General features: G+C 37.6%; 2 protein-coding genes across 4 annotated transcripts; both read left to right on the top strand.

Annotated features, from left to right (window-relative positions):
- The first annotated feature begins 9402 nt into the window (after nucleotides 1-9402).
- Nucleotides 9403-66712, top strand: LOC133068985 (complement factor H-like). Of its 3 annotated transcripts, XM_061159998.1 has the most exons (11): nucleotides 9418-9551; nucleotides 22591-22668; nucleotides 25465-25631; nucleotides 27597-27779; nucleotides 29359-29535; nucleotides 34125-34301; nucleotides 35090-35275; nucleotides 35386-35565; nucleotides 37929-38108; nucleotides 44893-45075; nucleotides 66544-66712. In XM_061159998.1, coding segments are annotated over exons 2-11 (1485 nt in total). In that variant the 5' UTR covers nucleotides 9418-9551; nucleotides 22591-22618; the 3' UTR covers nucleotides 66546-66712. The 3 variants fall into 3 exon arrangements, with proteins under 3 accessions (XP_061015983.1, XP_061015981.1, XP_061015982.1); XM_061160000.1 differs by lacking the exon at nucleotides 22591-22668 and having other exon boundaries at nucleotides 9403-9551; nucleotides 25465-25585; XM_061159999.1 differs by lacking the exon at nucleotides 35386-35565 and having other exon boundaries at nucleotides 9421-9551.
- Nucleotides 49454-51003, top strand: LOC133068984 (heterogeneous nuclear ribonucleoprotein A1). Its single transcript, XM_061159997.1, has one exon. The coding sequence runs from the start codon at nucleotides 49469-49471 to the stop codon at nucleotides 50429-50431; it is 963 nt and encodes a 320-aa protein (XP_061015980.1). The 5' UTR covers nucleotides 49454-49468; the 3' UTR covers nucleotides 50432-51003.
- Nucleotides 66713-107088: the final 40376 nt, after the last annotated feature.

The raw sequence follows: 107088 nt of genomic DNA, 5'->3' as shown, positions 1-107088 counted from the left end.
GTCAGTGCACGCAAACAACCCAGATGTCCATGGACAGTTTAATAGACAAATAAGCTGTGGTACATATATACAATGGAATACTACTCAGTCATAAATAGGAATGCATTTGAGTCAGTTCTGATGAGGTGGATGAACCTAGAGCCTACTATACTGAGTGAACTAAGTCAGAAAAAGAAAAGCATATATCGTATATTAATGTACTTATAAGGAATCTAGAAGCATGGTACTGATGAACCAGCTCACAGAGCAATGATGGAGATGCAGACATGGAGAACACGGTTTTATGAACAAGGGTCGGGGAGAAGAGGGAGAGGGTGAGATGAATGGAGAGAATAGCACGGATGCATAAACACTAACATATGTAAACAGATACCAACAGGAATTTGCTCTCTGACAGGGAACTCAACTAAGGCTCTGTAAAAACCCAGATGGGGTGGGCATGGGTGAGAGGTGGGAGGGAGATTCAAGAGGGAGACGATATATGTGCACCTGTGGTTAATTCATGTTGATATATGACAGATTCAAAACAATATTGTTAAACAATCATGAATCAATTAAAACAAATGAATATTAAAAAAAAAAAAAAAGAAGGAGGAAGTTCTCTCTGAAAACTTTAAGAAGTGGCACATTTCAGTTACTCAGACAAGGTCAAGTGTCAGGTTTGCTGTTGATCAATCACTAACCAGTGTCTGACTCTGTGACCCCATGGACTGTAGCCCGCCAGGCTCCTCTGTCCTCTACTGTCTGCTGAAGTCTTTCATGTCCATTGAGTCTATGATGCTATCTAACCCATCTCACCCTCTGCCACCCCCATCTCTTTTTTGCCTTCAATGTTTCTCAGCACCAGGGTCTTTTCAATGAGTCAGCTCTTTGCATCAGGTGGCCAGAGTGTTGGAGATTCAGCTTTGGCATCAGTCCTTCCAATGAATATTCAGGATTAATTTCCTTTAGGACTGACTGGTTTGACCTTATGGTTCAAAGACTCTCAAGAGTTTTCTCCAGCACTGGAATTCAAAACCATCAGTTCTTCAGTGCTCAACATTCTTTATGTTGCAACTCTCAGATCCATACATGACTACTGGAGAAACCATAGCTTTGACCGAATGCGCCATTGTCAGGAATATGATGTCTCTCCTTCCAGTACACATTCTAGATGACTGCAGCCATGCAATTAAAACATGCTACCTCCTTGGGAAGAGAGTTATGAGAAACCTAGACAGTTGTCAAGTTAGTGAATGGTGCATAAGAAGGACAGGGAATCCTGGTGTGCTGCAGTCCATGGAGTCGCAAGAAGTCAGACACGAATGAGTGACTGATCAACAACAATAACAACATATGAAGGAAACAGAGGGTGGGAAGACAAGAAGCTTTATTGTAACTGTGCAAAGTTGAGTTTGTGAAATTGAACATTTTCACTTACCACACACAGCTGTAAGTTTATTCCCACTGAGGACAAGTGTATTTCTTATCCCAACTGAAATTGGGATATTCAAGTAATTTGATGATCTTCTCTATCATGATGTGTATGTTTTTTCCATATCCCCAAAAAATTCTCCAACACCGGCTGGGTATCCTACAATTTAGTACATACTAATACCATCTACCTCAAATAGCTTCAGATCCCAGGGGTTAAGGGCTCAGTCCCACAAGCATGCCACCCTCCCCACTTCAGAAGTCTGTCACAAATCCATGTGACCCTGTACTTCTGGTCTAATTATTAGACTAGAAGGTAGCTACAACTTTGACTTCAGGTTCAGTTACATGCCAGTGTGGCCCATGGAACACAAAAGAAACTCATTGGATTACCTCAGTTCCAGCCAGATGGAAGGGAGGCCCAGGGCAAGGTGTGGTAGAAGTTAATAGAAGACAGCAGGAACCTACTAAGGTCAGAGCTTCCATGCTCATCCAGGGCTCCACACTCCCCGTTCCTCCAAGCTATCAGTCCTGGAAGTTCTCGTCCAGGGCTCACTCTCCCTGTTCCTCCAAGCCAGCAGTCCTGGAGGTTCTTGTCCATGGCTCCACACTCACAGTTCCTCCAAGCTATGAGTCCTCGACGTCCTCAGAACCTAGGCATCACTATATGGGCATAAATTACTTATTTATTCACCATTGCTGACTGTTGGAACTTCCAGTCCCTTGCCCTGGGCTGGACATCAGGAGGGTAAGATTTTTGTTTCAATCATCTAATCACATGGTTGGTTTCTGGGGCAACTAGCCTCCATCCTTAGAAGATTTTCAAAAGTCACTGTATTCACATAACAAAAGACATATAGGAAATTCCAAGAGTTTCTAGAATTCTGTGCCCAAAACGGGGACAAAAACCAACTATATCTTTTTTATTGAAAATCACAATATCACAAACCCTAACTTCATTGCAAGTTTGTTCGGATGCTAACATATTGGCAGTGTATTGTATCAATTGCTATAATTTGCTTGAACAAAGAAATTTCCTATTTGTCTTTGGAAGAACTTGATTTTTTATATTTCTTTTTTTAACCAAATATTAGTGTTAGATTGTGTTGATTACTATTTTGTCTGCATTTGTTAAGATGTACAATCATTAATAACATTCTGTTTCCAGCCTTACAATTTCTTACACTGCCTAAGTGAAAGGTTTATGTCATAGTATAAAGTCTTTTCATCAGAAAAAAGGATATTTCCCTTTCCTGGAAATGGAAAGTAACTATCTGTTATCTTAAGCCTCTTATGTCATTGAACTGTCGGGCACAGAAATCGATATGAACACAGGCTGGGGACATTGAACTCAGCCACTGAACGGTCATTGTCTGTTGCTACATGGTGTGGATGGGGAAATCATATTTGGATACAGGAGATTCTCTGAGGCTTCTCCTTTGCACTTTTCCATGTTCCTATAAAGGTTAATGGAAGACAGTAAGGACCTATTAAGTGTGAGATCCCTCTAGATTCTGTCCATTTGGAAATGAAGTTTAGGTTAACCCCACAAGGTAAGGGACATGGACTGTTTCATTGCAGGCTGAAGACAAGGCAGATATATGATCAGGTGTAGAAGAACGAATTTATAATTTCAGCAGACTCTAAAGATGACTACTGAAGTGAGGATTGCTTCGTTGTGCATTCTAGTTTGATTTTTATAAATATACTGGTAAATTTTTAACTACATTTACCTCTTTGCCCTTATGGTTTTAAAGGAAAAAACAAAACAAAACATTCCCTTTTTTAAAGTACAAGACACCTGTGTGGAGTTGTGAGTAAATTAAAGAAGGTAATAATGTCACCATATATAAATAAGGTGACTCTTGGAAGTTTGGACTTCAGTCTATAGAAAGAGAACAATGGAATCTTCATTTTAGAAGACAGGTTTAATACTGCTATGTAGAAGCATCATTGCTGTTGTTGTGGACAGTGATGAACTAACATTATTTACTTGGGGTTTCCAAGCACCACATCCACCTTCTTCACACTGCTATGCCCTCTTAGAGGTTAGCGCTTATAAACGATGTTTCACACTCCTAGTTTGCAGGTTTTCCCTGAGTTTTGCCCATAGAAATTGGAGTGGGAAAGCAGAAGCAAGGAGGATTTCTCCAGCTCTACCAGTGTGGCAGTTACCCACAGTAGTTAGAGACAGAGATCTGGTGAGAGATCTCCACGTGGAGGTCTAGTGATCCAGAGGGAAAATACTGTTAGATTCCTGCTAGCCTGTTCCTCTTCTTCTCTACACCCAGAACTAACTGCAAAACCATATCTCCAATAAGAGAGGTGTGGTTGCAAGCTGAAGGTACATCCAGGAAGCAGTAGAACCTCTTGTTTCTGGATCTGGCACAAGTTTCCCAACCTCCTAAGTTTTAACTGTGATTTGGACTTTTTGCATTGTACAATGCCCTTTGTTCCTTTGTGTGCCTAGTCGTGAGCTTATTTGCTCAGTCTTCTCAGACTCCTTGCAACCTCATGGACTGTAGCCTGCCAGGCTCCTCTGTCCATGGAATTCTTCAGGCAAGTGTACTGCAGTGGATTGCCATGCCCTCCTTCAGGGCATCTTCCCGAGCCAGGGATCCAACCTGCATCTCCTGTGTCTGCTGCATTGCAGGCGGACTCTTTACCTGCTGAGCCATCGCTCCTTTAATTCTTTTATTTATTTATTTTTTATTTTGCTTTTATTATTTATTTATTTCCATTTATTTTTATTAGTTGGAGGCTAATTCCTTTAATTCTTATTAAACCTAAATTCTAACTAACCTCATAACACTCTGTCTCGCTCTCCCCGCCTCTCCCTGTCTCTCTCCACGCCTGGCCGATTGCAGGGCATAAGTCAGGTTTCGTTTCCTATGTCTCTCTGATTACATGCGCTCCTTGTATACAGCACAGAATAAGGTTAAGTCAACTGAAGGACCCTTTCCCTGGTGGCTCCGAGGTTAAAGCATCTGCCTGCAATGCATGAGGCCTGGGTTCGATCCCTGGGTTGGGAAGATCCCCTGGAGAAGGAAATGGCCACCCACTCCAGTATTCTTGCCTGGAGAAACCCATGGACAGAGGAGCCTGGTGGGCTGCAGTTCACGGGGTCGCAAAGAGTCGAGCAAGACTGAACGACTTAACTTTCTTTCTTAGCTTTCTTTCTTTAACAGACAATTTAACACTGTACATGCTTATAGATATGACTCATGTTTGGTGGAAACTTTGCTATATAGGATCTTATGTTGAAATATATACACTCCTCTTTCCTCTTGTGCTTTTACATTTACTCTGTTATCTGAGAAAGTTTTGTGTCTTTTCTATACGTCTAAACCTGTATAGTACACTTCATAGAACACCACTCCTGTTTTCATTATACTCAACTATTTGACATCTTGCTGCCAGTTGTAAGTGGGATGTTTGAACATTCGCCTACTTCTCAGTGGTCAGTGTTTATACTCCCCTCATCTCTTCCTTCTCCTGCCATGATTTAGTTACATTCATTCTACTTTGCAGAATATTTAATTTACACAAATGTAAGTCTATCCATGCCCCAATCCTTATTTCAGTTCAGCTCTGGGAAAAAAAAAACCCAAAATGTATAGCATCATGATATTGCCCATTTCCCATGTCATCTTTTGAAATGTATATTAAAGCAAAAAGAGTCTCTGATCTCCAAGGCCCCTTCCTACCTTTCCCACAAAATAATAATAAAAAACAAAAAACAAACAAAAACCTTCTTTAGAGACTGAACAGCGCCATCTGGTGGAATAAGCTTCATTTTGTTGTTCAGTCACTTGTGTCCCAATATTTGCAACCCCTTGGACAGAACCTCACCAGACTTTCTTGTCTCTCACTATCTCTAGCAGTTTGCTCAAACTCATATCCATTGGGTCAATGATGCCATCCAACCATCTCATCCTCTGTCAACCCCTTCTCCTCCTGTCCTCAATCTTTCCCAGCATCAGGGTCTTTCCCAATGATTTAGCTCTTCATATCAGGTAGCCAAAGTATTGGAGCTTCAAGTTCAGCATCAGTCCTTCCCATGAATATTCAGGGTGGATTTCCTTTAGGATTGACTGGTTTCACTTCATTGCTCTCCAAGGGACTCTCAGGAGAACACCACTGTTTGAAAGCATCAAATCTTTGGCATAGAGCCTCCTTTATAATCCAACTCTCGCATCCGTACATGATTACTGGTAAAACCATAGCTTGACTATACAGGCCTTTTTGACAAAGTGATGCTTTTTAAAATGCTGTCTACATTTGTCATAGCTTTTCTTCCAAGGAGCAAGCATGCTTTTTGTTTTTTGTTTTAATTTTGAGGCTGCAATAACTCTTGTCAGTGATTTTGGAGTCCTCACAAATGAAGTCTGTCTCTATTTCCATTGTTTCCCCATCTATTTCCCATGAAGTGATGGGACTGGATGCCATAATCTAAGCTTTTTCATGTTGACTTTTAAGCCAGTCTTTTCACTCTATTCTTCCACCTTCATCAAGAGGTTCTTCAGTTCATCTTTGCTTTCTGCAAAGAGGTGGTGTTTGTGCACATCTGAGGTTTTAATATTTATCTGGCAATCTTGAGTTCAGCTTGTGAGTCATCCATCCCAGCATTTTGCATGCTTTACTCCACATAATGTTAAATAACAGCATGACAATATACAGCCTTGATGTACTCCTATCCCAATTTGGAACTGGCTGATTGTTCTATGTCTGGTTCTAACTATTGCTTCTTGACTTGCATACTGGTTTCCAAGGTGGTCTGGTATGCCCATCTCCTAAGAACTTTCCAGTTTGTTGTGATCCACAAAGTCAAAGGTTTTAGTGTAGTCAATGAAGCAGAAGTAGATGTTTTTCTGGAGTTCCCTTTCTTTATCTGTGATCCAACAGATGCTGCCAATTATATCTCTGGTTCCTCTGCTTTCTCTAAATCCAGTTTATAGATCTGGAAGTCTAGGTTCAGTTCACATACTGTTGAAGCCTAGCTTGAAGGATTTTGAGCATTATATTGGCAGCATGTGAAATGAACATAATTATGTGGTAGTTTGAACATTCTTTGGCATTGTCTTTCTTTGAGATTGGAAGGAAAACTGACCTTTTCCAGTCCTGTGGCCTCTGCTGTGTTTTCCAAATTAGCTGGTATATTGAGTGCAGCACTTTATCAGCATTATCTTTTAGGATTTGAAATAGCACAACTGGAACTCCATCACCTCCACTGGCTTTGTAGTAATGCTTCCTAAGGCCCACTTGACTACACTTTCCAGGATTTCTGGCTCTAGGTGAGCGATCACACCATCATGATTTTCGGGGTCATTAAGACCTTTTTTGTACAGTTTTTCTATGTATTCCTGCCACCTCTTCTTAATATCTTCTGCTTGTGTTGGGTCCAAACTGTTTCTGCCCTTCAATGTGCCCATCTTTGCATGAAATGTTCCCTTTGAACCTCTAATTTTTGTGAACAGTTTTTTAGTCTTTACCATTCTATTGCTTTCCTCTATTTCTTTGCATTGTTCACTTAAGAATGCTTTCTTATCGCTTCTTTCTATTCTTTCAAACTCTTCATTCAGGTGGAATAAGGTAGAGTCCATATATAAGGTGCCCCCTACATGCATGGAGGCAGTTCCCTGATGGTTCAACATTTAAAGAATCTGTCTGCAATGCAGGAGACACAGGAAACACTAGTTTGATTCCTGGGTTGTGAAGATTCTGTGGAGGAGGAAATGGAAACCCTCAGCCATATCCTTGCATGGAAAATCTCATGGACAGAGGAGATTGGCAGCTTTAATCCAAAGGATAGCAAAAATCAGACATGACTGGGTGACTAAGCATGTAGCTATAACCGTGGAATGTGCACATCTGTATATCAATAGTATCCTGTGAGTTCTTGCACATTTAAGAATATTTTCTGTAGTTTAATACTTGGCTGTCTGGTTGTATGGATATAAAACTCTTGGTTTTCATTTTCTTTTTTTAACTTTTATGAAAATGCTCTTCTATTATTGCCTTGGTCTTTTAGTTTCTTTGGAGAATTCCAAAGTCCTTCTATTTCCCTCTTTTAATCACCTGGAGCTCTGAGGAACTTCCCATTACCTTTACAGAGAAGACACTTTTAACCTGTCTATTCTAAATATGCAATATGATCAGTCTTATAAAATATATATATAGTTATGTCATGGTTTAGTTGACAGGCTGTGTCCAACTCTTGTGATCCCATGGACTGTAGCCTGCCAAGTTCCTCTGTCCATGGGATTTCCCAGACAAGAATACTGGAGTAGATTTCCATTTCCTTCTCCAATACATCTATACAACTACTCTATAATCAAGATGTAGAATATTTTCATCATCCCAAATGTTTGTTCATGCCTGTTGAAGTCTCTCCATATTCCATAGCTATACTATTTCTTTTTGGATTGGAGGTTTGGGTTCACTGAGAAATGAACTTTTGAAGAAAAACAATAACTTTTAACTTTACATTTTATTCTGAAAATGGTAATTCTTAAAGCACAGTTAAACATACAAATAGCTAAATACCTAAAGTAAAGTTAATCTTAAGTGTTCTGATTGATGATTTTTTAACACATATGTATACCTGTGTAACTATTACCCAGAACTAAATTAAGCAAATGTCCAGCACATCTTCAGGTTTCCTTGTGTCTCTTCCCATTCTGTACGACACCTTATCTCATAGGCACTGCCTTCATGATGAGCTTTTCCACGTCTTGAAATGCCTACCAATGAAATTATAAGATAGTACTTAGTGAGTGTGTTTGATTTTTTCCATTTATGAGAGCTGTGAGATTATCCCAAGCTGCTGTCTATATCAGTACTTCATTTTGTTTTCTAAATTAGTGAATATGAATCCATTGTATGAAAATGCTACAAATGTTTTATTCATTTTCTGAATGTTCATGGGAACCATCTGCATTTTTGTCATTTATGAATAAAGCTGCAATGAACAGTTCTGTATGTGTCTTTTTAAGGGAATGCACTCCAGATCCTCTGGTGAGGGAGAGGTTAAGGTGATAAACTTTCAGGTGCAAAATAGATGAGTCATAAACATGAAATATTCAGTGTGGCGCATATAGTCAATAATTATGCAACTTTAAAAATCTTGGTTGATGGTAACTAAACTTACTGTGGCAATTATTTTGAAATGGACAGAAACATGGAATCACTACACTGTGTAACAGAAAGTAACACAATGTCGTGGGCCAGCTGTACTTAAAGGAACAAACAGATGCTTTGAAAAAGAGATCTGATTTGTGGTCACCAGAGGCTGGGACTGGAGATAGGGAAACTGGATGAAGCCAGTCAAAAGGTACCAATTTCCTGCTGTGAGATAGATTAGTACTAAGGATGTCGTGTACAACATGATTAATATGATTAATTCTGCTGTATCTTAAGTATGAAAGTTAATAGGACAGTAAGTCCTGAGTGCTCATCACAATTTTTTTATATTTCTTTATGTCTATATGAGATGATGGATATTCACAAACCTTATTGCTATAATCATTTCATGATATATGTAAATTACATCATTAGGCCATACACCTGAAACTTATGCAGTGCTTTATGACAATTATATGTCATCAAAATTGGGAAAATTGATAATCATAAAACCCACACATAAATAGCATTTAAATGAAGGGATTGTGCTATAATTTATGTGACTGTTTTTAAGCTCTTCTATGTGTGTGTATATATACATATATTTTTTTTAATCTATTCACTTCCCTTACGAACTTCACCCACTCTCTTAAAATATATTATTGAAAGTTAGTATCTGATATAAGGCTTTGGAACCAGTCCATATTAGCCACAGAAAGTTGTGCACATAGATATCAGGTGATGAATACAATAACTTATTGTGAAACTACCAACAGAAACAAGTTAGGGTCATTTCAAAACTTTGAACTTTGATATTTACACAATGGCACTAATTAACTAGATTCATCGTAATGCATTTAAATTCAGTCACACTAGGTAACTGCAAATGAGGCAGATTTTGAATCCTAAACAGTGCAACTGGAGTATTTGTGTGAATGTACCACTGGGAAAATCTAATATGCTGTTGTTAATCAATGTCCTTCTCACCTCGTGGTTTTACACTGCTCATGGACAGGGTAAGTTGAAACAGATGTGAACACTCAGCCTTCCTCCTAAATATAACTGTCTACTTTCCTTTGTGTTTATTTTTGATCACGTAAACTGGTTAAAATAGTTTGCACTGGGAGATAACCATAAGGATACCTTAATGGAAGAATGATCAGATATTCACCTAAGAGGGGAAAAGAAAATGAATACTTTTCTATGCCATCTGAGTTCCACAGTGCAAAGAGGTACTCTATATAGATTATGGGGTCATGTGAATATGCTCATGAAAGTGTGAATAGAAATTGTGTCACTGAAAAGTAGATTATAATTCCAGAGTATTTAGGAGAGTCTTACTTGTAATATGAGGCAACTTTGGAGAACAATGGTTTTTTTTTTATAATTTTACAGGTTCAAATATATATTTTACAGGTTCAAATCTCATTTTAAATATGTTCAATTGATTGTATTGTGATTATAGCTTAATAAACCTATTAAAGGTTATTAACATCACTGTTAGTTTAAGGCTTTTAAAAAAACAGCTTAGGTATCAGACATATTTTCCTTTTACAAAATGTGGAATACAGTCTTAATTTCCAGTGTACTGCCAATAATTTTAGAATTATTTTCACAGAGAAATAGAAATGTTGACAACCTTAAAAAAAAAAACAACTTGTCACTTTTATTTTTAAACTTATAAGTTCTTTCCATTAGTTATCTATTTTTACACAATAGTGTATATATGTCTAGCTCAATCTCCCAATTCATCCCCCTACCCTTGGTTCCCCTTGTAGCCATACATCCATTCTCTATGGCTGTATCTCTATTTTTGCTTTGCAAATAAGTTCATCTGTATAATTTTCCTAGATTCCATATATAGCAATATTATACAATATTTATTTTTCTCTTTCTGACTTGCTTCACTCTATATGACAGTCTCTAGGTCTATCCACATCTCTGCAAACGGCACAATTTCATAGCTTTTCACGGCTGAGTAATATCTCATTGTATATATGTACCATTTCATCGGTATCTATTCTTCTCTTGATGAACACGTAGGTTGATTCCATGTCCTGGCTGTTATGAATAAAACGGATAACTAATGAGAACCCACTGTGTATCATAGGCAGCTCCACTCAGTGCTGTCTGGGGACCTAAATGGGAAGGAAATCCAAAAAAAGAGGATATATATATATATATACACATATTCATGTAACTGATTCGTTTTGATGTACAGCAGAAGCTAGCCCAACATTTTAAAGCAACTCCAATAAAAATTAATGATAAACAAAAATTAAATTATATAAATGCATTAATATAAGCAATTAAATCATATTAAAACCAAAGATTTTACTCCAAAATATAAAACTTATAGGTTCTTCATCATGATGTTTTTGTCTTTTGTTTTCTTTAATAATCAAGTTGTCTTCAAGTTTTTGTAAATGAAACCTCTAACGAGTTTTATGATACCTCATGAAATTCCAGGTGTGGGTAGAATATGCATCACTCTGCATTATTCATCTCATAATTTGTTGCATGTTGTTTTAGTCCATTTAGCAATTTTCTTCATGAACAACAATTACAGCACAATAAAGCTCCCTGTCCAATCCTAAGTGTTACAATTAAGAGCCGCTCAGGCCCCAGATCACTTATAAGAAAGGCTGCATCACCATTATTCTTGCTGAGGAGCAGGCAGACATGTTATTTAATTCAGTTTCTCCTGATCCCCAGCTATATGAGTGATGGTTTATAAATCAACTAGAATAAGACTATGGGCATATTTCCAAACTAAGACTTACTGGAACAGCAACATGACCATTTCTTATTTGTATTGTCTACGGCTACTTCTGCCCTACAATGGCGGAGCTCAGTATTTACAACAGACACCTTTCACCTGAGTCTTTATGTGAAAGAGGAGTTTTGAAACCTGGATTAGGTTATTTGATTACAATACGAATAATGTACTCAAAATCTTAGTGGCTTAAAAAACTAAAGTTTATCATTACCATCTTTCTAAATTCCATTCTTAGAGCTCCTGTGGGTCAGGAGTGAGGAAGGGGCTTCACTGTCTGGTTCTGAATCTCTGTGCATGGGTGGCAGTCAGGGTACTGACCTGGGCCACTGTCACCTGGACGCTCAGCTGGGCTGGAGGCTTCGCTTCCAAGTTGGCTCGCTCTCCTGGCTTTGTGGGAGGCCTCAGTACCTGACCAGCTGGGCATCTCCGCGGGTTGCTTGAGAGACAGCTCACTTTCCTTAGGGCCAGTGACCCCAGAGAGGGAGGAGGAAGCCTCCCCACCAGGTATGACTTGGTCACACACTGTCATGTCCGTCATGTGTGATCTTTAGAAACGGACGCTAAGTCCTGCACACTCAGTGGTGAGGACTTAGGCTCTAATGTTTGAAGAGAGGAGTGTGGAAGGCGGTGTGGACTTTCCTAAAACCGTAAAGTAGAGAAGAGCGTCAGGTCACCTGAACAGAGTATTTTCTGGTGATGCGTCCTTTACTCCTCAACTTCTTTGCTGCCTCTAAAACAATCCTCCTCTTTCTAACAGTACACTGTGAAATTTCAGCATACTTAAGCCAGTTATTCCATGAAAGACAACTGTAATGATATAAAACAGATCAATGACTTTAATAGTAATTCCAAGCATACATTTAAAATAAATTTTCAAAGCATAAGTTCCATTAAAATGAAGGTATTAGCCATATGAAACAGATTTTAATCTGCATAAGAATTTTAAGAAAAATATTTAATCTTGTTTAAGATAGATTTATGACAATGGTACTGTGTGCTTAGTCACTCAGTCGTGTACAACTCTTTGTGATCCTTGGGACTACAGCCTACCAGGATCCTCTGTCTGTGGAGTTCTCCAGGCAAGACTACTGGTATGGGTTGCCATTTTCTTCTCCAGGGAAATCTTTCTGACCCAGAGATGAAAGCTACATCTCCCATGTCTCCTGCATTGCAGGTGGATTCTTCACCCACTGAGCCGTAGGGAAGCCCTTCAAAAATGGTCGATCAACCTAATTCTATTTATATAACAACAAGGTTATCCCACAAAGGACCTTGTGACGTTCTTGTGGATAACATGAGGAAACTGTTTAAATAGTTTATCAATATTAATAATTTCATTAAGTGAGCTGACTATCAGATGCAGGACTTTGTCCTCAGGCCTGTTCCTTTCCACTTTTGTATCATCAGCTAGTTTAATGCTGCAAAGGAGATGCATCTGGAATGATACAGAGCTTCTGAAAGTGAACCCATATTAAGACAGATTCGTCACTCAGAATGACTCCCATGTGTGAGGTTGGACCTACTAACATGAAATTTAAAACTGAAATTTAAAAATTATAAGATCCTGGGCCTGGATCTTTGGAGTAAGTTGCAGAGGTACAGAAAGACTGCTGCTGCTGCTAAGTCATGTCAGTCGTCTCTGACTCTGTGCAACCCCATAGACGGCAGCCCACCAGGCTCCCGTCCCTGGGATTCTCCAGGCAAGAATACTGGAGTGGGCTGCCATTTCCTTCTCCAGTGCAAGAAAGTGAAAAGTGAAAGTGAAAGTGAAGTCGTGTCCAACTCCTCAGGACCCCATGGACTGCAGCCCACCAGGCTTCTCTGTCCATGGGATTTCCCAGGCAAGAGTACTGGAATGGGTTGCCATTGCCTTCTCCACAGAAAGACTAGAAACACTTTAAAACTTAGTGAATACTTTTCACCAATTTTGAGATCAGTCTGAGCCAACATTATGATGGACAGCCAAGCCTACTCATGAGACCTGAGCCTGTGTTGGTGGGAGTGTAAGAGAAGAGTGAGGCTGTTCTGAGTCCTGACAAAATCAATGCCCTTCCAACTATAGGGGACTATTATATGTGTTTCAATAAATGATCTGGTTACAGAGATAAAGACAGATTCACATGTGACCAAATGAAAGAGTAGACGAGGAAAATGCCTCAGGCCAGTGATTGTAATGATGCTTACTTTTAATTATGCCCTCTTTGCATACCTTTTGAAAGTGAGTCTCAGTGGATTATTTTACTGTATTCATATTCATTGATGCATCAAAATGATAAATGTACTAGATCTGAAATCATATCTTCAGAACTCAAATCTCTCCTCTACAATGTAATGACAAAGTTAATTGAGTTCTTTTCACTTGGCTCTTGCAAAGACAAAGACTCAAACTTGTCCAACATAGAATTATTGAAAGATATACATATCTTAACATACATGATGAAATTTGTAGAAGTCAAGAATGAAGAAAAATTTTTTAATCTCCAAAAAGTAGTGGGAAGAAACCTAGACTATTACTTAAGAGGAATCAAACTATGTAAGCATTTCAAACTTAAAAATGCAGACAAGCTTTGAAAAAGTTGGGGAAATCTATCAGTGATGAGAGATTCAGACTATAGGCCATGAGAGGGTATAATTGACAAGTCTTTGTTAAAGAAATGGGCTAAGATATGCAAAGATTCAAATTTTATAATTCACATATCAAGCATATATGTGAAAATTACTCAATATGTAATAATAACAGTAAAATTTGATTATGTTATACCTCATTTAAAATATTTGTAAGAAATACTGAAAAATACATCATTCTCCAATTAAAATTAGACCATAAGTGACAAGGGTTTCCCTTCATCTTAACCATTTGGATATTAAGAATTATTCATTGTTCATTTCTCTGATGAGACAAGCAAAAGAAAAGAAATCTTAATGTCTAGTTTGATGGATAAATAAGAATGTTACTCTGTGTGACTTAATCAATGAAAAATTGTTGTGGTTCTCTATATATATCACATATTTCCCATAAACAGAAAAGTAAACTAATAAATGATAATTTAAAAAAATCTGTTTTCTTCCTACATTGACTTGGTCTGAGAATAAATGTCAGGATTCTGTTTTCTGATTGGGAAATCCCATGGACCCAGGAGCCTGCAGGGCTACAGTCCATTGAGTCTCAAAGAGTCAGACACAACTGTAGTGACTTAGCATGCATGCATGCAATCCTTTATATTTAAAGTAACTATTGATAGATAAGGATGTATTAATATTATGTTTTTTTTACAGGACGTTTTATAGTTTCCTAATTCCTTTCTTCCTCTGACTGCTTGCTTTTGTGAATTCATGATTTTTGTTATAGTAGTATGCATTTAATAAACTTCTCTTTACCATTTGTGACTAGTATGGATTCTTGCTTGTTTACCATGAGATTTACCTAAAACACCTTACAGAGAGAGCAGTGTATTTTATGCTGATAATATGTGAACATCAACCACATATTAAATCTCATTCCTTTTACCTTTCTCCATTTTATCTTTTTTGATGTCATGATTTGCCTATTTTTATATGGTGTGTACTTAATTTAATAAATTATTGTAGCTATAGTAATTTTTATATTCTTGTACTTTAACTCTTAAATACTTTTGTTTAACATTTCATATCAAAGTACTGCAGTGTTCTGAATGTGAATGTGCACTTAAATTTACCAGTATACTAGGTATCTTCATGGAATGAATTAGCATTCTTTCACTTCAGCTTGATTAATTCCTTTTAGTGTTTCAGCAGGGAAGGTCTGTGTCCCTGCTCTGTCACCTCAGCTGTGTCTGACTCTTTGCCACCCTATGGGCGGCAGACCCCTAGGCGCCTCTGTCCGTGGGGTTCTCCAGGCAAAAATACTGGAGTGGGTTGCCATGCCCTCCTCAAGGAAGGTCTAGTTGTGTTCTGTTTCCTCAGTATTTGCTGGTCTGGTGAAATCTTTATATTCTTTTCTTTTCTGAATGATATTTTCGAATATTCTTCTTTGGCAGTGTTTTCTTTCAACACTTGGACTATATCATCCCACTTTCTCCTGGTCTAGTAGGTTTCTGCTGAGAGATATGCTAAGATCCAAATGAAGGCTCCTTAGTAAATTTCAAGGTTTTTGTTTTGTTAGCTTGTTTGTATTTCCTCATGCTGCTTGAAGTGTTCTATATCTTTCTTTGATTTTTGCAACTTTATTATAATGTGTGTTGTAGAGGATTTTTTAAGTTGATTTGGTTTGGTCACCTGTAAGCTTCCTGAACTTAGATATTCAAATATCATCCTTGAATTGGGAAGCTCTCGACATTACTCCTTAAATATATTTTCTGCCTCATCTCCTTTTCTCCTCCTGAAACTTCAATAATTTGCAAATCAGTTCTGTTTTCAATGTGGCATAGATCACGTAGCCTTTCTTTGTTCTTTTACATTCTTTTGTTTTTTAAAAATTTTTTAAATTTTATTTTTAATCTCGCTTGACAGGATAACTTTGATATGTCATCTATCTCACAGTTTCTTCTGCCTTTTTGACTCTGTGGTTCATGCTCTTTAATGAATTTATTCATTTCATCCTGGGAACCTTCAGACTAGAGTTTCTGTTATTTTATGATTTGCACATTTTTATTAAACCCCCTGTTTTGTCCATTGTTTATTGTTTTCCTGCTTTTGTTCACCTATCTTACTGTATTTTCTGTAGCACACCGAGTTATTTAAAATGGCTATTTTGAATTCTTCACTGGATAAATCACACATCTCCATCTTTGGATGTGAATACTGAAGACTTTTATACTTTGTTGCTGTCATGATACTTTGAGTTTGTGTTCCTCGATGTTTTATGGTGCTGTTTTTGTAATTAAAGTATTGGTCTCCTTTGGGTGAGAGACAACTTCCTTCAACCCTGCCAGAGACTCTGCACCTATTTCAGATCTTCTATAGTGGCACCTGCTGACATTCTCATCCCTGTTACACCAGAATTTCTGTGCTTCTATGTTTTGTCTAGATACATTAGTGCACCAGAAATGGTACTGACAGCCTGTCCCTTGTTTCCCCCAAAGTAGCACTACATCTGTTTTTAATTTTTTTTTACTTTTTAAAATTTTTATTTTAATTGGAGGCTAATTACTTTACAGTATTGTGGTGGTTTTTGCCACACATTGACATGAATCAGCCGTGGGTGTACATGTGTCCCCATCCTGAACCCCCCACCCTCCTCCCTCCCCATCCCATCCCTCAGGGTCATCGCAGTGCACCAGCCCTGAGAACCGTGTCTCCTGCATCGAACCTGGACTGGCGATCTGCTTCACATATGATAATATACATGTTTCAATGCTACGAATCTTGTGTTCTTGTTCTGGGCCACAGATTTAAGCCAAACTTCTGTGCATGCTCACTGGTGGTCTGCCAAAGGTTGCTCTTCCCTCTGAGTCAGTTGTCACCACAGGGATCTGGCCACAGGGTGGAAGGGTATGTGAATGAAGCAGACAGGTCCTCCTGTGAAAACCTGGACTTTCACAGAAGGACGTACCTCCATGCATGATTTTCTAAGATAGGTTTTCCAGGACTCCTGGAAAGCAGCTGAGAGGGAAGTGAGATGGTTCTTGAGCCGCTGCAGGCATCCCAGTTAAGACAGAGATCTGTCTGCCTTTTATCTCATGCATGCATGAGTGAGCCTCCTCCTGGGTCCCTTGGCATATGGAATTTTGGGGGTGGGTGGTTGTTTATTTTGGATTTATTTATTTTTAATTGAAGGATAATTGCTTTACAGTCTTATGTTGGATTTTAACAAGCATCAACAAGAATCAGCCATAGATTTACCCATGTCCCCTCCCGCATGAACATCCCTCCCAGCGCCCTGCCCACCCCACCCTTCTAGGTTGTTACCAGCTCTGGTTTGAATTCCCTGAGCCATACAGCAAATCCCCGTTGACTGTCTACTTTGCATATGGCAGTGCAAGTTTGCATGCTGACCCTCTGCTCACATCCCACCCCCTACCTCCTCCCTGGCAGCAGATCCGTGAGTCTGTTCTCATGTCTGTGTCTCTATTGCTGCTGTGTGGGAGTTTTATCAGCACAATATTTCTAGATTCCATGTGTATGTGTTAGTCTATGATATTGGCTTTTGTCTTCCTGGCTTACTTCACTTTGTATACTAGGCTCTATGTTCATCCACCTCTTTAGGACTGACTCAATTGCATTCCTTTTTATGGCTGAGTAATAGTCCATTGTATATATGGAGCACAGCTTCTTTATCTCTTCATCTGTCAGTGGACAGCATTGTTGCTTCCATGTCCTAGCTGTTGTAAATGGAGCTGCAGTGAACATTGGTGTACACGTGTCTTTTTCAGTTTTGGTTTTCTCAGGGTACATACCTAGGAGAGGGGTCAGTGGGTCATACAGTGGTTTTACTCCTTGCTTTGTAAGGACTCTCCATACAGTTCTTCATAGTGGCTGGATCAATTTACATTCCCACCAACAGTGCAAGTGGGGTCCCTTTTCTCCACACCCTCTCCAGCGTTTATTGTTTGTAGACTTTTTGATGATGGCCATTCTGACTGTTGTGAGGTGATATCTCATTGTAGTTTTGATCTGCATTTCTCTAATAATGAGTGATGTTGAAAATGTATTCATGTGTTTACTAGCCATTGTAGGTCTTTGGACAAATGTCTCTTTAAGTCTTTTTGCCACTTTTTGATTTCTGTTTGGGTTGTTTTTTTTCCCTGGTATTGATTTGTATGAGCTGCTTGTATCTTTTGGAAATAACTCCTTTGTTAATTGTTTCATTTGCTGTTATTTTTTCCCATTCTGAGCATTGTCTTTTTACCTTATTCATAGTTTCCTTTGCTTTGGAGAAGGTTTTAAGTTTAATTTTGTCCCACTTGATTATCTTTGTTTTTATTTGCACTACTCTAGGAGGTGGGTCATAGAGGAGCTTGCTGTGATTTATGACATAGGGTGTTCTGCCTGTGTTTTCCATCCATTTTGAGTTCATCTTTGTGTACGGTGTTAGGAAATAGTCTAATTTTATTCTTTCCCATGTAGCTGTCAAGTGTTCCCAGCACCACTTATAGAAGAGACTGTCTTTCCCCCATTGTATATTCTTGCCTCCTTTGTCAAACATAGGCTATCCATAGGTGTCTGGGTTTATCTGTGGGCTTTTTATCTTGTTCCATTGGCCCATATTTCTGTTTTTCTGCCAGTACCATACTGTCTGGATGACTATAGCTCTGTAGTCAGTTCAAAGTCAGGAAGGTTGAATCCTCTAGCTCTATAGCTCTATTTTTCTTTCTCAAGATTGCTTTGGCTCTTCAGGTCTTTTTGTGTTTCCATATGAATTGTGAGACTTTTTCTTCTAGTTCTGTGACAAACACCATTGGTAATTTGATACAGATGGCATTGAATGTAGATTATATTTAGTAGTATAGTCATTTTCACAATGTTGATTCTTCCAATCCCAGAACATGGAATACCTCTCCATCTGTTTATGTTGTCTTTGATTTTTCTCCTCAGCATCTTATGCTTTTCTGTATACAGCTCTTATGTCTCCTTAAATAGGTTTATTCCTAGGCATTTTATACTTTTTGTTGCAATGGTAAATGGGATTGACCCCTTAATTTCTCTTTCTGATGTTTCATCATTAGTACATAGGGATTCAAGTGATTTTTGTGTATTCATTTTGTATCCTGTCACTTTGCTAAATTCACTGATTACCTCTTGTAATTTTTTGATAGTATCTTTTGGGTTTTCTATGTGTAGTATGGTCTGTGTGCAAACAATGAGACTTTTGCTTCTTCTTTTCCAATCTGGATTCCTTTTCTTTCTTTTTCTCCTCTCCTGTAGCTAGGACTTCCAAACAATGCTGACTAATAGTGGTGAGAGTGGGCACCCTTGTCTTTTCCTGATCTTAGAGTGTATGCTTTCAGTTTTTCACCATTGAGAATAATCTTTGCTCTGGGTTTCTCAGATATGGCCTTTATTATGATGAGGTAGTTTCCCTCTTTGTTCATTTTTTGAAGAGTATTTATCATAAATGGGCATTGATATATTTCAGAAAATTTTTCTGTATTTATTTTGATTACCATATGAATTTATCTTGCAATTAGTTAATATGGTATATCACATTGATGGATTAGTGTATGCTGAAGAATGCTTGTATCCCTGGGATAAACTCAACTTGATCATGGTGTACTATCTTTTTAATGTATTTTTGAATTCTCTTTGCTAGTGTTTTGTTGAGAACTTTTCCATCTATTTTCATCAGTGATATTGGCCTGTATTTTCTTTTTTGTGTTGTCTTTGTCTGGTTTTGGTATAAGGGTGATGATGGCTTTGTAGAATGAGTTTGTAAGTTTTCCTTCCTCTGCAGTTTTTTGAAAGAGTTTCTTAAGAATAGGCATTAGCTCTTCTCTAAATATTTGATAGAAATCACCTGTGAAACCATCAGGCCCTGTGCTTCAATTTTTTGAGAGATTTTTTAAAATCACATTTTCGATTTCAGTACATGTCATTGGCTTGTTCATAATTTCTGTTTCTTCCTGGTTCAGTCTTGGAAGATTGAACTTTTCTAAAAATATATCCATTTCTTTCAGGTTGTCCATTTTTTGGGGATATAGTTGCTCATAATAGCATCTTATGATGATTGTATTTCTGTATTTCTGTTGTAATCTCTCCTTTCTCATTCCTAATATTGTTGATTTGATTCTTTTCCCATTTTTTCTTAATGAGTTTGCCTAATTGTTTGTCAATTTTGTTTATCTTCTCAAAGAAGCAGCTTTTAGTTTTATTAACCTTTACTATTATTCCTTCCTTTCTTTTTCATTTATTTCTGCTCTGATCTTTAGGATTTCTTTCCTTCTACTAACTTTGGGTTTGTTTTCTGTCCTTCTTTGTCAAGTTGTTTTATGTATAAATTAGGTTGTCTTTTTGATGCTTTCCTTGTTTCTTCCTATAAACTTCCCTTTTAGAACTGTTTTGTTGCATCCAATAGGTTTTGAGTGTCGTGTTTTCATTGTCATTTGCTTCAAAAATTCTTTGATTTCCCTTTTGATTTATTCAGGAACCAGTCTCTTATGTAAAAGCATATTGTTTAATCTCCAAGTGTTGGTGTTTTTACCGTTTTCCCTCTATTTGATATCTAGTCTCATAGTATTGTGGTCAGAAAAGATGCTTCATATGATTTCAATTTTTAAAAATTTACTGAAGTTTGATTTGTGACCCAAGGTATCCTGGAAAATGTCCCATGCACACTTGAGAAGAAGGTGTATTATTCTGCTTTTGGGTGCAAAGTTCTGAAGATATCAATTAAGTCCATTTGGTCTAATGTTTCATTTATGGTTTATGTTTCCTTATTAATTTTCTGTTTTGATGATCTGTCCATTTTTAACATCCCTTACACTTATTTTCTTGCTGTCAATTTCTCCTTTTATGTCTGTTAGTATTTGCCTCATGCATTGAGGTGCTTCTATGTTAGGTGCATAAATGTATAGAATTGTGTCTTCTTCTTGGATAGATCCCTTGATCATTATATAATGCCCCTTCTTTATTTCATATAATATTGTTTATTTTAAAGTATTTTTTGTCAGAAATGAGAATTGCCACTCCAACTTCCTTTTGACTTCCATGTTCATGGAATATGTTTTTCCATCCTTTAAATTTCAGTCAGTATGTGTCTCTAGGTCTGTAGTGGGTCTCTTGTAGACAGCATATATATGGGTCTTGTCTTTGTATCCATTCAGCCAATCTGTCTCTTTTGGTTGGGCAGTTTAATCCATTTACATTTAAAGTAATTATTTATATATTACTATTAGCATTTTCCTATTATAATATAATGCTATATGTTCCAATTAGCGTTTTCTTAATCATTTTGTACTTCTTGTAGGTCTTTCCTTTGTCTTATGCTTATAAGTCTCTTTCATATTTGTTATAAAGCTGGTTTGGTGGTGCTAAATTCTCTTAACTTCTGCTTGTCTGTAAAGATTTTAACTTTTCCATTAATGTTGAACGAAATCCTTGCCAGGTAAAGTAATCTTGCTTGTAGATTTTTCCTTTTCAGTACTTTAAATATATCCTGCCATTCCTCTCTGGCCTGCAGAGTTTCTGCTGAAAGATCAGCTGTTAATTGAATGGCTTTTCCCTTGTGTGTTACTTGTTGCTTTTCCCTTCCTGCTTTTAATATTCTTTCTCTGTGTTTAATCTCTGTTGATTAGCATGTGTCTCGATGTGTTTCTCCTTGGGTTTATCCTGTAGTGGACTCTCTGTGCTTCTTGAACTTGATTGACTATTTTCTTTCCCATGCTGGAAAAGTTTTCAAATATAATATATTCAAAAATGTTCTCAGTGACTTTCTTTTTCTCTTCTTCCTCTGGGACCCCTATAAGTCATCTGTTCCTGTATTAAATACTATCCCAGAGGTCTCCAAAGCTCTCCTCAATTCTTTTCATTCTTTTTCCTTTATTCTGCTCATCAGCAACTACTTTCACCATTTATCTTCCAGCTCACTGTTCCATTGTTCTGCTCAAGTTAATCTATCATTGTTTCCTTCTAGAGAATTTTTGATTTCCATAATTGTGCTATTCATCTTTGTTGGTTTATTCTTTATTTCTTCTATATCCTTTGTTATTGTGTTAATTTGTTGACTGCTTCTTGGTATTCTATCCATTTTCTTTGCAAGGTTTTGGAATATCTTTCCTATCATTACTCTGAATTCTTTTTTTAGGTATTTTGTCTATTTCCACTTTGTTATTATTTTTTTTGGGGGGGGGGAGGGTCTTGTGTACTTCTATTTTATTTCTTTACTTGAGGAATATTTTTCTGCCTTTTAAAAAATTATTGTATTTGAAGTCTCCTTTTCTCAGGCTTTCAGGTAGAATTCCTCCTTCCTTTTGGTTTCTGCCCTTGGTGTGTAAGGTTGTGCCAGGGGTTTTGTGTAGGCTTCTTTTGGGTGTGACTTTTGTTTGTACTCTGGTGAAAGGAGGTAAGTTTTTTGTTTTTTCTTTTTTCCTTCCCTCTAATTGGCGGGACTTTGTGAGGGGAATCCTGTTTGCTGATGACTGGGTTTGTGTTTCATTGTATTTGTTTCCCCCTCTAACGGGCAGGACTTTGTGAGGTGACAATCCTGTTTGCTGATGACTGGGTTTGTGTTCCATCATGTTTCTTTCCCCCTCTAATGGGCAGGACTTTGTGAGGGGCAGTCCTGTTTGCTGATGACTGAATCCTGTTTGCTGATGACTGGGTTTGTGTTTCATCGTGTTTTTCTTTCCCCCTCTAATGGGCAGGACTTCGTGAGGGGCATCCTGTTTGCTGATGACGGGGTCTTGTTTGCTGATGACTGGATCCTGTTTGCTGATGACTGGGTTTGTGTTTTATCGTGTTCCCCCCCCCCCCCGCCCCCCAACGGTCAGGACTTTGTGAGGTGGCAATCCTGTTTGCTGATGACTGGGTCCAGTTTTATTGATAACTGGGTTTTGTGTTTCATCGTGTTTCCTTCCCCCTCTAAGGGGCAGGGCTTTGTGAGGGGAATCCTGTTTGCTGATGACTGGGTTTGTGTAACATCGTGTTTCTTTCCCCCTCTAAGGGGCAGGGCTTTGTGAGGGGCATCCTGTTTGCTGATGACTGGGTTTGTGTAACATCATGTTTCTTCCCCCTCTAAGGGGCAGGACTTTGTGAGGGGAATCCTGTTTGCTGATGACTGGGTTTGTGTTTCATCGTCTTGGTTGTTGGGTGAGGCCTCCTCCACTGGGTACTGCTGGCAGTTGGTGATGCAGGTGTGAACAGCGGAGGCCTTTATGGGAGTTCTCATTAATAGACACTCCCTGGGGTAGGAGTCTTAGGGCAGTCTAGAGTCTTGGCTGCGCTCCCACTCCAAAGGCTCTGGGCCTATTATCTGGGAGGGAAGTCAGATTCCACAGGTGGTTTGTAAGGGGATTAAAACAAACACAGTAAAACAAGAAACAAAATTCAAACCCCAAACAGATGGCAAATATGAAATCAGGCAAATACTCAGAAAAATAATGGGATACATACACATGTATATACACACAGAAAAAAAAACACCAAAAACACAACAGTGTAAAAAAGAAATTAAGAAGGCGAAGAAGAAAGTTAAAGAGATTGATCCATTGAGCAAATGAAAGCAAAAATGATATCAATTAGTTATTAAAAAAACTGACTAAAAGCATAGACTGGAAAACAAAACCAAAGCGATGTGTCAACTGGGGAATAAAGCAACTAAAGCAGAACAGACTAATAAGCATAGTGAGAAAAGGAAGGAAAGAAAGAAAGACTAGAAAAGAAAATTTAATAGAGGTAGATAAATAAGTTTCATATGTGTTAAAGAATAACTTACAACAGGAAAAGAATAAGAAAAGCAAACAAAAAATATATGTGGAAAAATAATAATAAATTTTTTAAAAGCTTCAAAAATTAAAACCAGGAAGAAACACAAAACAACAGAAGACCAATGTAGAGGAAGAAGTATTTAAAGGATATTAAAAGTGTGATATAAAAAATTTCTCAAGACCATAAATAGATTTAATAGTAGCATTAAAATCAACGACTAGAACAATAGAGAGAGAGGAAAAAAAAAGGTAAAAACCTAGTAGCAACTACTGAACAAGTTAAAATATAAAAATAATAAATATCTTTATTGGATCAGCTGTCAGCATCCTTTTCCTCAATGTGACTCACAGTCCACCTCACCTCCCTAGGATGCCCTCCAGTTCTGGGCTGGTGTCTGGACCTGTTGTGGGGGCAGCTCAGACTCTAATCTGGTCCTACTCCTGCATGTTCTTGCTCTGATGTCCACATCGCCAGTACTAGTATGTTTTCTTTTGCAGGAACACTCATTGTCCTTTATATATTCCATAGATACAAAGTCTGCCAGTTGATTATCTGGATTCAATCTTCAGCTTGTACCACTGGTGAGAAGGTTTTAGTTCTATTCCTTAGCCACCCGCTCCTGGATTTCACTTGTGGTTTTATCTCCACCTCTGCATGTGAGTCGTCCACAGGAGTTTGCTCCTGAGGCTCCCCTGGAGGACTTGGGTGTGCCCCAGGGGGGACGGAATGTGGAGTTGGTGCAGTTGCTTGGATTGAAGGGGCCCTGACAGTACCAGATATTACGGGGAGCTGGTGGCTAGGACAGCAGGGTTTTTGTAGCCTCTGGTTGCTCTGTCCTTGTGGGTGTTGAGCATGGGAGTGGAACAGGAGCTTGGATAATGGGAACCCTGGCAACACCAGATACATAGCTGGTGGCTATTGTCACAGAAGGTATGTGACTATTAGGGATTTTTCCAGCTTCTGACAGCTCTGCCCAGGGAGGACTGAGCATGGAGGTGACACAGCTGCTTGAATTATGGGAACCCTGGCAGTACCAGGCATGCAGGGAAACCAACAGATTCAGCTGCAGGAGCTATGGCCCTATTAGTGTCTTTCCCTAGCTTCTGGCACCTGGCCATCAGAGGGCCTCTTTGGCTGGTCCTTCTCTGTTGCTTGACCCCTTCAGGCGCTTATAGAGCCCCTCTTTGGGGTCATTCTCTGTTGTTCATCGTATCAGAGACTTAAAGATCACCCTGGCTGGGGTCCTTCTGTGTTGCTTTGCACATCAGGTCCTTAAAGGGCCACCCTCTCTGCTTTGTTTCCGCAGTCTGGTGGTGATATGTGCAGAGAGAGGCTCAGAGATGGCCCCATCCTCTGTGTGTGACTCAGCAGTATCACCCTGCCTCCAGGTTAGCCGGCTTTCCTTCATAAGCATTTCCTACTCTCCTCTGCACTCTCCTCTCTCAGGTTTCCTCAGGCCATTTCCCTTCAGTCAAGAGCAGACCTTGCCCTGGGATAGCTTTCCAATCTCTGTGTTCCAGCTCCAAGCTGCAGCACTTTCTAGGGTACTTGCATCCCTGTCTGGGGTGTGTGGCTGTGGCAAGGATCCTCTGTGTGATCCTCACTCCATTCAGACTCACACAGATCAGCTGCTTCACTCTCCAGCAGCCTCAATGCTTCACCTCTGTCACAAACATTTCCCTCCCATGCAGCTCTGTCCCTGCTTCAGTTCCCCAACCCCAGGTGCAGATCCAGTTCTTCTCACTCTTCTTATTTTACCCTCCTCCCTTTGTCCTACTGAGTGTTGCATGGTTCTATATATCTTTTTCCAGTGGTCAGGTTCTCAGCTGGTGTTCCGCAAGATCTTCTGTGTCTGGAGGTGTATTCCTGACGTATCCGTGGAGAGAGATGTACTGCACGCGCACCTACTCTTCCACCATCGTGGATCTCAGTGTATGGTATAGAGCCCACACCTCCCTCCAAGTCAGGTTTGCTGTGGGTGGGTGTCCAATTTCTTTTGTTGGGTCGGGATAAAAAGCAATGGATATTTTATTCTTCTCATTTGAACATACTTTGCACTTGATCATTTTTCTTGACTCTCTGTATTGATATCTGTGCATTAGACTAAACATCCACTTATCCTAGTCTTCACAGACTGGCTTCATAAGTAGAACATTTCTAGAATTCAGCCTTTTCAATCAGCCTGGCCAGAACTTTGGGTGCCTCTCTAACCTCTCTGCTCATCCAAACTTCTGTGTTTGTAGGCAGCATCCTCCAGGAGTCTAGAGTATGCAGTGATCTACAAGTCAGAATACTTGTGGAGCAGGCAATTGGAGTTTATCACCTTGCTCACTCTGCCCTGAACTGGGGAGAGGAGCTGTCGCAAATGCCTGCATGCTGCTTCACACCCTGTGCCTTCTGAACCATAATTTAGCTCTCTGTAGTCCGGAGGCACCATGCAAATTTTAGATTTCATCAGCTCTCAGGGACACGTTAGTTAGAAGCCAATTCCTCAGGCAAGCTAGAAAAGCACAATATCCAGATGTGCCGTCTGCCTCCTTCCATGGAGAAACTGGGAGTTGCTCACTCTGCATTAAGCTAGGGGATGACCTGTGAGAAGTGCTGGTACAGATTCATAACTGCCACTTCATTTCTGTGATCCCAGGAGACTGGAAATGCTTGGCCTCCCAGAGGCAGGCTAATTGGAACCTGGACCCTGGACTAGCATTTGCAAAATCAGAGACCTAGATTGTGGATCAAACTCTTTGCTCCTCCAGGAGAAGCTGGGAGTTGAGTGTTCCCTTCAAATTGTATGGTGCTCTGCTGCATGGGGAATGTGTCTTAGTTTTCCCTGCTGCTTAGGATTTGGCATTTTCTCACTTGCCTTGAATGCAGAACTGCTCATCTACCCTTTTTATTTTGAATAAATGGAGCTGATCCACACATAGCTGTTAATTCAGTGTGTCTGTGGAGAGAAGGGGAGGTCAAGGTGGCCTAGTCCACTCTCTTACTAATATCACTGCATTGTTCCCAAGTTATATGTGTTGGGCTTGTTTGCTTTTCCATTTTCCAATTTAAGTAAAAGCAAAAATTGATTTTTAGTCTCTGTCATTAGTATTATTGCTATGTAATTTTAAAATTCCCCTCAGCACACATTTGTGTCATCTCATAAATCATATAAAACTTTGCTTATCATAGTTTTATTTTCATTCAATTCATAAAACTTTGCTTATCATAGTTTTATTTTCATTCAATTCAAAATATTCAAAGTTTTCTCTTTTAATTTCTTCTTAATCTGTGAAGTACTAAAAAAATTAGCTGAATTCTATGAAGATATCTAGTAGGTGACAGAATTGTACTTTTCCAAGTTTAGTTATTCATGGTTTGAAGGATCATCTTTTTGTCGTTAGTAGAATGAATGCATGTATAGATCTTTGTCATCTTCATTGAACTCCAAGTACTGATATTGCTTCAAGCACCCAGTTTTGATGACAACATTTCAAATTCTCAGAGACAATGGCTGGGGTCACTGTGGTGGAATATTCTGTGATCGTCATTTGATCTGTGTTCTGGGTTGCTTAAGAGAACCAGACTAGACAATACTTTCAACAAATCCCAGGAAAGGAAATCCATTGCTGATAGATTTCTGACATGCTGTGTGATTCCAGATCCTTTAGACAAACAGATTTCTAATAATTTCCTAGAAGGGATTCATAGTCTTTTAAATCTTGCTTTGTTCTAGAAAATAGAAATCAAGTGTTTTGGTTTTATATCTCTGGAAATTCATAGTTTCTAGTTTTTGTTTTTGTTTTTTTTTTCTTACAGGGGACCTTAAATGATTAGAAGTTTTCTTGGTTTATAGTCATAAACGACTACCCTTTTTTGTATCATTACCTTATTTGGGTCCGTATGAAATGTGTATAAAATATATGCTTACCTTTTCCTTATGCTTTCTCCCATTTAGAAACATGTTCGAAAAACAGTGTAAGAATTGAGAATGGATTTTTGTCTGAATCTGCCTTTATGTATCCCCTAAATAAGCAAACAGAATATAAGTGTAAACCAGGATATGTAACAGCAGATGGTAAGACATCAGGATTTATTACATGTCTGCAAAATGGATGGTCAGCTCAACCTGTATGCATTAGTAAGTAATTCATTATCTTATTATTCTTTATCCTGATGATAACTATAGAGAAGTACTCTTTAACTTTGTTCTTTATCCTTTTTTCTTTCTTTTTCACTTTGCTGGGGCAGGGTCATATGAAGTGTTTTGTGATTCCATGGCTGTATTTGAAAAGATCAATTACAAAGCTTTGGAAAATATATCTTTCCCTCTTTTTTTTTTTTTTTTGTCTTTAATGATTAATTACCAGTGGAGTAGAATATCATTGTACTATTTAGTTCAACGTTTTGTCACTTTAAAACATGCTGTGACTAAAAACTAATTTTGCTAAGAGCCTTACCTCTATTCTGGGATAAATTCATTTATTTTCAGCTGAGATCTTTACGCTGATTGCATCTGTTTTTATTTTAGGAGACTCTTAAGCCAGAGTCTCTGCTCCTAAGCCTAAAAGTTATGTTTTTAAGCAAAGATGTAAGGCCATGGTGAATAAACTTCAAATAACATGATATATAATTCATATGTTTGAGTCTCTAGGATAGTTATCCTTGTGAAAAATTCTCTCTTAGGAAATCTTCATAAACATCTAGTTAGTGGAGATATGAAACACTACTAGACAGGACCAAATTCTGCTGTGCTGAAAGTTTTTCATGTAGCACCACATAGATGTTTATGAAGATTTCTAAGAACACTTTATGAGTTTGTCTTGTTCATCCCAAAGCTACACAGTGATATTTTTGAAGTGATGATTCACATATTCACTTTAAGTGAATGTTTTCATTTTTTTTTTCCAGTGTCTCTACTTGCTACAGGCAGTACACTCTCAAAATGAAAAAAGTTGCACATATCAAACATTTTATTTTGATATATGAAAATTTTCCATTCTAACATGCTTTTTATGGAAAATGTCTCTATTATTACTTTTACTAGTATAATTTTGCTTTAACACATTATGAAATTTGAAGTAATTTAAACCTTTATTAACATCAGTCTATGGTGTTAGTGAAAACAGATTATTTGTTAATATATTTTCTTGTAAATAGCTATAAATAATAGAACTATGTCTGTATTCAACCTTAATAAGTATAAAAGAATTTACAACCATTAGAAATATAGTTGGAAAAGGAAAATTAGCATGTGAATTTTAAAAGTTTTATAGAATCTTTAAAAATTTACTTGCCTTTTGAAAATTACTTTTTTTCAATTAAGTTTTCTCTGGCAAATATGTCACAACTGCTAATAAATTTGGCATATTAATTCAGAAAATGCTGTTATGAAAATAGTACAATACTTCTGTAATGGCTTATTTTAATACTAGCATTGGAAAAATGCATAAGTATAGTTAAATTCAGGAACATGTTCATAAAATAAATAATTCAGGGACAATAAGTGTTGAGAAAAATGTTGCACAGAAATACACTTTTTTTTTTTTTTTCATTTTGAGTAATTATTTCAGGACAGTGGTATATCGCTGGTATTCTTGGCTTATTTTTAATGGTTAGGGCATACTAAATGGTGAAACCCTTTTCCGTAGGGATGAAAATCAATCAAATTGCCCACTAAATAATATTAGAAATGAAATCGCAATCCCATTATCCCTTAGAATCCTGTGACAGGCCAGTATTTGAGAAGGCCAGAGCCAAAAGTGGTGGCACGTGGTTCAGGCTGAACGACAGGCTGGACTACGAGTGTCTTGACGGGTATGAGAACCGAGACGGACGCACCGCAGGCTCCATAGTATGTGGTCAAGACGGCTGGTCCGATAAAGCTGCATGCTACGGTAGGTGCTCTTTTCCAGATGTTCTTTCCTCCAAGACAAACAAAATTTAACAGTAATTGTCAGTGTTTTATTTTTACCAAATTACGCTGACCTAGAATCATCTGTACAGAGAAGGCAATGGCACCCCACTCCAGTACTCTTGCCTGGAAAATTCCGTGGACGGAGAAGCCTGGTGAGCTGCAGTCCATGGGGTCGCGAAGAGTCCGACATGACTGAGCGACTTCACTTTCACTTTTCACTTTTATCCATTGGAGAAGGAAATGGCAACCCACTCCAGTGTTCTTGCCTGGAGAATCCCAGGGATGGGGTCACACAGAGTCGGACGACTGAAGTGACTTAGCAACAGCAGCAGAATAATCTGTAAGGAATGACGCTTCCTTCTACTTTAATGTAAACTGGAAGGAGGGGAAGTTTTAAAGTCCAATGACTCACTCAATACCAAAATGACAGGGTCTTGCAACCTGTTCAAGTATTTTGCTCCTGAGTTTCCGTTTATACCTCCTACCTTGAATGTTAACTTAAGCAGCTCTTGACAAATGACTTTTATTTTCTAACTTTGACAAATTCTGAGGTCGATGACTGGAGAAGGAAACGGCAGCCCACTCCAGTATTATTGCCTGGAGAATCTTGTGGATGGAAGAGCACGGTGGGCTGCTGTCCATAGGGTCGCACAGAGTCGAACACGACTAAGGCGACTTAGCATGCATGCATGCATTGGAGAAGGAAATGGCAACCCAGTCCAGTATTCTTGCCTGGAGAATGCCAGGGACGGAGGAGCCTGGTGGGCTGCCGTCTATGGGGTCACACAGAGTTGGACACAACTGAAGTGGCTTAACAACAGCAGCAGAGGACAATGACATGGATCTCTTTTAGGTTTGCCAATCAGATGTGTTTTTCCCAGGGTTGGAAACAGGACTTCAGTCTCTGGTAAGCTGAGTGGATGTTGACTGTCCCAAGTCAAGGGACGAGTTCTGTGCAAAGCTTTGGCAACAAAACAATATTGGAAACTATCAAGGTGGGCGGGTTCTACTAAATGAGAGAAAGTTTTATTTCTCATAAGCAAGCAGGCAAATGGAAATGACTTTGTAGGTGGTACTGGCAGGAGAAAGAACACTTTGGCAAAAGCATCACAACTTTGACCTGAACACATTGTGTTTGGGCCGACGGGGACCATAAACATTGGATACGTCAACTACAGTGTTGAATGCATGGGTTTAGCCAGGAGATATACATGTGAGATTATCACTCTGTAAACGATGGCATCAGATTGGAAAAGAATGTAGAATGAAAATAGAAGAGAGCTCAAGACTGAGTCCTGGAGCTTCCAACACTGAGGTGTCTGAGAGAAGAAGAATAGATGGCAAAGTGGACAGAAAGAAAGGAGGACCCAGAAAACTTAGGGGAAAAAATATCAGAATGAATGTTTCATAGATGTGGACAGAAGAAAAGGATATAATAATGAGGAATAACAAATTGACTAACAGTAATTCCTGTGGAATCAGCCTGAAATGTTTCTATTCCACCATTATCTAAGTATATATCTAAGACCAATGACCTATTTGAAGTTTGTTCACTCCTCTGAGTCTGTACAATGATTTAATAGTTAGAAACATTCTAATATTTCAAAAGCTCTTTTAGTTATTAAAATAAATTATTCATGTAATCTTCTTGTCATAATGCCTACCATAAAGTTTATTCAAGGAACTTGTAATCTACTTACATTAGAATAGTTATATTAAAGAATATTTCTAATTCAGTTAATATGTCAGGTTAAAAGACTAAAATGTGCTGGATTTGGCTACATGGAGGCCAACAATAATTGTTAACAGAGGCAGTTTCAGATGGAGTAGACAGGGAAAAACCTACTTACAGCCTGCTAAATAAATTATTAGTAAGAAATGCAATACAGCATGAGGACATAACTCTTTCAAAAGGCTTGCTTGTGGCAGAGAACAAAAGGTTCAGGATATATTGCTCAGTGAATTATGTTCTTTTTTAATGGGAAAGATGAGAGTGTAATGAACCTTGAAGAGGATGACCCAGAGAGGAAAGCAGGCAGAGACTGACCACAGGCTCCCTGTGAAGGAGGTGGGAGAGGAACCAGCAGTTTTGAGAAAGCCCTGGACTTGGTGACAACTGGATTCTTTGCAACTTCCTGTCAGGAGAAGGAGGGAAAATGGGTGTGTAAATCCAATGCTGGAAAGAAGCAGGTGTTGATGGTTCCTGTTCTCATTTTGGAAGGAGACAAAGTCATGTGAGACCGAATGGTGCATGGGGGAAGGAGGAGAAGGAACACTGGGCAGTGTAGAATGATTGAACACAGAGATTTCAGACAGACACGCAGGGGGAGCTTGTTATAGAAATGGGCTGGCTGTTCAACAGTGTCCAGAGCCCAGGTAATTTCACTTTTCAGGCTGTCAGCAAGCATCTAATATGTGCCAGAAGTTGGCTAGGAGAAAATTGTGAAAATACAGTGCAGGATGGTGGTATGCCTTTCAAGAGCTTTCATGCCAGTATGGAAAGAAAAAAAAAAAAGGTGAATTAAGGCAAATAATGAACCAAAAAGTAATAATATTTCTATTATGTTGTTCAAAAAAGTGTATTCTAAGAACAAAAGACTCCAAGAGCTTAGAAAATAGGAGGGCCTGAAGGTCAAGTTTATATAGGAAGACATCTATGCAAAGAAAGCCTGGAAACCATTCATCAGTAGAGACACATGCCTTTGCAGCAGCCGAGGCAGCAAAGAAATTGGCTTATTTTAAAAAAAATCAGATTTTAAAGAATCTGCCTGCAATGCAGGAGACTTGCGTTCCATTTCTGGGTCAGGAAGATCTCTTGTAGAAGGGAATGGCAACCCACTGCAGCATTCTTGCCTGAAGAATTCCAGAGACAGAGGAGTCTGGTGGGCTATATAGTCCATGGGGTCAAAAAGAATCAGACGTGCCTGAGAGACTACACCATTATTTTCAAAATTTCTGAGCCACCTGACAGTAAACTATCCACCTGCATCACGGGCGACCTGGATTGGATCCCTGGGTCAGGAAGATCCCCTAGAGAAGGGAATGGCTAACCACTGCGATATTCTTGCCTGAAGAATTCCATGGGATTTTGATGAGCTGCAGTCCAGGGGATCACAGAGATAGACATGACTGAGTTACTAACAATTCTAAGTTAAGGGAAAGGCTTTTAAGATGATCATGGCTTCCCTACAGTCAATCAATGTGACGACAGCAGTTGGAAAACAGCCTAATGCCAAGATCTTTTTGTTGTTGTTAAAGCAGCATTTTGCACAGTATGATAAAATAGGAATTTTACATAAGACAAGCACAAAATATGTAAACAAAGTCACATACCATTAAAAGTATTGCTATGTGCAAGTTTGGAATAGAATTTTAGGAAAGGAATCCCAATGGTTCTCATCAAGAGTAACCTCTCATCTAAGCTACACAACTCAACATTAAAACAAAAGCAGAAACAAAGATATTGATCTGGGGGGGGGAGGAGGCATTACTTATAAAACTAGTTAGCTTATATATAATTTTGTGATAATGTTTGAAGAATTTTAGATAGTACGATGCCTCTTTTTGGTGAGATTTTAATTCTTAAATTCCAATTATGAAGTTTATAAATTTTTTTAGCAATAGGAAGTTTCCAAATAAGAATAATGCAATTTTTGATATGTAACAATCCCTGGTATCTCAAATGGTAAAGAATCTGCCTGCAATGCAGGAGACTGGGGTCTGATCTCTGGGCTAGGAAGATCCTCTAGAGAAGGGAATGACTACCCACTCAAGTATTCTTGCCTGGAGAATTCCATGGACAGAGGAGCCTGACCAGCTATACTCCATGGGGTCACAAAGGGTCAGACACAACTGAGCGACTAATCCATGCACAGCAATGTCACAAATTTCATAGATTTTACACACTTTCAATGATAAATTTACACATTTTTAAAATGAATCAGAATAAATATATATTAACAGTTAAGATCATTTATAAGTACAATAAGTTAGATGTTTGTGCTGTTATATACCTAATTAAGACACCTAGAATAGGCCTATGTGACCTTGAACATATTTACTCATTTTGTTTCATGTTTCAGTTTGATTTCTAAACTTGTAGATGAAATTAAGTGGTTTTTATTGTAACTGTAACTCAAATGCAAGAGAAATGTCTCTCTTGTGTGTTCTGGTTTCCCAATTATATTTTTTAAAATACCATTTTTTCATTTGTATTCAATTTTAAAGTTGTATCTTTTTTTTATTCTGAGGAATATTTATACATTTTGAGACCAAAAAAGTAGCATTATATTTTGTAAATGTCAGTGATAAAATCAGATCCAGTATTAACAAGTTGACTTTGTGAATAAATTACCAGGACACATATGTTGCTGCTCAATTCCTTAATATTTTCCAAAAGTCCTGATGAATGCAGAGGGTGTATAAAACCTAACATGTAATGTTTTTCAAGGAAGAGCATTAGTGTGCTGTCCCTCTGTGGATGCAGTCCCAGCACCTCGTTTTATGTGACACAAATAATATTTATTTTGGAATAGTTAATCTCACTCAATTATTTATCTTTTTCAATAGAAAAAGAATGCAGTATTCCTGAAATGGATACATACTTAGATGCTTATCCCAGGAAAGAAACATTTAAAGTTGGAGATGTGCTGAAATTCTCTTGCAGTCAAGGCCGTATTATGGTCGGAGCAGATTCAGTTCAGTGCTACCACTTTGGATGGTCCCCTAAACTTCCAACGTGTAAAGGTAAATATTTATCTGACAGTTGTTGGAGCAAGAGTTCAGATTTCAGATATCAGCCTTTTTATTTCCCTCTCTTAATTTTCTGTCCACTTCCAGTGCATCTATAATCTAATGCATTAAGCCAGAGATATACCCACCAAGGACATATGCTGGGTAGTAGATACCTCAGTTTTCCTTCTTTAAGAAATTAACCTCCAGGTGCTTCTTGAAATATGTGGTGGAGAATCCACAGAAATGCATGAGGAACCTGACGCTGGCAGGATTTCTTGTCAGTTTTCCTTTTTCCTGCAATTCCACCATTAATACTGGAGAGTTTATATAATGTGGGCTTTACCTCTAGTGTCCTCAGGTAAATATATACAGTGTTCAAGTAGCTTATAGTCAGTTCAGTCACATGTATCAAATCATATGAATCAACGTTAAACTGTTCAAATGCTTCTCTCAAATGATATTTTTTCAAAAAGTTTTCCTGCAGTGTTTCTGTGGAATAAAAGTGTTGCTGTAATTCATACACCCAGACTGAGTAATTGACTTGCATACCTATTAGCATGTCTGGAGAATGAACATGCTTTCTGAGCAAACACAGACTTCACTATGCTAGTTCAAGATGAGTAATAGAATTGGTAAACATGAGGCTGGTGTAAACACTATTCTTTTTTCATTGTTTGAGAATGCTAAACTATATTATATAATAAACAAAAGATCATTTAGCAAAATAAATTTCTGCATTAGCTGGATTTTTCAGTTATAAGACAGACAATGTAACCATAATTTACACAATATTTCTACAGAAGGGAACGTAAAATCGTGTGCTCCACCTCCTCATCTTCTCAGTGGGAAAGGGAAAGAAATACACAAAGAAGAATATGCACACAATGAGGTCGTGGAATATGCTTGCAACCCCAGATTTCTGATGAAGGGTTCTCATAAAATTCAGTGTGTTGATGGAGAATGGACAGCTTTACCTGTGTGTATTGGTAATGTATTGAAAATAGCAATATTTAAAAGTAAATCAATACTTTTATTTGTTTCCATATACACATTTAAATAATATTTTAAAGACGAACATATTTTTGTGGATTTTCAGAGGAGGAGCGTATCTGTGGAGATATACCTGACATTGATCACGGCGGTGTCAAGCTTTCTGTCCCTCCTTATCACCATGGAGACTCAGTAGAGTTCAGTTGCAGAGAAGCATTTGCAATGATTGGACCCAGATTTATCACATGTATTAGTGGAGAGTGGACCCAGCCTCCTCAGTGCATTGGTCAGAATACACATCTCAAACTGACCTTTAGTATTTGCAGCCATTCTGTTGAAATTTAGAGTTATCCTTGAAAATGTCAGATCTTAAATTATAATGATCCCAAGCATTTGACTTTTATACTTCAATATGTGTCTAGAGAGGAAAACTATAAACTAGCAATAGAATTTTATCCATCTTTCTGTCCTGATATTAACATTGTTGATCTTGACAAGTATGAAGCCTAATCTTACTGATAGATACTCATGTAATTAAAATGTGAGTACTAGTTACCAGGAAAATACAACTATCATTGCAGAAATGCCATTTTTGCTTTTATATGATACTCTTTCTTTTAGAACATTTGAAACCAGGAATTAGAGTTGAGGAAATACCCATTTGATACATTTCTGTAGGAATCTTGCCTCTCTCAAGATTCTAAAAATGATAATTTCTCAGTCTGTTTCAAATTCTGCAAAGAGAAGCTTCTGTGCTGTGGAGGGTGGGCTCAAGCCCACCCTGTTAGTAGGTAACTCTGTCATGGAAGGCACTTTGGGTGGGGCCAGGAACCTGCCCTGACACATTTCCTTGTAAGAGACTCATCCTGACCTTTGGATGACCGAGTCTTTGATGACTGATGAGGAGAATCCATCTTAGCTGCCTTCTTTCATTTTTTCTCTTGGGATAGACTCTTTCTTGGAATTTTCCTGGGCTCTGCATTCAAAGAGAGCCCTGGATGTCCAGGCCTATTAACTCATTATATTTCTAGTCATTAGTTATTCCAAGAAGAAGGTAGGGCTTAGGCTCAGGCCCTGAGTGAGGGCAGGGCAGATAGCTGTTTTCTTCGCCGACAGTATGCCAAAATACCCATACTCAAAAGACCAGTTGACAGATGGGAGACATTCAGTAGGAATTTATTTAGTTAAACAGTACATTTTTTGCTTATTAATCCCTACATTTTTATGAACAGATTCCTGTCCTAGGTATTGCCAGTTTTTCAAGACCAAACCCCATCTTTGTCCTCTTCTATCTCCTCAAATGACCTCACCTCATTTAACTTTCATTCTACCTTATGTCAAAATGTTTGCTTCAATTATTGTTCTTCTGGCCTCAGAGTTTTCCTTGCAAAGGTTAATCCTCTACCTGTATTCAATTAATTTAGTCTCCTTTTGCTATACTAGACCTTATTCCAGTTTTCCCCCTCAAGGTTTATTTTGTAACTCTGTCTAGTCTAACTTGTCATTCTCCTACTATGTTTATTTTCTCCTAAAAATATAAATCTGCTTTCCTCCCAGAAACCAGTCCAGCAAAGGATGCTGCCAGCAGCCACTTCTCATTTCGAGTATGCATCTTCCTCAGTCACCATACCTTGAAGAATACCACTGGCTTTGTGTCCCTCATCACTCTGAGCAAATCTTAGAAACAAGGCTAATTCTCAAGCCTCTAGTGTGTTTTCAATTCATCTCCTTATTTCATTGTATCTTTTCAAAATTTCATTTTGAAATCACCACTTTTCTTTGACTAACTACTTGAGTTTTCCTTATTTTACTTATTTCACTTAATCTTTATCATGAACAAATCATTAACATATACTGCCAAAGACCTATCCTGATATTTTGCCAAATTCAAAAAGAACCTCTGCCTGCATTGAATTTTTGAAATAAAAAGCTTTCTTAGTCCATATTTAACTTATCCTGGAGCTAGAAAAAAAATTGTTATCATGGTTTTATATTGGATTTTTGAATGATCTGGTACATAACATAGTGTCTCAAAGACTCTAAGTGTATAAACAAGATGGGTTGTAACTTTAATTACCCATTTTCCTATTCCAGATATTTGTTCATTTTTGGTGATCAGGTAAAAGATTTGTATAAAAGTTGAGATTATATACAAAACACCTTGGATATAATTTTTTTAGTATGTTTCATTACATTTCTTGAAAATATTTATATAAAATAGCAACTTGGTATGCTATGTCCACAGATAGTTGTTTTTATCTTCATGTTTTAAGATTGTGAATTAAAAATAATACAGAGATGCTTAAGGTCAAAAGCAGATTATATGAACATTTGTGTAAGATTTCATGTTTGGAATCAAATTTATTCATGTGATGACTATTTGCTATGTAGATCATCAAAAAGTATTCCAGTCAAAAAGGCAGAAATCTTTAGGATGGGTATTTTCTCTGAAATTTAAACACTGGATGCAGGACTCAGGTTCATGTATAATTTTTTCATCTCATGCAATTTGATCAGCAATAACTTGGCTGGTGGGATTTGTAGGCATAAGTTCTAACATCTTTGAATTGACTCCATAGCTATTTTTTTGTTATTAGCTATTTGGTTCTTTAGAATTAGTCTTTTCAAGGGAATGTTTTCATTTTATAGCAACAGATGAACTTAAGAAGTGTAAAGGGTCAAAATTATTTCTACCTGATGGAGAACTAGCACATAAAATTGAATATGACCACAACACCAACAAAAGTTACCAATGCCGAGGAAAATCAAAACTCAAACACTCAATCTGTATAAATGGAAAATGGGATCCTAAAGTAACCTGCAAAGAAGGTAATCTCTTGTCCATAATGTTTTAAAAATGTATTCTATTTCTCTCTAACTTGTAAAAGTAGTATCTTTGTGTCCTTCAAGGAAATTTAGCTATTTATCATTACAAATATTTTCCATCTGCAAGGTAATTTAGAAGCTAATCAAAATACTGTGTCTAAATACTATTTGTATAATGTGCCTTAGTCAGCTATGTGACAAATGACTCAGAGACTTTGTGACTTTAAAATAACTACTGGCCAGTAGGTGTGCTCATTTCCACAGGAAAGCCATTACTTCTGATTTTGTGTATTACACATAAATGTACTTATGCCTATGCTGAACTATTATGTATTTATCCACATATCTATTTATGTATCAATCTATGTATCTATTTCTCTATTTAACTATATTGAAAAGTCTTGAGTCATGTTGACATGATAAATTCTCATTGAATAGGTTCTTTTCAATTTTCCACTTTTTATATCTGTGTTTCTCTTCTCCAACTCTGTGACATCTTGACTCCCTATCCTCAATATTTTTACCAATTTCTACAAGCCTAGAATATCTAGAAAGAAGCTTCAAATCAATACAAAACCAGATCTACTGTCTAATATTCAACCTCATAATTCTTCCTTATATACAGATCCCTATATAAAAACCATACAACAACAACAAAAAAATAATACAGCAATAAAGCTGTGTTAATGGAGAATAAGTTATTTGGAAAAGCATCACTATTTGGGAATTAAACAACAACCTTCTAAATAACTGCCAAGCCAATATGTAATGTCCATTGTATACTGTGGGCTTCCCTGGTAGCTCAGCTGGTAAAGAATCTGCCTGTAATGCAGGAGACCCCAGTTCAATTCCTAGATCAGAAATATCCCCTAGAGAAGAGTCAGGCTGCCCACTCCAGGATTCTTGAGCTTCTCTGGTAGATCAGCCTACAATCTGCCTGCGGTGGGGGGGACCTGGGTTCAGTCCCTGTGTTGGGAAGATCCCATGGAGGCAACCCACTCCAGTATTCTTGCCTGGAGAAGCCCCAAGGACAGAGGAGCCTGGCAGGTTGCAGACCATGGGATCACAAAGAGTGGGAAATGACCGAGTGGCTAAGCACAGTATTGTATATTATACTTTATATATTTATGATTGCTTAGTCCTTGTGAATCAAATTTTTTATAATTGTAAAATATTTCTTAATTTTTGTCATGCACCTTGTCTAGAAATCTATATCAGCTTATTAAATATAGTTAAATTGAAACAATTTAGTATTTCATATGATGAAGGATTTCCCAACAAATTTCAAGGAATTCATATTTGTCAACTATTCTAAATTAAAAGCAAATATAAAAATAAAAGAGCTTGCTACACAACTGCATCTTTAAGGAAACAAGTAACATTTACAGGTAGTGAAGTACATATGTTCTACAGCTTCTTCTAGAAACTTTATAGTGTTATGTGAGTATATTTAAGTATGTTATCTGTCTTATATTAATATATGAGGATTGCATAAAGTAGGATTTGACTTTTTATGGATGGATTGTCAATTATTTTAGCAATATGTGTGGAAAAGACTTTGAAGTGAAAAATCAATTAACTATAAAAATGTTGATTTATTTCAAACTTTCTATTCAGTCATTTAACAATCTTCACTGCTGCCAAATTACCTTTGTAACTAGCTTTTTAGTAGGCTGAAAGTCTGATAATAGTCTCCAAGTATGTTCCTCTCACTCAAAATTACTTTAGTTATTCTTGTTTTGAACATAGAAATTTCAGGGGAATTTACAAATTTTGATAAAATATTGGGTTGTATATCAAAAGGGATGGCTTTGTAATGAGAAATGAATTATAGAGAATTGACTTCTTTACCATATTGAATTTTGAAATCATAAACATGGAATGTCTCTATTTATTTCTGCTTCAATTTTTCTAGACATACCAGTAGAATCCCCTGGGGACTCAGACAGTAGAGAACCTGCCTGCAATTCAGGAGACCTGGGTTCAGTCCCCTGAGTGAGGAAGATCCCCTGGAGAAGGGAATGGCTTCCCGCTCCAGTATTCTTGCCTGGAGAATCCCATGGACAGAAAAGCCTGGTAGGCTAAAGTCCACAGGGTTGCAGAGAGTTGGACACAAATGAGCACATGTGAGATCTGATATGCAGTTTGCTTCTTCAAAATATTCCCTTGATGAAGAATTCAATTTCTTTAATAGGGAGTATGCTATTCATATTTTCTACATTGTCTTATCACTGTGTGAATGTTGCATTTTTCAAGAAATATCTCTATTTTACCTAACTTATGAAATTGATTGATATAAAATCATTTGTAATAGTCACTTGACCTTCTATTTTTCCTTTAGTCCTATAGTATATTTGGTGAAATGACTTCTTTCACTCTTGGTGTTGAGAGTTGTTTCCCTCATTTATTTTGTAATCAGAGTTTTATTTTTCAAAATTATAATTTTCAAATAAACATTTTTAACACCCTTAATTTCTTCCATTTCCTCTCTTGTCTAATTTTTATCTTGTTAATATTCATGATTTTTAACTTCATTAATTTTCTGTTTTCTCTTTTCTGTTAATCTTTCTCAATTTTTTTCTCTCCTGTGGACTTAATTTTCCTTTTTTGTAATGGCTTGATTTTAATTTTACTCTCTCATTTCTTCAGATAGAAACTGAAAGCATTGATTCAAACCATTCTGCTTTTATTTTTTTTCCCATTTATTTTTATTAGTTGGAGGCTAATTACTTTACAATATTGTAGTGGTTTTTGTCATACATTGACATGAATCAGCCATGGATTTACATGTATTCCCCATCCCGATCCCCCCTCCCACCTCCCATTCCACCCGATCCCTCTGGGTCTTCCCAGTGCACCAGGCCCGAGCCCTTGTCTCATGCATCCAACCAGGGCTGGTGATCTGTTTCACCCTAGATAATATACATGTTTCGATGCTATTCTCTTGAAACATCCCACCCTCGCCTTCTCCCACAGAGTCCAAAATTCTGTTCTGTACATCTGTGTCTCTTTTTCTGTTTTGCATATAGGGTTATCATTACCATCTTTCTAAATTCCATATATATGTGTTAGTATACTGTATGGGTCTTTATCTTTATGGCTTACTTCACTCTGTATGATGGGCTCCAGTTTCATCCATCTCATTAGAACTGATGCAAATGAATTCTTTTTGACGGCTGAGTAATATTCCATGGTGTATATGTACCACAGCTTCCTTATCCATTCGTCTGCTGATGGGCATCTAGGTTGCTTCCATGTCCTGGCTATTATAAACAGTGCTGCCATGAACATTGGGGTGCACGTGTCTCTTTCAGATCTGGTTTCCTCGGTGTGTAGGCCCAGAAGTGGTATTGCTGGGTCATATGGCAGTTCTAATTCCAGTTTTTTAAGAAATCTCCACACTGTTCTCCATAGCGGCTGTACTAGTTTGCATTCCTACCAACAGTGTAAGAGGGTTCTCTTTTCTCCACACCCTCTCAAGCATTTATTTCTTGTAGACTTTTGGATAGCAGCCATCCTGACTGGCGTGTAATGGTACCTCATTGTGGTTTTGATTTGCATTTCTCTGATAACGAGTGATGTTGAGCATCTTTTCATATGTTTGTTAGCCATCTGTATGTCTTCTTTGGACAAATGTCTGTTTAGTTCTTTGGCCCATTTTTTGATTGGGTCATTTTTTATTTTGCTGGAATTGAGCTGCAGGAGTTGCTTGTATATTTTTGAGATTAATCCTTTGTCTGTTGCTTCATTTGCTATTATTTTCTCCCAATCTGAGGGTTGTCTTTTCACCTTGCTTATAGTTTCCTTTGTTGTGCAAAAGCTTTTAAGTTTCATTAGGTGCCATTTACTTATTTTTGCTTTTATTTCCAATATTCTGGGAGGTGGGTCATAGAGGATCCTGCTGTGATTTATGTCGGAGAGTGTTTTGCCTATGTTCTCATCTAGGAGTTTTATAGACTCTGGTCTTACATTTAGATCTTTAATCCATTTTGAGTTTGTTTTTGTGTATGGTGTTAGAAAGTGTTCTAGTTTTATTCTTTTACAAGTGGTTGATCAGTTTTCCCAGCACCACTTGTTAAAGAGGTTGTCCTTTTTCCATTGTATATTCTTGCCTCCTTTGTCAAAGATAAAGTGTCCATAGGTTCGCTACAAATCCATAAATCCATTCTGCTTTTAAATCTAAACCTGTAAAACTACCTTTTTTTCACTTTTAAGTATTGCTTTACCTGTGCCTCAAAAATTTATAAATATGTATCAATTTTATTTTCATTTAACTGTATGTGAAATATTTTCTAATATTCCTAGTGACTTCTTTGACATAACAGTTGTTTAAAAATTTGTTGTTTAATTCTCACATATTTATGATTTTCTAAATAATTCATTCTCCATTAGCAGTCATACTGCGGTATGATTTTTATCTAGAGAGCTGCATATATTTACTGTATGCAATTTGATGATTATCATGGGTGATTCATAGATAATTTATTCTTATTGATTTCTAATCTAATTCACTTGTCATAGAACATACTCTGTGAACTTTTAATATTTTGAATTTTATTCTTTCTTTGTTGCACAGCACATTGTCCATCTTTGTGATGTTTCCATTTCATATAAAGTATATGCGTATTCAAGTTTCCAAATCAGGTTAGCATTGTTCATAGTGTTCTAAAAATGTACCTGTGTCTTAAAATAGTTTTTTATAGTTGTTCTATCTGTCAGAATAGAAAGGCTCTCAGAATTGCTAACAAGGGGTGTGGATTTGTCTATTTCTTCTTTCAGTTCTGCATATCTTTGCTTCATGTATTCGGATATATTCTTAGATATATTGTATATTTATAAGGGCTTAGTCCTTGTGCATTACCTTTTTAAAAGTTATAAAATAGGTCTTCATAGTTTTAATTATATGCCTTCTCTGGAAGTCTCCATTATTTATTGGAATATAGCTAATTAATTTAAAACACTTGATTATTTTCATGTGATAAAAGAATTCCTAATCAATTTCATGTAATAAGCATCCTCCAGTTATTCTCTATAAATTAAAAGCAATTGAAAATTAAAAGAGAGCTAACTAAGCAACTTATTCACCCATATCACAAAACTTGAAAAATTAAGAAAAAAATTACTATGATTTACTGACAGACAATATCTTAAATTAAGTAAAATGAAAACAGTATGCTTTGGAATCTATGATATACAACAAAAAACAAAGATATGCATAGATTAAAACTTGCTTTACAAAAAAGAAAAAAAAGAACTTAAGTAATAGCTAGTACAATCTAGAATCTAGAAAAGAACATATATCCAAAGAACATAGAAGGAAAGAAAAACTAAAATTAAAATGTCAATTTTTACAATAAGCTTAAAAGTGTAAATAGCTGATTTGCAAAATATTCAGTTTATAGGGAAATGTTGTATATAGACCATTTCCCTATAATGTTGTATATAGACCAGCATCCACAAGACTTTTAACAAGTACAAATTAAAATTATTAGGACAAAAATGTTTAAGCATCAGACAAAAAAGAAAATAAATTCTTGAAAATACATTGACAAAAATGTCAAAATAGTTAAAACAGAAATAAGAGAAATGTTTTTGATGAAATATAAAATACTCCAAGTCTTCCCTGGTGGCTCAGATGGTAAAGAATCCACCTGATTTGCAGGAGACCTCGGTTCAATTCCTGTGTTGGGAAGACCCACTGGAGGAGGGCAAGGCAACCCACTCCAGTATTCCTGCCTGGAGAATCCCCATGGACAGAGGAGCCTGGCAGATTATAGTCCACGGGGTTGCAAAAAGTCCTACATGACTGAGAGACTAAACACAACACAGCACACAAAATACCCCTATTGACTTAAATCAGAATAGAAAATCTGATGATATTACTAATGATGAATAAAGTCTATTCAGTCAAATATTTCCCTGAATTTAATGCAAAATGTTGGGTCCCTGAAAGCATTTATGAGTTTCCAGCCTATACTTGCATAATGCTTCTATGGAAATAAAAATGAAGCATGACAGGAGACAGCAAAACCAAGGAGTCATAGAACAAGTTTTGTCTTCAGATTATGAATTGGATATCTGAGTTATCTCTATTTGATGGACTCAGACATAGTTTACAGAGTGATCTTTTATATCCTCTGGTCATGTACAAAAAGCCAGGCTTGCTAATCCATTAAAGAAGGTGCATTCATCAATGTGTATATTCTTAACAGTGCAGGCAAGCTAGTGAACTGTACCTCCAGAAGAGTACTGAACTGTAAAACAATAGACTCTAAATCCCAGTGAACATATCTAACTCTTACCTTGTTCAAGAATTGGCATCAAATTAATAGATCAGTAACTAAATATAGTTTCTCCTCTGGCTAATCAACTCCCTCTGGTAGAAAATTCTGTGAGGGCTTCCATCCAATTACAATATATGTGATCATGGATATCTGTTAAAAACACAGAAAAGACCCTGATATCAGTTTTTCCTTACTGCCTATACCTGAATGAGCAATTCATTTAGAACATCTTAAAGGTTAGAAAAAATTAAAATTGGTTTACATAAATCATGCATGATTGACCACAGGAAGAATAAAAGGAAGAAACTACAAGAAAGACCATGAGACTGTGAACCAAATGTGATATATTAAAGTGCTAAACAAGCTTAAGAGTATAATTATAGAGTATTATATTATTTGATCATTTGTGATATATTATTAGAGCTTTCTGTTTATTGAAAATTTTTCCTTTAATATTTGGACTTATGCTTTTTTATCAAGAAATCTAATTTTAATATTTTCAGAAGCACAAATACAACCATGCCCACCTCCACCTCAGATTCCCAATGCTCGAGATATGACAACTACAGTGAAATATCAGGATGGAGAAAAAATATCAATTCTATGTAAGGAAAATTATTTGATTCAAGATGCAGAAGAGATTGTGTGCAAGGATGGGAGATGGCAGTCAGTCCCACGTTGCATTTGTAAGTAGCGCATAAGTTTGTTTAAAACATTCTTTAAAGAAGATCAACACTCCTTTAAAATTTGTATCCTTCTGTGGTGGCTCAGTGGTAAAGAAACCTCCTGCAATGCAAGAGATGCAGAAGATATGGGTTCGATCCCTGGATGGGGAAGATCCCCTGGTGAGGTGGGTGGGGGGCGGATGGCAACCCACTCCAGTGTTCTTGCCTGGGAAATTCCATGGACAGAGGAACCTGGTGGGCTAGAGTCCATGGGGTCGCAAAGAGTTGAACATAGGACTGAGTGACTGAGCGTGCACACAAGCTTTGCATGAATCTGCAAGATGAAGTCCTCTCTGTCTCTTTCAATTTATCTTGAAACAGTAAATAACAGTTCTATTTTATGAATTGATGAACACTCTTTCATCTCTGATATGAAACACAGACAAACTCTTTGGGCTACTGTGCAAATAACAGGTAAAATTTATGTTTATGCAAATTGTATTCCTAATGATCAAAAGGACAAGAATGAAGGGCAGTTGGGCTGCCCAGCTGGGGAGTCATGGTCCTGAAAGATAAGTCCCAGAAATTCTGGCTTAGAAGTCCAGTGTAACTTGAGCACAAGAAAGCCAGGGGGCCGTAGGAAACAGAGCTTCTGTTCTTTAAAGCCACACAGAAATCTCACATGCTCTGTGCCCCAGTGAAGAGGCATCAATGGGAAAGAGGCTTGGGTTAGACTAATTTGCTTATCTTTGTGAAACTCCTAGAGAGATAGGAAACAACTGGGATCATATATGTTGGTGCCAGCCATCATGAGAGACAAGTGCCACTTTAGAGTTCTCCCTAACACACACATATATAGCTTACTAGCACCAGAGGCTTAACAACTCACCAGCATGACAGCACCAGCCCCAGACTCTGCTGGGCTCCACAGCTGCTACACCTGCATCTCACCGTGCTCTTGGGTGTGATGTCACCAGCCCATGTACACTTACGGACTGAAGCTAACTCCATCAGCACTTCATCCTGCCTATGAGTGGGCTGGCAGCCACTACATGAGGTAGAGTCTATCAGCCACCTGGGGAGGAGATGGGATCCTTGCCTACCAGTGCACCCAGAGTGGTTGGCATTAAAACAACAGAAGGGCACCCCTTTAGCATTTAGATCTGCTGTCTATATCCTACAGAGGGGAGCATTCTGCTGGGCCATAGACTTCTCCTACATAAGACCACTTCTCTTAGATCAGGAATACACCTAACTCTTAGAAATAAACACAGAATTAGGTAAAATCAGAAGACAGAGAAATGCATTCTAAATGAAGGAACCAGACAAAATCTCAGAAAAGTCACTAAACAAAGTTAAGATAAGCAGTCTACTCAATAAAGCATTCCAGATAATGACATAAAGATGTCGAACATAAATGAACATAAACAATGAACATAAAGATGTTCAACGGACTCTAGAGAAGAATGGATGAATTATTTTGTCCATAACAGGATTTTAAGAATAAGAAAATATAAAGAAGGACTAAACAGTGCCGAAGGATACAACACCTGAAATGAAAAGCACACTAGGGGAAATCAATAGTAGATTAGAGGATTCAGAAGAATGGATCAGAGATCTGGAAGACAGGGTAGTGGAAACTTCCCAAATAGCACAGGAAAAGGAAAAGGGAATTTTAAAAATGAGAATAGGTTAACAGACATCTGGGACAACATCAGTACCATTCTCGTTATAGGGATCTAAAATAGAGAAAGACAGACTTATTTGAAGAAATAACTGCTAAACTTTTCTAACCTGGGGAAGGAAGCAAACATTCAGGTCTCGAAATCAGACAGTCCCAAAAAGAGATGAACCCAAAGAGATCCACACCAGGACACATTATCATTTAATGGGAAAAAGTTAATAATGTTGTTGTTCCAAAGTAAATGGCGACGAGATCATACTTATCAGTAATTACCTTAAATGTAAATGGGTTGAATGCCCAAGCAAAAGACAAAGACTGGCTGAATGGATACAAAAACAAGACCCCCATATATGCTGTCTAAAAGAGACCCACCTCAAAACAAGGGACACATACAGACTGAAAGTGAAGGGCTGGGAAAGAGATTGCATGGAGACCAAAAGAAAGCAGGAGTAGCAATACTCATATCAGATAAAATATACTTTGAAATAAACACCGTGAAAAGAGACGAAGAAAGACACTACCTAATGATCAAAGGATCAATCCAAGAAGAAGATATAACAATTATAAATATATATGCACCCAACATAGGAGCTGCTCAATACATAAGGCAAATGCTAACAAGTATGAAAGGAGAAATTAACAGTAACACAATAAGAGTGGGATATTTTAATACCCCACTCACACATATGGATATGTCAACCAAAAAGAAAATTATCAAGGAAACACAAACTTTAAATGATTCAATGGGCCAGTTAGACCTAATTGGTATCTATAGGACATTTAACACCCAAACAATGCATTTCACCTTTTTCTCAAGTGCACAAGGAACAGTCTCCAGGACAGATCACATCCTGGGCCATAAATCTAACCTTGGTAAATTAAAAAAAATTGAAATCATTTCAAGCATCTTTTCTGATCACAATGTGGTAAGATTAGTTGTCAACTGTAGAAGAAAAACTATTAAAGATGCAACCATATGGAGGATGAATAACATGATTCCGAATAACCAAAAATAATGGAAGAAATCAAAAAGGAAATCAAAATATGCATAGAAACAAATGAAAATGAGAACATGACAACCCAAAACCTATGGGATTCAGTAAAAAGAGTGCTAAGGGGAAGGGTCATAGCTTTACAAGCGTACCTCAAGAAACAAGAAAAAAGTTAAATATATAATCTAACTTTACACCTAAAGAAAGTAGAAAAAGACAAACCCCAGGGTTAGTAGAAAGAAAGAAATCATAAAAATTAGGGCAGGAATAAATGAAAAAGAAACAAAGGAGTATGGCAAAAATCAGAAAAACTAAAAGCTGGTTTTTGAGAAGATAAATAAAACAGACATACCATTAGCCAAACCCATTGAGAAAAAAAGGAAGAAGAATCAAATCAATAAAATTAGAAATGAAAATGGAGAAATCACAACAGACAACACAGAAATACAAAGGATAATAAGAGACTACTATCAGCAACTACATGTCAATAAAACTTGGAAGAAATGGATGAATTCTTAGAAAAGTATAACCTTCCAAAATTGAACCAGGAAGAGAGAGAAAATCTTAACAGGCCCATCGCAAGCATGGAAATAGAAACTGGAATCAAAAATCTTCCAAACAAAAGCCCAGGACCAGATGGCTTCACAGGTGAATTCTACCAAATATTTAGAGACGAGCTAACACCTCTCCTTCCTTGGTGGCTCAGAGGGTAAAACATCTGCCTACAATGTGAGAGATCCACGTTCAGTCCCTCATTTGGGAACATCCCGGGAAGATCCCTGGAGAAGGAAATGGCAAACCACTCGAGTACTCTTGCCTAGAAAATCCCAAGACGGAGAAGCCTGGTAGACTACTGTCCATGGGGTCGCAAAGAGTAGGACACTGTTGAACGACTTCACTTTCATATTCTTTCCAACACCTATCTTACTCAAACCCTTCCAGAAAAGTTCAGAGGAAGGTAAACTCCCAAGCTCATTCTGTGAAGCAAACATCACCCTAAAATCAAAACTAGACAAAGATGCCACAGAAAAAGAAAACTAAAGGCCAATATCACTGATGAACATAGATGCAAAAATCCTTAACAAAATTCTAGCAAACAGAATCCAACAACATATTAAAAAGATCATACATCATGACCAAGTGGGCTTTATCCCAGGGATGCAAGGATTCGTCAATATTCACAAATCAATCAATGTGATACACAACATTAACAAATTGAAGGAAAAAAAAAAAAAAACATGATTATCTCAGTAGATGCAGAGAAACTCTTTGACAAAACTCAACATCAATTTATGATGGCCTCCAACTAATAAAAAAAACAAACAAACAAAAAAAACAAAAAAAACAAAACTTTGCAGAAAGCATGCATAGAAGGAACATACCTCAACATAATAAAAGCTATATATGGTAAACCCACAGAAAACATTATCCTCAATGGTGAAAAATTGAAATCATTTCCCATAAAGTCAGGTACAAGACAAGGGTGTCCACTCTCACCACTACTATTCAACATAGTTTTGGAAGTTATATCCACAACCATCAGGGAAGAAAAGGAAATAAAAGATATTCAGATGGGAAAATAAGTAAAACTCTCACTGTTTACAGATGACATAGAAAACCCTAAAGATGCCACCAGAAAATTACTAGAGTTCATCAATGAATATAGTAAATTTGGCTTTCTGCCTGTGGACGCCACCGAGAAAGCATCGTTGAAGACTTCCCCGCCTCCACTGCCGCCATGTCTAAATCAGAGTCTCCCAAAGAGCCCGAACAGCTGCGGAAGCTCTTCATCGGAGGATTGAGCTTTGAAACAACTGATGAAAGTCTGAGGAGCCATTTTGAGCAATGGGGAACGCTCACAGACTGTGTGGTAATGAGGGATCCAAACACCAAGCGCTCCAGAGGCTTCGGGTTTGTCACATACGCCACGGTGGAGGAGGTGGATGCGGCCATGAATGCAAGGCCACACAAGGTGGACGGAAGAGTTGTGGAACCAAAGAGGGCCGTGTCAAGAGAAGATTCTCAAAGACCTGGTGCCCACTTAACTGTGAAAAAGATTTTTGTTGGTGGCATTAAAGAAGACACTGAAGAACATCACCTGAGAGATTATTTTGAACAGTATGGAAAAATTGAAGTAATTGAAATCATGACTGATCGAGGCAGTGGCAAAAAGAGAGGCTTTGCTTTTGTAACCTTTGATGACCATGACTCTGTAGACAAAATTGTCATTCAGAAATACCACACTGTGAATGGCCACAACTGTGAAGTGAGAAAAGCCCTGTCTAAGCAAGAGATGGCTAGTGCTTCATCCAGCCAGAGAGGTCGAAGTGGTTCTGGAAACTTTGGTGGTGGTCGTGGAGGTGGTTTTGGTGGGAATGACAACTTTGGTCGTGGAGGAAACTTCAGTGGTCGAGGTGGCTTTGGTGGCAGCCGTGGTGGTGGCGGATATGGTGGCAGTGGGGATGGATATAATGGATTTGGTAATGACGGAAGCAATTTTGGAGGTGGTGGAAGCTACAATGATTTTGGCAATTACAACAATCAGTCTTCAAATTTTGGACCCATGAAAGGAGGAAACTTTGGAGGCAGAAGTTCTGGCCCCTATGGTGGTGGAGGCCAATACTTTGCCAAACCACGAAACCAAGGTGGCTATGGTGGTTCCAGCAGCAGCAGTAGCTATGGCAGTGGCAGAAGGTTTTAATTACTGCCAGGAAACAAAGCTTAGCAGGAGAGGAGAGCCAGAGAAGTGACAGGGAAGCTACAGGTTACAACAGATTTGTGAACTCAGCCAAGCACAGTGGTGGCAGGGCCTAGCTGCTACAAAGAAGACATGTTTTAGACAATACTCATGTGTATGGGCAAAAAACTCGAGGACTGTACTTGTGACTAATTGTATAACAGGTTATTTTAGTTTCTGTTCTGTGGAAAGTGTAAAGCATTCCAACAAAGGGTTTTAATGTAGATTTTTTTTTTTGCACCCATGCTGTTGATTGCTAAATGTAATAGTCTGATCATGACGCTGAATAAATGTCTTTTTTTTTTTTTTTTTTAATGTGCTGTGTAAAGTTAGTCTACTCTGAAGCCATTTTGGTAAACTACCCCAACAGTGTGAAGTTAGAATTCCTTCAGGGTGATGCCAGGTTCCATTTGAAATTTATTTACAACTTGCTTGGTGGAGAAGCTGTTGTCTTCAGAACCTTGGTGTAGTTGAACTGACAGTTACTGTGTTGTGACCTGGAGTTCACCATTAAAAGGGTCACCCATGCAAAGTCATGGAGGGTTTTTTTTTTTTTTTTTGGTTATTAATGATTGTTGGCACATCCTATGCAATATATCTAAATTGAATTATGGTACCAGATAAAAGTTATAGATGGGAATGAAGCTTGTGTATCATCCATTATCATGTGTAATCAATAAAAGATTTAATACCCTCTTGAAAAAAAAAAAAAAGAATATAGTAAATTTGCAGGATATAAAATTAATACACAGAAATCCCTTGCATTCCTATACACTAACAATGAGAAAACAGAAAGAGAAATTAAGGAAATAAGCCCATTCACCATTGTGGTGAAAAGAATAAAATACTTAGGAATAAATCTACCTAAAGAAACAAAAGACCCATACATGGAAAGCTGTAACACATTGATGTAGGAAATCTAAGATGACACAAATAGATGGAGAAATATACCATATTCATGGATCAGAAGAATCAATATAGTGAAAATGAGTATACTACCCAAAGCAATCTATAGATTCAGTGCATCCTTATCAAGCCCCAATGGCATTTTTCACAGAAGTAGAACAAGTCCACAATTTGTATGGAAATTAAAAAAAAAAAAAAAAAAAAACCTCGAGTAGCCAAAGCAATCTTGAGAAAGAAGAAAGGAACTGGAGGAATCACCACGCCTGCCTTCAGACTACACTACAAAGCTACAGTCATCAAATAGTGTAGTACTGGCACAAAGCCAAAATTATAGATCAATGGAATAAAATAGAAACCCCAGAGATAAATCCACACACCTATGGACACCTTATCTTTGACAAAGGTGGCAAAAATATACAATGGAGAAAAGACAATCTCTTTAACAAGTGGTGCTGGGAAAACTGGTCAACTGTCTGTAAAAGAAGGAAACTAGAACACTTTCCAACACCATAACCAAAAATAAACTCAAAATAGATTAAAGATCTAAATGTAAGATCAGAAACTATAAAACTCCTAGAGGAAAACATAGGCAAAACACTCTCTGAAATAAATCACAGCAAGATACTGCCAGGAGAAATATCAACAGCCTCAGATATGTGGGTGACACTGCTCTAACGGCAGAAAGTGAAGAGGAACTAACGAGCCTCTCAATGAGAGTGAAAGAGGAGAGTGAAAAAGCTGGCTTAAAACTCAATGTTAAAAAAATAAACCAGGATCATGGGATTAGGTCCAATCACTTCATGGTAAATAGAGGGAGGAAAAGTAGAAACAGTGACAGATTTCCCCCTCTTGGCCTCTAAAATCACTGCAGATGGTGAATGCAAGCATGAAATTAGAAGACAGAAAAGCTATGACAAACCTAGACGGTGTGTTATAAAGCAGAAACAACACTTTGCCAACAAAAGTCCATGTAGTCAACACAGTGGTCTTTCCAGTAGTCATCTGGATGTGAAAACTGGGCAATAAACAATGCAGAGAACTGAGGAATTGATGCTTTCAAACTGTGGTGCTGGAGAAGACTCTTGAGAGTCCCTTGGGAAGCAAGGAGATCAGTTAATCATAAAGGAAATCAACCCTGACTACTCTTTTTAAGGACTGATGCTGAAGCTCCAATATTCTGACCACCTGATGTGAACAGCTGATTCATTGGAAAAGACCCTGATACTGGGAAATGTAGAAGGCAGATGGAGAAGAAGGTGACAGAGGGTGAGATGTTTGGGTGACATCACCATTTCAATGGACATGAACTTTGGCAACTCTGGGAGAGGTCAGGGACCTGGAAACCTGGCATGAGCAGTCCATGGGGTCACAAAGTGTTAGACACGACTTGGCGACCGAACAATAACTAGCTGAACTCATTCAGGAAATTAGTGTATATGTAAAAATAAGGAATCTGAAACTTGATACTGGGACATTTCAGTGTTTAGAAATCAGACAGGATGGGAATCCAAACTAAGAAGTACATTAGCCACTTCTAGTTTTTCAAGTTAACTTTTGCCTGGTGTGTAATTTTTACACACCACTCTCCACTTGAACATGTTTTCATGTTTGAAGTGACTTTTTTTTTTTTAGACAACATACAGCTGAGTCTTGTTTATGTGTCTACCCTGCCATTTTCAGGTTTTCCATTGATATATTTATGCCCATTTATATTTAGAGTTACTTACTAATTATTAGGGACAATGTCTGACATTTTCTTAATTCTTTTGTGTGTGTTTCCTTCATTTCTCAACCTTTTTCTTATCTTGTCTTCCTTGAGGATTTTTTAACATTGTTAAATAATTTAACTGTGATCTGCATTGTTTTTGAGTATATGTCTTTGCATGGTTTTCTTACTAGTCTCTCTAGGTTTTAAGATACACATAGGTAGTTTATCACTCCCTACTGTTGCTGACATTTTACCATCTGAGATTAAATGTGGAATGCTTACTTCCATTTAGATTTATTGGTTCTCCCCACATTTTAAACATAAATGTCTCTAGTATTCTCTCTATATACATTGAGCACCATATCAGATAACAGTTTTGCACAACTATAATAAAGTAAACAGAGAAATCATACTCTTATAATTATCCTTATTTAAAATTTTTTTTCCATTCTAAAATCTCAGTTCTTTTTTTATTATGCTTTATTCTGAAAAGTTCTTAAGTATAGTTCTGCTAGAGACAAATTCTTTCAGTTTTGCTTTGTCTGGGATTTTTTTTTTCTTTCTCCCTTTAATTCAAAATGATAGTTTACAAGATATAGAATTTGCAGTTGACATTTTCATCCAGCATTGGGAAAATGTTCTCACCTCTTCCTGGCTCTATGTTCATTGATGAAATTTCCACCAATGATTGAATCCTTTTTTTCCAAATAAGCATTTCATAATATTTACCCCAAATAAGTTTTTCATATCCATCAAGCTGCTTATAAGATTTTTTTTTCTGTAATTTTCATGAATTTGAACATGATGTATCTTGTTTACCTCTTTATTTAGTTTTGGGTATAGCCGATTAACACTGTTGTGCTAAATTCAGGTAAACAGAGAAGATACTCAGCCATATATATGAATGTGACCATTCTCCCCCAAACTCTCTTCCTATCAAGTCTGCCACATTACACTCCACAGAGTTCTCTGTGCTATACAGTAGGTCCTTATTGGTCATGCACTTTAAATATAGCAGTGTGTTCAGTTCAGCTCAGTTCAGTTCAGTCACTCAGTCATGTCCGACTCTTTGTGACCCCAGGAACCGCAACACGCCAGGCCTCCCTGTCCATCACTAACTCCCAGAGTCCACCCAAACCCATGTCCTTCAAGTTGGTGTTGCCATCCAACCATCTCATCCTCTGTCATCCCCTTCTCCTCCTGCCCTTGATCTTTCCCAGCATCAGGGACTTTACCAATGAGTCAGCTCTTCCCATCAGGTGGCCAAAGTATTGGAGTTTCGGCTTCAGCATCAGTTTTTCCAATGAACGCACAGGACTGATCATCTTTAGGATGGACTGGTTGGATCTCCTTGCAGTCCACTGGACTCTCAAGAGTCATCTCCAACACCATAGTTCAAGAGCATCAATTTTTCTATGCTCAGCTTTCTTTAAAGTCCAACTCTCACGTCCATACATGACCACTGGAAAAACCACAGCCTTGACCAGACGGACCTTTGTTGGCAAAGTAATGTCTCTGCTTTTTAATATGCTGTCTAGGTCGGTCATAACTTACCTTCCAATAAGTAAGCATCCTTTAATTTCATCGCTGCAATCACCATCAGAAGTGATTTTGGAGCCCAGAAAAATAAAGTCAGCCACTGTTTCCCCATCTATTTGCCATGAAGTGATGGGACCGGATGCCATGATGTTAGTTTTCAGAATGTTGAGCTAGAAGCCAACCTTTTCACTATCCTTTTTCACTTTCATCAAGAGGCTCTTTAGTTCTTCTTCACTTTCTGCCATAAGGGTGTTGTCACCTGCATATTTGAGGTTATTGATACTTCTTCCGGCAAACTTGATTCTAGATTGTGCTTCCTCCAGCCCAGCCTTTCTCATGATGTACTCTGTATAGAAGTTAAATAAGCAGGGTGACAATGTACAGCCTTGATGTACTCCTTTCCCTATTTGGAACCAGTCTGTTGTTCCACGTTCAGTTCTAACTGTTGCTTCCTGAACTGCATACAGATTTCTCAGGAGGCAGGTCAAGTGGTCTGGTATCCCCATCGTTTTCAGAATTTTCCACAGTTAATTGTGATCCACACAGTCAAGGTTTTGGCATAGTCAATAAAGCAGAAATAGATTTTTTTTTTTTTTTAACTTTCTTGCTTTTTCAATGATCCATCGGATGTTGGCAATTTTACCTCTGGTTCCTCTGCCTTTTCTAAAACCAGCTTGAACATCTGGAAGTTCATGGTTCACGTATTGCTGAAGCCTGGCTTGGAGAATTTTGAGCATTACTGTACTAGCGTGTGAGATGAGTGCAATTGTGCAGTAGTTTGAGCATTCTTTGGGATTGCCTTTCTTTGGGATTGGAATGAAAACTGACCCTATCCAGTCCTGTGGCCACTGCTGTGTTTTCCAAATTTGCTGGCATACTGAGTGCAGCACTTTCACAGCATCATCTTTCAGGATTTGAAATAACTCAACGGGAATTCCATCACCTCCTCTAGCTTTGTTCATAATGATGCTTCCTAAGGTTCACTTGGCTTCACATCCAGGATGTCTGGCCGTAGGTGAGTTCATGTCCACTCCAAATTCCCTAACTATCTCTTCTCCCATCATTCCCCCCAGGAATCATAAATTTCTTCTCTAAGTCTGTGAGTCTGTTTCTGTTCCATAAATAAGTTTGTTTCCAAATTTCTTTTAAGATTCCACATATAAGGGATGTCTTATGATTTTTCTCCTTCTCTGTCTGACTAACTTCACTCAGTGTAACACTCTCTAAGTCCATACAGATTTTTGCAAATGACATTATTTCATTCTTTTAATGGATGAGTAATATTCCATTGTATATGTACCACATCTTCTTGATCCATTTCTCTGTTGATGGACATTTAGGTTGATTCCATATCATGACTATTGTAAACAATGCTGCAATGAACATTAGGGTGTGTGTTTCCTTTTAGACCAAGTTTTTCACTGGATCCATGCCCTGGGGCATGATTGTAGGGTCATATGGTAGCTTTATGTTTAGTTTTCAAAGGAATGTACATACTGTTGTCCATAGTGGCTGTATCAGCTAACAGTGTAGGAGGGTTACCTTCTCTCCACATACTCTCCAGCATATTTCTGGGCTTTTTGATGATATATCTTTTGACTCATGTTAAGGGATATCATGTTCTAGTTTGATTTGTATCTCTATAATAATTAGTTATATGAACATCTTTTCATGGCTGTCTTGGCCATCTATATGTCTTCTTTGGAGAAAAATATAATACTTAGGAATAAACCTAAGGAGACAAAAGATCTGTAATCTGAAAACTGCAGGACACTAATGAAAGAAATTGAAGACACAAACACATGGAAAGATATACCACTATCTTTGATTAGAAAAATCAATATTGTCAAAATGACTATACTACCCAAAGCAATCTACTGTTTCAATGCAATCCATATGTAATTACCAATGGCAATTTTTCACAGAACTAGGAAAAAAAAAAAAAAAAAAAAACTTAAAATTTGTATGGAGAAACAAAGGTCCCAAATAGCCAAATCTATCTTGAGAAATAAAAATGGAGCTGGAGGAATGACACTGCCTGACTTCAGACTATATACTGCAATGCTCTAGACATAAAAAGAGTACGGTACTGACTATGACATCAAGATTTATGAATTAGGAACTGGAGTGGACAAGAATGGGCAAATTTAATTCAGATGACCATTATATCCACTACTATGGGCAAGAATTCCTTAGGAGAAATGGAGTAGCCCTCAGCCAATGAAAGGGTCTGAAATGCAGTACTTGGGTGCAGTCTCAAAAACAATGGAAATATCTCCATTCATTTCCAAGGCAAGTCACTTAAAATCACAGTAATCCAAGCCTATGCCCCACCCACTAATGTCAAAGTATATGAACTTGACTGGACTTATGAAGACCTATATTACATTCTAGATATAAACACGAAAACAAACAAACAAACAAAATCTCCTTTTCATATAGGCGACTGGAATGCAAAAGTAGGAATCAAGAGATACCTGGATTAACAGGCAAGTTTGGCCTTGGAGTACAAAATGAAACAGGGGAAACGATAAAAGAGTTTTGATGAGAGAAGATATGGGTCATAGCAAACACCATTTTCAAAAACACAAGAGACAATTCTGCACATGAACATCACCAAGATGGTCACTGAGACCATCACTGAGATGGTCAGTACTGAAATCAGAATGATTATATTCTTTGCAGTCAAAGATAGAAAAGCTCTATACAGTTGGCAAAACCAAGACTGGAAGCTGACTGTGGCTCAGATCATGAGGTCCTTATTGTGAAATTCAGACTTGAATTGAAGAAAGCAGGGAAAACTACTAGGCCATTCCAGTCCTTTATGATTATATAGTGGAAGGGATAAAAAGATTCAAGGGATTAGATCTGAGAGAGTACTTGAAGAACTGTGGATAGAAGGTCGTAACTTTGTACAAGAGGCAGTGAGTAAAACCAACCCCAAGAAGCAGAAATGCAGCAATGCAAAATGGCTTTCTGAGAAGACGTTACAAAGAGGTGAGAAAAGAAGAGAAGCAAAAAGCAAAGAATAAAAGGGAAAGTATACACATCTGAATGTAGAATTCCAAAGAATAGCAAGGAAGATAAGAAAGCCTTGTTAAGTGAGCAATACAAAAAAATAGAGGAAAGCAATAAAATGGGAAAGACTAGAGATGTCTTCAAGAAAATTAGAGATAGCAAAGGAATTTTTCATGTAATAATGGGCAGAGTAAAGGACAGAAATGGTATGGCCTTAACAGAAGCAGAAGATATTAAGAAGAGGTGGCAAGAATATACAGAAGAACTGTACAGAAAAGGACTTAATGACCCAGATAACCAAGATGTTGTGATCACTCACCTGGAGCCAGAAATCCTGGAGTGTGAAGTCAAGTGGACGTCACTACAAACAAAGCTAGTGGAGGTGATGGGATTCCAGCTGAGCTATTTCAAATCCTAAAAGATGATGCTGTGAAAGTACAGCACTTAATATGCTAGCACATTTGGAAAACTCAGCAGTGGCTATAGGACTGGAAAAGGTCAGTTTTCATTCCAGTCTCTAGAAGGACAATGCCAAAGAATGTTCATACTACCACAACACAACTGGGCTCCTTTCACATGCTAGCAAGGTAATACTCAAAATTCTTCAAACTAAACTTCAACAACATGTGAACTGAGAACTTCGAGATGTACAAGCTAAATTTAGAAAGGCAGAGGAACCAGAGATTAAATTGACAACATCAGTTAGATCATAGAAAAAGCAAAAGAAATGCACAAAAACATCCACTTCTGCTTCACTGACTACACTAAAGTCTTTGTTTGGATCACAACACTGTGGAAAATTCTTACAGAGATGGGAATACTTGACCACCTTACCTGCCTCCTGAGAAACCTGTATGCAGGTCAAGAAGCAACAGTTAGAACTGAAATGGAACAACAAACTGGTTCAAAATTGGGAAAGGAATATGTCAAAGCTGTATATTGTCACCCTGCTAACTTAACATCATACAAAATACCAGGCTGGAAGAAGCACAAGCTGGAATCAAGATTGCCAGGAAAAATACCAATAACCTCAGATACACAGATGACATCACACTAATGGAAGAAACCAAAGAGGAATTAAAGAACCCCTTGATGATGGTGAAAGAGGAGATTGAAAAAGCTAGCTTAAAACCACATTCAAAAAATGAAGATCATGTCTTGGGTTCCATCATTGCATGGCAAAAATGGGGGAAAATGGAAACAATGACAGACTTCATTCTTTTTGGCTTCACAATCACTGTTGATGGCAACTGCAACCATGAAATTAAAGGACACTTGCTCCTTGGAAGAAAAGGTAGGAAAACCTCGACAGCATGTTAAGAAGCATAGACATCACTTTACCAACAAAGGTTCTCATTGTCAAAGTTATGTTTTTTCAAGCAGTCATGTATGGATGTAAATGTTTGACCACAAAGAAGGCTGAGTACCAAAGAATTGATATTTTGAACTGTGATGCTGGAGAAGACTCTTGAGCATCCCTTGGACTGCAAGGAGATCAAGCCAGTCAATGCTAAAAGAAATCAGTCCTGAATATTGATTGGAAGGACTAATGCTGAAGCTGAAGCTCCAGTATTTTGGCCACCTGATGAGAAGAGCTGACACATTGGAATAGACCCTGATGTTGGAAAAGTTTAAGAGCAGGAGGAGAAGGGACTTCAGAGGATGACACGGTTGGATGGCATGATCGACAGAATGGGCATGACTTTGAGCAAACTCTGGGAGTTAATGAAGGATAAGGAAGCCTGGCTTGCTACAATCCATGGGGTTGCAAAGAGTCAGAAACAGCTGCGTGACTGAACAACACAACAGGAACTGATCCTGATGTATCCTGACATTAAGTTCTTTGGCCCCATCCCATTTGGAATTCACTGAGCAGTTTTAAAATGTAGTTGTTTTTGGTTAGTGATGAATTCATATGTCCTATTCAAGAAATTTTCAGTCATTATTTAAAAATTATTTTGATGTGTAGTTCCTTTACAATATAGTGTTAGTGTCACTGTATATCAAAGTGAATCAGCTACACATATACACAGATGCCCATTCTTTTGGATTTCCTTTTCATTTAGACCATCAGAAAATGATGGCATAGGGAACTCAGCCATTATTATTATTTTTTATCTCTTATTCTTTATTTTCAGCTTCATGTTCAACAGTTCTTTGCTATCTTTCCACAGGTCCTTGAAGCTGTGTCCATTTTTTTTTTTTTCAGTCCATTTTCAAAGTTAGTTAATATTCAAGCTTATTGATCCTTCAGCCATCTGCAATGTATTGTTGAGCCATGTGATTTTCTAATAATCTATTTTCTAGTTCTGTCAACTGGACTCAATTTTTAAAAGCCATCATCCAATGATTTCAATATCTGTTATCTCAGTGTTGTCTTCTGTTGATCATTTTTTTCTCTTTTGAGGTTTACCTGGTCTTTGGCCTCACAAATGATTTTCAACTGTATTTGGACACTTGAACTTTCATATCTTGAGACTAAGGATGTTACTGGACTCCTTCGTTAATCAGGCCTCCATTACTGCCATGTAGGGTGCAAGTCCAAGGTTCCCACCTGGCCTCCCCTGACACCAGGAGAAAAGGCAGATGTTTCTTGTTCCCTTATTATGTGGGTGGAAATGTAGGCTGCTTACTTGGACCCTGTAGATCAAGGCATGGAAAGAAATGGCCTTAGGTTTCTGCCATCGTGTGTTTCTAGACTGAATAAGTTCAGTTCAGTTGCTCAGACATGTCTGACTCTTTGCAACCCCATGGACTGCAACATGCCAGGTTTCTCCATCCATCACCAACTTCCAGAGCTTAACTAAACTCATGTCCATTGAGTCGGTGATGCCATCCTTCCATCTCATCCTCTGTTGTCCCCTTATCCTTCCACTTTCAATCTTTCCCAGCATCAGGGTCTTTTCCAAAGAGTCAGTCCTTTGCATCTGGTGGCCAAAGTATTGGAGTTTCAGCTTCATCATCAGTCCTTTCAAAGTATATTCGGGACTGATTCTCTTTAGGGTTGACTGGTTTGAACTCCTTGCATTCCAAAGGACTCTCAAGAGTCTTCTCCAGCACCAGAGTTCAAAACCATCAATTTTTCGATGCTCAGCTTTCTTTACAGTCCAACTCTCACATCCATACATGACGACTGGAAAAATCATATCTTTCACTAGATGGAATTTTGTTGGCCAAATAATGTCTCTGCTTTTTAATATGCTGTTTAGGTAGGTCTTTTCCAAGGAGCAAGTGTCTTTTAATTTCATGACTGCAGTCACCATCTGCAGTGATTTTAGAGCCCCCCAAAATAAAGTCTGTCACTGTATCCATTGTTTCACAGTCTATTTGCTATGAAGTGATGGGACCAGATACCATGACCTTAGTTCCCTGAACGTTGATTTTTAAGCCACCTTTTTCACTCTCCTCTTTCACTTTCATCAGGAGACTCTTTAGTTCTTCTTCACTTTCTGCCATAAGGATGGTGTCATCTGCATATCTGAAGTTGTTGATATTTCTCCTGACAATCTTGATTCCAGCTTGTGCTTCATCCAGCTTGGAATTTTGCACTATGTACTCTGCATATAAGTTAAGTAAGCAGAGTGACAGTATACATCCTTGATATACTCCTTTCCTGATTTGGAACCAGTTTGTTCTTCCATGTCTGATTCTAACTATGGCTTCTTGACCTGCATACAGATTTCTCAAGAGGCAGGTCAGGTGTTACCATCTATTTAATTTCTACAGTTTGTTGCTATCCACACAGTCAAAGGCTTTGGTGTAGTCAATAAAGCAGGAGTAGATTATTTTGTGGAACTCTCTTGCTTTTTCGATGATCCAGTGAATGTTGGCAATTTCATCTCTTTTTCCTCTGCCTTTTCTGAATCCAGCTTGAACATCAGGAATTTCATGGGTTATGTGCTGTTGAAGCCTAGCTTGGAGAAGTTTTAGCATTACTGTACTAGAGTGTGAGATGAATGTAATTGTATGGTAGTTTGAACGTACTTTGGGATTAAATGAAAACTAACATTTTCCAGACCTGTGGTCACTGCTGAATTTTCCAAATTTGCAGGCATATTGAGTGTAGTACTTAAAGAGCATCATTGTTTAGGATTTGAAATAGCTCAACTGGAATTCCATCACCTCCACTAACTTTGTTCGCAGTGATGCTTCCTAAGGCCCACTTGACTTTGTATTCTAGGATGTCTGGCTCTAGGTGAGTGATCACACCTTCGTGGTTATCTGGGTAATGAAGATCTTTTTTGTATAGTTCTTCTCTGTATTCTTGCCACCTCTTCTTAATATCTCCCACTTCTGTTGGGTCCATACAATTTTTATCCTTTATAGTGCCCTTCGCTGCATGAAATGTCCTTGGTATCTCTAATTTTCTTGAAGAGATCTCTAGTCTTTCCCATTCTATTGTTTTCCTCTATTTCTTTGCACTGATCACTGAGGAAGGCTTTCTTATCTCTCCTTGCTATTCTTTGGAACTCTGCATTCAAATGGTTTTATCTTTCCTTTTCTCTTTTGCCTTTAGTGTCTCTTCTTTTCTCAGCTATTTGTAAGGCCTCCTGAGGCAACCATTTTGCCTTTTTACATTTATTTTTATTGGAGATGGTATTGATCCCTGCCCCCTGTACAAAGTCAGGAACCCCTGTCCATAGTTGTTCAGGCATTCTGTCTTATCAGATCTAATCTCTTGATTCTATTTGTCACTTCCACTCTATAATCATAAGGGATTTGATTTAGGTCATCCCTGAATTGTCTAGTGGTTTTCATATCTTTCTTCAATTTAAGTATAAATTTGGCAACAAGGATTTCATGATCTGAGCCACAGTCAGCTCCCAGTTGTGTTTTTGCTGACTGTATAGAGCTTCTCCATCTTTGGCTGCAAAGAATATAATCAGTCTGAATTTGGTATTGACCATCTGGTGATGTCCATGTGTAGAGTTCTCACTTGTGTTATTGGAAAAGAGTGTTTGCTATGAGCAGTGTGTTCTCCTGGCAAAACTCTGTTACCCTTTTCCCTGCTTCATTTTGTACTCAAATGCCAAATTTGCCTATTACTCCAGGTATCTCTTGCCTTCCTACTTTTGCATTCCAGTCCCCTCTAATGAAAAGGACATCTTTTTGCTGTTAGTTCTAGAAGTCCTTGTACGTCTTCAGAAAAGCATTCCACTTCAACTTCTTCAGCATTACTTTTCAGGGCATAGACCCGGATTACAGTGATAGTGAATGGTTTGCCTTGGAAATGAACATCAATCATTTTGTCATTTTTGAGATTTCATCCAAGCACTGCATTTCAAATGGTTTTGTTGACTATCATGGCTACTCCATTTCTTCTTAGGGATTCTTGCTCATAGTAGTAGATATACTGGTCATCTGAGTTAAATTCACCCATTCCAGTCCATTTTAGTTTGCTGATTTTTAAAATGTCAATGTTCACTCTTGCCACCTCCTATTTGACTACTTCCAATTTGCTTTGATTCGTGGACCTAACATTCCAGGTCCCTATGCAATAGTGCTCTTTACAGCATCAGACTTTACTTCCATCAGCAGTAACACCCACAATTGGGTGTTGTTTTTGCTTTTTCTCCATCTCTTCATTCTTTCTGGAATTATTTCTCCTCTGATCTCCTGCATATTGAGCACCTCCTGACCTGAGGAGTTCATCTTTCAGTGTCCTATCTTTTTTGCCTTTTCATACTATTCATGGGGTTCTCAAGGCAAGAATACTGAATTGGTTTGCCATTCCCTTCTCCAGTGGACCACGTTTTGTCAGAACTATCTGCCATGACCCGTCCATCTTGAGTGGCCTTATACAGCATGGCTCAGAGTTTCATGGAGTAATACAAGGCTGTTGTCCATGTGATCAGATTGGTTAGTTTTCTGTGATTGTGTTTTCATTCTGTCTGCCCTCTGATGGATGAGGATAAGAGGCTTATGGAAGCTTCCTGATGAGAGAGACTGAGTCAGGGGGAAACTGGGTCTTGGTCAGGCGGAAGGGGCCATGCTCAGTAAATCTTTAGACAAATTTTCTGTTGATGGTTGGGGCTGTGTTCCCTCCTTGTTTTTTGACTTGTGGTCAAACTATGGTGGAGATAAGGAAGATAATGGCGACCTCCTTCAACAGGTCTTATGCATGCACTGCTGCAATCAGTGCCCCCAAACCTGCAGCAGGCCACCGCTAACCCATACCTCTACTGTAGCTCCTGGACACTGATGGGAGAGTCTGGTTCAGTCTCTTGTGGGGTCACTGCTTCTATCTCTTGGGTTCTGTTGTGCACAAGGTTTTGTTTGTGCCCTCTAAGAGTGTGTTTCCACAGTCCGTAAGTTCTGGCGGCTCTGTGGTGGGGTTAATTGCAGCCTCCTCCAAGAGGGATGACTCAATACCCACGTCTACTGCACCCAGAGCCCCTGCCCCTGTAGCAGTGCACTGCTCACCCGTACTTCTGCAGGAAACACTCAGACAGAATTCTGGCTTAGTCTCTGTGGGGTCTCTGGGTCCTGGTGCACACAAGGACTTAGTGTGCACACTTGGTGTAGTATTACTAGACTAAGTCAGTATTGTGAACATTGTTTGTGTCTTGCTAGGCTACTCTTTTCTGGGCCTTTTCTCAAAGAGATCAACTGCTTCATGAGACTTTTTTTCTTTCTGTTCTTGTATTATTTCTGGGTTGCTGTCTCAGTGGCCCATTCAGGATACACAGAAGGCAAAATGAAAGCCCCGAGGACTCTCTTCAGTGTAACTCCTTGAAACCCAAGGTCCCTAAGCAGATTGACTTATACTTGTTTCACAGTCTCCTGTGTTAGCTTTTGTAATTTGTTCAGGATCCTTATTAGGCAGAAGGAATACTTCAGTTCAGTTCAGTCACTCAGTTGTGTCCAACTCTTTGCAACCCCATGAATTGCAGAACACCAGGCCTCCCTGTCCATCACCAATTCCTGGAGTTTACTCAAACTCAGGCCCATCAAGTCAGTGATGCCATCCAACCATCTCACCCACTGTCGTCCCCTTCTCCTCCTGCTCCCTATCCCTCCCAGCATCAGGGTCTTTTCCAATGAGTCAACTCTTCTCATGCGGTGGCCAAAGTATTGGAGTTTCAGCTTCAGCATCAGTTTTTCCAATGAACACCCAGGACTGATCTCCTTTAGGATGGACTGGTTGGATCTCCTTCAAGTCCATGAGACTCTTCAGAGTCTTCTCCAACACCACAGTTCAAAAGCATCAATTTTTTGGTGCTCAGCTTTCTTCACAGTCCAACACTCACATCCATACACGACCACTGGAAAAACCATAGCCTTGACCAGACTTACCTTTGTTGGCAAAGTAATGTCTCTGCTTTTTAATATGCTATCTAGGTTGGTCATAACTTTCTGTCCAAGGAGTAAGCGTCTTTTAATTTCATGGCTGCAATCACCATCTGCAGTGATTTTGGAGCCCAGAAAAATAAAGTCTGACACTGTTTCCACTGTTTCCACATCTATTTCCCATGAAGTGATGGGACCAGATGCCATGATCTTAGTTTTCTCAATGTTGAGCTTTAAGCCAACTTCTTCACTCTCCTCTTTCACTTTGGTCAAGAGGCTTTCTAGTTCCTCTTCACTCTCTGCCATAAGGGTGGTGTCATCCGCATATCTGAGGTTATTGATATTTCTCCCAGCAATCTTGATTCCAGCGTGTGCTTCTTCCAGCCCAGCATTTCTCATGATGTACTCTGCATATAAGTTAAATAAGCAGGGTGACAACATACAGCCTTAACGTACTCCTTTTCCTATTTGGAACCAGTCTGTTGTTCCATGTCCAGTTCTAACTGTTGCTTCCTGACCTGCATACAGGTTTCTCAAGAGGCAGGTCTGGTGGTCTGGTATTCCCATCTCTCGAAGAATTTTCCACAGTTTATTGTGATCCACACAGTCAAGGCTTTGGCATAGTCAATAAAGCAGAAATGGATGGTTTTCTGGAACTCTCTTGCTTTTTCGATGATCCCGTGGATATTGGCAATTTGATCTTTGGTTCCTCTTCCTTTTCTAAAACCAGCTTGAACATCTGGAAGTTTACAGTTCACGTATAAACATCAGGACACTGCAAAACAGGCATATTTCTTAGAGTACTCTATGTGCTTCCATGGGGGTAAAATAAGGTCTTAAAATGTGTATTTCTGATTAAGTGATTTAAATTCCTCCTATAAATCATTTCTGTCATCAGAAATCATAAGATTTGATATTACATATTTGGCTCCATTTTTATTTTATTTATTTAATACTGTAGGGGTTTTCTTTGAATAAAGCAAACACCATTATTTTTTAGACTCTCAGGGAAAATGTGGGCCTCCTCCACCAATAGACAATGGAGACATTACCTCACTCCTGCAGTCAGTATATCCTCCAGGAATGATTGTTGACTACCGGTGTCAGTCCTACTACGAACTTTGGGGAAACAGAAATGTAGTATGTCGGAACAGAGAGTGGTCAGAACCACCAAAATGCTTAGTTAAATGCTTTAAACTTCTCTCAGATCCTGGGATAATTCTTTTACTCAGCATGATGTTTAACTGTTTATAATAGGGATTTTAAGGAATAAATAACAACCATTCTGTTGCATGCTTGACCACCAAGAATTAATATCTGTATATAGAAATAAAGTTAGAAAATTACATGTTCAAGCAACAATAGCTCCTTTATGAAAGCTCTTCATATGACAACTGACATTATGAATCTTTCGTTATAACATTTACTGATTGCATTAAACAAAGTATCTCATTCTTATAACATTAATTTTGTTAATATGATGATACATTTTCAGTGTATTGGTTTGGAAAGGTTTGAGGAATAATTTTTGGACCACATTTCTTGAAACCTTGAAATTCTGTAGAAAATATTTGCATATTACTCAAAGGTTCATGTTTATTTTCTTTAACTTTAGAGGCGTGTGGAATTTCAGAAGAAACAATGAGAAAGCATCACATACAGTTAAGATGGAAACACGATCCAAAACTTTACTCTAAAACAGAAGATAATATTGAATTTATGTGTCAAAGTGGTTATCATCCAGTGTCACCAGATCATACATTTCGAACAACTTGTTGGGGAGGAAAGATGGTGTATCCTAGCTGTGGATAAAACATTGACTAAATGCAGTTGTAAAATTGAAATATGTACATGTATTCATATTTCTCTTTATTAATTCAGTTCTGTTTATTTTATCAAGTATTTTTTAACTCATCTTGAATCATAAATCAGATATGTGTTTAATATTATGGGGACAATGTAATTGAAAGATGGGAGACCAATGAATCACTTCTTAAAAGTATCTCATTAAACTTGGCAAATCAAAATGTTATGTGTCCTGTTCATGAAACATTTAAAGCAAGAAATTAGATTCAATCACTTCCATGCCTCCTTCCATCCATCAGTTTCTTCACTTTCTGAAAGCTTTCTCCATTATTTCTGAGGCTTTCTGAATCCCTGTTTTAGAATACATGGGGAAAAGGGTGTGGAAAGAAATGGAAAATGCAAAATATTGATAATATCACTTGACAAATATATAAAAGTAAACTATGTCATACTTATGTCAGCAAGTAAATATAAGTAATTTATCTTACTTTAGCTCATCTATCAATAGATGAATAAACCAAAAATGATGAAATACATAATATTTTCAGCTCAATTCAGTCACTCAGTCATGTTCAACTCTTTGCAACCCCATGCACTGCAGCACTCCAGGCCTCTCTGTCCATCAGAAACTCTCGGAGTTTACTCAAACTCATGTCCATTGAGTCAGTGATGCCATCCAACCATCTCATGCTCTGTCGTCCCCTTCTCCTCCCTCCTCCAATCTTTCCCAGCATCAGGGTCTTTTCAAATAAGTCAGCTCTTCACATCAGGTGGCCAATATATTGGAGTTTCAGCTTCAGCATCAGTCCTCCCAATGAACATTCAGGACAGATTTCCTTTATGCTGGACTGGTTGGATCACATATTATTTTAAAAGATGCTTATCAAAGTACACATAATAATTCAAATAAAGAACAATGAGAATCACATTGTATAACTATTATAACATGGTACATAAGTGATTAAAAAATTCAACATTAAATATAAACACACACACATAAAGACACCCTGCTTTAAACATTGAATAACTTTTTATAGAAAATATTGGCAAGAAATGTAAGAAAATATTTAGTATAGCTAGAGTTGAATTCACAGATAATAGATGTAAAATGTGTTTAACTTCTTTTGACTTACATGAATTCTTGAATTTTTCTGTCTTTAATGTATATCAAATTTGGACCACAAAATATTTTCTAAAATAAAGAAATATGCAAAGTGACAAAACATGAGCTTTAGAGATCAATTTGGTAATGAACTCCAGGTCTAGTAATGTTTTCCTGATTTTACTGTTACAGAGCATTTTAGAAACATTCAGCACCAGTTTGAAAGGTGATTTTTATGTTCATACATTTTAAACAGCATAATAAGCTTATCAGTTAACTATAAACATTTTAGATTTATAAATATCTTAAAAATTTTATTATTAAAATAGAGGTATTTATACCTCTATTTTTAAATAGAGGTATAATATATATCTATTATTAAAACAGAGGTATATATAAGCTAAAATATTTAAAGTGATATCTTATTACTTTGTACTGCATCAAGTCAAGGGACCTTCTTAGTCTAAGAAGCATGGCCATCACCATGGTGCTAATTGATTTAAATCTGAATTGCTACTAACAGCTGGTTTTCTCACCCTAAATGAAATAGTTACAGTTGACAAGTTATCTTGGCTATAAATGTTAACATTATTGTAGATATTATTTCTCCAAAATTTTTAAATAATGGTTGTAGAATCTATTTATGACCCGAGGCTGCAAGCAGCTATTTCACTGTTGTGTAGAAAATGGTGATTTTTAAATGTCAGTTCTAACATTTTTCTACATTTATTGTCATTCTGTGTAAAGATGAGTGCTAATTTACAGACTCTGTTCATAATCAACTTTGACCTAAAATGTTTTAACAAATCTCTAAAATAATGTTTTAAAATAATTTTTTAATTGACATAGAAATTGATGAAAGTGGAGAAAACCACTAGACCATTCAGGTATGACCTAAATCAAATCCCTTATGACTATACAGTGGAAGTAAGAAATAGATTTAAGGGATTAGATCTGATTGACAGAGTGCCTGATGAACTATGGACAGAGGTTCATGACATTGTACAGGAGACAGGAATCAAGACCATCCCCAAGAAAAAGAAATGCAAAAAAGCAAAATGGTTGTCTGAGGAGGCCTTACAAATAGCTGTGAAAAGATGGGAAGTGAATAGCAGTGGAGAAAAGGAAAGATATTCCCATTTGAATGCAGAGTTTCAAAGAATAGCAAGGAGAGATAAGAGAGCATTCAATGCAAAGAAATAGAGCAAAACAATAGAATGCGAACGATTAGAGATCTCTTCCAGAAAATTAGAGATACCAAGGGAACATTTCATGCAAAGATGGCCTCCTTAAAGGACAGAAATGGTATGGACCTGACAAAAGTAGAAGATATTAAGAAGTGGTGGCAAGAATACACAGAACTGTACAAAAAAGATCTTCAAGACCCAGATAATCATGATGGTGTGATCTCTCATCTAGAGCCAGACATCCTGGAATGTGAAGTCAAGCGGGCCTAGGAAGCATCACTACAAGCAAAGCTAGTGGAGGTGATGGAATTCCAGTTGAGCTATTTCAAATCCTGAAAGATGGTGCTGTGAGAGTGCTGCCCTCAGTACGTCAGCAAATTTGGAAAATTCAGCAGTGGCCTCAGGACTGGAAAAGTCGGTTTTCATTCCATTCCCAAAGAAAGGCAATCCCAAGGAATGCTCAAACTACTGCACAATTGCACTCATCTCACACGTTAGTACAGTAATGCTCAAAATTCTCCAAGCCATCTTCAACAGCACATGAATTGTGAGCTTCCAGATGTTCAAGCTGGTTTTAGAAAAGACAGAGAAACCAGAGATCAAATTGCCAACCTGCAGTGGATCATCAAAAAAGCAAGAGAGTTCTAGAAAATCATCTATTTCTGTTTTATTGACTATGCCAAAACCTTTGACAGTGTGGATCACAATAAACTGTGGAAAATTCTTCAAGAGATGGGAATACCAGACCACCAGACCTGCCTCTTGAAAAACCTGTATGCAGGTCATGAAGCAACAGTTAGAACTGGACATGGAACAACAGACTGGTTCCAAATAGGAAAAGGAGTACATCAAGGCTGTATGTTGTCACCCTGCTTATTTAACTTATATGCAGAGTACATCATGAGTAATGCTGGGCTGGAGGAAGCACAAGCTGGAATCAAGATTGCTGGGAGAAATATCAATAACCTCAGATATGCAGGTGACACCACCTTTATGGCAGAAAGTGAAGAAGAACTAAAGAGCCTCTTGATGAAAGTGAAAAAGGAGAGTGAAACTGTTGGCTTAAAGCTCAACATTCAGAAAACTAAGATCTTGGAATCCGGTCCCATCACTTCATGGCAAATAGATGGGGAAACAGTGGAAAAAGTGACTGACTTTATTTTTCTGGGCTCCAAAATCACTGCAGATGGTGATTGCAGCCATGAAATTAAAAGACGCTTACTCCTTGGAAGGAAAGTTACCAACTTAGACAGCATATTAAAAAGCAGAGACATTATTTTGTCATCAAAGTTCCATCTAGTCAAGGCTATGGTTTTTCCAGTGGTCGTGTATGGATGTGAGAGTTGGACTGTAAAGATAGCTGGGCACCGAACAATTGATGCCTTTGAACTGTGATGCTGGGGAAGACTCTTGAAATCCCCTGGATTTCAAGGAGATCCAACCAGTCCATCCTAAAGGAAATCAGTCCTGGGTATTCATTGGAAGGACTAATGTTGAAGCTGAAACTCCAAAACTTTGGCCACCTGATGGGAAGGGTTGACTCGTTTGAAAAGACCCTGATGCTGGGAAAGATTGAGGGCAGGAAGAGAAGGGGATGACAGAGGATGAGATGGTTGGATAGCATCACCGATTCAATGGATGTGGGTTTGGGTGGACTCCAGGAGTTGATGATGGGCAAGGAGGCCTGGCGTGCTGCACTTTATGGGGTTGGAAAGAGTCAGACATGACTGAGAGACTGAACTGAACTGAATTTATCTTTTTGATGTTTTGATTTGCCTCTTTTTATAGTGTGTACTTATTAACAAATAGTTGTAAATACAGTAATTTTAAGTCTCTTGTAATTTAGCTTTTATATAGTTTGATGTTTAACATTCTGTATCAAAGTACTATAGTGTTCTGCATATAAATGTGCACTTAAGTTTACCAGTATATTACCTATTTTCATGGTATTAATTAGCACTCTTTTAGTTTATCTTCAATAATCCCTTTAGTGCTTCTTGTAAGGAAGGTATGCGTGCATGCTCAGTCACTTCAGTCACGTCAGAATCTTTGCAACCCTATGGATGTTATCCCACCAGGCTCCTCTGTCCGTGGGGTTCTCCAGGCAAGAATACTGGAGTGTGCTGCCATATGCCCCTCAAGAAAGGTCTGTGCTTTATTTCCTCAGTATTTGTTAGTCTGGAGAAGTCTATGTTCTTTTCATTTCTGAATGACATTTTCCAAATAAAGTGTTCATTGTTGGCAGTTTTCTCTTTCAGCACTTGGAATATATCATCCCACTTTCTCCTTGCCCACTAGGTTTCTGCTGAGAAATATGCTTAGAGCCAAATGAAGGTTTCTTAGTAAGTTTCATGGTTTTTGTTTTGTTTTGTTAGCTTATTTGTTATTTCCTCATGCTGCCTTTATGACTTCTCTATTTTTCTTTGATTTTTGCAATTTTATTATATGTGTGTTGTAGAGGATTTTTTCTGCTGATTTTGTTTGGTCACCTGTAAGCTTCCTGAACTTTTAACATTAATTCTTAAAATATATTTTACTCGGCCACTATTTCTTTAAATACATTTTCTTCACTCATCTCCTTCTTTCCTCTTTCTGGAACTTCAATAATTTGCAGACTGGTTCTACTGATGATGTACCATAAATCATGTAGCCTTTCTTTGTTCTTTTCCATTCTTGTTTTTTAAATTTCTGTTTCTTTTTATTTTGTTTTTCTTCTCCCATGACTGGATAACTTCAATATGTCATCTATATCACAGATTTCTTCTTCTGCTTGTTTCAATCTCTAGTTGATGCTCTCTAATGCATTTTCATTTCATCCTTGGATCCTTCAGCATCAAAATTTTGGTTTTTTTTTTTTATGATTTATGTATTTTTGTTAAACTTCTCATTTTGTCCATTGTTTAGTGTTTATTTTATATTGTTTTCCTGCTTTTGTTTGACTCTCTTACTGTATTTTCTGTAGCACAGTGAACCATTTAAAACAGCTATTTTGAAGTCTTCATTGGGTAAGTCGCAGATCTCCAATATCTTGGTGTGACTAGTGAAGATTTTTATACTTTGTTGGTGTCATGATACTTCGAGTTCGTGTCCCTTGAAGTTCTGTGGTGTTTCTCTAATTGAAGTGCTACTCTCCACTGGGCGAGAGACAACTTCCTTCAACCCTGCTAGAGACTCTGAGGCTATCTCAGATCTTCTTTAGTGGCACATGCTGACACATCTCATCCCTCTTTTGTCAGAATTTCTGGGCTGCTATGTCTTGTCTAGATAGTGAATGCACTAAAACTGGTGCTGACAGTCTGTCTTTTATTTCCCGAAAGTAGCACTACATCTTAATCTTGTGTTCCCGTCTTGGCCCGCAGATTTGAGACAAATTTCTGTGCGTGCTCACTGGTGTTCTGTCAAATGCTTCTCTTCACTCTGAGTCCATTGTAACCACACTGAGCTGGTCACAGTGTGGGAGGGTGTGTGAACGAAGCAGACAGAGCTCCTCCTGTGAAAACCTGGATTTCACAGAAGGACTTAGCTCCATGCATGATTCTATAAGATAGTGTTTCCAGGGGCCCCTGGACTGTGGCTGGTGGGGCTTCAGCTGTTTCATGAGCCACTGTAGGCAGTACAGTCAAGGTAGAGATCTTTCTGCCTTTTACTTAATGCATGTACGAGTGAGACTTCCCCTGGGTCCCTTGGTTTATTGTATCATTGTGTGTGTGTGTGTGTATTTTTAATTTTTTAAAAAACTTTAATTGAAGGATAATTGCTTTGCAGTATTGTGTTGGTTTCTACCAAACATCAACATGAATCAGCCATTGGTTTACCCGTGTCCCCTCCTATGGGAATATCCTTCCCACTTCCCTCCCCATCCAACCCTTCTAGGTTGTTCCTTAACTCCGGTTTAAGTTTCCTGAGTCATACAGCAAATTCTTATTGGCCATATACTTTACATATGTTATGTAAGTCTCCATGTTCCCCTCTCCCCTCAACTTCCTGCTCCCCCAATCATGTCCATAGGTTTGTTCTCAATGTCTGTGTCTCTGCTGCTACTGCTCTGCAAATGGATTCACCAGTACCATCTTTCTAGAGTCCATATGTATGCATTAGTATATGATATTAGTTTTTCTCTTTCTGACTTACTTCACTCTATATAATAGGCTCTATGTTGATCTACCTTACTAGGACGGACACAAATGCATTCCTTTTATGGCTGTGTGGTATTCCATTGTATATATGTACCACAGGTTTTTTTTTTTTTTTTTTTTTTCTTTTCCTTAATTGGAGGCTAATTACTTTACAATATTGTGGTGGTTTTTGCCATACATTGACATGAATCAGCCATGGGTGTACATGTGTCCCCCACCCTGAGCTCCCCTCCCACCTCCCTCCCCATCCCATCCCTTTGGGTCATCCCAGTGCACCAGCCCTGAGCACACTATCTCATACACTGAACCTGGACTGGTGATCTGTTTCACAAATGGTAATATACATGTTTCAATGCTATTCTCTCAGATCATCCCACCCTTGCCTTCTCCCACAGAGTCCAAAAGACTGTTCTATACATCTGTGTCTCTTTTGCTGTCTCGAATATAAAGTTATCATTACCATCTTTCTAAATTCCATATATATGTGTTAATATACTGTATTGGTGTTTTTCTTCTTCATCTATTCATCTGTCAATTGACATCAATGTTGCATCCATGTCCTAGTTATTGTAAATAGAGCTTCTATGAACATTGGGGCATATGTGTCTTTTTCAATTTTGGTATCCTCAGGGTATATGCCTGGTAGTGGGATTGATGGATCATATGGTGGTTTTATTCCTCATTTTTTAAGAAATCTCCATACTGTTCTCCATAGTAGCTGTATCAATTTACATTCCCACCAACAAAGCAGCCCTTTCCAGCATATATTGTTTGTATATTTTTTGATGATGGCCATTCTAACTGGTGTGAGGTGATATCTTATTGAGGTTTTGATTTGCATTTCTTTAACAAATGAGTGATGTTGAGCATCTCTTCATGTATTTATTAGCCATCTGTAGGTCTTCTTTGGAGAAATGTTTGTTTAAGCCTTTTACCCACTTTTTGATCTGGTTGTTTGTTTTCCTGGTGTTGATTTGCATGAGCTGCTTGTATATTTTTGAAAATAATCCTTTGTCAGTTGTCTCATTTGCTATTATCTTCTCCCATTCTTAGGGTTGTCTTTTCACCTTGTTTATAGTTTTCTTTGCCACACAAAAGCTTTTAAGTTGAATTATGTCCCACTTTTTCTTTGTTTTTATTTCCATTACTCTAGGAGATGCGTAATAGAGGATTTTGCTGTGATTTATGTCATAGAGGGTTTGTGTATGTTTTACCCTAAGAGATTTATAGTTTTGGTTCTTACATTTAGGTCTTTAATCCATTTTTGGTTTATCTTTATGTATGGTGTTAGGAAGCGTTCTCATTTCATTTTTTTGCATGTAGCTGCCCAGTTTTCATAGCAGCACTCATTGAAGAGACTATCTTTGACCCATAATATATTCTTGCCTCCTTTGTCAAAAATAAGTTATCCATAGGTGTGTAGGTTTATCTCTGGGCTTCATATCTTGTTCCAATCGACTATATTTCTGTTTTTGTACAGTACCATACTCTCTTGATGACTAAAGCTTTGTAGTATAGTCAAAGTCATGAAAGTTGATTTCCCAGCTCTGTACTTCTTTCTCAAAATTGTATTGTGTGTTCAGGGTCTTTGTGTTTCCATATGAACTGTTGGATTTTTGTTGTTGTTGTTGTTGTTTGGGTTCTGTGAAAAATGCCACTGATAATTTAATAGGAATTGCACTGAATCTGTAGTTTACCTTTTCCCATATAATCATTTTCACAATATTGATTCTTCCAACTGAGGTAGTGTCTTATAATTTTCTGTATACAAAATTTTCTCTCTTTCAGTAGGTTTATTCCTAGGTATTTTATTCTTTATGTTGCAATGGTAAATGGGATTGATTCCTTAATTTCTGTTTCTGATGCTTCATTGTTAGTGCATAGTTAGTGCATAAGAATGCAAGTGATTTCTGTGTTTTGATTTTGTATCCTGCCATTTTGCTAAATTAGCTGATTATCTCTAGTAATTTTCTAAAGATATCTTTAGGGTTTTCTATGTGTGGTGTCATGTTGTCTGCAAACAATGAGAGTTTTACTTCTTTTCCATTCTGGAGTTATTTTATTTCATCTTCTTCTCTGATTGCTGTAGCTAGGATTTCCAAATCTATGTTGAAAAATAGTGGTGAGAATGGACACCCTTGTCTTGTTCCTGATCTTTCAGAAAATGCTTTCAGGTTTTCACCATTGAGAATAATGTTTGTTCTGGCCTTTATTATGTTGAGGTAGGTTCCTTATTTGCTCATTTTTTAAAGAATTTTTATCCTGAAAGGGTGTGAAATTTTGACAAAAGCAATTTCTGCATCTATTGAGAATACCACATGGCTTTATATATATATATTAATATGGTATATCAAACTGATGGATTTGTGTATGTTGAAGAATCATTGCATCCCTGAGAAAAACCCAACATGATCATGGTGTACCATCTTTTTAATGTGTTTTTGAATTCTGTTTGCTAGAATTTTGTTGAGGATTTTTGCATCTATTTTCGTCAGTGATATTGGACTGTAATTTTCTCTTTTTGTACTGCCTTTGTCTGGTTATGGTATAAAAGTATTGGTGGTCTTGTAGAATGGGTTTGGAAGTGTTCTTTCCTCTACAATTTTTTGGAAGAGTTTCTGAAGAATAGGCATAAGTTCTTCTCTAAATATTTGATAGCATTCACCTGTAAAACCATCTGGCCCTGTGCTTTTATTTTTTGGAAGATTTTTGAGCACAGTTTTGATTTCAGTGCTTGTAATTGGCTTGTTCATCATTTCTATTTCTTCCCTGTTCAGTCTTGGAAGATTGAGCTTTTCTAAGAATATATCCATTGCTTTCAGGCTGTCCATTTTATTGGCATATAGTTGCTCATAATAGTCTCTTATGATCCTTTGTATTTCTGTATTATCTGTTGTAACCGCTCCTTTTTCACTTCTAATTTTGCAGATTTGATTCTTTTCCTTTTTTTCTTGATGAGTTAGGTTAATTGTTTGTCAATTTTGTTTATCTTATCAAAGAACCAGCTTTTAGTCTTATTAATCTTTAGTATTGTTCCTTTATTTATGCTCTGATCTTTAAGATTTCTTTCCTTCTACTATTTTTTCTTTGTTCTTCTTTATCAGTTGTTTTAGGTACAAAGTTAGGTTGTCTAACCAATGTTTTCTTTGTTTCTTGAGGTAGGATTGTATTGCTATAAACTTCCCTCAGAACTGCTTTGCTGTATCCCATAGGTCTTGAATTGTCATGTTTTCATTGTCATTTGTTTATAGGAATATTTTGATTTCTCTAGCAACCTGTTTGCTATGTAGAAACATATTGTTAATCTCCATGTGTTTTTGCTTTTTACAGCATTTTTTTCCTCCTGTAATTAGTGTCTAGTCCCATAGCATTGTGGTCAGAAAAGATGCTTGATATGAACTCATTTTTTAAAAATTTACTGAGGTTTGATTTGTGACCCAAGATGGTCTATCTTGGAGAATGTTCCCTGTACACTTGAAAAGAAAGTGTATTCTGCATTTGGGTAGCAAGTTCTGAAGCTATCTATTAGGTTCATTTGGTCTAACGTTTCCTTTAAGGTGTGTGTTTTCTTAATAATTTACTGTATTGATGATCTGTCCATTGGTATAAGTTGGGTGTTAAAGTCCCCTACTGTTATTGGGTTGCTGTCAGTTTTCCCTTTTATGTCTGTTAGTATTTGCATTATGTATTGTGGTGCCCCTATGTTGGGTACATAGATATTTACAATTATTATGTCTTTTTTTTTTTTTTTTATTGTTCCTTTGATAATTATGTAGTGTCCTTCTTTACCTCATATAATACTCTTTAAAGTCTACTTTGTCAGAAATGAGAATTGCCACTCTGGCTTTCTTTTGATTTCCATTTGCATGGAATATCTTTTTTTCATTCTTTTGCTTTCAGTCTGTATGTTTCTCTAGGTCTGAAGTGGGTCTCTTGTAGACAGCATATGTATGGGTCTTATTTTTGTATTCATTCACCCAACCTGTGTCTGTTGGTTGGAGAACTTAACCCATTTACATTTAAAGTAATAGTTGATATATAAGTTTATATTGGGAGTTTGTTATTGTTTTGAGTTTGTTTTTGTAGGTATTTCTTTGAATTATATTTGTTGCCTACGAGTCCCTTTAATATTTGTTGTAAAGCTGGCTTGGTGGTGCTAAATTCTCTTAACTTTTGCTTGTCTGTAAGGCTTTAGATGTCTCCATCAATTTTGAATGAGATCCTTATTGGTAGAATTATCTTGGTTGTAGATTCTTACCTTTTAGTACTTTAAATATATCCTGCCATTCCTTTCTTGCCTCCAGAGTTGAAAGATCAGATCTTAATCAAACGGGTTTTCCTTGTATGCTACCTGTTGCTTTTCCTTGCTGCTTTTAACATTCTTTCTGTGTGTTTAATTTCTGTTAACTTGGTCAATATGTGTCTCAATGTGTTTATCCTTGGATTTATCTTGTTTGGGACTTTTTACTTCCTGGACTTGATTGACTATTTCATTTTCCACGCTGGGGAAGTTTTCTACTATAATATATTAAAAAATTTTCTCAGCATCTTTCTTTTTCTCTTCTTTCTCTAGGACCCCTATAACTCAAACGTTGGTGCATTTAATATTGTCTCAGTGGTTTCTGAGGCTATCCTCATTTCATTTCATTCTTTTTTCCTTTGTTCTGCTCTTCAGCAGTTATTTCCATCATATATTTTCCAGCTCAGCTTTCCATTCTTCTGCTTTAATTAATCTACTATTGGTTCCTTCTATAGTATTTTTAATTTCAGTAATTGTGTTGACATCTCTGTTTATTCTTTACTTCTTCTATGGCCTTGGTAATTGTGTTGATTGCTTCTTGTATTTTCTCCATTGCATTTTTAATGTTTTGGAACATCTTTACTATCTTTATTCCAAATTCTTTTTCTGGTAGTTTGTCTATTTTCTCTTTGTTTACTTGGTCTTTTGCATTTCTAGTTTGTTCCTTTTGTGCAATACTTCTCTATCTTTTAATTTTTTCAATTTCTTGTGTTTGAGACCTCATTTTCCCTGGCTTCAGGTCAAATTCCATCTCCTTTTGGTTTCTGCCCTTAGTGGTTAAGGTTGGTCCAGAGGTTTGTGTAGACTTTTGCTGGGTATGACATGTGCTTGGACTCTGTTGAGAGGAGGTAATTCCCCCCCCCCCCCCCCCCCCCCCACCAATGGACAGGGCTGTATGAGGTGGAAATTCTATTTGCTAACCTTTGGGTTTGTGTTTTTGTCTTCTCTCCTGTTTGGGTGAGGCATCCTGCATTGGGTGCTGCTGGCAGTTGATTATTGCCAGGTCTTATACACAAGTGGAGGCCTTTGTGGGTGTTCTCACTAATTAATACTGCCTGGGGTTAGGAGCTTTCTGGCAACCTAGAGTATGTCAGCTCTCCCACTTCAAAAGCTCAGGGCCCAATCTCTGGCCAGGGAACTGAGATTTCACAGGTATTTTGTTATGGCATTAAAGGGGATTAAAACAAACACATTAAAACAAGAAATGAGATACAAACCTCACTCCAAACAAATGGCAAATACAAAATCAGGCCAATAAAAAAATAATATATTTACAGATACCAATGCACAAAATCAAAATAGTCCAAAAAAAAAAAAAAGGAAAGTAGAAGAGATTGAGCTGGTTAGCAAAGAAAGCAAAAATGAAATCAACTAGCTAAAAACAAAACTAACTAAAGTATAAACTGGAAAACAAAACCATAAACTGGAAAAAAAAAAAAAAAAAAGCAATGTGCCAACTGGGAAATAAAGCAATGAAATCAAAATACACTAATAAACATGGTGAGAAAAGGAAGGAAAGAAAGAAAGAATAGAAAAGCAAATTTAAATGGAGATAGATAAAGAAAATTTATATATATATATATATATGAGTAAGCACAACAAGAAAAGCATAAGAAAATAAACAAAAGAATATATATAGAAAAATAGTAATATTAAATTTTGTTAAAAAGTTAAAAATTAAAACAAAAAAAGAAATGAAAAAACCCTGAAAATTGCAAAAGGCCAATGTAGAGACAGAAGTATTTAAAGGAGATAAAATATGTGATTAAAAAAAATCTCAAAAGTATAAATAGATTTAATAGTTTCTATTAAAATAAAAAACTACAGCAACAGAGGGTGGAAAAAAAAAAGGAAAACAAATTCCAGAAGCAACTATCCAACAAGCTAAAATATAAGAATAATAAATGTTTTTCTTGAGTCTGCTGTCAGCATCCTTTCCCTCACTGTGAGTCACAGTCCACCTCACCTCCCTAGGATGCCCCCCAATAGTGGCCTGTTCTCTAGACCTGTTGTGGGGGCAGCTCAGACTCTAATCTGGTCCTGCTCCTGCTGTTCTTGCTGTGATGTCCACATCTGGCAGTGCTAGTGTATTTTCTTTTGCAGTAACTCTCATTGTCCTTTATATATTCCAAAGATACAAAGTCTGCCAGTTGACCATGTGGATTCAATCTTCAGCTTGTACCACTGGTGGGAATATTTGGGGTTCTCTTCCTTAGGTGCACTGCCCCTAGATTTCAATTGTGGTTTTGTCTCCACCTCTTCATATGAATCACCCAAAGGGTTTGCTCCTGAGGCTGCCCTGCAGGACCTAAGTCTGCCCCAGGGAGGACCAGGTGAGGAGGTGGTGTGGTTCCCTGAAATGCAGGTTTTGTTTGTGTGTGTGTGTGTGTGTATGTGTGTGTGTGTGTGTGTGTGTTCCCTAGCCTCTGGTTTCTCTGTTCCTGTGGGGATTGAGTGTCACGGTGGCATGGGAGCTAGGATCATGGGGGCCCTGGAAATACTGTATATACAGGGGTGCTGGTGGCTATTGTCACAGAAAGTATGGCAGTACTACAGTTTTTTCTAGCTTCTGGGAGCTCTGCCCCAGTGAGGATCATGCATGGAAGTGGTACAGCTGCTTGAATCTTAGGAATCCTGATAGCACCAAGTTTGCAAGGACACCAACTTCCTCACCACAGGAGCTGTGGTCCTTGTTGTTCTTCAATCACCTAGTCGTGTTGGACTCTGTGACCCCATGGAATGCAGCAAACCAGGTCTTACTGTCCCTCAGCATCTCCCAGAGTTTGCCCAAATTCATGTTGATTCCATCAGTGATGCCATCCAGTCATATCATCCCCTGACAACCTCTTCTTCTCTGCCCTCAATCTTTCTCAGCCTGGGGATTTTCCAGGGAGTTGTCTGTTCACATCAGATAACCAAATATTGGTCTTATTGGAATCTTTTCCTATCTTGGCAGCTGGGATCAGAAGACCTCTTTGGCTGGTCCTTCTCTGTTGCTTGGCCCCTTCAGGTCTTACAGGACCCTCTGGTTGGGGTCCTTCTCTATTGTTTGGTGCATTGGACACTTATAGGGCCACCCTTGCTGGGATCCTTCTCTGATGCTCAGTGCATCAGATGCTTAAAGGGCCACCCTCTCTGGGGTCTTTCAGCTGTCTTGTACCGATGTGTAGGGAGGCAAAGAGGCTATAAAGATGGCTCCATCCCATGTGTGTCACTCTGCACTATCGCCCTGCCTCCATGTTTGCCTGGCTTTCTCCTCATAAGCATTTCCCACTGTGACCTCCTCCCTCAGGTCCCCTCAGGCCATCTCCCCACAGTCAAGAGCAGACCTTGCTTTGGGATTACCTTCCAATCTCTATGTTCCAGCTCCCAGCTGCTGCACTTTCTAAGTGACTTGGGTCCCTGTCTGGGGTATGTATGGCCACAGCAAGTATTGTCTGTATGATTATCATTCCATTCAGACTCTCACAGATGAGCTGCTTCACTTTCCAACAGCCTCAAATGCTTCACCTCTGTTACAAACAGTTGCCCTATGTAGGACTCTGACCCCTGCTTCAGTTCTCCCACCCTGCAGGTGCAGATTCAGTCCTGTTCACTCTCTTTTACACCTTCCTTCCTTTGTCTTACATAGTTTTGTGTGGTTCTATACATTCTTTTCCTGTGGTCAGGTACTCCTGATGGCTCTCAGTTGGTGTTCTGCAAGATCTTCTGTGTCTGTAGGTGTATTCTTCCATGTCCACCTACTCCTCTGCCATCTTGGATCTTGGTGTATGGTACTGAGTCCTACACCTCACTCCAAGGCAGGTTTCTCCGTAGATGAATGTACAATTTCTGTTGTTAGGTCAGGAGCTAAAGCAATGGATATCTTATTCTTCTCTTTTGAACATACTTCTCATTTTATCATTTTTCTTAACTAACTGCGTTCATACCTGTGTATTAGATTAAATATCCCCTTCTAGACCTGCCTCTTGAGAAACCTGTATGCAGGTCAGGAAGCAACAGTTAGAACTGGACATGGAACAACAGACTGGTTCCAAATAGGAAAAGGAATACATCAAGGCTGTATAGTGTCACCCTGCTTATTTAACTTCTATGCAGAGTATATCATGAGAAACCCTGGGCTGGAAGAAGCACAAGCTGGAGTCAAGATTGCCAGGAGAAATATCAATAACCTCAGATATGCAGATGACACCACCCTTGTGACAGAGAGTGAAAAGGAACTAAAAACCCTCTTGATGAAAGTGAAAGAGGAGAGTGAAAAAGTTGGCTTAAAGCTTAACATTCAGAAAACTAAGATCATGACATCTGGTCCCCATCACCTCATGGGAAATAGATGGGGAGACAGTGGAAACAGTGTCAGACTTCATTTTTTTTAGGCTTCAAAATCACTGCAGATGGTGACTGCAGCCATGAAATTGAAAGACACTTACTCCTTGGAAGGAAACTTATGACTAGCCTAGACAGCATATTAAAAAGCAGAGACATTACTTTGCCAACAAAGGTCCGTCTGGTCAAGGCTATGGTTTTTCCAGTGGTCATGTATGGATGTGAGAGTTGGACTGTGAAGAAACCTGAGCACCGAAAAATTGATGCTTTTGAACAGTGGTATTGGAAAAGACTCTTGAGAGTCCCTTGGACTGCAAGGAGATCCAATCAGTCCGTCCTAAAGGAGATCAGTCCTGGGTGTTCATTGGAAGGACTGATGCTGAAGCTGAAACTCCAGTACTTAGGCCACCTCATGCGAAGAGTTGACTCATTGGAGAAGACCCTGATGCTGGGAGGGATTGGAGGCAGGAGGAGAAGGGGGCGACAGAGGATGAGATGGCTGGATGGCATCACCCATTCAATGGGCATGAGTTTGAGTAAACTCCAGGAGTTGGTGATGGACCAGGAGTCCTGGTATGCTGTGATTCTTGGGGTCGCAAAGAGTCGGACATGACTGAGTGATTGAACTGACTGACTGACTGACTCTCCTAGTCTTCACAGACTGGCCTCTAAAGTAGAAGCCTTTAATCAACCAGCCTGGCAGAAATTCTGGGTGCCTCTCTAACCTCTCTGCTCATCCAAACTGCTGTCTTTGTAGTTAGCATCCTCCAGTGCTCTCGAGTATGCCAACTCCCAGGATTGTCCTGAGACAGGTGAATTACAAGTCAGAATAGTTGGTGAAGATGGGAACTAGAGGTTATCACTTCACTTACTCTGCCATAAGCTGGGGAGAAGAGCTGTGGCAAATGCCTTCATTCTACTTCAAACCATATGCCTTCTGAACCATGATTTAGCTCTCTGTAGTCTGCAGGCACCACGCAAATTTTGGGCTTCATCAGTTCTCAGGGACAGGTTAGTTAGAAGCCAATTCCTCAAGGAGCAGCTGGAAAAGATGAAGGTCCAGATGTGCCATCTGACTCCTTCCACGGAGATAATTGGTGTTGCTCACTTTGCATTAAGCTAGGGGATGACCTATAAGAAATGATGGCACAGCAATTCATAACTGCCACTTCATTTCTATAATCCCAGGAGACTGGAAATGCTGGGCCTCCCAGAGGCAGGCAAGTTGGATGCTGAACCCTGGACTAGCAGTTGGAAAACTGGAGCCTAGACTGTGGATTAAACTCTTTGCTCCTCCAGGAGAAGCTGGGAGTTGAGTGTTCTCTTCAAATTGTATGGTGCTCTGCTGGATGGATTTTACTGTGAGGGTGTGTCTTAATTTTCCCTACCAGTTAGGATTTTGGCATTTTCTCACTTGCCTTGAATGCAAGAGCTTCTCATCTAGTGTTTATATTTTGAATAAAAGGAGCTGATAGACATACAGCTGTTAATTCATTGTGTCTATGGGGATAAGGAGAGGTCAAGGTGGCCTATTCCACTATCTTGCTAATATTACTGCACTGTTTCAAAGTTATATGTGTTGGGCTTGTTTGCTTTTCTATTCTTAATTTTGAGTAAAAACAATTATTCATTTTCAATATCATTTTCTACTATTGCTATGTAATTTTAAAATTCTCTTCAGTACACTCTTGTGTCATCTCGTAAATCTTATAAAACTTTACTTATCATGGTTTTATTTTCATTCAATTCAAAATATTCAAAGTTTTCTCTTTTGATTTCATCTTTATCCATGAATTATTTAATAAATTAAGCTGAGTTCTATGAAGAGATCTAGTAGGTGGTAGAAATGTACTTTTCTAAGCTTCTTGATTCATAGTTTGAAAGATCATCATTTTGTCTTTAGTAGAATGAATCCATGTATTGATGTTTGCCATCTTCATTGAACTTCAAGTACTTATATGGCTTTAAGCACTCAGTTTTGATGACAACATTTCAAATTTTCAGAGCCAAATATAGAAGATTCCATAGTCGTCACTTGATCTGTGCTCTGGGTTCCTTAAGAGATCTAGATTAGGGAATACTTTCAACAAGTCCCAGGAAAGGAAACCCATTGCTAGTAGAGCTCTGACATGCTGTGGGACTACAGATTCTTTAGACAAACAGATTTCTGATAATTTCCTAGGGGGATTCTGAGTACTTTAAATCTTGCTTTGTTCTAGAAAATAGAAATAAAATGTCTTCTTTTAATATCATTTGAAACTCATAGTTTTTTTTCCCCTTGCACAGGGACTTAGATGGTTAGAATTTTTCTTGATTTACATTCATAAATGCTCCCTTTTTCTGTATCATTATGTTATTTGTGTCCTCATGAAATGTGTTTTAAATATATGCTCACCTTGTCTTTATGCTTTCTCCCTTTTAGAAACATGTTCAAAATACAAGATATGGATTGAGAATGGATTTTTTTTTCTGAATCTGTCTTTACATATATCCTAAATAAGCAAAACAGAATATAAGTGTTATCCAGGACATGTAACAGCAGATGGTAAGACATCAGGATTAATTACATGTCTGCAAAATTGATGGTCAACTCAACCTGTATGCATTAAGAAGAAATTCATTATCTTAGCATTCTTTATCCTCATGAAAATTATAAGGAAGTATTCTTTAACTTTGTTCTTTTTATCCTTTCTTTTTTCTTTTTTGCTGAGACAGGGTCATATGAAGTGTTGATGTGTTTCCATGACTGTATGAAAAGATCAATTACAAAACTTTGGAAAATGTGTATCATTTTCTCCCTTTTATGATTAATTACTAGTAGAGTAGAATATCACTGTACCCTTTAGTTCAAAGATTTTTCACTTTAAATCATCCCATGACTAAAAACTAATTTTGCTAGGAGCCTTACCTGTATTCTGGGATAAACTCATTTGTTCTTAGTTGAGACTTTTATGATGATTGCATTTGCTTTTATTTTAGGAGACTTATGCTAGAGTCTTTCCTACTAAACATAAAAGTTGTTTTTAAGCAAAGATATGAGTCCATAGTGCATAAACTTCAAATAATATGACCTAGAATTTATATGTGTGAAACTTTAGGGTAGATACACTTGTGAAAAATTCTCTTTTAGAAAATCTTCATGAACATCTAGTTACTGGAGACAGAAACACTTCTAGAAGGAACCAAATTCATCTGTGCTGAAAGTTTTTCCTGTAGCACCACACAGAGGTTTATGAAAATTTTCTAAGAACGATTTGCTGAGTTTATCCTATTCATCCCAAAGACACACAGTGATATTTTGGAAGTGATATTTTGCATATTCACTTAAATTGAAGTAGATATTTAAGACATTCGTTTCTACTATTTCATTTTATTTTTTCCGATGTCTATGTTTGCTACAAGCACTATACTTCCAAAGTGATAAAAGTTGCCCAATATCAGACTCATTTTATATTAATATATTATAGTTATCCATTCTAACACTCTTTTTATGAAAAGGGTCTCTATTATTATTATTTACTAGCATAGTTTTGCTTTAAAACACATTATGAAATTTGAGGTAAAATATTTAAAACTTTATTAACAGTACTCTTATGGTGTTAGTGAAAACTGATATTGTTCATTAATATTTATTTTCTTGTAAATAGTTATAAATAATAGAATTACATCTGCGTTCAACTTTGATAAGAACAAAAGGCTATGCAGTTATTAGAAATATAGTTGGGAAAGGACAATCTGCATGTGAACTTAAAAACTTTACAGAGTCATTAAAAATTTACTCTTGTTGAAAATTACTCTTTTCTTCAATTACATTTTCTCTGGTAAATATGCCACAACTGCTAATAAGTTTGGCATATTAATTCAGAAAATGCTGTTATGAAGAGAGTACATCTGTAATTGTGTATTTTATCACTAATATCAGAAAAATGCATAGGTATAACTAAATTCAGGAAAATGTTCATAAAATAAATAATTCAGAGACATTAATTGTTGAGAAAAATGCTGTGTAGAAATACACCTTTTCTTATCTTGAGTAATTATTTCAGGACAGTGATACATCACTGGTATTCTTGGCTTATTTTTTTAACATTCAGTTCAGTTCAGTCACTCAGTCCTGTCCAATTCTTTGAGACCCCATGAACTGCAGCACACCAGAACTGCATGAGACCCCATGAACTGCACCACATTCCCTAGCCATCACCAAATCCTAGAGTTCACCCAAACTCGTGTCCACTGAGTTGGTGATGCCATCCAACCATCTCATCCTCTTTCGTCCCCTTCTCCTCCTGCCTTCCATCTTTGCCAGCATCAGGGTCTCTTCAACTGAGTCGGCTCTTCCCATCAGGTGGCCAAAGTATTGGAGTTTCAGCGTAAACATCAGTCCTTCCAATGAACACCCAGGACTGATCTCTTTAGGATGGACTGGTTGGATATCCTTGCAGTCCAAGGGAATCTCGAGTCTTCTTCAATACCACTGTTCAAAAGCATCAATTCTTCAGAGCTCAGATTTATTCATAGTGCAACTCTCACATCCATACATGACTATAGGAAGAACCATAGCCTTCACTAGATGAACCTTTTTTTGGCAGAGTAATATCTCTGTTTTTTAATACGCTGTCTAGGTTGTTCATAACTTTCCTTCCAGGGAGTAAGTGTCTTTTAATTTCATGGCTGCAATCACCATCTGCAGTGATTTTGGAGCCCCCCAAAATAAAGTCTTTCACTGTTTCCACTGTTTCCCCATCTATTTGCCATGAAGTGATGGGACTGGATGCCATGATCTCAGTTTTCAGAATGTTGAGCTTTAAGACAACTTGTTCACTCTCCTCTTTCACTTTCATCAAAAGGCTCTTTAGTCCTTCACTTTCTGCCATAAGGGTGGTGTCATCTGCATATCTGAGGTTATTGATATTTCTCCTGAAAGTCTTGATTTCAGCTTGTGCTTCTTCCAGCCCACTGTTTCTCATGATGCACTCTGCATATAAGTTAAATAAGCAGGGTGACAATATACAGCCTTGACGTACTCCTTTTCCTATTTGGAACCAGTCTGTTTTTCCATGTCCAGTTCTAACTGTTGCTTCCTGACCTGCATACAGGTTTCTCAAGAGGCAGGTCAGGTTATCTGGTATTCCCATCTCCTTCAGAATTTTCCACAGTTTATTGTGATCCACACATTCAAGGCTTTGGCATAGTCAATAAAGCAGAAATAGGTATTTTTCTGAAACACTCTTGTTTTTTTGATGATCCAGAGGATGTATGCAATTTGATCTCTGGTTCCTCTGCCTTTTCTAAAACCAGCTTGAACATCTGGAAGTTCATGGCTCACGTATTGCTGAAGCCTGGCTTGGAGAATTTTGAGCATTACTGAACTAGCATGTGAGATGAGTGCAATTGTGCAGTAGATTGAGCATTCTTTGGGATTGCCTTTCTTTGGGATTGGAATGAAAACTGACCTTTTCCAGTCCTGTGGCCACTGCTGAGTTTTCCAAATTTGCTGGCATATTGAGTGCAGAACTTTCACAGCATCATCTTTTAGGATCTGAAATAGCTCAACTGGCATTCCATCACCTCCACTAGCTTTGTTTGTAGTGATGCTTCCTAAGGCCCACTTGACTTCACATTCCAGGATGTCTGGCTCTAGGTGAGTGATCACACCATCGTGATTATCTGGGTCGTGAAGATCTTTTTTGTACAGTGTTTTCTTCTTCTGTGTTTTCTTGCCACCTCTTCTTAATATCTTCCACTTCTGTTAGGTCCCTACCATTTCTGTCCTTTATTGAGCCCATCTTTGCATGAAATGTTCCCTTGCTATCTCTAATTTTCTTGAAGAGATCTCTAGTCTTTCCAATTCTATTGTTTTGCTCTATTTCTTTGCATTGATTGCTGAGGAAGGCTTTCTTATCTCTCCTTGCTCTTCTTTTTATTGTTAGCACATAGCAACTGGTGAAGCCACTTTTTCTTTGAGATGAGGCTCAAACAGTATGCCCACTAAATAAAATTAGAAATGACATCTTGGTCCCATTATCCTTTAGAATACAGTGACATACCAGTATTTGAGAATGCCAGAGCTAAAAATGATGGCACGTAGTTCAGACTGAATAACAGGCAGGATTACGAATGTCTCAATGGGTATGAGAACAGAGATGGACACACCACAGGCCCCAGAGTGTGTGGTAAAGACGGCTGGTCTGAGAAATCTGAACGTTATGATGACGTTTTATCTTTTCCTCAAGATAAAAAATTCACTGTAATTGTCAGAAGTGGGTTTTTTTTTTTTTTTTTTTTTTTTTTGGTTGGTTGGTTGTTTGTTTTACCAAATCTGACTTATCTAGAGTCATCTTTAAAGAACAATGCTTCCTTTTACTTTAACGTAAACTGGAAGGAGGGGAAGTTTTAAGGTCCAAAGACTCACTCAATGCAAAAAAGACAGGGTCTTACAACCTCTTCAACTATTTTGCTCCTGAGTTTCTGTTTATACCTCCTACTGTTTACTATGACCAGTGCGTTCTCTTGGCAAAACTCTGTTAGCCTTTAGCCTGCTTCGTTTTGTACTCCAAAGCCAAATTTGCTTTACTCCAGGTATCTCTTGACTTCCCACTTCTGCATTCCGTTCCGCTATAATGAAATGGATATCTTTTTGGGTGTTAGCTCTAGAAGGTCTTGTAAGTCTTCATACAACCATTCAGCTTCAGCTTCTTCAGAATTACTGGTCGGGGCATAGACTTGGATTACTGTGAAATTGAATGGTTTGCCTTGGAAACAAACAGAGATCATTCTGTCGCTTTTGAGATTGCACCCAAGTACTGCTTTCAGACTCTTTTGTTGACTGCAATGGCTACTCCATTTCTTTTAAAGAATTCTTGCCCACAGTAGTAGATATAATGGTCATCTGAGTTAAATTCACCCATTCCAGTCCATTTTAGTTCACTAATTTCCTAAAATGTCAATGTTCACTCTTGCCATCTCCTATTTGACCACTTCTAATTTGCCTTGATTCAAGGACCTAACATTCCAGGTTCCCATGCAATATTCTTTACAGAATCAGACTTTACTTCCATCACCTGCCACATATTACATTCACAACTGGGTGTTGTTTTTGCTTTGGCTCTGACTCTTCATTCTTTCTGGAGTTATTTCTCCACTCTTCTCCAGTAGCATACTGGGCACCTACCAACCTGGGGAGTTCATCTTTCAGTGTCCTATCTTTTTCCCTTTTCATAATGTTTATAGGCTTCTCAAGGCAAGAATACTGAAGTGGTTTGCTATTCTCCTCTCCAGTGGACCACATTTTGTTATAACTCTCCACCACAATCTGTCCATCTTGGGTGGCCATACAAGGCATGGCTCATAGTTTCGTGGAATTAGACAAGGCTGTGGTCCATGTGATCAGTTTGATTAGTTTTCTGTGCAATAGTGTCCAGAGTCCAGCTAAATTTCACTTTTCAGGCTGTCAGCAAAGACCTAATATGTGCCAGAAGAAGACTAAGAGAGAATGGTGAAAGATGCAAGCATGGGAAAGGGGGAATGCCTTTTAAGACCTTTCATTCTGGTATGGGAAAAATAATAATAATAATAATAAATTAAGGTAAATAATGAACCAAAAAGTAAAAATATTTCTATTATGTTTTTCAAATAAGTGTATTCAAAGAACAAAAGAATTCAAGTAGTTAGAAAATAGAAAGAACTGAGGCTCACATTCACGTAGGAAGACGTGTATGTAAACAAACAAACAAATGGGCTGGGAACCATTCATCAGCAGAGAAACGATGCCTTTGCAGCAGCCAAGGCAGCAAAGAAATTGGTCTATATTAAAAAAAGCTCACACCTTAACGAATCTACATGAAATGCAGGAGAACCAGGTTCGATCCCTGGGTTCGAAATATCTCCTGGAGAAGGGAATGGCAACCCACTGCAGTATTCTTGCATGGAGAATTCCATGAACAGAGGAGCCAGGCGGGCTACAGTCCATGGGATGGGAGAGAGTCAGCCACACTGAGACTCTACACTTTCACTTTAAAAAATTCTGAGCTGCCTGTGGTGCAGACAGAATCCATATGCAATGCAGGAGACCTGGGTTGGATTCCTGGGTCAGGAAGAACCCTTGGAGAAGGGATGGCTACCCACAGCAATATTCTTGTCTGAAGAATTCCATGGAATTTTGGAGGGCTGCAGTCCATGGGGTCGCAAAGATTCGGACACAGGATTAAGCGACTAACAATTCTAAGTAAAGGGAAAGGCTTTTAAGATGCAAACGGGTTTTTTACTGTCACTCTGTTAAGATGGCAGTTGGAAAATAGCCTAAGGCCAAGATCTTTTGTTGTTGTTTTTAAAGCACCATTTTCCACAATATGCTAAAATAGGAATATTATATATACCAAAAATATGTAAACAAAATCACATAACAATAAAATTATTGCTATGTGGGAGTTTGGAATAGAATTTTAGGAAAGGAATCCCAATGGTTCTCATCAAGAGTAATCTCTCAGCTAAGCTACAAAACTCAACAGTTAAACTAAAGCCAAACCAAATTTATTGAGTGGTTTGTTTGTTTGTTTTTGTGGCATTACTTTTAAAACTAGGTAGCTTATATATAATTTTATGATAAGGTTTAGACTTTTAGATAGTATGGTCTTTCTTTTTGGTGAGATTCTAATTCTTAGATTCCAATTTTGAATTTTTCAAATTACTTACCAAAATAGGAACATTCCAAATAAGAATAGTGCAATTTTTGATAATATGTAACAATCTTTGGTGACTGAGATGAAAAGAATCTGCCTGAAATGTGGGAGAGCCAGGTTTGATCCCTGGTTTAGTAAGATCCTCTGGAGAAGGGAATGACTACCCTTTCCAGTATTCCTGCCTGGAGAATTCAACAGACAGAGGAGTCTGGCTGGCTACAATCCATAAGGTCACAAAGCATCAGACAGGATTGAGTGACTAACACACATTAAGCAATGTCACAAATTTCATAGATTTTACAAATGTTCAATGATAAGTTTACACATTTTTTAAATGAATCAGAATAATTAAACATATAATAATATTTAAGATCATTTATAGGTAAAGTAAGATGTGTGTATATCATATATGTAATGAAGACACCTAAAATAAGCCTATGTGATCTTGAATATGCTTACTCATTTTGTTTCATATTTCAATTTGATCATGTTTCAATTTGATTTCTACACTTGTAGATAAAATTAAGTGATTTTTAATGTTACTATGACTCAAATACAAATTTATCTCAGTGTTCTAGCTTCCCAATTATATTATTTAAAATACCATTTTTTAATTGTAAGATTCTTTTTTTTTAATTCTGAAAGAATATTTTTACATTTTGAGACAAAAAAAGTACCATTATGTTTTATAAATGTCAGTGATAAAGTTGCATCTGATATTAACAGGTTGATTTTACAAATGAATTATCAGGACATATATGTTGCTACTCAATAACTTAATATTTATCAAACAGTCCCTGATGAGTGAGAGGGTGTATAAAACTTAATATGTAATATTTTTCAAGGAAGAGCATTAACGTGCTGTCCTTTTGTGTATGTGGTACCCAGAGCCTCATTTTAACAACACAAATAATATCTATTTTGCAATGATTAAATATTCTTACTAAATTATTTGTCTTTTTCTATAAAAAGAGAATGCAGGATTCCAGAAATAGATATATGTTTAGATGCTTATCCCAAGAAAGACACATTTAAGGTCGTAAATGTGCTGAAATTCTCTTGCAGACAAGGATGTATTATGGTCGGAGCAGATTCAGTTCAGTGTTACCACTTTGGATGGTTCCCTAAACCTCCAACGTGTAAAGATAAATATTCATCTGACAGTTGCTGGAACAAGAGTTGGGATTTCAGAAATCAACTGCTTTATTTCCCTCTCTTAATTTTCTGTCCACTTCCAGTGCATCTATAATCTAATGCAGTAAACCAGAGATATACCCACCAAGGACATGTATTGAGTAGTAGATAATTCAGTTTTCCTTATTTAAGAAATTACTCTCCAGGTGCTTCTTGAAATGTATGGTGGAGTATCCACAGAAACGCATGAGGAACCAACACTGGCAGGACTTCTCATTAGTTCTCCTTTTTCCTACGATTGCACCATTAATATTGGACACAGTTTATACATATATATATATATATATATATATATGAATTTTATCTCGTGCCATCAAGTGTGTCTAAACAGTGTTCAATTAGCTTATTGTCAGTTCAATCATATGTATTAAATCATAAGAATCAAAGTTATATTGTTCAAATGCTTGTCTCAAATGATATTTTTTCAAAAGGTTCCCAATGTTTCTGTGGGATAAGAATATTGCTAAAATTTATACACCCAGACTGAGTAATTGGTTTGCATGCTTATTTTAGATGGTCTAGATTGTTGAATATGCTTTCTGGGCTTACACGGGCTTCAATATGCTAGTCCAGGATGAATAATAGGATTAGGAAATATGAGTCTTGTGTAAAATGTTTTAATTCTTTTTCCATTGTTTAAGAATGTCAAAATAAATCATATAATAAATAAAAGACAATTTAATTATATAAATCTCTGCATTAGCTGGAGTTTTCAGTTATAAAACAGAAAATGTGATCACTATTTGCACAATATTTCTACAGTAGGGAAAGTAAAATCGTGTGCTGTAAAATCGTGTGCTACACCTCCTAAACTCCTCAGTAGGAAAGGGAAAGAAATACACGAAAAAGAACATGGACACAATGAAGTGGTGAAATATGCTTGCATTCCCAGATTTCTAATGAAGGGTTCTCATGAAATTCAGGGTGTTGATGGAGAATGGACAATTTTACCTGTGTGTACTGGTAATGTTTGAGCATTCTTGGGCATTGCCTTACTTTGGGATTGGGATGAAAACTGACCTTTTCCAGTCCTGTGGTCACTGCTGAGTTTTCCAAATTTGCTGGTATATTGAGTGCAACACTTTCACAGCATCATCTTTAAGGATTTGAAATAGCTCAACTAGAATTCCATCACCTCCACTAGCTTTGTTTGTAGTGATGCTTTCTAAGGCCCACTTGACTTCACATTCTGGCTGTACATGCGTGATAACACCATCGTGATTATCTGGGTCAGGAAGATCTTCTTTGTACAGTTCTTCTATGCATTCTTGCCACCTCTCTTAATATCTTCTGCTTCTGTTAGGTCCACACCATTTCTTTCCTTTATTGAGCCCATCTTTGGATGAAATGTTCCCTTGGTAACTCTAATTTTCTGGAAGAGATCTCTAGCCCTTCCCATTCTATTGTTTTGCTCTATTACTTTGCATTGATCACTGAGGAAGGCTTTCTTATCTCTCCTAGCTATTCTTTGGAACTCTGCATTCAAATGGGAATGTCTTTCCTTTTCTCCTTTACTTTTCACTTCTCTTCTTTTCACAGCTATTTGTAAGGCCTCCTCAGACAGCCATTTTGCTGTTTTGCATTTCTTTTCCATGGAGATGGTCTTGATCCCTGTCTCCTGTACAATGTCATGAACCTATGTCCATAGTTCATCAGGCACTCTGTCAATCAGACCTAGCCCTTTAAATCTATTTCTCACTTCTACTGTATAATCATAAGGGATTTGATTTAGGTCATACCTGAATGGCCTAATGGTTTTCCCTACTTTCTTCAATTTAAGTCTGAATTTGGCAATAAGGAGTTCATGATCTGAGCCACACTGATCTCTTGGTCTTGTTTTTGCTTACTGTATAGAGCTTCTCCATCTTTAGTTGCAAAGAATATAATCAATCTGATTTCAGCAAATTTGGAAAACTCAGCAGTGGCCACAGGACTGGAAAAGGTCAGTTTTCATTCCAATCCCAAAGAATGCTCAAACTACTGCACAATTGCACTCATCTCACATGCTAGTAAAGTAATGCTTAAAATTCTCCAAATCAGGCTTCAGCAATATGTGAACCGTGAACTTCCAGATGTTCAAGTTGGTTTTAGAAAAGGCATAGGAACCAGAGATCAAATTGCATACATCCGCTGGGTCATCAAAAAAGCAAGAGAGTTCCAGAAAAACATCTATTTCTGCTTTATTGACTATGCCAAAGCCTTGAATGTGTGGATCACAATAAACTGTGAAAATTCTGAAAGAGATGGGAATACCAGACCACCTGACCTGCCTCTTGAGAAACCTGTATGCTGGTCAGGAAGCAACAGTTAGAACTGGACATGAAACAACAGACTGGTTCCAAATAGGAAAAGGACTATATCAAGGCTGTATATTGTCACCCTGCTTATTTAACTTATATGCAGAGTACATCATGAGAAACGCTGGGCTGGAAGAAGCACAAGCTGGAATCAAGACTTTCAGGAGAAATATCAATAATCTCAGATATGCAGATGACACCACCCTTGTGGCAGAGAGTGAAGAAGAACTAAAGAGCCTCTTGATGAAAGTGAAAGAGGAGAGTGAAAAAGTTGGCTTAAAGCTCAACATTCAGAAAACTAAGATCAAGGCATCCAGTCCCATCACTTCATGGGAAATAGATGGGGAAACAGTGGAAACAGTGACTAACTTTACTTTTCTGGGCTCCAAAATCACTGCAGATGGTGACTACAGCCATGAAATTAAAAGACGCTTACTCTCTGGAAGGAAAGTTATGACCAACCTGGATAGCATACTAAAAAGCAGAGACATTACTTTGCCAACTAAGGTCCATCTAATCACGGCTATGGTTTTTCCAGTGGTCATGTATGGATGTGAGAGTTGAACTGTGAAGAAAGCTGAGCACCGAATAATTGATGCTTTTGAATTGTGGTATTGGAGAACACTCCTGAGAGTCCCTTGGACTGCAAGGAGATCCAACCAATCCATGCTAGAGGAGATCACTCCTGGGTGTTCATTGGAAGGACAGATGCTGAAGCTGAGACTCCAATATTTTTGCCACCTCATGCGAAGAGTTGACTCATTGGAAAAGACCCTGATGCTAGGAGGGATTGGGGGCAGGAGGAGAAAGGGACGACAAAGGATGAGATGGTTTGATGGCATCACCAACTCGGTGGACATGAGTTTGAGTAAATTCTGGGAGTTGGGGATGGACAGGGAGGCCTGGCGTGCTGCGATTCCTGGGGTCGCCAAGAGTCTGACAGGACTGAGTGACTGAACTGATTGATTGGTAATGTATTAAATAGTAACATTTAAGGCAAATGAACACTTTTTTTGTATCCATGTGTACTTTTAAATAATATTTTAAAGACAAACATATTTTTGTGAATTTTCAGAGAAGGAGTGCACCTGTGGAGATAAATGTGACCTTGATCATGGCAATGTCAAGCCTGCTGCTCCTCGCTATCACCATGGAGACTGGTAAGAGTTCAGTTGCAGAGAAGCATTTACAGTGATTCAGTTTAGTACAGTTCAGTCTCTCAGTCATATCCGACTCTTAGTGACCCCCATGGACTGCAGCAAGTCAGGCCTCCTTGTCCAACACCAACTCCCAGTGTTCACCCAAACTCATGTCCATTGAGTCAGTGATGTCATCCAACCATCTCATCCTCTCTGGTCCCCTTCCCCTCCAACCTTTAATCTTTCCCAACGTTAGAGTCTTTTCAAATGAGTCAGTTCTTCATATCAGGTGGCCAAGTATTGGAGTTTCATCTTCAACATCAGTCCTTCCAATGAATGCTCAGGACTGCTCTCCTTTAGAATGGACTGGTTGGATTTCCTTGCAGTCAAGGGACTCTCAAGAGTCTTCTCCAACACCACAATTCAAAAGCATCCATTCTTTTGTGCTCAGATTTCTTTATAGTCCAACTCTCACATCCATACATGACTATTGGAAAGACCATAGCCTTGACTAGATGGACCTTTGTTGACAAAGTAATGTCTCTGCTTTTTAATGTGCTGTCTAGGTTGGTCATAACTTTCCCCCAAGGAGTAAGTTCTTTTAACTTCATGGCTGTAGTCACCATCTGCAGTGACTTTGGAGACCACCCCCCCAAAAAAAGTCTGCCACTGTTCCCACTGTTTCCCTATCTATTTCCCATGGAGTGATGGAATCAGAGGCCATGATCTTCGTTTTCCGAATGTTGAGCTTGAAGCCAACCTTTTCACTCTCCTTTTTCACTTTCATCAAGAGGCTTTTTAGTTCTTCTTCACTTTCTTCCATAAGAATGGTGTCATCTGCATGTCTGAAGTTATTGACTGGACCCAGATTAATCACGTGTGTTAGTGGAGGTGGACCCAAAATCCTCAGTGCGTTGATCAGAATACACATCTCAAATTGACATTTAGTATTTGCACCATAATGTTGAAATTTAGAGTTATCCTTGTGAATGTCAGATCTTAAATTGTTATGATTGAAAACAACTGTTTATAGTTCAATATGTGTCTAAAGAGGAAAAAGATAAACTAGCAATAGAATTTTATACACCTCTGTTCTGATATGAACATCATTTATCTTAACAATTATGAAGCTAAATCTTACTGATAGGTACTCATGTGATTAAAATGTGAGTAATAGTTACAAGAAAAATACAGCTATCATTACAGAAATACTATTTTTGCTTTGATATGATACTCTTTCTTTTAGAACCTGTGACATAAGAAACTACCCATTTGAAATGAGAAAATACCCATTTGATACATTCCTGTAGGAATTTTGCCTCTCTCAAAGCTTTTAACAATAATCATTTCTAAATCTGTTTCAAAAGCAGCAAAGAGAAGTTACTGTGCTTGGGGGAGGGTGGGTTCAAGCCCTCCCTGTCAGTAGGTAACTCTGTCATGGGATGCACTTAGGTTGAGGCCAGGAACCTGCCCTGACTGACACATTTCTTTGTAAGAGACTCCTCCTGACCTTTGAATGACTAAGTCTTTGATAACTGACCAGGAGAATTAATCTTACCTGCTCTCTTTCATTTTTCTCTTGGAATGGACTCTTTTCTGGAGTTTTTCTGGGTTTTGCATTTGAAGAGAGCCCTGGATGTCCAGTCTTACTTGTTCATTATATTTCTCATTATTAATTATTCCAAAAAGAAGGTAGGGCTTCGGCTCAAGCTCTGTGAGGGTGGGGGTCCTTGACATATTTCCCATAGTCAAAAGATGAGGTTGTTGTAGCCAGGCATTCTGGGAAACAAACTTGCTCAGAAGGACAATGCAGATAGTGGAGTCAGTTTATTACACCGGCAGGCCCAAGGCAGAGTATCCTCTCAGCCAAGGACCCTGACCAGTTTTTGTGAAAACCTTATATACCCTAAGTGTACTTGCTCAAATCCACCTTCCCAAGTTCCTTGAAACTAGTCTGGACAAGATAAAAGAGAGATATGATCAAAGTTAACCCATGATGCCTGTGTCACAAGACTAGATAAACAGTGGATATTTATCAATAGGCCTGTGGTCATATCCCGATAAACATAGAGGAATCTACCACTTTGTCCCATTACAGAGATAATTAGTGTATTCTTTTAGGCTACGGAGAGTCCAAGTACAAGTCCTGAGGCTCTTTTATCCAGGGGGTCTGGTTTTCCATTGGTATACCATTTCTATAGACACCGGGCACAAAGTTCAGAGTCCACTGGGAAGGGTGAACATGCATGTAGCTTAATGTTCACAGCCTGGCCTACGACGGAGTCCAGCTCTGTCTGTTTCCTCCTTCAAGGTGACAGATGGAAGGCGTTCAATAGGAGTTTATCTAGTCTATCAGTAAATTTCATTGCCTATTAATCCCTACATTTTTATGAACACGTTCCTGTCAGGTATTGCCAGTTCTTCAAGACCAAACTTCATCTTTGTCCTCTTTTATCTCCTCAAATGACCTCACCTCGTTTAACTTTTCATTCTACCTTATTCCAAAATGTTGCTTCAATTATTACTCTTTTCTGGTTCTCAGAGTTTTCCTTGCAAAGGTTAATCCTCTACCTGTATTCAGTATAATGTAGTTCCCCCTTTGCTATAATAGACCTTATTCCAGTTTTCTTCTCTCAAGGTTTATTTTGTAACTCTGTCTAGTCTAGCTTGTCATTCTTCCTACTATGCTTATTTTCTCCTAAAAAAATGTTACTTTCCTTCCAGAAACCAGTCCATCAAAGGATCTTGCCAGCAGCCACCCCTTCTCCTTTTGAATATACATCTTCCTTCGGTCACCATTCCTTGAAGAATACTACTGGTTTTGTGTCCCTCAATGTTGGGGCCCTTTAATGGACTGGAACCTGGTGGTCCAGAGTGGACGATGAGAAAGTGAAAGAAGGAAAGTGGCTGATATTCCCTGAGTTACGCAGCTGGACTTCATGCTCCAGGGAATCAGGCAGAAATAGAGAGAGATAGAGAGAGAAAGAAAGACACGGATGCATGAGACAAGTGCTCGGGCCTGGTGCACTGGGAAGACCCAGAGGAGTTGGGTGGAGAGGGAGGTGGGAGGGGGGATCGGGATGGGGAATACATGTAAATCCATGGCTGATTCATGTCAGTGTATGACAAAGACCACTACAATATTGTAAAATAATTAACCTCCAACTAATAAAAATAAATGGAAAAAAAGAAAAAGAAAGACATGGGGACCCAAACTCTGATGGAACAAGGGAGCTTTGTTGAATTCTGTAAGAGTATATGTACCAGTAGCTTCTTTAGATAAAGATCAAGAGACCAGACTTTACAAGTTTACCAAGAAAGCAAAGAGCAATACAGGCCATAAGGCCAAAAGGTGATCCATATCTACAGAGGGTTGTAAATAGTTACTTATCACCATATGGAAAAACTAATGAAGGAAATGCATGGATTCCTCAGCCCTGGGAGAGGCTTGCCTCTCGTCTTAATTCCTCAGGAATTAATAAGGAACAGAGGATTCATGACAGATCCAAAACAGCACACGGGAAGCCTCCTGTTAAATGCTTCCTGACACTGCAACACTCTAAACAAATCTTAAAAATAGGGCTAATTCTCAAACCTCTAGTGTGTTTTGAATTCATCTCCTTATTTCATTTTATCTTTTCAGAGTTTCATTTTGAAATCATCACTTTTCTTTGACTAATACTTGACTTTTCCTTATTCTGGTCATCTCACTTAACTATTATCACTAATAAATCATTAACAAATACTAACAAAGACCTATACTGATATTTTGTCAAATTCATAAAGAATATCCACTTGCACTGAATTGTTAAAATAGGTACTATTTCAGTGCTAAATTGACTCTATTGACTAAAATGCTGTTTTAGTCAATATTTAACTTATCCTGGAGCTAGAAAAAAATTGTTATCATGGCATTATATTGGATTACAGAATGATTTGATATATAACTCAGTGTCTCAAAGACTCTAAGTGTATATATAGGAAACATGTTGTAATTTTAAGTACCCATTTTCTTATTTCAAGTATTTGTTGATTTTTGGTGATCAGGTAAAGGATTGGCTTAAAAGTTAATATTCTATACAAAGCACTTTGGATTTAGTTTTTTTATATTTCATTACATTTCTTGAAAAAATATATTAACTGGCAACTTGGAATTATATGTCCAGAGATAATTGTTTTTATTTTAACGTTTTAAGATTGTGAATTAATAATGCAGGGATGCTTAAGGTCAACAGGCAAATGAATGTGAACATTTGCACAGATTTCAAGTTTGGGACCAAATTCATTCATGTGATGACTATTTGCTACATAGATCATGCAAATTATTCCAATCCAAAAGACAGAAATCTTTAGGATGGGTATTTTCTCTGAAATTTCAAAAATTGGGTGCAGGACTCAGGTTCATATATAATTTTTCATCTCATGAACTTTGATCAGTAGTAACTTGCTTGGGGGAATTTGTAAGCACAAATTCTAATTTCATTGTATTAGTGACTCCATAGCTATTTTTTTTTTTTCTTAATTAGCTATTTGGTTCTCAAAATTAGTCTTTTGAAGGGAATGTTTTCATTTTATAGCAACAGATGAACTTAAGAATTGTAAAGGGTCAATATTATTTTCACCTGAGGGAAAACCATCATATAAGATTGAATATGACCATAACACCAGCAAAAGTTACCAATGTTGAGGAAAATCAGAACACAAACACTCAATCTGTATAAATGGAGAATGGGATCCTAAACCAACCTACAAAGAAGGTAAACTCTGGTCTGTAATGTTTTCAAAAATTTATTCTATTTCTTTCTTACTTCTAAATGTAGTATCTTTGTTTCATTCAAGGAAATTTAGTTATCATTACAAATAATTTTCCATCCAAAATGCAACTCAGAAGCTAACCAAAACACTGTTTCTAAATATTAATTAATGTGCTTTAGTCAGCTATGTGACAAGTCACTCAGGGACTTTGTGACTTTAAATTTACATTTGGGCAAAAGATGTGCTCCTTTTCATGGGAAAGCCATTGCTTCTGATTTTGTGTATTACACATAAATGTGCTTATGCCTATGCTGAACTATTATATATTTGTGCATGTATCTATGTATCAATCTCTGAATCTATTTATATATATATATATATATATATATTTATGTATCTATCTAGTCATCTGTTTATTTAGCTATCTTGTAAATTCTTGAGTCATATTGACACCACGAATTCCAGTTGAATAGGTTCATTTCAGTTTTCCACTTTTCAGATCTGTATTTCTCTTCTTCCACTCTATGACATCTTGATTCCCTATCCACAATACTTTACCAATTTCTAGAAGCCTAGACTATTCAGAAAGAAGCTTCAAACCAATATAAAACTAAGTCTACCGTCTAGTACTCTACCTCTTATAGTTCTTCCTTATATACAGTTCCCTATATAAAAATTATACCACAGTAAATCTGTTAATGGAGAATGAATTATTTAGAAAAACATAACTATTTGGGAGTTAAACAACAATCTTCTAAAAAACTGCCATTTCAATACAAAATGTATACTGTGTATTATGGGCTTCCCTGGTAGCTCAACTGGTAAAGAATCTGCCTGCAATGTGGGAGACCTGGGTTCAATCCCTGGTATGGGAAGATCCCCTGAAGAAGGACATGGCAGCCCACTCCAATATTCTTGTCTGGAGAATCCCCAAGGACAGAGCAGTCCATGGGGTCACAAAGAGTTGGACACGACTGAGTGACTAAGCACAGCATTGTATATTATACATTATATATCTATGATTGCTTAGTTCTTGTGAATTAATGTTTTTTTACAATTATAAAAATATTTTTTAATTTTGTCATACACCTTGTCTGGAAATATATTAACTTATTAAATATAGTTAATTTAAAACAATTTATTATTTCATATGATGAAGGAATTCCCAACAAGTTTCAGGAAATTCATGTCTGCAAATTATTCTAAATTAATAGCAAACATAAACTTAAAAGAGAGCTCACTACACAATTGCATCTTTAAGGAAACAAGTATCATTTACAGGTGATGAAGTACATACGCTCTACATTTTCTTTTAGAAACTTTATAGTTTTATGTGAATATATTTAAGTATATTATCTGTCTTATGTTAACATTTGAGAAGTGCATAAAGTAGGAGTTGATTTTTATGGATGGATTGTCAATTATTTTAGCAATATGTGTGGAAAAGACTTTGAAATGAAAATCAGTTAACTATGAAAATGTTGATTTATTTCTGAACTTTTGACTGTCATTTATCTATCTTCACTCTTGCCAAATTACCTTCATAACTAGCTTTTTAGTAGACTGGAATTCTGGTTGCTGTTTCCAAGTTCCTCTCACTCAAAATTACTTTAGTTATTCTGGTCTTTAACATAGAAATTTCAGGGAAAACATACATTTTAAAAATTAAAATACTGGTTTGTGTATGGAGAGGGATAGCTTTGTAATGAGAAATAAATTATGGAGAATTGACATTTTTAGCATATTGAATTTTCAAATCATAAGCATGGTATGTCTCTTTATTTCTGCTTCTGTTTTTCCAGGCACACCAGTAGGCTTCCCCGGGGGCTCAGGCACTAAAGAATCTGCTTCCAATATGGGAGATCCAGGTTCAATCCCTGGATTGGGAAGATCCCCCAGAGAAGGGAATGCCTATCCACTCCCCAAGTATTCTTGCTTGTAGAATCCCACGGTCAGAGAAACCTGGCAGGCTGCAGTCCATGGGGTTGGAAATAGTCTGACACAACTGAACACACACAACATCTGATAAGCAATTTGCTTCTTTGAAACATTCCCTTGATGAAGAATTCCATTTCTTTAATAGGGAGTATGCTGTTCACATTTTCTACATTGTCTTATCACTGCATCAAAGTTGTATTTTTCAAGAAATATCTCCATTTTACCTAACTTATGAAATTGATTGATGTAAAATCATTTCTAATAGTCACTGAACCTTCTATTTTTCTTTTAATTCTATAATATATTTTTTGCTTCTTTCATTCTTGGTATTGATAGTTGTTTCCCTCCTTAATTTTGAGATCAGAGTTTTATTTTTTAATATTATTATTTTCAAATAACCATTTTTAACACTCCTAATTTCCTCCATTTTCTCTCTTCTCTAATTTTTCTTTGTTAATATTTATGATTTCTAGTTATGCTAATTTCCTCTGTTTTCTCTTTTCTATTAATCTTTCTCAATTTTTTCTCTTCTGTGGATTTAATTTTCCTTTTTTCTAATCACTTGATTTTAATTTTACTCTCTCATTTCTAAAGATATAAAATTAAAACCTTGACTTAAGCCATCCTACGTTTTAAAATGCAAACCTGTACAACTACCTTTTTTCACTTCTAAGTATTGCTTTACCTGTGCCATAAAAATTATAAATATATATCACTTTTATTTTCATTTGATTCTATGTGAAATATTTTCTAATGTTCCTAGTGACTTCTTTGACATGGCAGTTGTTTAGAAGTATGTTTTTTATTTTTTATTTATTAATTTATTTTTTCATTTATTTTTTATTAGTTGAAGGCTAATTACTTTACATTTCTGCTTTATTGACTATGCTAAAGCCTTTGACTGTGTGGATCACAATAAACTGTGGAAAATTCTGAAAGAGATGGGAATACCAGACCACCAGACCTGCCTCTTGAGAAACCTGTATGCAGGTCAGGAAGCAACAGTTAGAACTGGACATGAAACAACAGACTGGTTCCAAATAGGAAAAGGAGTACATCAAGGCTGTATATTGTCACCCTGTTTGTTTAATTATATGCAGAGTACATCATGAGAAACTCTGGGCTAGGGGAAGCATAGGCTGGAATCAAGATTGCCGGGAGAAATATCAATAACCTCAGATATGCAGATGACACCACCCTTGTGGCAAAGAGTGAGGAGGAACTAAAAAGCCTCTTGATGAAAGTGAAAGATGAGAGTGAAAAAGTTGGCTTAATGCTCAACATTCAGAAAACTAAGATCATGGCATCTGGTCCCATCACTTCATGGGAAATAGATGGGGAGACAGTGGAAACAATGTCAGACTTTATTCTTTTGGGCTCCAAAATCACTGCAGATGGCGACTGCAGCCATGAAATTAAAAGACGCTTACTCTCTGGAAGGAAAGTTATGACCAACCTGGATAGCATATTAAAAAGCAGAGACATTACTTTGCCAACAAAGGTCCGTCTGGTCAAGGCTATGGTTTTTCCAGTGGTCATGCATAGATGTGAGAGTTGGACTGTGAAGAAAGCTGAGCGCCGAAAAATTGATGCTTTTGAACTATGGTGTGGGAGAAGACTCTTTAGAGTCCCTCGGACTGCAAGGAGATCCAACCAGTCCATCCTAAAGGAGATCAGTCCTGGGTGTTCATTGGAAGGACTGATGCTGAAGCTGAAACTCCAGTACTTTGACCACCTCATGCGAAGTGTTGACTCATTGGAAAAGACCCTGATGCTGCGAGGGATTGGGGGCAGGAGGAGAAGGTGACAACAGAGGATGAGATGGCTGGATGTCATCACCAACTCAATGGGCATGAGTTTGAGTAAACTCCGGGAGTTGGTGATGGACAGGGAGGCCTGGCGTGCTGCGATTCATGGGGTCGCAAAAAGTCAGACACGACTGAGCAACTGAACTGAACTGAATTACTTTATAATATTGTAGTGGTTTTTTCCATACATTGAAATGAATCAGCCATGGATTTACATGTGTTCCCCATCCTAATCCCCCTTCCCACCTCTCTCCCCATCCCATCCCTTTGGGTCTTCCCAGTGCACCAGCCCTGAGCAAATGTTTCAGGCATCCAACCTGGGCTGGTGATCTGTTTCACACTTGATAATATACATGTTTCAATGCTATTCTCTCAGATCATCCCACCCTGGCCTTCTCCCACAGAGTCCAAAAGTCTGTTCTATACATCTGTGTCTCTTTTTCTGTCCTGCATATAGGGTTATCGTTACCATCTTTTTAAATTCCATATATATGCGTTAGTATACTGTATTGTTGTTTATTTTTCTGGCTTACTTCACTCTGCATAATGAGCTCCAGTTTCATCCATCTCATTAGAACTGATTCAAATATATTCTTTTTAATGGCTGAGTACAATGGAATATTACTCAGCCATTAAAAAGAAGTTTGTTTTTTAATTCTCACATATTTATGATTTTCTAAATAATTTATTCTCCATTAACAACTATAACTATAATATGATTTTTATTTGGAGAACTATATGTATTTACTGTATACAGTTTGTGAGTATCATGGGTGTTTGCATAGATAATTTATTCTTATTGATTTCTAATCTAATTCACTTGTCATAGAAACACTGTAAATTTTTAATATTTTGGAATTTATTCTTTCTTTGTTGCATAGCATGTTGTCTATTTTTGTGATGTATCCATTTTCTTATAAAGTATATGCATATTCTAGTTGCTTGATCAGGTTAACATGATTCATAGTGTTCTGAAAATGTATCTATGCCTTAAAATGTTTATTTCTAGTTGTACTATCAGTCAGAGGAGGAAGACCCTCAGAATTGCTAACAAGGGTTGTGGATGTGTCTATTTCTTTTTTCATTTCTATTCACCCTTGTTTCATGTATCTTAACATATTTTTAGATACATTATACATTTATAATTGCTTAGTCCTTGTGAATTAACTTTTTATAATGATAAAATATGTGTTCTTATTTTTTGTAATATGCTTTCTCTGGAAGTCTACATTAACTTATTGAAACATAGTTAACTAATTTAAAACATGATTTTCATGTGAAAATCATAAATTTCAAGTAATCAATGTCCTCTAATTATTCTCTATATATTAAAAGCAATTGCAAAATTAAAAGAGAGTTAACTACATGACTTATATACTCATATCACAAATCTTAAAAATTAAAAAACATTCTGATTTATTAACAGAAAATATGTTAAATTAAGTAAAATGAAAACAGTATACTTTGAAATCTATGGTATACAGCAAAACCAAAGATATCAATAGATTAAAACATGCTTTACCAAAAAATGGAAATTAAGTAATAGGAAGTGCAATCTAGAAACTAGAAAAGAACATACACCCAAAGAACATAAAGGAAAGAAAAAAATAAAATTGAAATTGAAAAGTCATTTTTATAATAAGATTAAAAGCATAAATAGCTGATTTGCAAAATATTCTGTTTACAAGGAAATGTCATGGATAGACCGAATTTTCAAGCCTTTTTAACAAGTACAAAGATTATTAGTGAAAGGTTGTTGCTGAATGATAAGACGCCGGGATTCTTGGATTCCAAAGGAGACGAATTCAATCCGGGGCCAGAGACGAGGCTGGATCGCTCAGAGCTTTTGCGTAATAAAGTTTTATTAAAGTATAAAGGAGATAGAGAAAGCTTCTGACATAGGCATCAGAAGGGGGCAAAAGAGTACCCCCCTCCTAGTCTTTACCTGTATGTTATATAGTCACTCACAGTCTGTTAATGAAAAGAAAGGAATGTCATAAAACTTAGAATGGCACCAGATAATTCATCCCTGGCCATAAAACAATTGACTTGAATCTTGTAGAAGGGCAGAATACCAACAAATAGTTTCATTTACATAGATTAGGGGAACAATACCTGAGTAAGTAAGTTAGGCCATTTGGCGGAACCAACTTGAAGATAGAGTCTGGGGTACATTAACATAGCTTAAGACAACATCTCCATAAGAAAAAGAAATGTATTGGATAACTCAAGGTTTGAGAGTAGTTAGCTTTAGGTGAGACCAGGTGTCATGGCAACACAGCATTTTAAGAGAAACCTCCTTTTAAATTTGTATAGAGAAGGAAAAACATATTGCTGGTTTGTTTCTTCCTGCCGCTTAAGAGAGATAAAAATGTCTGGCACTTGCAGCCTCTTTCCTCCATTTGGAGACCCCCTGGCCTTCCTGCCTGTTACCCTCTCATTAGGATAAAAATGTTTAAACATCAGACACAAAAGAAAATAACTTGTAGAGAATACACTGATAAAAATGTCAAGATAGTTAAAACAGAAATAAGAAAAATATTTTTATGAAATATAAAATGCTCCTATTGAATTACGTCAAAATAGAAAATCTGATGATATTACTAATGATGAATAAATTGTATTTCATCAAATATTTCCCTTAATTCAATACAAATTGTTGGCTACCTGAAAGGATTTATAAGACTTTCCAGTCTATACTTGCATAAGGCTTCTAATGAAATAAAAGTGCAGCATGACAGGAGAAAGCAAAACCAAGGAGTCATAGAGGGCTCCAAAATCTTCCAGGTGTATTCATGCAGTCTTCCTTCAGCTGAGCAGAGCAGGTTTTGTCTTCAGATTATGAATTGGATATCTGAGGTATCTCTATTTGAAGGTCTCAGATACAGTTTACAGAGGGATATTTTATACCCTCTGGTCATGTACCAAAAGCCAGTCTTGCTGATCTGTTAAAGCAGGTGCATTCCTCAATGTATATATATCCTTTAAGAGTGCAGGCAAACTAATTAGTTGTACCTCCAGGAGAGTTCTAAACTGTAAACAATACACTCTAAAATCCAATGAACATATCTGATTCTTACTTTGGTCAAGAATATGTATCAGATTAATTGATTATTAACTAAATGTAGTTTCTCTTCTGGCTAACCAGCTCCCACAGGTAGAAAATCTTGTGAGTGCTTCAATCCAATTCCAATATATCTGATCATGGATACCCATTTTAAGAAAAAGACCCTGATATCAATTCTTCCTTACTGCCTATAATTGAGTGAGAAATTCACTTAGAACTTCCTAAATGTTACAAATAATTAAAATCAGTTTTATATAAAGCATGTAAGATTGACCACAGGAAGGACAAAAGGAAGAAACTACAAGAAAATCACAAGCTGTGAACCAAATGTGATATATTAAAGTGCTAAACAAGCTTTAAAATTTACTTAAGAGTGTTATATTGTTAATCATTTAAGATATATTTTTAGAGCTTTCTGTTTATTTAA

The sequence above is a fragment of the Dama dama genome, chromosome 14 (assembly GCF_033118175.1).
Source record: "Dama dama isolate Ldn47 chromosome 14, ASM3311817v1, whole genome shotgun sequence".
Taxonomy (NCBI): domain Eukaryota; kingdom Metazoa; phylum Chordata; class Mammalia; order Artiodactyla; family Cervidae; genus Dama; species Dama dama.
Note: the sequence above shows the minus strand (reverse complement) of the source record. Positions and strands in the feature narration are given on the sequence as shown.

Excerpts from the sequence above, each read along its gene's own strand:
- LOC133068984 (XM_061159997.1), top strand. The coding sequence starts at position 49,469 with ATGTCTAAATCAGAGTCTCCCAAAGAGCCCGAACAGCTGCGGAAGCTC.
- LOC133068985 (XM_061159998.1), top strand. The coding sequence starts at position 22,619 with ATGACGGGGTCTTGTTTGCTGATGACTGGATCCTGTTTGCTGATGACT. Across the intron at positions 29,536-34,124 it reads CGATAAAGCTGCATGCTACG|AAAAAGAATGCAGTATTCCT; the intron begins GTAGGTGCTCTT and ends CTTTTTCAATAG. Across the intron at positions 34,302-35,089 it reads TAAACTTCCAACGTGTAAAG|AAGGGAACGTAAAATCGTGT; the intron begins GTAAATATTTAT and ends ATATTTCTACAG.